The sequence below is a fragment of the Hordeum vulgare genome, chromosome 3H (genome assembly GCF_904849725.1).
Source record: "Hordeum vulgare subsp. vulgare chromosome 3H, MorexV3_pseudomolecules_assembly, whole genome shotgun sequence".
Lineage (NCBI taxonomy): Eukaryota > Viridiplantae > Streptophyta > Magnoliopsida > Poales > Poaceae > Hordeum > Hordeum vulgare.
Genome location: NC_058520.1, coordinates 378,888,539 through 379,032,717, shown reverse-complemented (window position 1 = coordinate 379,032,717; position 144,179 = coordinate 378,888,539).

Here is a 144,179-nt window from a genome sequence, read left to right as displayed (position 1 = left end):
GTACAGCTTCGTGATCCAAATCACCGTCATCCCACGATCCGTTCCGATCTAGCGCTGAACAGACGGCACCTCCGCGTTCACCACACGTACAACTCGATGACGATCTCGGCCTTGTTGATCCAGCAAGAGAGACGGAAAAGTAGATGAGTTCTCTGGCAGCGTGACAGCGCGCCGGTGGTGGTGATGATCTACTCCTACAGGGCTCCGCCTGAGCTCCGCAGAAATCTGATCTAGAGGAAGAACTACGTGGTATAGGTTTGAGTTGCACGTGGCAAAGTTGTGTCTCAAAAGCCCTAAAACCACCAATATATATCGGAGGAGGGGAGGGGCTAGCCTTAGGGATCAAGGGGGCCCCAAGGGCGCCGGCCGAAGGGAGAGGTGGACTCCCACCCCAATTCGGTTTGGGGGAAGTAGTCCACTCCTTCCTTCCCACCTCCCTCTTTCCTTTTTCTTCTTCTTTACTTTGGTACTTTTCTCTTGTGGCGCCATAGCCCTCTTGGGCGCGACCCTAGGGTTACTTGGCTCCTCGCGGTGAATACCCGGAACCCATGTGTCACTCCCGATACAGTGCCGGTAATGCCCGAAATCTTTCCGGTGACCAAATGAAACCATCCTATATATCAATCTTCGTTTACGGACTATTCTGTAAACCCTCATGACCTCCGTGATCTCATCCGGGACTCCGAACAACCTTCGGTCACCAACACATATAACTCAACTATACTAAAACGTCACCGAACCTTAAGTGTGCACACCATGCGGGTTCGAGAACTATGCATACATGACCCGAGACACTCCTCGGTCAATATCCAATAACGGGACCTGGATGTCCATATTGGATCCTACATATTCTACGAAGATCGTATCGGTTGAACCTCTATGCCAAGGATTCATATAATCCCGTATAACCTTCCCTTTGTCCTTCGATATGTTACTTGCTCGAGATTTGATCGTCGGTATCCCTATACCTATTTCAATCTCGTTACCGGCAAGTCTCTTTACACGTTCCGTAATACAAGATCCCGTGACTTACACTTGAATCACATTGCTTGCAAGGCTTGTATGTGATGTTGTATTACCGAGTGGGCCCCGAGATACAAATCCTAGTCTTGATCCATGCTAACTCAACGAACACCTTAGGAGATACCTGTAGAGTACCTTTATAGTCACCCAGTAATGTTGTGACGTTTGATACACACAAGGTATTGCTCCAGTGTCACTGGGTTACATGATCTCATGGTCATAGGAATGAATATTTGACACGCAGAAAACAATAGCAACAAAATGACACGGTCACATGCTACATTCATAGTTTGGGTCTAGTCCATCACATGATTCTCCTAATGATGTGATCCAGTTATCAAGTGACAACACTTGCATATGGTCAGAAAACCTTAACCATCATTGATCAACTGGCTAGCCAACTAGAGGCTTGCTAGGGACATTGTTTTGTCTATATATCCACACATGTATCTATGCTTTCATTCAATACTATTACAGCATGGACAATAAACAATTATCTTGAAACGGGAAATATTATAATTACTTTTTTATCATTGCCTCTAGGGCATATTTCCAACAGGCTTGTGGCCCCACCTTGTTCCTCCGACTCTAATTGCAATCCTATAAATTCATATTCTAAGAGAGAAAAATGAGAGAGAAGATTTCATCGCGTTTTTTGAGATGGAGACGCTGCCACCTCATGTTCTTCCTCGGGAGGGCTCATTTGGAGTCCATTTGGGGTTCTAGAGAGGGGGATTCATGGTCGTCGTCATCATCAACCCTTCTGCTTCAACAATTCCATAATGTTCACCATCGGGTGTGAGTAATTCCTTAGTAGGCTCGCTGTATGGTGATGAGGTTTGGGTGAGATTGATCATGTAATTGAGTAAATTTTATAGGGCTTGATCCCTAATATCCATTATGTTGTGAGATTGAAGTTGCTATGAATTTGATATGCTTAATGCTTGTCACTAGGGCCTGAGTGTCATGATTTCATATGTAAACTCATTATGTTCTCTCCAAATATCAAAAGTATTTTGATCCTATCTTGCAAGTTGTATGTAGCTATTACGTGTCTTGATCCGCATACCCCAAGGTGAGAATAATTGGGATTCTTTGCGGTGATTGCCGTAGTTTGAGGAGTTCATGTGTTCATTATGTGTTAATGCTTTGTTCTGGTTCTCTATTAAAAGGCGGCCTTAATCTCCGTAAGTTTTCAATAGGACCTCACTGCCACGGGAGGGTAGGACAAGAGCCTCCAATGCCTTCGGATCAACACACGAATCCACTATTTGCCATTAATATCCCTACGCACTGGAGCGACTCCTTTGTCAAGGTTTCTAGCAACTGCACCATCAACATATATCTTTGTAGCACCACCCATAAGGGCTACCCACTCACTCCTCGTTGACCTAGACACCGGCAAATGTGTCTTCTTTCCTGCAATGTTATGCAACCGCTTTTCGAGATGCCCCAAGAAAGCTATTGATGAACATGAGAGTAGAACCATGTGACATGAATTCCTTCTAAAAATTGCCTTCACACATGCCTACCAAATATCCCATAGTCGCGAGAACCAGATTGTCGAGATTGACCATATGACATTCTTAAAACTAGAAAATTGTAAATTGTTTGCCTTGTTACATGGTTGACCCGTTAGCGGTCATAGAGTGGTGTGTCCACCGCCTGGATTCAGTTTGAAAAGAAGAAGGAAAAACGATATAAATGGTCGAGCCAAGATTGGGGGTGGTAAATGACAAAAAGTACTAATACCATGTCTATAATCGCTAAATAAGGGTTGGTGCCAATTCACATCTGGGTGGGGCGGGGTGCAAAATGAGCGAATGTGAGTTGGTCAGCTCATTTTAACTATCCTTTTTTAGAACTTTTTGGAAGGTTGCGTTACATTTTTTATTGGAGTTTTCTTTTTTGATGTTCGTTTTATCAGTTTTGTTTGATTTTTATTTTTTATTTTTCATAAATTCCTTTCAAAAAATGTTTGGGATTCCAAAACATATTGGTAATTTTTAAAAATCAAGTTAGATTTTTTTGCGGAATTTCAAAAGTGTATCCATTCTAAGAAAAAACAAGATTTCGAAAAATGTTTGCAGGTCTAATAAAAATGTGAAAATTTCAAAAATGTTCTTATTTTCTCCAAAAAATCTTCAAACAATGTATATGCTTTCATATTTGTTCACAAGTTTAAAAAATGCTAAGGAATTTTAGGAAAATATTCCAAGTTCAAGAAAATATCTTCGCATTTGATGGTAGTTTCGAAATTCGAAAATTGCTACAATAACCCAGTGACTATAGTGCGGTCGATAGCTATTTAGCCCGGGTCGCTAATGTAATTGTATGCTACAAGGTTGCTCCCTCTACCCACCCTACAACATGCATCAGGCGGCCCATAGAGAGGTCAATTGTGCAGCCGCCACGGGAAAGTGCTATGTAACGCATTCTGCCGAAAATGCTATTTGCCGATCTTCGCTCAAGATACCAGGGCTCCGCACACGATGACGAGGGAGCGGTGCGATCTGGACTGGCAAATTACCGTTGCGGGGATCCTGGTTTTGAGAAACTTTCTCAGACGACTTTTTTGGGTTTTGTAAACTTTTTAGAAGGTTCCTGAATCGTTTTTTTTTCGGGGTTTGGAAACTTTTTAGAAGATTCTTGCTTTTAAAAACTTGTTCACGCTTCCAAATTTATTCGGGGTTTTAGAAATACTTTTTCCTATTTCTGCTTGAAAAACTTTCTGAATTTCAAAAAATGTTCTACATTTTCAAAAAATATACGTGATTTTTCTAAAAATGAACAGGATATACAAAACATATTCTTCAAATTTAGAAAATGTTTATGCTTTTTTCAGAAAACAATCTGAATTTCCAACAAATGTTTGGGATTTTCAAATTTTAGTCTTCAAATTCGAACAATGTTTTGGCTTTTTTTCAAAAATGTTTTGGATTTTCAAAAAAATGTTATGCAATTTCAGCATATGCTTTGGATTTTCAAAAAAGTTTCTGGATTTTTTTTTAAAAAAATGTTCTCATTTTCCGAAATTTGTTCTCAAAATTCAAAAAGTGTTCATGTTAATGAAGTTCTTCAGGAGTTTTGAAAAACCTTCCCATTTTCTTAATTTGTTCTCAAGAATTAAAAAATTTTCATGCTTTTAAAAACTTGTTCTCGGTCCCAAATTTGTTTAGGATTTTTCAAAAAAAAAATTGATTTAAAATTTGTTCTTAAGATTCAAAAAAATGTTCGTCCTTTACAAAATTATTAAAGTTTTCAAATTTGGTCCCCATTTCAAAAATATTTCTCATTTCCTAAAAGTGATTTAATAAATTCACCGTTTGTTCGTTTTGATAAAAAAAATAAACAAAGAAAACGGAAACAAAAACGACCCAAAAAAGAAAAAAAACAGAAAAGGAAATCAGAAGCTACTGGCGGGCTATGTCGGTGGTCGCCCTGTCGGTGGTCCGCACACCCCGGATTTTGCATTAAATTTTGGGACCTTGTATGTGCCCCTTCAGGCGTCACTAGGGGAACGGGCGCCTGCAGCGGCCCTCTTCGTGGGCCGGCCCATATTAAATTCGTTGGCTATAAAAAAATCAGAAAAGTTCACAGAATTTACAAAAAGTTCAGATTTGTGAAATAAATTGAATGGTTATGGAAAAAGTTCACTAATTTTTGGAAATATGTCCATGAATTTTCAAAACGTTGATAGAATTCAAAAAAAATATATCATCGATTTTCAAAAACTGTTCTTTAATTTTTAAAAATAGTTCACTCAATTCTAAAAAGTTTATGATTTTTAAATTATGCTCATAAATTTTTGAAACAACTTCATCAATTTAAAACATAAATTCAACGATTTTCAAAAAAAATTACCGATTTAAAAAAAATCATGGGCTAAAAAAGTTCATAAAAAATTACTGTATGAGCCAACCCATTGCGGAGCGCTGCCGGGTCTTTTGCACCTTTTGCCTTTAACCGGCGGCTGTAGCGCTAAATAGGGTTTGCCTCAAATTGTAGGGTCTCCGCAATTAGCCTTTAAGGTCATTTTATTTTTTCCTAAATTATATTCAAGTTTGAAAATTATGCTTGAAATTCCTAAACTGTTCTTTCTTGTATAAAAATGGTCTCAATTTCAAATAATTTCCGTTTAAAATATCATAACTTCAAGAAATGTTCGAGATTTTTTTTTATAATTTCAAATAATGTTCATGATTTACAATAAATATTCTTTTGTTTAAAATATTGTTCTTTCCTTTTTATTTTTTTATTTTTGCTTTTCCTATTTTTTCTTTGACATTTATAATTTTTGTTTTGAATTTCGAAAAAAAATCTCTTGTTCAAAATTGTGGTCACGATATATTTATATATTCGTGCTTCAAATAATAATCAGGAACTAAAAGAATGTTATTGCTTTCAAAATCAGTTCATTTTTTTTAAAAATGTCCATGATTTGAAAATTGTTCTCGTATTCAAAAAACTGCATGATTTTTAAAAAATGTCATTTTTCAAAAATCTGATCACAAATTGAAAAATTGTTAAAATTTTGTTCACCTATTCTAAAAATATTCATGGTTTGAAAATCTTCGAGAGTTTTAATAAAATGTACTTACTTTTCTAAAAAATGTTTGCCTTTTCAAAAAATGTATGTAATTTCAAAAAATGTTCATGTTTCAAAAAGTGTACGTAAGTTGAAAAAATGTTCCTGCTTCAAATTTTGTTTACAAATTTGAGAAAATGTTCCTTTTTCCATAAATTAAACACAATTTTCACAAAAACAAATTACACATATTCATAAAACCAATTCCTGTTTTACGAAATATACAAAATTTTCTTTTTGAAAAAATTTGTTCGCAAATTGAAAACTTGTTCAAATTTTGTTCACCAATTCTAAAAATGTCCATGATTTGAAAATGTTTGGAAATTTTCAAATATATTCTTCATTTTCTAAAAAAAAGTTTGACTTTTCATAAACTCTATGCGAGTTCAAAATATGTTTTTGTATCAAAAAGTGTACATGAGCTGAAAAAATGTTCCCACTTCAAAAACTGTTTACAAATTTCAGAAACGTTCTTTTTTCATAAAGTGGTCACATTTTTCAAAATGTTCTTGCTTTCACATCTTTACAAAAAAATGTTCTTGTTTTACGAAAATTGATTCTCCTTTTTGAAAATATGTTCAAATATTGTTCACCAATTCTAAAACTGTTAATGATTTGAAAATTTTAGGGACTTTTAAAAATGTTTGTGTTTCAAAAATTGTACATAAGTGGAAAAATTGTTCCCGCTTTAAAAATTGTTTTCAAATTTAAAAATGTTCTCCTCTAAAAAATATTCTAAGTTTTTAAAGTGCTCCTGTTTTCAATTTTTTTTGTTTTTATAAATTGTTCGGAAATTAAAAAAGATTTCCATTTTTTCTTTTTGTTTGTAGATACAAAAGATGTTTAAGTTTCAGAAATTTATAAAAATCAAAAAATAATCTTTAGAAACAAGAGAAAGGGAAACACAAAAGAAAATAAAGAATAAGAGAAAAAAGAAAAAGGAATTTGAAAATAACTAAATAAAAAGAGAAAAAATGAACTGGTTAACTCGGCGGCCTAGTCCTTCGTTCCTGCAAGTGTGAAGCTACCGCTACCGGACGTGGGAGTCACTAGTTAGCGAGCGCTCCTTCGGGAGCTTCGCAACAAGCACTATCACGCGTCGTCACTTGACGCGTTCTCAGCCGTCGTCATGTGTTTCATTTTGAGCGTTTCCTGTGGGTTTTTTTTCTGTACAAGTTTTCGGCATTTTAATTTTTTTTTTACTTTTTTGGTGTTTCGGTTTTTCACGGTCTTTCTTAGCTTTTGGACAAAAAAATAAATAAAATTGTGCAAAAAACACGTTTTCTTTTTTTTCGCGAGAGGCACGGTTTTGCTTTCGCGAGAGGCACGGTTTTGCCTTCATGAGACGCACTGTCGTTCATCTTGAAAACGAAAACAAACGTGTGTTTTTGCGAGAGGCGCGATTTTGCTTCCGCGAGAGGCACAGTTTTGCCTTCGCGAGAGACACGACTCTTCCTCTCGCAAAAGGGAAAAAATAACGTGTTTTCTGTTTTTTGTGAGAGGCACGGTTTTGTTTCCGCGAGAGACACGATTTTGCTTTCGTGAGAGGCACGCCCATGCCTCCCGGAAAGGAAAAAATAATGCGTTTTTTTTGCGAGAAAGACAGTTTTGTTTTTGCGAGAGGCACGGTTTTGCCTTCCCCTCGGAAAGGAGAACACACGGAAAAAACGTGTTTTCTCTTTTTTTCCTATCGTGAGAGGCCCGGCTTTTTTTGGTCTGTTTTTTTTATGAAAAAAGGTTCATAAAATCCTATCATCATTTGAAGATCTCGACCCGAGAAATCCAACGTTGAAAATAGTTCAAGATTTGGACGCACGATTTAGAAGATATAACGTTTTGAAAATATGAATCTATGAAAAAAGGGAAACTCCCCGTTTGCGACAAGTGGCACGCATGCAGTGCACCACTTGTCGCAACGTGATAGAGGCGACGTTGTCCCTGTCTTTTGATGCGATGGTGATTATCGTTTTTGGTGAAGTAGATTTTGACAATCCGATTACGAACGTGTGAGGACGTCACACCTTAACAATCGCTAAGAGCATGGTTAATAGTACAACTAGTTGCTCGCTATATGATGTTGACACGTCATCTATAGCCAAGCATATAGCCGGCAAGTACAATAGATAGATGTAAATAAGTACTACTTTATTGATACAAGACCCACCGTCCTTTCTCACAAAATTCCTAGGAGCACGTGTTACAGTCGGCTGCTAGTTTGTAGCCCGCTTCTCCTCTCTCTCCTCTTCTCTCTCTTCCAACTCATCACAAATATATTATTTTAAGCCTTATAGCCCGCCTATGGCATCCTATTGTACTTTCTCTAAACCAACTTCAAGAGGTTAATGACCACGCTGGAGTTGGTCATGATCTCGTACCTGAGGTGGTGGTGCAGCCCTACCATTGTGATGTTGGGGAACGTCGCATGGGAAACAAAAAATTTCCTATGCGCACGAAGACCTATCATGGTGATGTTCATCTACGAGAGGGGATGTGTGATCTACGTACCCTTGTAGACCGTACAGCAGAAGCGTTAGTGAACGCGGTTGATGTAGTGGAACGTCCTCACATCCCTCGATCTGCCCCGCGAACCGTCCCGCGATCCGTCCCACGATCTGCTCCGATCTAGTGCCGAACGGACGGCACCTCCGCGTTCAGCACACGTACATCTCGACGATGATCTCGGCCTTCTTGATCCAGTAAGAGAGACGGGGAGGTAGAAGAGTTCTCCGGCAGTGTGACGGCGCTCCGGAGGTTGGTGATGATCTTGTCTCAGTAGGGCTCCGCCCGAGCTCTGCAGAAACGCGATCTAGAGGAAAAACCGTGGAGGTATGTGGTCGGGCTGCCGTGGAAAAGTCGTCTCAAATCAGCCCTAAAACCTCCGTATATATAGGTGGGAGAGGGGGAGCCTTGCCTTGGGGCTCAAGGAGCCCCAAGGGGTCGGCCGAACCAAGGGGGGAGGTCTCCCCCTCCCAAACCGAGTCCTACTTGGTTTGGAAGGTGGAGTCCTTCTTCCCTTTCCCACCTCTTCCCTTTTTTTTCCTTTTCTCTTTGATTTTCTTCCTATGGCGCATAGGGCCTTCTTGGGCTGTCCCACCATCCCACTAAGGGCTGGTGTGCCACCCCCAAGGCCTATGGGCTTCCCCGGGGTGGGTTGCCCCCCGGTGAACTCCCGAAACCCATTCGTCATTCCCGGTACATTCCCTGTAACTCTGAAAACCTTCCGGTAATCAAATGAGGTCATCCTATATATCAATATTCGTTTCCGGACCATTCCGGAAACCCTCGTGACGTCCGTGATCTCATCCGGGACTCCGAACAACATTCAGTAACCAACCATATAACTCAAATACGCATAAAACAACGTCGAACCTTAAGTGTGCAGACCCTGCGGGTTCGAGAACTATGTAGACATGACCCGAGTGACTCCTCGGTCAATATCCAATAGCGGGACCTGGATGCCCATATTGGATCCTACATATTCTACGAAGATCTTATCGTTTGAACCTTAGTGCCAAGGATTCATATAATCCCGTATGTCATTCCCTTTGTCCTTCGGTATGTTACTTGCCTGAGATTCGATCGTCAGTATCTGCATACCTATTTCAATCTCGTTTACCGGCAAGTCTCTTTACTCGTTCCGTAATACAAGATCCCGCAACTTACACTAAGTCACATTGCTTGCAAGGCTTGTGTGTGATGTTGTATTACTGAGTGGGCCCCGAGATACCTCTCTGTCACACGGAGTGACAAATCCCAGTCTCGATCCATACTAACTCAACGAACACCCTAGGAGATACCTGTAGAGAATCTTTATAGTCACCCAGTTACGTTGCGACGTTTGATACACACAAAGCATTCCTCCGGTGTCAGTGAGTTATATGATCTCATGGTCATAGGAACAAATACTTGACACGCAGAAAACAGTAGCAACAAAATGACACGATCAACATGCTACGTCTATTAGTTTGGGTCTAGCCCATCACATGATTCTCCTAATGATGTGATCCCGTTATCAAGTGACAACACTTGCCTATGTTCAGGAAACCTTGACCATCTTTGATCAACGAGCTAGTCAACTAGAGGCTTACTAGGGACAGTGTTTTGTCTATGTATCCACACATGCACTGTGTTTTCAATCAATACAATTATAGCATGGATAATAAACGATTATCATGAACAAAGAAATATAATAATAACTAATTTATTATTGCCCCTAGGGCATATTTGTAACATCCCAAAATTATAAATTTTGGAATGTTAATATAATTATTAGATTGAATTGTTTGTTTGTTTGAGTGATTGAAACTTGAGTGGAATTTGAAACTTGTCAAAAAAAATGAGAGGGAATAAAATGACTTTCCCAAAAATTTCTATTTTGAATCCCTTTTCAATTTTGAGTTTGAATATTTTCAAATTTTGAAATTTGTTCATGTTCATATTCAAACTTCTTTTGATCATATCTTTTTATCCGTAGCTCCATTTTAGATGAATTCAATTGCGCCGGGTCCGTATCAAAGTAATCTTTCCGTTTGTATCATTAGTTTTAACTTTTCAACTTATAATTTTGATCAAATCAGATTTATCTATTAGTGCCCAAAAGTGTTCACATCGTTTTAAGCCGATTCAATGTTATATTGACGTATTTGTATCTTTTGATCCGCTAGTTCAAATCTAGTAATTCTTTTTTCTACACGCTCATATTGATCTCCTATATCTAGTAGCATCATTAGTTTTGACCTTTGAACCTTACAAATTTGAGCGATTCAAATTTGTATTCGAACATTCATTTGATCTTATCTTGCAAATCGTACCACCTTTTCAATTGATTCCTTTTACCCCTAAACACTCATGCCATATATTTTTGTACGTAACCATCGTACTTCAGTTCAACTTCTCTTGACCTTTTGAATGCAAATTCAATTCATACTTCAATTCGCTATAACTTGCGTTGTAGTGCTCCATTTCAAGAAATTCTTTCTACAAATAAATTCGTATGTCTTATACTATTTGTCAAATAACATTCATGTTGTTCTCCCAATATTTTTTATCATCTCCCATAGTATATGCAAGTCGAGCTTATATAGCAATAGTTCATCGTCCATTAACTCTTTTGATCTCATTCATGCACCTTCACTTTACAACACACTTAGGACCTTCTTATTGAACCTTAGTACGTTGTTATTTTGCACCAAGACATGCTTTGTTCTTATGTTCTCTTGGTTCTTCCTTTTTGGCATGAATGTTTATTGAATGCTATTTGTTTACGATAGATTGCTCGGAGTGTGGCGGGTAGAATTATCAGGATTATGAGAGCGACTATCTTCATCAAGTAATACCAGGCAAGTCACTTTGATCATACTATCACCTATGTTTTATGCATTGTAGTTCTACCATCCTATGCCCATTTGCATGTTGCCTAGGTACTTGGAAACTTTAGTGTAAGTTGTAGTATCATGTGGTAGGAACACAACAACCCCGACACTTGGCCCTGGGACGACAATGTTATATTTGCTATGCTTAAGTAGACGGGTTATCGGTTGAGTGTATACCACGAGTGATGCGAGATTGATATAATAATCAAGACCGGACTAAGACAAGACTTTCAAGGCCTCGGATGCAATGCAACACTGGGTGAAGGACGGTTGACCGGCTCCCTGGAAAACCCAGTGGATGCCCGGGATGCTGGAGAGGCCATGTCATCCTGCGGAAAGCTTCACCCAGGCTCAAAGAGACGGATGGATATTTTCAAGACCCAAGGCTTACCTGCACAGCCACAAGTCATTATGGGCTCTGGCTTGGTTGGACAACGCGGCGACTCTGGACAGGCGGTGCTAGCAGATGTAGACGAACGGTAGGAATGGATGGGCACCGACAGGGATTCAGAGGGACCCGTTGAAAGACCATGTTTTGATCATCCGGTCTTCAAACACCCTGAAGTGCGAGGACAAACCCGGAGGCGATCAAATCTTGTGGGGAACGTGTGCAAAACTCTGCAGAGTACTCAAACCTAATCGATTAGCCGTGTCCACGGTCATGGACAACTTGAGCCAAAGGAACTGAAGTTATCTGGATTTCTCAACACCATTAAATATATTTGATGTGGGAAAATTATTGACAACTCGGGTACGAGAACTGGTTGGCGGAACCATCTCGTTAACAACAAACCTTGTAGTAACATTTTTGTTTTCAACCCCTCTTGTTGTAGGATAAAACTGGCTTTATGCAAAACTTAGCTCCACCGACCAAATATGCATGTAGAGATAGTTGATTATTACTTTTCACCCCTCTCTTATGTGACTTGCCGGCATATTCAATATGCTGACCTACACGGCTGCAACGTCTTATGTTGCAGATATTTTTCTTCGACGAGTAAGAGTACGATTCAGGGTTACGGTCTACACTCAACTTGCCGTTGGTGTTTATTGGGATTCCACTCCCTTGACCGCTTCCACTGAGATATTTAAGGTATATATCAGTTTTACACTATTTACATGTGATTGCACTTTGATATATACATTGATGTACTGTGTGTGCCAGCATACTGATCCAGGGATGGCACAGAAATACAAAGGCTTGACTCGTTTTGAGTCGGGTCGCTACAGAGATGGTATCAGAGCACATGTTGACTGTAGGACGTGACCCTAGAAACTGAAAATTTCTTAGGATAGGATCTCTCAAAAAAAAATCTTATTTTTGAGAACACCTTTACTTCTCATCTCTTCTGACTTCATCAAATGTTCTCCCTCACCTCCAATAGTTAGACAATCCCCTTACCCCTTCGACCTCAAGAAGAATCAACGGAGTTCTACTTCAAAGTAAAGAGGATTTCATCATGCAATTGAAGCTACACCAACAGAGGACTCTCAAGACCCGAAGAACTCGAAGACCCTGAAGTGTTCGAATAATTATATGACCATTAGAAGTCCAAACCCCTTTTATATACCCACGTTAGATACGATGAATTGTGAGCCGTCATTGGTGTGTGTTTTCCGACGGCCACAACAAAAATCTATTCTCAAAAATATTGTTTGTATTGCATGTATCTCCCTCCCTCTCTTACCCGTCTCATCCCCAAAACCTCAACCCTACCAGATGGAGTATGAAGCTGGACTTGTAGTCTCTAGACCAATGACCCAACTGGAAGCTGAGATATGGATTCAGAACATGGAGAACCACTTCGGGAGCAACTTGGTCTCAAGAAAGAATGAAGTGGAACACGCTCTCCAGTACTTTACCCAAAGTGCTGCTATCTGGTGGAAAATGCACCACGCCATACAAGGATTTAGTGGAGCAGAAAGTTGGGGCGAATTCAAGAACACTTTGTTAAGATCCCGACTCATTCAGAAGAAGAAGCCTTGTGCATGCAAGATCTGTGGAGAAATAGGACACACCCAGGAAGAACACACGGATGGATGCACTCATTGTGAAGAAAATCACCCAGCTGAGGAGTGCCCAACTAGTCAGGTGACTTGTTTCTTGTGTGAAGGAACCACCCACTACCCAGCTCAGTGTCACATTTACCCCAAGGTGCAACAAGTTGTCAAGCAGCAGAAAGATGCAGTGAAGGAAACACTCAAGAAGAAGATTCTAGAAGAGCCGGTGATGAACAAAACTATTGAAGACCCTGATGGACAAGGTCTGACCAGATTTTTCTCCAACGCATGCTACTCATGTGGAGAAGAAGGACATTATTCACAGGATTGCAAGAAGAGAAGCCAAGAGTATCCGGGATACTTCCCATCGGAAGAAGTGGAGTTTGATCCACTTGAAATGGAAGAACTGGCCAAGAAGAAGGAGTCTGGAAAGAAGAAAAAGTACCTTCGGAAGAACCAAATCTCTGCAGACATAGACCTGAGTCATGTCAGATGTTACAAGTGTATGAAATTTGGCCACCACAAATACATGTGCTCAGGACGGAAGCCGGAAACCCAAGGAGTGAAAGCTAAGAAGCCTCGAGACTTGTCAGAACTCATATGCTTTCGTTGCAAGGAAGGAGGACATTTTGCTAGCGATTGTCCGCAAAGGAAGAAAGCTACAATGGAGTAATTAAGTTTAGAACATGGCAATAAGTGTAATCTGAAGCACTCTTGTTTTTCGTGAGATCATGGAGTGAAATTTTTGTAATAGAAGTCCCTGAGATTGTAATAACATCATGGATAAATGGAAATTATTGTCTCTTGATGGTCTGTGTTGAAACTGTATGCGTTGTCTCTCTTCGAGCAAAGATCTCTGAACATTATGAGGATATGAGAAAATATGGTTTATGCAGGCAAGAGTATAATTCATTTAAGTGTGGTAGTAATCGGTAAACCCCACAGGATCCACTGAGTAGGAATGTACCATAACTACCAAGGAGACACATACATTCCTCTGAGTACCTATTTACTGAGACATGCAGATGACAACTCTCTACGAGTCATTCCTCAAGGGCCCAGAAACGATCATGACCCTGACCAGTGATCACGATTACCCGAAAATCCTGAAGGACATGATGAAGCACATTCATCTTGAAGGAGATGCAGTCTACAAAGGCTACCCATTTGTGGAAAATGGAGCGGAACTTTGGTACGTGGAAGTACACCTCCACCATGTGAAAAGAGTTTGTCCAAAGACTATGGGGCAATACTTTTTCATTTCACGTGTACCACGAGCAACCTTCTTTGATGCTGTTCGTGAAGCTGCCATGGAAGCCATACGTCAGATCGGAGAAATACTTGAAGCAAGACTTCGTCATACCCAGGAATACCTGAGTGAAGTACGTGCGGAGATGATGGAGACGAAGCTAATAACCACCATGATGAAGCAAAAGATGGATGATTTCAAGGAGCACCTCGGAAATTCCGAGTGGAACTAAGTACCTTCAAGAGAGATAGATGAATAAAGTTGGCAGAAATGCTTGACCATACCGAACAATGTGGATGGCAGCATTTGTAATAGAGTACTTTTGAATTGGAGTTTTTGATAAGAAATTAAGGATGTAATAAGGATTGATTATGAAATGGATATGATTTATGGAAGAAGCTATGGTGGATCAGCAAACGTTTTCTTAGGAGCATACGAAAACCTGAGAGTTGTGAAGATACGATAGATGTTTCGTTCAGCTTGCAGAACCAATGGATTATCCGAACTTCGTTCGTTGACAAGAGAAATTCTGCAAAGCTTGTGAGGATGCCCAAGTGTTAGAATGCGAGATTCGCTAAACCTTATACAGAGAAATGATTTGGGTGCGGAATGGATTGATCACCATGACGACTTACTCTTATCATTTATCTTGCTATTCAGAATGGTAAATCTGAGAGACTTACCCATATAGAGTGATGACGTTCTTTGAAGCTTTTGTTTAAGCCTTAGAATGGTATAAGAAAAGCCCATGTAAATGGCACTTGTTGTCACACGTAGGAAATTTTACGGTGAGGATGAAGACAAGACCCCTCTCTCTACAGGACAACCACAAATGGTAGACCACCATGAGAATCATCGATAGGTTATTTAGAATGGTCACGAGACTGTCAGTTAAGAAGACCCAGTAACGGAATAAGCTTATATCAACGGGAGAGCATCACCAAAGGATTTAATATGAAGACTGTGCGATGTCAGTTGCCAAAACCCCAGAGGATCGTTAAAGCATTTTGAGGGACCAGTCTCTCTCATTTTAAGTGTGGTAGCATCCCGCCTTGCCGGACATTGGATTTGTTAGAAGACCCCCAAACCCTAAACTTTCCTTTCTAGCCTCTTCGAATCTCGAGGACGAGATTCATTTTAAGTGTGGTAGTTTGTAACATCCCAAAATTATAAATTTTGGAATGTTAATATAATTATTAGATTGAATTGTTTGTTTGTTTGAGTGATTGAAACTTGAGTGGAATTTGAAACTTCTCAAAAAAATGAGAGGGAATAAAATGACTTTCCCAAAATTTTCTATTTTGAATCCCTTTTCAATTTTGAGTTTGAATATTTTCAAATTTCGAAATTTGTTCATGTTCATATTCAAACTTCTTTTGATCATATATTTTTATCCGTAGCTCCATTTTAGATGAATTCAATTGCGCCGGGTCCGTATCAAAGTAATCTTTCCGTTTGTATCATTGGTTTTAACTTTTCAACTTATAATTTTGATCAAATCGGATTTATCTATTAGTGCCCAAAAGTGTTCACATCGTTTTAAGCCGATTCAATGTTATATTGACGTATTTGTATCTTTTGATCCGCTAGTTCAAATCTAGTAATTCTTTTTTCTACACGCTCATATTGATCTCCTATATCTAGTAGCATCATTAGTTTCGACCTTTGAACCTTACAAATTTGAGCGATTCAAATTTGTATTCGAACATTCATTTGATCTTATCTTGCAAATCGTACCACCTTTTCAATTGATTCCTTTTACCCCTAAACACTCATGTCATATATTTTTGTACGTAACCATCGTACTTCAGTTCAACTTCTCTTGACCTTTTGAATGCAAATTCAATTCATACTTCAATTCGCTATAACTTGCGTTGTAGTGCTCCATTTCAAGAAATTCTTTCTACAAATAAATTCGTATGTCTTATACTATTTGTCAAATAACATTCATGTTGTTCTCCCAATATTTTTTATCATCTCCCATAGTATATGCAAGTCGAGCTTATATAGCAATAGTTCATCGTCCATTAACTCTTTTGATCTCATTCATGCACCTTCACTTTACAACACACTTAGGACCTTCTTATTGAACCTTAGTACGTTGTTATTTTGCACCAAGACATGCTTTGTTCTTATGTTCTCTTGGTTCTTCCTTTTTGGCATGAATGTTTATTGAATGCTATTTGTTTACGATAGATTGCTCGGAGTGTGGCGGGTAGAATTATCAGGATTATGAGAGCGACTATCTTCATCAAGTAATACCAGGCAAGTCACTTTGATCATACTATCACCTATGTTTTATGCATTGTAGTTCTACCATCCTATGCCCATTTGCATGTTGCCTAGGTACTTGGAAACTTTAGTGTAAGTTGTAGTATCATGTGGTAGGAACACAACAACCCCGACACTTGGCCCTGGGACGACAATGTTATATTTGCTATGCTTAAGTAGACGGGTTATCGGTTGAGTGTATACCACGAGTGATGCGAGATTGATATAATAATCAAGACCGGACTAAGACAAGACTTTCAAGGCCTCGGACGCAATGCAACACTGGGTGAAGGACGGTTGACCGGCTCCCTGGAAAACCCAGTGGATGCCCGGGATGCTGGAGAGGCCATGTCATCCTGCGGAAAGCTTCACCCAGGCTCAAAGAGACGGATGGATATTTTCAAGACCCAAGGCTTACCTGCACAGCCACAAGTCATTATGGGCTCTGGCTTGGTTGGACAACGCGGCGACTCTGGACAGGCGGTGCTAGCAGATGTAGACGAACGGTAGGAATGGATGGGCACCGACAGGGATTCAGAGGGACCCGTTGAAAGACCATGTATTGATCATCCGGTCCTCAAACACCCTGAAGTGCGAGGACAAACCCGGAGGCGATCAAATCTTGTGGGGAACGTGTGCAAAACTCTGCAGAGTACTCAAACCTAATCGATTAGCCGTGTCCACGGTCATGGACAACTTGAGCCAAAGGAACTGAAGTTATCTGGATTTCTCAACACCATTAAATATATTTGATGTGGGAAAATTATTGACAACTCGGGTACGAGAACTGGTTGGCGGAACCATCTCGTTAACAACAAACCTTGTAGTAACATTTTTGTTTTCAACCCCTCTTGTTGTAGGATAAAACTGGCTTTATGCAAAACTTAGCTCCACCGACCAAATATGCATGTAGAGATAGTTGATTATTACTTTTCACCCCTCTCTTATGTGACTTGCCGGCATATTCAATATGCTGACCTACACGGCTGCAACGTCTTATGTTGCAGATATTTTTCTTCGACGAGTAAGAGTACGATTCAGGGTTACGGTCTACACTCAACTTGCCGTTGGTGTTTATTGGGATTCCACTCCCTTGACCGCTTCCGCTGAGATATTTAAGGTATATATCAGTTTTACACTATTTACATGTGATTGCACTTTGATATATACATTGATGTACTGTGTGTGCCAGCATACTGATCCAGGGATGGCACAGAAACACAGAGGCTTGACTCGTTTTGAGTCGGGTCGCTACAATATTCCCAACATGTGATTATATTCATGTGGACGACTTGCGGCTTGTGGTGGTCGTTGTTGTCCCTGGTGCTGATTTGGAGCAACCGCTTCCTCATCATCATAATCACCATCATAATCCTCATTCTGCTCAGCCACAGAAACCTCAGTAGTAGCAGTAGGAGCAGTAGCAGCAGCAGCAGGAGGAGCAACAACATGAGAATTTTGAACTTGGCTAGAAGGAACACGTCACGCTCGTCCCACAAAATCCGGGCCTCGTTCGTGTCGTTGTTGTTGTTGTTGTTGTCGTTGGAGAGGGACGGAAGCTGCAGCTGGTGGTGGTATACGGGCAAGCACCTCACTGAACTTGGCGTCCATCATGGTGTCGAATGTCTTCTCCAAACCGTCTAGCTTCTCCATGGCCTCTCCAAGGTTGGTCACAAAGTCTTGTACCTGGTGAGCCATCATTTGCTGAAATTTATCATCGAGCTCCCGGTTGGTCAGACTCTCCCAGTCGATCTCGTTGTCTTATGATCCTGGCATGGTTAGCAAAAATAGGAACACAGAAGTATATGAACCTACATACTACTAGGAAGTGATGGTGGTGGTGGTGGTGTGTCACAAATCCGTCAAGCAAATCTCATATTCTTACGAGTTCTTACCCAGCAGCAGGTGGTGATCGGCAACTGGTGTAGTCAACACTCTCAAAGCTTGGATAGTGCGATTGCAAGGTGGTGTCAAACACACGATGTAGATATATGTGGAGCTGGAAAGGCTTATAATCAGTTCAGAGATGCAAAGTTGAAAGGACGCTCAACGACGATACCGTGCTAGTCCTAGGCTAGACTGTACTAGAGATGCGAGCCTAGAACATACAAAAATCATGATGCTACACGTAATCAAGGGAAAGGCACTCTGATTTTCTTTTCTTTTCTTTTTTCTTTTTCTTGCGCTTTTTTGTGCGCTTTTTATTTTGAGAAAATCACTATAATGGCGAGTGTCTCAAAACTCTTTTGAAGGACTAAAAACAGGATAGACACGATTTTTTTTGTTGATAATTTATTTTTCTGGAGCAATTCGGGGCTGCGACGACCAAAAATTGCGAAAAAAATCACTATGATGGTGAGTGTCTCAAAACTCTCTAAAAAGCCTTACAAAACGATAGGGAAAAAAATTCACTCTCTGAAATTTTGGCCTAAAAAGTGCTGTGAAAAGCGTGCCACACTCTTTTTTCGAAACCTACTCAGGTAAGGAAACGCGAAACCGAAAACAAGAGGATCTCGAAATTAGCCTAATAGATAAAGGACTCAGACTAGCGATATGTGGTGGCGATTTATGGCAGCAAGGATGATGGTGGCATGGTGGTGGTATATGGCAGCAACGATGATGGTAGCGTGGTGGTGGTATATGGAAGTAATGAAAGATGACGCGGCGGCGGCGTGACAACCTATGAACAGAACACAAAACTCTAAAGGACTAGACACTAAGACCAGCAACTCGACACAATTATGTAACCGCAAATTCAACAAAGCAAAATACTGAAAAAGACTTATGCAAAGGCTCAGATTGGTTTGGATATGATGATCTAACCCTTTTTTTGGCTTTTCCGTGGACTATAGGTATGAAGAACAGATGCGATCGAAGTACGAAAAATTGATAAAATCTCACCAAGCAACCTCGAAATCTGATACCATTTGATAGAGGCGAAGTTGTCCTTGTCTTTTGATGAGATGATGGTTATCGTTTTTGGTGGAATAGACTTTGATTATCTGACTATGAACGTGTGAGGACGTCGCGCCTTAGCAATCGCTAAACCAACTCCGAGAGGTTATTGACCATGCCGGAGCACGATCAACCTGACCACGAGGGTCTGTTTCCTGCACGCAAACGAAGAACAAGCAAGAAACTAAGATTGCAATCTATATATTGTGAATATAAGAGGAAAGCTTTATTGATGAAAGTGGGGTTCTGTGACGCCTTTGTCTGGTCGTGGAACACAAACGAAGAACGCAAAGTTGCAGCTATAGAGAACTTGTAATCTAAACAAAACCCAAGTCTAAACGACGCCCTAAAGGTTGTATATATGGGGGAATAGAGGAGGAATTTTGTGACCCCTTGGAGGAGGGGTCCGAAACTTGACCCTAACGCAGTTTCCCCACACATACGGACTCTAAAAATAGCCTATAATATGAAAATTATATGGGACTGGCCCAAAAATAATTTGACGCAGCACCTATAATAGCCTATGGACGAAATTTATTAAGCGGCGTCTTGAATATTTCGTCCAAGCCTTCATGCTCTCCTTATGGTGGCTTCAAAGTGCGAAAATCACCACTGAAAGCTCCATTGTTTTTTCCCGCGCGTGCACCTTCTTCTCCATGCTTGATCCCACTCCAACGGATATCCTTCTTGTTCGTTAGGTACTTCATTCATAAGAACAACAAAAGTATCTAACGTAGGCAACATCATATGTTCATGAACATTCGAGGGATTTTCAAGAAACGAAAGTACATGGTAATTCAATTGGCATGCACGAGTTCTAGTAACTCGTCTAGTATGTATAGCAGTTGGCGTTGTGGGTGTAACAATAGTATGGATCTCCTCATCACAATGTGGGGAGGTGGAAGTGATCCCTAGTTACTGATTTCGAAGGGATACCCGCTCCGTCAAATGTCAGGCGTTCGCACACACAAGAGCAACATGGAGACCGAGATGGGCCACCCAATTATGAGAGAAGGCACATGCTCGAGTGCCCGATTTTGGGACCTTCTAGAAGGTTGCTGACCGGTTTTGGGAACTTTCCAGAAGGATCTTAAACTAGTATTTACTTATTTTATGTTTCTCTTTTTACTTTTTTCTTTTTTCTCTTTCTTTTTTCTTTTTCCTCATTCTTTTTTAATCTTTCCTTTTCTAGTACTTATTTATTTATTTCATTTTCTATTTATTTTTATTTATTTTTCTTATATTTCTTGTTCTTCACAAATGTTATTATTATTATTATTATTATTCACAAATTCGGAAATGTTTGCAGATTAAAAAAAATGTCCTCCAATAAAACAGTATTCATAATTTTATAAAGTGTTCAGGTTTTAAAATTTTGTTCATCAATTTTTCAAAAATGTAACTGTTCCACATAAATGTTCGTGTATTCAAATTTGTTTAGGAGTTTTATAAAATGCTTTCATTTCAAAAATTGGTTGCAATTTCCAAAAAAACTGTGTTTCATATTTTGTTTGGAAGTTCAAAAAAAATGTTCTGGTTTATAAAATTTGTTTGGAAGAGTTTGAATTATAGTTGCAAATATTGATAAAGAAATGTTTTTTTGGAATTCCTAGACACTTTTTGAAGAAAAGACATTTTTATGAAAATTTTGAACAAATTTGGAGAATGAAATTATTTTGTAAACACAAGAATTTCCTGAAAATCGTGAACAAATTTTTAAAAGGAGAATAATTTTTTAAACACAAATATTTTTATGAAATCATGATTTGTTTTGTTGAAAACAAGAACATTTTCTTAAATCCCTGATTTGTTATCAAAACACGGACATTTTTGAAAAAACATACAATCTTTTGAATACATGAACAATTATTGACACACGAACATTTTTTAAAATACGAACACATTTTGAAAGCCGGAACATTTTTTGAAGTACGAAAATTACATAAAAATTATTAACAAACTTTTTAACACTAGAATATTTTTTGAAATTCAGAACAAAAAATTGAAAATGTCAAACAAAAGAAATAGGAAAAGGAATAAGGGAAAAAACGGAAAGAAAAAAAATTAAAATGAAAACAAGATTATGTTTTAAAAAAGAAGACTTTTTTAAATCCCGAACATGTTTTAAAGTTATATGTTTTTGAGAAACTACCATTTTTGAACTTTAGAACATTTTTGAAAAGTAAGAACATTTTTAGAAATTTAAGAATAATTTCAGAATATGAACTTAGTACGAAAAAGATAAAACAACCTTAAAATAGAGAAAGGAAAAAGAAGAAGAAAACAAGAAACAAAAAGGAAGAAACAAAGAAACAAAGAAACGGAAAAAGGAAAAAAAGAAACATAAAAAATCGATAAAAGAAGAAAAAAAACTAATTCAGAGTACCTTCTAAAATGTTCCCAAAACCGTCTCTCTCATCGCAAAACTGGCCCGGCCTATGTGAACCGGTTCAGGAAGGAGTGGGTTGGCCCAATTCTTGTGCTGAGGTGGATCGCCTAAGCGAACGTGTGACACTTCGACACAAAGAGCATCAAGTAGGATATTTCCAATGGACATCCTAGTTTTGAGGCAAAGAGCATGAAACAGGAGGCCCCTTGTGGGCCTGCTTCTAGTTACTAGGAGTAGTGTTCTCTTCAGAAGGCCCAACCTTACTCAGCGTCTTCCGCATCGTTTCTAAGGTAACCTGGTCCCAGTGACATAAGGGGACAAGACACTTATATTGCATTATTGCTACTAAGGATAAAACGACGGGGTCTGAACATATTGCTTGTCTTACTTTATCTACATCATGTCATCCTGCTCCAAGCATTACTCTGTTTGTCATAAACTAAATACCTAGAGAGAGGCAAGAATTGAAGCACTCTCGAAGTGGAGTAGTAGTTAGAGACGTAGGATCATTCCGGTCTACTTGTTTACGAACGTGTTTCCTATATACACATAATTATTGTCGTGAATAATATGTCATAACTATACGCTATTATGTCAATTACCCAACATTAATTTGTTTACCCACCTTATGTTATTTTTGAGAGAGAAGCCTCTACTGAAAATTATGGCCACCGGGTCTACTTAATCATATTGCTAAAAACAAAAAAAATAGATACCTGCCTTTTATTATTATTTATTTAATTTTCTGTTTATAAATTTACATCTATCAGAGTTAATCTTTGGAGGTAACGAGTTCAAGGGGATTGACAACCCTGTTGCTAGCGTTGGGTGCAAGTGCTTGGTTTTGTGTGTAGGTTCTAATGATGAGAGATCACTTGATTATCTTACTGGTTTGATAACCTTGGCTCTCACTGAGGGAAATACTTATTGCTACCATGTTGCTTTACCTTTCCTATTCGAGGAAAACCCCAAATGCAGCTCACAAGTAGCACATATCTTCTAGAGTGAGGAATAGAATACCTCTCTTCTTTTGAATTGGTTTCGGTGGTGGTTGAAGGAGTGTCTAGTAACTTGCGTTCTTCAAAACATTATCCAATAGTTCTTCAGCCTGTACAAGAATTTGTTCCGTGAAAACACAACTAGCAGAACTATCTAGGTATAAGTTTGTCCATTATATAAGATATCAAGTATTTCATTTTTCTTTAGAGGATGATCACACAAAGCTTTAAGTAATTGGAGAAGCCTCCCAATCTTGAGGGAGATTCTCTTCTTCAATTTGCACAAAGTTAAACATTTGTTGTAAAGCAGCTTGCTTGTGATGAGCAGGAAAATATTTTTCAGAAAAGTAATATATCATATCCCGGGGACTACGCCACAACCATAAGAAGAGTATGGCTCCATTTCTTAGCATCACCCTTTAATGAGAAAGGGAAAATAGCTTAAGTATATAATAATAGAAAATCTTTTCCTCATGAGCAAATAGGGTGGAAATATCATTTAATTTAGTAAGGTGTGCTACAATAGCTTCGGTTTCATAACCATGAAAATGATGAGATTATACCAAGTTAATTAATTCATGATCAAAAGATAAATCATAATCCTTATTAGTAACACATATGTGAAAAGTAGCAAACTTGGGATAATATTTCATTTTCTCCATCATACATTTTTCTTTGAGTTTAACAAGTAGTTTCTTAAGATCATCCCTATCATTACAAGCAAGAAAGTCTCTAGATATCTCCCCATCCATAACATAACCTTCACGTATTTTAGGCATAACAACTCTAGGAGGACAACTAGGCATAATAGGTGAATCACACGTTTCATCAACTAAAGTAAATTTAGTTTCTCTAGACCTAGCAATATGAGCATCAAGAAGTTCACTTAGTGGCACAGTTTCAGTTTCATCTAGCATAGTAGTGGCATCATCATGAGTTTCATGAAATACAGAAGTAGCATCATCAATTTCTTGCGACATATTAGATTGAATAGTAGATGGTGGTGTCACAACCTTACTTAAATCATAAGGTGAATCAAGTGCAGAGCTAGATGGCAGTTCCTTATCTCCCCTCGTATTAGATGGTACGATCCTCATCCTAGAGTCTTTCAGATTATTCATAGTGAATAATAAAAATTCCAAGTGAACACAATAACTAGAGTTATGATCCCCGGCAACGGCGCCGGAAAAATGTCTTGATAACAAAAAAGTATAGGGGATCGCAATAGTCTTCGAGGTTAGTAGCACCAAAATATATTAATTCAACACAAGGGGAGCCAAATAATATTTATGAATCTTAGCAGTTAAGTTGTCAATTCAACAACACCTAGAATTTATTTCTGCAGCAAAGTATTTAGTACCACGGTAGCACTAGTAACAATAATTGTAATAGTAGCGCTTGTGATGTTTGTAATAACAGTAGCAATAGTAGTAACTTAGCCAGGATCAATATGAAAAAGCATAGACACTGGATCAATGATGGATAAATACGTTGGATGACGTTCATCATTTAAGAGCTACAACCTAGAACAACATAGAACTAGCTCCAATTCATCGATGTAATGTGGGCATGTATTCCGCATAGTCATACGTGCTTATAAAAACTTGCATGTCATCTTTTGTCCTACCCTTCCGTGGTAGAGGGGTCCACAGGGAAATCAAGGGGATATTAAGGCCTCCTTTTAGAAAACCAGAACAAAGCATTAACACATGGTTAATACATGAAAAAACTATGGTCATCCCCGGTGATGATCCCAACTACTGTCACTTTCGGGTCTACAGATCATAACACCTAATAGGTGCATACAACTTGCAAGATAGGATCAAAAACGCTATGATATTTGTGAAAACGTAATACGTTCAGATCTTAAATCATGGAACTCGGGCCCTAGTTACAAGCATTAAGCATAGCAAAGTCATAGCTGTTGGAAATATGCCCTAGAGGCAATAATAAAATGGTTATTATCATATTTCCTTGTTCATGATAATCGTCTATTGTTCATGCTACAATTGTATTAACATGAAAGAGTAATACATGTGTGAATAAATAGATCACAATGTGTCCCTAGAAATCCTCTAGTTGGCTAGCTCGTTGATCAATAGATGATCATGGTTTCCTCATCATGGACATTGGATGTCATTGATAACGAGATCACATCATTGGGAGAATGATGTGATGGACAAGATCCAATCCTAAGCTTAGCACTAGTTCGTTTTGTTCGTATGCTAAAGCTTTTCTAATGTCAAGTATCTTTTCCTTCGACCGTGAGATTGTGCAACTCCCGGATACCGTAGGAGTGCTTTGGGTGTATCAAACGTCACAACGTAACTGGGTGACTATAAAGGTGCACTACGGGTATCTCCCAAAGTATATGTTGGGTTAGTTCGAATCGAGATAGGGATTTGTGACTCCGTGTGACGGAGAGGTATCTCTGGGCCTGATGCGGCAAAAAAAGTCCTTCCTTGGCGCTAGGAATTCTTCTTGTTACTTCTCTGGTTTGCGTCGGTTTTTCCCTTGAAGAGGAAAGGGTGATGCAGCACATGAGTAGTAAGTATTTCCCTCAGTTTGAGAACCAAGGTATCGATCCAGAAGGAGGGCCTCGTCAAGTCCAGAGTACCTACTCAAACACAAACAAGCTTGCACCCAACGCTTCAAAGGGGTTGTCAATCCCTTCAAGATTGTTTGCAAAGTGAGATCTGAAGGCGGAAAGTGCAACGAAGAAAAAAGTGTAAGGTTGAAAATATGTTGTGGAGTAGACCAGGGGGCCATAGTGTTCACTAGAGGCTTCTCTCAAAATAGCAAATATCACGATGGGTGAACAAATTACTGTTGAGCAATTGATAGAACCGCGCAAAGTCATGACGATATCTAAGGCAATGATCATACATATAGGCATCACGTCCGAGACAAGTAGACCGATACTTTCTGCATCTACTATATTACTCCACACATCGACCACTATCCAGCATGCATATAGTGTATTGAGTTCATGATGAACAGAGTAACGCCTTAAGCAAGATGACATGATGTAGAGGGGTAATCTCAAACCAATGATGAAAACCCCGTCTTTTTCCCTTGATGGCAACAACACGATGCGTGCCTCGCTACCCCTTCTGTCACTGGGTGAGATCACCGCACGGTATAAACCCAAAACCAAGCACTTCTCCCATTTCAAGAATCATAGATCTAGTTGGCCAAACAAAACCCACAACTCGAAGAGAATTACAAGGATATGAAATCATGCATAAGAGAGATCAGAAGAAACTCAAATAAGATTCATAGATAATCTGATCATAAATCCACAATTCATTGGATCTCGACAAACACACCGCAAAAGAAGATTACATCGGATAGATCTCCATGAAGATCATGGAGAACTTTGTATTGAAGATCCAAGAGAGAGAAGAAGTCATCTAGTTACTAGCTATGGACCCGTAGGTCTATGGTGAACTACTCACGCATCATCAAAGAGGTCATGGTGTTGATGAAGAAGCCCTCCGTGACCGAATCCCTCCTCCGGCAGGGCACCAGAACGTGCCCCAGATGGGATCTTGTGGAGACAGAAGATTGCGGCGGCGGAAAAGTGATTTCAATGATCTCTTGATATTTTTGGGATTTTTAGGGAATTTATAGGCGCAACCCCTAGGTCAGGGGGCGCTCAGGGGGCCACAAGCCTGGGTGGTGCGGCCTACCCCCCTGGCCGCGGGGTGGGGTCTTGTGGGGCCCCTGAGGCTCCCCTGCCTTGGCTCCCAAGCTTCCCGATCTTCTTCCGTTCCAGAAAAAATATTTTCGGAGATTTTCTTCCGTTTGGACTCCGTTTGAAAATCTCCTCTGAAAGGGGTCAAAAACATGGAAAAAACAGGAACTGACACTTGGCACTGAGTTAATAAGTTAGTCCCAAAAAATATGTAAAAGGCATGCAAAACATCCAAAGTTTGACAAGATAATAGCATGGAACCATCAAAAATTATAGATACGTTGGAGACGTATCAAGCATCCCCAAGCTTAACTCCTGCTCGTCCTTGAGTAGGGAAGTGATAAAGAATGAATTTTTGATGTGGAATACTACCTAGCATAGTTGTCCTTTGCAACTTTTTTCACGTGACATGAATGTTCAGATCCGTAAGATTCAAAACAATAGTTTGCTATTGACATGAAAACAATAATACTTCAAGCAAACTAGCAAGGTAATCATGAACTTTCAAAATAACAAGGCAAAGAAAGTTATCCCTACAAAATCATATAGTCTCGCTATGCTCCATCATCCTCACACAACTAATGTAAATAATGCACAACCCCGGTATTGGCCAAGTAGTTGTTTTCGCACTCTTACTTTCTCAAACCTTTTACAACTATCACGCAATACATGACTGTGAGCCATGGATATAGCAATATAGGTGGAATAGAGTGTGGTGGTGGTTGTGAGACAAAAAGGGAGGAGATGGTCACATTGACTCGACGTATCAATAGGCTATCGAGATGCCCATTAATAGATATCAATGTGAATGAGTAGGGATTGCCATACAAAAGGATGCACTAGAGCTATAAGTATATGAAAGCTAAAAAGGAGAACTAGTGGGTGTGCATCCAACTTGCTTGCTCACGAAGACCTAGGGCAATTTTGAGGAAGCCCATCATTGGAATATACAAGCCAAGTTATGTAATGAAGATTCCCACTAGCACATGGTGGTGAAGAAGCAAGAAGCTCTCAATTATGAAGAACATGGTGCTATCATGAAGCACAAGTGTGGAAAAAGATAGTAGCATTGTCCCTTCTCTCCTTTTCTCTCTTTTTTTCATTTGGGATCTTAGGCCTCTCTTTTTTCTCTTTTTTTGGGCTCTTTGGCCTCTTTTTTTTATTCCTCACATGGGACAATGCTCTAATAATGATGATCATCACACTTTTATTTACTCACAGCTCAAGGATCACAATGATGATGACTCCATAGGAAATGCCTCCGGTAGTGTACCGGGATGTGCAATGATCTAGCATGGCGTATGATATTGAAAACATCTCGCTAGCTATCTTACGATCATGCAATGACAATATGAGAGTGACGGCACAAGTCATGAGACGAAACGGTGGGAGTTGCATGGCAATATATCTCGGAATGGCTATGAAAATGCCATAGTAGCTAGATATGGTGGCTATTTTGAGGAAGGAATTTGGTGGGTTTGTGCACCGGCGAGAATTGCGCGGCACTAGAGAGGCTAGAAATGGTGTAAGGTGAAAGTGCATCTATACCATGGGCTCACATTAGTCATGAAGAACTCACATACTTGTTGCGAAAGTTTTTATTAGTAATCAAAACAAAGTGCTAAACGCATACTCCGAGGGGAAGGGTTGGTAGGTGTTAACCATCGCGCGATCCCGATCTCAACACAAAGGATGACAATCAACAGATCAATCATGCTCCGACTTCCTAACATAGCGGTTCACCATACGTGCATACTACGGGAATCACTAACTTCAACACAAGTATCTCTAGATTCACAACACCCTACTAACATAACTCTCAATATTACGGAGTCCACATCTCAAAACTAATTGAGAGGAATCGAAACTTCTCTTTCTACTCAATGCACATGAAGATGTAGGTTTTTGCATCCTCTTTGGGTACCTATCACATTTGGGACTACTTTCATAGCATAAGCCAACTACCAAACCACACACCGCCGTGCTCTAAAAGATATAAGTGAAGCACTAGAGCAAAAGTATCTATCTCAAAAGATATAAGTGAAGCACTATGAGCATTCTAGCAAAATCACGATGAGTGCATGTCTCTCTCTCTCAAAAAGGTGTGCAGCAAGGATGATTGTGACACAACAAAAAGAAAAGACTCCTACGATACAAGACGCTCCAAGCAAAACACATATCATGTGGTGAATAAAAATATAGCTCCAAGTAATGTTACCGATGGATTGAAGACGAAAGAGGGGATGCCTTCCCGGGGCATCCCCAAGCTTAGGCTTTTTGGTGTCCTTGAATTTGGCTTGGGATGCCTTGGGCATCCCCAAGCTTGAGCTCTTTCCACTCCTTATCTCATCGTCCATGAGAACATCACCCAAAACTTGAAAACTTCACAGCACAAAACTTAAACAGAAACTCGTGATAACATTAGCACAAGAAAACAAACTACCACTTCTTTTGGTACTGTAGCAAACTTGAATTCCATCTATATTGGTGTTGGGCTACTGTATTATCACTTTTCCATGGCTAGTACCCCCCGATACTAACCATAGTTTCATCAAAACAAGCAACCAACTCAACAAAAACAAAATCTGTCAAAAACAGACCAGTCTGTAGAAATCTGTATACTTCGTATACTTATGCTACCTCAAAAAATCTGAACAATTACGAAGGCCTGGGAAAAACTCATATCAACCAGCAGCAAAAAGAATCAACTCAAGATCTCTTTCTGTATAAAAATGAAAAATCATCTCGTGAGCGCAAAGTTTCTGTCTTTTTCCAGCAGGATCAAACAACCATTACCAAGACTAGTCATAAAGGTTTTGCTTGGCTCAAACACAAAAATAAACACAAAAAACACAAGCACAACAGAATTTTGATGGTGTATACGCAACAAAACAGAAAGAAAAAGATAAATTCATTGGGTTGCCTCCCAACAAGCGCTATTGTTTAACGCCCTTAGCTAGGCATAAAGGCGATAGAATCACGTATCGTAGTCTTTGGTGCTCAAACCATAAGTGGCCCTCATCATGGATTCATAAGGCAATCTTATTTTCTTTCTAGGAAAGTGTTCCATGCCCTTCCTTAAAGGAAATTGAAATCTAATATTCCCTTCCTTCATATCGATGATAGCACCGATAGTCCTTAGGAAAGGTCTACCAAGAATAATAGGGCAAGTAGGATTGCAATCAATGTCAAGCACAATGAAATCCACGGGTACATAGTTCCTATTTGCAACAATAAGAACATCATTGATCCTTCCCATGGGTTTCTTGACAGTAGAATCAGCAAGATGCAAATTAAGAGAACACTCTTCAATCTCAACCCAGAACATCACATAAAGACTTTGGAATCGCAGAAACACTAGCACCCAAATCACACAAAGCATTGCACTCATAGTTTTTGATTTTTATTTTGATGGTAGGTTCCCACTCATCATGAAGCTTTCTAGGGATAGAGACTTCCAATTCAAGTTTCTCTTCAAGAGATTTTATCTTAGCTTCGATGATATGATCGGTAAAGGCCTTGTTTTGGCTATAAGCGTGTGGAGAGTTTAACATGGATTGCATCAAAGAAATGCATTCAATCAAGGAGCAACTATCATAATTGAATTCCTTGAAATCCATGGTAGTAATTTCATTACTACTCAAAGTTTTAACATCTTCTACTCCACTTTCAATGCTTTTAGCATCAAGATAGATGGACTCTGAATCATTGGGGGCACTTTTCAACCAAAGTGGATTCATATCCAGCCCCATAATCATTAGGTTTGACACAAGAAAACAAAGATTCAATGGGAGTCACACCAAGCACTTTAAGATCTTCGTGATTCTCATCACGAGTTTCAGGTTTAGCAGCCATATTATTGACTAAAGTAGCCTGCTTGTCAGAAATCTGGCCTACCAACTTTTCAAGACGAGCAAACTGAGAATTTAGCGCAAGGAATTCTTTGGCCATATCATCAACTTCTCTACTCATAAAAGCCAGAAAAGAATTTTGCTCCTTCAGCTCTCTGCGGAAGTAACTGTTGTATTCAAACTGTGTAGACATGAAGCCTTTAACACTAGTTTCAATTTCTTCTAACTTCACATCGTGAGCATCAAAATCCCATGGTGGAGCCATTCGGGTTTCTGCAGGCAAGCAAGCAAGAAAAAGGGCGAACGAAAAAGGCAAACAAAAAGGGCAAATTGGTGAAGTGGGGGAGAGGAAAACGAGAGGCAACTGGCAAACAAAGTAAATGCAAGAGATGAGTTTGCGACACCTACTTGGATGAGTTCTTGACTTGATCTTCCTCTCCGACAACGGCGCCAGAAATTCTTCTACTGCGGCAACAAAAGTCCTTCCTTGGCGCTAGGAATTCTTCTTGTTACTTCTCTGGTTTGCGTCGTTTTTTCCCTTGAAGAGGAAAGGGTGATGCAGCACAGGAGCAATAAGTATTTCCCTCAGTTTGAGAACCGAGGTATCGATCCAGAAGGAGGGCCTCGTCAAGTCCAGAGTACCTGCACAAACACAAACAAGCTTGCACCCAACGCTTCAAAGGGGTTGTCAATCCCTTCAAGATTGTTTGCAAAGTGAGATCTGAAGGCGGAAAGTGCAACGAAGTAAAAAGTGTAAGGCTGAAAATATGGTGTGGAGTAGACCCGGAGGCCATAGTGTTCACTAGAGGCTTCTCTCAAAATAGCAAATATCACGGTGGGTGAACAAATTACTGTCGAGCAACTGATGGAACCGCGCAAAGTCATGACGATATCTAAGGCAACGATCATACATATAGGCATCACGTCCGAGACAAGTAGACCGATACTTTCTGCATCTACTACTATTACTCCACACATCGACCGCTATCCAGCATGCATCTAGTGTATTGAGTTCATGACGAACAGAGTAACGCCTTAATCAAGATGACATGATGTATAGGGATAATCTCAAACCAATGATGAAAACCCCATCTTTTTACCCTTGATGGCAACAAGACGATGCGTGCCTCGGTACCCCTTCTGTCACTGGGTGATGTCACCGCACGGTATGAACCCAAAACCAAACACTTCTCCATTGCAAGAATCGTAGATCTAGTTGGCCAAACAAAACCCACAACTCGAAGAGAATTACAAGGATATGAAATCATGCATAAGAGAGATCAGAAGAAACTCAAATAATATTCATAGACAATCTGATCATAAATCCACAATTCATCGGATCTCGACAAACACACCGCAAAAGAAGATTACATCGGATAGATCTCCATGAAGATCATGGAGAACTTTGTATTGAAGATCCAAGAGAGAGAAGAAGCCATCTAGTTACTAGCTATGGACCCGTAGGTCTATGGTGAACTATTCACTCATCATCGGAGAGGTCATGGTGTTGATGAAGAGGCCCTCCATGTCCAAATCCCCCTCCGACAGGGCACTAGAACGTGCCCCAGATGGGATCTTGCGGAGACAGAAGCTTGCGGCGGCGGAAAAGTGATTTCGATGATCTCTTGATTTTTTTGGGATTTTTAGGGAATTTATAGGCGCAACCCCTAGGTCAGGGGGCGCTCAGGGGGCTCACAAGCCTGGGTGGCGCGGCCTATCCCCTGGCCGCGGGGTGGGGGCTTGTGGGGCCCCTGAGGCTCCCCTGCCTTGGCTTCCAAGCTTCCCAATCTTCTTCCGTTCCAGAAAAAATCTTTTCGGGGATTTTCTTCCGTTTCAAAATCTCCTCTGAAAGGGGTCAAAAACATGGAAAAAACAGGAACTGTCACTTGGCACTGAGTTAATAAGTTAGTCCCAAAAAATATATAAAAGGCATGCAAAACATCCAAAGTTTGTCAAGATAATAGCATGAAACCATCAAAAATTATAGATACGTTGGAGACGTATCAGGGCCCACTCGGTAGAACATCATCATAATGATCTCAATGTGACTAAGGAGTTAGTCACGGGATGATGTGCTACGGAACGAGTAAACAGACTTGCCGGCAATGAGATTGAACAAGGTATGGGGATACGAACGATCGAATCTCGGGCAAGTTCTATACCGATAGACAAAGGGAATTATATACGGGATTAATTGAATCCTTGACATCGTGGTTCCTTCGATGAGATCATCATGGAACATGTGGGAACCACCATGGGTATCCAGACCCCGCTGATGGTTATTGGCTCGATAGGTGTCTCAGTCATGTCTGCATGCCTCCCGAACCCGTAGGGTCACACTTAAGGTTGCATGACGCTAGGGTTATAGGGAATTGCTGTACGAGGTTACCGAAGGTTGTTCGGAGTCCCGGATGAGACCCCGGATGTCACGAGGAGCTCCTGAATGGTCTGGAGGTAAAGATTGATATATAAGATGGATGGGTTTGGACGCTGGAAATGTTTCGGGCACCACCAGCGATGTGTCGGGACCACCCGAAGGGGTCCTGGGGCCCATCGGAAGGGGCCACCAGCCCCGGGAGGCTACATGGGCCAAGTGTGAGAGGGAATCAGCCCCTGGGTGGGCTGGTGCCCCCCCACACCCAGCCCAAGACGCACCAGAGAGGGAAGGGGGCACCCTAGGCGCTGGTGGGCCTAAGGCCCACCTAGGGGTGCGCCACCCCCTCTCCTCCCCTGGTCGCCGCCCGACACCTCCCATCTAGGGCTGCCGCACCCTTTGGGGGTAGGAACCCTAAAGGGTACGCCCCCTCCCCTTCCCCCTATATATAGTGGAGGTTTTGGCCATTGGAGACACACAATTCTTTCTCTTTCGGCGCAGCCCTGCTTCTCCTCTCCCTCCTCTCCCACGGTGCTTGGCGAAGCCTTGCCGGGAGACCTCGTAGCTCCACCGCCACCACGCCGTCGTGCTGCCGGAGCTCTTCCCCAACCTCTCCCTCCTCCTTGCTGGTTCAAGGCGCGGGAGACGTCATCGGGCTGCACGTGTGTTGAACGCGGAGGTGCCATGGTTCGGCACTAGATCGGAATAACACCGCAATCTGAATTGCAGCGAGTGTGACTCCATCAACCGCGTTCTAGCAACGCTTCCGCTTAGCGATCTTCAAAGGTACGAAGATGCTCTCACCCCTCTCTTTTTGCTGGTTTCTCTATAGGAAGATCTATGTATGGCGTAGGAAAATTTTGAATTTTTGCTATGTTACCCAACAGTGGCATCCGAGCTAGGTTTTCTATGTGTAGATTCTTTGCACGAGTAGAACACAAAGGTTGTGGGCGTTGATTTTGTCAATTGCTTGCCACTACTAGTCTTATTCTTTTCCGGCGGTATTGTGGGATGAAGAGGCCCGGACCGACCTTACACATACGCTTACGTGAGACAGGTTCCACCGGATGGCATGCACACGGTGCATAAGGTGGCTAGTGGGTGTGTGTCTCTCCTAATCTAGTCATATTGGATTTGATGAAAAGGGTCCTTATGAAGGGTAAATAGCTTTGGCATATCAACGTTGTGTCTGTCATGTAGGTAAGAAGGCGTTCTTGCTAGAAACCCAAATCAGCCACGTAAAACTTGCAACAACAATTAGAGGACGTCTAACTTGTTTTTGCAGGGTTTGACATGTGATGTGATATGGACAAAGGGTGTGATGTTACATGTGTGATGTATGAGATGATCATGTTCTTGTAATAGGATTCACGACTTGCATGTCGATGAGTATGACAACCGCCAGGAGCCATAGGATTTATTGTATGAGATGCAACGCCATGTGTTTACTACTTTTACTTCATTGCTAATGGTTAGCTGTAGTAGTAGTAGTAATAGTTGGCGTGACAACTTCGCAGAGACACATTGATGGAGATCATGGTGTCACGCCGGTGACGATGATGATCATGCGATGCCCGAAGATGGATCGAAGGAGCAAAGATGATAATGGCCATATCATGTCACTATATGATTGCATGTGATTTTTATCATGTTTTTCATCTTATTGCTTAGAACGACGGTAGCATAATAAGATGATCCCTCATAAAATTTCGAGAATGTATTCCCCTAAGTGTGCACTGTTGCGAAGGATCGTTGTCTCGAAGCACCACGTGATGATCGGGTGTGATAGATTCTAACGTTCGCATACAACGGGTGTAAGCCAGATTTACACACACGAAACACTTAGGTTGACTCGACGAGCCTAGCATGTACAGACATGGCCTCGAATATGAGAGACGGAAAAGGTCGAACATGAGTAATATGGTTGAATGCGATCAACATGGAGATGCTCACCATTGACGACTAGTCTGTCTCACGTGATGATCGGACAAGGGTTAGTCGACATGGATCATGTAACACTTAGATGACTAGAGGGATGTCGATTTAAGTGGGAGTTCATACATAATTTGATTAGATGAATTTAATTATCATAAACTTAGTCTAAAAGTTGTCTTTACAAATATTGTACATCCAATGTCCAACGCACCTGTCAACCTCAATTTCAACGCGTTCCTAGAGAAAAACAAGTTGAAAGATGATGGTAGCAACTATGCGGACTGGGTCCGTAACTTGAAGCTCATCCTCATTGCATCCAAGAAGGCTTATGTCCTTGATGCGCGGCTAGGTGACCCTCCTGTTCCCCCGGCAGCCCAAGACGTCCAGAACGTCTGGCAAACGCGAAGTGATGACTACTCTCTGGTTAGGTGTGGCATGCTATACAGTTTAGAACCGGGGCTCCAAAGGCGTTTTGAGCAACACGGAGCATATGAGATGTTCCAGAAGCTGAAACTAGTTTTTCAAGCTCATGCCCAGGTCGAGAGATATGAAGTCTCCGATAAGTTCTTTAGCTATAAGACAGAGGAGAACAGTTCTGTTAGTGAGCATATACTCAGAATGTCTGGGTTGCACGGTCGTCTGACTCAGCTTGGAGTCGAACTTCTGGATGACGCTGTAATTGACAGAATCCTCCAGTCTCTCCCACCAAGCTACAAGGGTTTTGTGCTGAACTACAACATGCAAGGGATGGAGAAGACCATTCCCGAGTTGTACTCAATACTGAAATCTGCAGAAGTAGAAATCAAGAAAGAGCATCAAGTGTTGATGGTCAATAAGACCACCAGTTTCAAAAAGGGCAAGGGTAAGAAGAACTTCAAGAAAGACGGCAAAGCTATTGCCGCACCCGGTAAACCAGCTGCCGGGAAGAAGAAAAAGAATGGACCCAAGCCTGAGACTGAGTGCTACTATTGCAAGGGAAACGGTCACTGGAAGCGGAACTGCCCCAAGTACTTAGCGGATAAGAATGCCGGCAACGTCCAAGGTATATATGATATACATGTTATTGATGTGTACCTTACCAGTGCTCGTAGTAGCTCCTGGGTATTTGATACCGGTGTCATTGCTCACATTTGGAACTCAAAGAAGGAACTGCGGAATAAACGGAGGCTGGCTAAGGACGAGGTGACGATGCGCGTCGGGATTGGCTCCAAGGTCGATGTGATCAATGTCGGCACGCTACCTCTACATCTACCGTTGGGATTAGTTTTAAACCTTAATAACTGTTATTTAGTACCAGTTTTGAGCATGAACATCGTATCAGGGTCTTGCTTAATGCGAGGCGGCTACTCATTTAAGTCAGAGAATAATGGTTGTTCTATTTATATGAGAGATATGTTCTATGGTCATGCTCCGCTGGTGAATGGTTTATTCTTGATGAATCTCGATCGTGATGTAAGGTTGATAATGACATTCCCACATACTTGTCGCACTGCCGCCTTGGTCATATCGGTGTCAAGCGCATGAAGAAACTCCATACTGATGGACTGTTAGAGTCTCTTCACTTTGAATCATTTGACACATGTGAACCGTGCCTCATGGGCAAGATGACTAAGACTCCGTTCTTAGGAGTAATGGAGCGAGCAACCGACTTATTGGAAATAATACATACTGATGTATGTGGTCTAATGAACGTTGAAGCTTGCGGCGGCTATCGTTATGTCCTCACTCTCACTCATGATTTGAGTAGGTATGGATATATCTACTTGATGAAGCACAAGTCTGAAACATTTGAAAATTTCAAGGAATCTCAGAGTGAGGTTGAGAATCAACGTGACAAGAAAGTGTCTACGATGTGATCATGGAGGAAAATATTTGAGTCACGAGTTTGGCACACACCTAAGAAAATGTGGAATTGTTTCACAACTAACGCCGCCTCGCACACCGCAACATAACGGAGTGTATGAACGTCGTAATTGCACTTTATTAGATATGGTGCAATCTATGATCTCTCTTACCGACTTACCGCTATCATTTTGGGGATACACATTGGAAACTACAACATTCACTTTAAATAGGGCACCGTCTAAATCCGTTGAGACAACACCGTATGAATTATGGTTTGGCAAGAAACCTAAGCTGTCTTTTCTAAAAGTTTGGGGCTGCGATGCTTATGTGAAGAAACTTCAACCAGAAAAGCTCAAACCCAAAGCGGAGAAATGCCTATTCATAGGATACCCTAAGGAAACTATTGGGTATACCTTCTATCTTAGATCCGAAGGTAAAATATTTGTTGCCAAGAACGGATCCTTTATAGAGAAAGAGTTTCTCTCGAAAGAAGTAAGTGGGAGGAAAGTAGAACTTGATGAGGTAATTGTACCTCCTCTCCAACCGGAGAGTAGCGTAGCGCGGGAAAATGTTCCTATGGCGCCTACGCCAACTGAAGAGGAAGTTAATGATGATGATCATGAAGCTTCGGATCAAGTTGCTACTGAACCACGAAGGTCCACGAGGGTACGTTCCGCACCAAAGTGGCACGGCAACCCTGTGATGGAGATCATGTTGTTAGACAACTGTGAACCTTCGAACTATGAAGAAGCAATGTCGAGCCTGGATTCCAACAAATGGCTTGAGGCCATGAAATCCGAGATATGATCCATGTATGAGAACAAAGTATGGACTTTGGTGGACTTGCCCGATGATCGGCGAGCCATAGAAAATAAATGGATCTTCAAGAAGAAGACTGACGCAAATGGTAATGTAACCGTTTATAAAGCTCGACTTGTCGCAAAGGGTTTTCGACAAATTCAAGGAGTTGACTACTATGAGACTTTCTCTCCCATAGCGAAGCTGAAGTCAGTCTGAATCATGTTAGCAATTGCCGCTTTTCATGATTATGAAATTTGGCAAATGGACGTCAAAACAACGTTCCTTAACGAGTATCTTAACGAAGAGTTGTATATGATGCAACCAGAAGGTTTTTTCGATCCTAAGAGTGCTGGTTCAAGGAGCGGGAGACGTCGTCGGGCTGCACGTGTGTTGAATGCGGAGGTGCCGTGGTTTGGCACTAGATCAGAATCACACCGCGATCTAAATCGCAGCGAGTACGACTCCATGAACCGCGTTCTAGCAACGCTTCCTCTTAGCGATCTTCAAAGGTACAAAGATGCTCTCACCCCTCTCGTTGCTGGTTTCTCCATAGGAAGATCTATGTATGGCGTAGGAAAATTTTAAATTTTTGCTACGTTACCCAACAATAGCAACATCAATCTCAAAACACTGTGGATACTAGGGATTCAACCCTATCAAATTAACTCGATTACATGACAAATCTCATCCAACCCCATCACCATCCAGCAAGCATACAAAATAATTACTCACTCCCGGTGGTGAGCATAATGTAATTGTTGATGGAGAAGGGTTGGTTATGATGACGGTGATGAATCACCCTCTCTGGAGCTCCAACCGGACTCCAGATCAGCCCTCCCAAGGAAGAACAGGAGGTGGTGGCGGTTCCTTCTCGTAAAACACAATGAAAGTTGCTCCTTGATTTTTCTCTTTGCTAAACGGTACTTATGGAGTTTAGATTACGTCAGCCAGAGTTTTGTGGGACCCATGAGTTCATAGGGCACGCCCACGAGGCTCGTGGCTCGTGGGTGGAGCTCCTCCCATAGATCTTTTTGCCATTATTTTTATTAATTCCAAGAATATTCTCCATAAATTTTAGCTTAACCCGAGAAATTTTATATGTGCATAAATATAACACCATTGTAGTTTTGTTGAAAACATTGTCAGTCCGAGTTAGTTTCATTCAAATCATGGAAATTAGAGTCCAAAACAAGAGCAAAATTGTTTCCAAAAGTAGATATATTTTGGAGGTATAAGTTGGATCATCGCGAGGCCAATCATCTACGACCCTAACCCAACTGCACATCGGCTTTGGCTTCAGCATCAGCAGGGGCGGCGACAGTGCCGGCAGAGTCGAGTGGCATCAATGGTGGGTGGTGGTGATGAGAGGATAGATGCAAGAGGCAATGGGAGAGAGAATACCGGTGGTTTTTTGCACGAGCGAAGCGATTGGTAGTAATCACGGTCTCAAGAGGAATATGAGAGTTTTATGGATTCAATGCAAAACCAAACGGGTGGGGCTACGCTGCGAGCGACTGAAGGCTACGGGATGAATGGGCCATCCAGCCAGCTTGACCGCTTATGGCCGAGTCGTGTCAGCCGCTTCTGAATAGCCATTAGCAGTGTGACGTAACCATTGTCGGTGTGCACGCGATCAAACACGTCAAAATGAGATCATTTTTTTGTTCAGTGTTTTTTGCCACTTTCAAATTTTCCATGCGGTGCAAAGTTTCATGTTTTGTAAAGGGGTGGTTTTCCAAGAGCTACGACACTAAAGTGCTGGTTCTGTTCATTTCACCCATCTGGGCAGTGCGTCGATATTTCTTTAGTGGTTGTGTGTTCTGTGGATGATCGACCAGGCTCAAAGTGATTGTAGGAGTTCAATATTGTGTGGCTTTCATGTGTGATCATGAGATAATATTATGGGCTTTGTCTAGACCAAGTAAGTTGTGGGAACCCTCCTGCGGCACACAAGTAGATGCAGGTGCGTAGGTTGTACTGGGTATATCTTTTCTTAGAGGCTACCACTTCCTAGCTCCTCTAGAGAAAGGCTTGGGTTAACTGGGGTTTACCAGCTTCCACACGCTCAATTGCATCAGGCTACGACCGGGGTTTAATGGAAGTGCCTATATACTACGGCCGGGGTTTCCGAGGAGTGTCATGTTGCTATTAGAGTAGTCTACCACCAAATAACAACGCAAACCTATTTTCCAAAAAGAGCCTTGAACGCCACCAACTAAAGAGCGTGTAGGTGAACATGTTTCCAATGAACTGTGGACTTGCCAATGCATTCAATATATTGACCCTAGTGGCTTCAATGTATCATATTGTAGGTTACCATATTGATTAGAAGGTACAAAGTAGGGTTACAACGCTATACTATACTCTTGTAATATCGACCCTAGTTGATGGACGCCATAAGACTAGAACAATATCTCTACTACATGACTATATTGTAAGCTAGCCCATGAGCTAGGCATATGTGTATTTTAAGGCACTGGATCTTTGATATAAATACTATTATAAAATGAGCTTGTGTGTTAAAACGGGTGAAAAAACACACTCCCTAACTTAATAACCATGACTCAATAATTCAATAGGTCCATGTCCTTTATTTCAACACATGACATTATATCTGTGTTTCTATTTATTCTTTTTCCCACTCTCGTCGATGGTGGCATCGATGTTCACACAATGACAACATATCTGAATGTTGTCAATATTAAGAGGTCTCCCTCTTGCCCTAGGATAACAAATCATTTTTTACTGTGAGGTTTTGGCAAGGTGTGCATCCTAGTTTTGTCGATGTTGATTAAGGTTGCACTTTAAATAGCATTTCTAAATGGTTAACTGCTAAAATAATATCATATTCATATTCTACTTATTTTTATAATCAAATTTCATATATAAGATGTTAAATTTGGAGTTAGGGTTTAAAATATATGAACTTAAAAAAATATGTATCGTGTGCTGATTACGAGAAACTTGCGGGTTTTTTTTTTTTTGCAAAATAGCATGACGGATCAAGAATACATATTTCCTTTATTATTAGGTATAGAGTATAGATTACATGTGATGTATTCTTGGTATTTCATCATCGATTGTGCATGTAAGCTATTGATCCATGGACTGACACAGTAAGCGCAGAGATTGAGGCCCCTATCCGGGGGGTTGTGACAAGTTTGCGCTCCCAACTTTGCGGTATATGTTCAATGACATCACACATCGATCACTCATCTATGCAGAAGTAAACAACTCACATAGTGAATGCCGCATATAAGTGTTATCTGAACTCAATATCCTAGCTCTTTCTTGACCGCCTTTCTAAAATTTGAAGGAATTTAACCTTGCCCTATGTGACCGTAAATCAAATTCGCAGTTATCTCACCCCTTTTCGGATTGTCTCTGACATGTCCCACATCTATAGCACTCTTCTTCCTTCTATACTTCTCATCCACACTTTGCCATGTGAACTGAACACCACAAAATATATGGCCATGTACTCTCTCGACTTTCAACAATTTCAGACTTCCCACCACTTTCTCATATTCTCCATGCATATGGTCAACTCTTGGCCATCAACCGACACCCACAGATCCATTCACCAAGTTGAATATGGTACTCAACAACATAGCTTCAATGCCCCTCACACACCTTGTGTGACCACATGTGCGACCACGGGTTCCTTGATCTTTTGATGTGTCTATCCTTACCGCACACCTCAACGATACCACCGCCTCAAGACTTTGTTCTCCCTGTCAGAATATATTGGGTTGTGATTCCACACCACCTCAAACCCTTACGGTAGAGAACCACCAGTCAACATCAACCGATTCCAATTATCACGTATCCTTCACACCAGTGGTCCCTAGTATGAACCACATGTCTCTTGCTTTTTTCCTCTCAAATAGCCTTTGAGTCTCCGACATCTTACACCATGACTCCTTCATCAACATAGAGTGAAGTCTTTCAAACTCTGGATCCACCTTCAAGACGACTGCATGTAGATAGCCGTTCTACCTCGTGCTTCCATGTGACACCCTAGGTTTTGCAACTTTTTCTTTTACTCGTTATTTTCAATATTTTACTTTGCATTTGGATTTTCTGTCAACTCTTTTGGACTTGGCGCTTGGGAATATTTTGACTTTCCTTTTTAAGAGAATTATAACACCCAAAATCATCTCAGAATCCTTGTCCCACACTTCCCACCCCTAGACCTAATTTTCTTTTCAATGAATATTCATTTTATTTCTCAGGAATATTCACTACTTCCTTCTATTTTGAAGCAAACTTCATTTATGTTTCACAATGCACTGGAAAGGGTTGAGATACCAAAGAAAATGATGGTATACCCGCTCCCATCCATAGGCCTAAAAGGACGAGAAATCCGGTTTCTCAAATCCCAAGTACTCACGGATGCCTGGTGAAAAAGAATAAGAGAGATTTATCACAACCTCTCACCAAAGTTCCCCAAAGTAAAATAGGGAGCCAGTTTGAGACGTGACACAACAAAAGTATGGAAAATTCAATGCATGGAATCTCGAACATAATCTGTCCCATAGAGGAAACACCAAGCGGAGATGTGTGCGCACACATTGGCGTGGGAAACCCATAATGGGAAATTTGGTAGTGCAATGGTTAGTGCCAGATGCGGTCCTTGATGAAATGTCCATAAATTCTATTAATGCGAGAGAGTCCATGAACTGAGCAACGGTGATTATTCACATTAAATTTGCTAAGAAAATTGCCTCAATCTGAGATATTGATCCTGAGCCTAGCACGCTTGCTGATTACAAGAATATGTCATATTGGAGGAGGCAATTACTTCAAAATTATAATCTCTTTAGAAAAAGGAAGGTGTTTGTACTGGTTTGTATAACTCATCCCCACATACGCCGTGTTGGCTATAAGTGATTTTTGTTTGAAAGGGAGATGAAAATAATAAGGTAGTACAATACAAAGCAAAGTTCGTCGCCCAAGGGTTCGCTCAACAACCAAGTGTCGATTTTGAGGATACTCATTTCTGAGTCATGGATAGAACTACTTTCGATACTTGATCGCAATGGCAGTAAATATGGGCTTGAAAATAAAATTAATGGAGAATGTCACTGCTTACCTATATGTACCTTGTTCTGAACCATGATCGAGCAAACATGGGTCTATGTAATGTTTAATTTCAAAAGGCGTTGTATGGACTCTCACACAGTCTAGTAGGACGTGGTATAATCCCCTAAAGGATTTCCTTCATCAGAAGGGCTACACGCGCAATGAAGATCGACCATGTGTTTTTGTATGGCAATCCAAGATGGGTTCCATATAATCTTGGTGTACGTGAATGATTTAAAAATAATAGGTACACATGAGGATATTTGATGAAGGGAGTTCTAACCTAATGTCAGAATTCAAGATGAAGGATTTGGGTAAAACCAAGTTCTGTCTAGGTCTGCAACTTGAAAATTCCCATGTTGGGATTCTAGTGCACTAGTTGGCCTACACCGAGAAGGTGGTGGAAAGATTTAGATTTGAAAAGGCATATCCTTTTAATACCGCTATGATCAGGAGATCTTTACATCAAGACAAGGACCCACTCAGGCCTAAGGAAGAGGGGGAGGAAATTTTGGGACCAGGGTTTCCTTACCTATGTGTAGTTGGAGCATTGATGATGAGTTGATGGATATACTTCTGGCCCCTCGTTGGTTACCCCAAGTGGAAGGTGGAGATGTAGTCAGCAGCAGATTTCCCTTACATGGGGACTGTAAGGTTTATCAACCAGGAGGACTCTAATATCAATTGGAATTTCATTTCTAATTATATTTAAGAGAGGTATCTCTTCCAAGGTCTTCACAGTTTCAACACCCTTAGCAATAGGTATTCTCGTTTTGGGTTGAGGAACCTTGGGTACATGAACGAACTTAGGTCCCTTTCTTGCGGGGGTTTCTACCTTTTTAGCCTTGATGGAGCATAGAGTAGTTGTTTCAATAATATCCTCGATCTTATCAATTCTAGAAGGATCCACATCATGGGATTTAAGGGTCTCCAAAGTTTTGTAAATTTTGTGCATGGAGCTATCAAGTCTATTTAAGTTCCCTTGAACCTTACGATCTACTTCATTTATTTTACCCATGCTTGGCATCTCTAGCTCTACATTCTCAAGTTTACTCATAATGTGAGCTAAAGTGATACCATCCTTTGTGTCAACAATAGGTGGGATTCTGACAAGATTTTCCATAACGTTAAGAGCCTCCCAGACGGGAGCTTCCAAGAATTTCCCACCTATTGCTGTGTCTAGAACAAACCTATTCCAAGAAGTAATACCAACATAAAAATTTCTAAGCAAAATAGTGGTGGATTGCTTCTTCATGGCTCTATCTTGAGAATATTTAATTCTATAACAAGCATCTTTCAAACTTTCTCCAACCCTTTGTTTGAAGGTGAGAATCTCTCCCTCGGGTGCAACACCAAAGGCAAAAGACTTAGACATACTGACTAAACAAAGCAAAGTAACTACTCCTTTTTTTGTAGTTTTTGGTATAAGACTCTAAAGCAAAAACTAGAAAAAAACTAACAAGTCTAAAAGCAAAGGTAAAAGGTAGTGTGCAACTCCCCTATCTTGAAGACTGGAGTCCCCGGCAACGGCGCCAAAAATTTGCTTGATGACGAGTTGATGGATATACTTCTCGCCCCTTGTTGGTTACCCCAAGTGGAAGGTGGAGATGTAGTCAGCAGCAGATTTCCCTTACACGGGGACTGTAAGGTTTATCGAACCAGGAGGACTCCGAGGATCAACAAGTAGGTGTCCACTGCTCTAGCGCTAGCAGAAGACGTGGACCTGCACACACAACAAATAAATTTGCTCCCAACGAGTTCAAAGAGGTTGTCAATCTCTCCGGCCTTGTAGTTTGCAAAGGATCAAAACACAAGCGGGAATAGCGATAGTGATTGCGACAGAAAAGTAAATAAGAGCAGTAAATGGTGGAGGTGTAAACAATGGTGGAAATATGGACCAGAGTCACATGATGTTCACTAGTGATGTCTCTCTCCCAAAAGACGATAAATAACTATGCTTGGTAAACAAATTACAGCTGGACAATTGACAGAATTATAAACGCACCGCATTGCTAATCATGCTACTAGAAAGTTAGAGGCTCAAAAGTAATGGGCAGTATGCCAAGACAAGTAGACCGTTTATCCATTAGCATCTACTCTCTAATCATCCACCTTGAGATATCTATCCAAAACATCTCGCTGGTATTAAGTTGCGAGCCCCACCCTTAGTGTAAACTCAAAGCAACGGAAAACTGCATTAACGAGCTTTGCGTAAGGTAAACAATCCTTGCAACCGTGGTCACAAGCACCGTTGTTTTCTCCCTGGTGGCAACAACACATCCCCTAGTCTCATGTTTATGTCACTCAAGCTAGACATCAGGGGGCATGAACCCACAATCATGCATAACACTCCCTCTTGGAGTTACAATCTACCACTCGGCCAAAGCAATATAAAGCAATGGGGAACATGCATGAATTACTCAAGAACATAATATAAAAGGAGAACCAAATATATAACTCATCACAATCTGAACATAATCTCATAATCCATCAGATCGCAGCAAACAAAGCATAGCAACAACAGGTAAATTACATAGATGCCTTGATCATGTAGGGCAGCTCACAAGGGCTAAACATTGAAGCACAAGATTGGAGAGAAGACATCACATAGCTACTGGTCATGGACTCATGGTCCAAGGAGGTCTACTCACGGCACGTCCGTGAAGCGTCCATGGTGGTGGAGAAGCTCCCAGAGGTCAATCCTCCCTCCAATAGGGTGCTGGGAAGAGGTCTTCTGGCGCTCCTGATCTCGAAAGTGCTGCGGCGGCGGAACGATGGACAAATTCACGATTCTGGATCTCCTGATTGGGTTTTCGGCCGGTCTAGTGGCGCGTCCAGGAGGTGGCCTGCGCAGGGTGGGCGCCTGGGTGAGCCCTGGCTCCCCTGTGGCCCACCTTGATGCCTCGTGAAACTTCCGTCACGCTGATTTTTATATATTTTTCTGAGATTTTTTGGGGCTATGTAAATTGGGGTAAAAGTCCCTTCAAAAAATACATCAGCAGACAGAAACTGGCACCGGGTGCATTGAGTTAGTAGGTTAGTCCAAATATGTGTAAAAAGATATAAAAGTGTAGCAAAACATATAAGACAAAAACTGGCATCGGGTGCACTGAGTTAGTAGGTTAGTCCAAATATGTGTAAAAAGATATAAAAGTGTAGCAAAATATATAACAATGTCACCCAAAAGAGCATGGAACAAACAAAAAATATAGATACGTTTGGGACGTATCAAGCACTCATGTGCCTCGTAAATTGTACATGTCCGGACATTGTGTTTGTTGTGAATTTGCTTGCCGATTATAGTTCTAAGCCTACCAATTGAGATTAAAAAGGCGTTAGGGACATCTTCTGTTACCTGCAAGGGACCAAAGATCTTGGCATGTTTTACAGAGGGAATCAACACCTATTGTTTAAAGGCTATGCTAATGATAGGTACCTGTCGGGCCCACATACTTCTAAGTCACATAGTGGATATGTTTTCCTTTGTGATGGAACTTCATTTTTCTGGAGCGTCCAATTTGAGTCTTGTATCAACTTTCACGAACCACTCGAAAATCATAGCACTATATGACGCATCACGAGAGCGTGTATGGCTTCAACGGATGATTGATCGCATTCATCATACAAACCCCTACAATTATCTATGAAGATAATGATGCTTGTGTTGCACAAGTTCATATGGGTTATGTAAAGAGTAACCCCACAAAGCATATTAATCCTAAGTTCTTCTATGCAATGTGTTGCACAAGATGACCAGAGTGGGAATCTTGCATACTAAGTCACAAGCCAATCTTGTTGATTTGTTCACTAAATCATTATCGGTGCCATCCTTTGAGAGATGTGTGCGTCAAATCGGTATGATTAAACTTAGGGAGATGCAAGGTTTAGGGGGAGAAATTTCACAAACTCGTCATTAAAATCTCGTCCCCGACGATCAAGTATTCAACTTGTTGGTTGACTGGATTGCACTCTTTTTCCCTTGAATGAGTTTTTTTATGTTTCTTATACCAGATTTTTATACGAGGCTATTCGTGCAATACAACAACATATAATGTGCGCTCTTTCTTCATATTTTTCCACTAGTTTTTTTCGAGTTTTGAGGCATGTATATATGGATAAGTGTCCAAGGAGGGGGTGTTAGGAAACCAACTCGCTGGTTGGAGAGGTTGCGGCCCAACTTGGCCAACAGTCCAGGCTTTGACTCAACATTTCCCCCTTTTAACGTAAAATGGGCATTTATCCCTCCGCCCCCTAGTTATCTCTACTCCTAAAAGGGGAGTCCATATGTTGTTTCATCGGTACTCAATCATTAATGCAAACACAATTTGGAAACAAAACGTAAAATCAATTTGGAAATCAAGCCATTAATACAATTAATTAGCTAAAAAATTAGTTACACATACAACTAATTAAGTCCATCTAAGTAGGGATTTTTTTGCGTCAAATCAATTACGGATCGATGCATTAGTGAATTCATTAATTAGTTAGAGACTAAATTAGGGATGTAAATAATTAATAGTAGGAACTTTTTCAACCATATATCTACTCCTAAAGGGGCAGTATATAGGTCGGTCATTCATTCGTCACATCTCCCAACGATTTTCACTACACGTTGCACACGTTTTTTTCAACAAAGGAACAACCACCACCGATATTTTTCAAATGAACCTCACCATTGACTAGGTTTTATCTCTTCTTAGATTGTTTTCTGTCCATTCTGATTTCTTTCCATCAATCCTTCCTGACCCAACATCTAAAAAAAATACTCCTAATCCTTTCCCAATTTTTTTCTTTCCAAACCCAACGCCCATCGGATATGGATCTACATGATGGGTTCCTCTTGTACCTTCTACAAGCGATGGAAGAGAGAAGGAGTGACAAAAAAGGTGAGCATGGTGGTCTCTAGGCCATCACGTGGGAAAAGGAAAGGTAGTGGCATGATCGCTCGCCGCACCACCGCTGCTACTTGTGTGTGTGTTTCCCTCCCTTCACCCCTACCTCCAACTCGATATATGACAGCGGTGACACCGCAGATGGCCAAGTCTGGGTACACACCATCACAAAAACACCGTGGTGCACCCTCTCCCTGCACCATCTTGTACATGGCCATTGTTAGTCGGCCGTGGGGCTCACCAGCTAACCCACAACGATGTCATCATGGCCTTCTATGCTTTTTGGCGGAATAAAGGTGCTTAAACCTTGAGAGGCTGACAACATCATCGCGTAGTCCCTTCTCGATGCCTCGATGGGGCTATGTCCATGCTCATGGATCTAACAGAGGTCACCGAGAAGGTCGGTTTCACTCTATAGTCTCCACCACCTTTATTCTATCAAAGACACGTGCATCAACTTTGGTCATGGCTGCTTCAACCTATTGAAGTATGTTTTTGTCTCCTTCCATGATTGATCTGCTGAAGCAATTTTTTTACTTGGCCCCAAATTAACAATTCCATGTTGCTCATTGTTGACAAATTAATGATTTATGCATGTCTGTCGTCTCCAATTTTTTACAAGGTGAGAAAATGGCCATGGGATCTAAGGTGTTTTCTATCACAAGGTGCCGCCAACATTCTTGTTTATTGGTTAATTAAGTCTAGCAGTTTTTGCAGTTTATTGAGTGAATGAGGTAGTAGTAAATTCCCATGTGAAAGCAAAGGTTTCCTCGTGACTTTCCCACCAAGCAACCACTTCGTCAATATGCCCAGGTACGAGGAGGAGACACTCTTGTTCACCTAAGAAAGACCTCATCCGAGACAAACTCTTTCATATAGGCTCTTATTTGATAAGAGTTTATGCTTTGATCACTCTACAAAGAAGTTTTAAAGTTATTGGTCACAATGTTCAGTTCACTAAAAAAAGCATCGGTGCAATAGAAAGAATAGGAAATTGGGGCCAGAGTCTTATCAGAATCAAAGAATTGAGCCTGAAGGATAAGATGCATTTGGAGCTGCAAATGCGATGTTTATTTCTTGACATACTTGGAATTTTCTGGTGTGACTGATTGTTATATTTGAAGGAGCGAACGACTAATTACAGTTGGATGCATGCTTGATATGTAGTTGGATGCATCCTTGATATACATAGGTTATTGGATATCAATTGGTAATCAAAACGTCTTGGTGTTTATTTCATACTTTTCTTCTCTTTGATTCTAAGTACTAGCAATTCGATGAAAGGATAATACAACCTTTATCTTTTATAGAGTCAAATTGGACATAATGTTGTTGAGCTCCATGTGATGGGCTGCAAACATATGTAATAATTAGATTAAGGCGGAGAAGCATTTGTGAAAGAGGTTGTTATTGGTCCTTACAATGGATGCCCTTGGTGTCACTGATTTATGCATCTAAATTTATCATCACTATTCCCCACTGTATTTTTTTGTTGATAGGTGTGTGACTGTACATCAAGAATGGAAATAATGTGTGCTACTAGAACTCCATGGAGAAAAACAAAGTACGTATGCCATCGTGTAACCTCTTTATGTTCAGCGCTACCAATGTTCCATTGCCAATTTTGGTAGAATTTCAACATGTTCATTGGGATACGACATTCATGTGAAAGGTGGTTGGATTCAAATACTTGAAAAAGCAATCTATAATCTTCTATGCTAATGGTATAGTGTTTCGTGTGACTGAAACGTTTTGCAAATGCACTTTAAATGAAATGGCCCTACATTCTATTTTGTTGGATGATATAGTCTATGTGGCTAGAAAGGTGGCTCAAGTTGATGAATAAAGTCAACACGACTAGCAGGCCGTTGGTCACATTGAAGAAGAATCGTTGCAAAATACATTGAGAAAATGCGGAGGAGCGAATGTTTAATAACAAGAAAGCTGAAGGAAGTTGTATCTAACGGGTGGAGTGGGATAAATGCAGGGACGAATTAGATGAAGAGTGCAACAGATAGGAATGGATCTCAAAGTATCCATGACGGCTAGATAGCAATGGATTAGCAAGATGATGTTGGTGTTTGTCGAGTCAAGAGCAAGTTCACAACTTTTCTCATGTGCAATAGCATCCTTGAACTCTTTAGACTCTTATCATATGGAGTTGTCAAAAATTGGCTCACAAATTGTAGTTAAGTAGAATGTTTCCTTATCAGTCACATACATTAGTTGATCCATATTACTGAGTTTTGAGCGTTTCATCCAGAAATACTACTCCCATCGTAAAGAAATATAAGAGCATTTAGATCACTAGAGTAGTGATCTAAACACGCTTATATTTCTTTTTAGATGGAGCATAAGACTAGAATTGTATTTTTTGCAAGAGACTAGAATTGCATTAGTGGTTAGGCTTTTTAATTGCCATATTTGCATATCCACCAAGGTAATTATACGTACCAGCTAGATAGCATCACACCAGAATCAATAGCTTTGGGGCGTTGTGAGGCACTACTGAACAAGCACATATATCTCTTCAGGTCGACGCCATGGCCAATGCAGGATTTTAATTCTCATATGTGAAACTTGACATCTTAATCATGTATGAACTTTGGGCTTTACTTTGACTTCAGATGAATAGCTGGAACTTTATTATCCTATGTTCATCAGTTTTGTTAGCAATGCGGGTATTTTCATTACTTAGCACAGTGCAACTTATTATGAGTTTGTATGATTTTCTGTTCGGTTCTCGAGATGTCTATGTGAATTTACCATAGGTTTTGAAAAGTGTAGGTTATATATGTTTCAGTAAGTGGGATCCAGAAATTGGTAAAAACAATTTTTTTTCTTATTTTGTATAAATGTTAGCAAGTCTTGAATTCTCTAGAGTAAGGAAGAATAAATTTAGGCTATTATATTCTAGAAGATAACATAATAAAAATAAGACAACACAATAAGGTCCTGTTTAGGACTACTCCACTCCTTAAAATTCAGCCCCGCTCTAGAAAACGGAAGCCAAATGGGGTAGCTCTACGGCATACCGCTCCGTAAAAAAACTAGAATATGGGGTAAAACTCCATGTATTTTGTGTAGTTCTTTAGGAGGTGCTTAAAAATGTAGAAGCTGGAGTTGGAAGGAAACTACACACCATTGCCACCAGTAAGTGGATACCCCTTTGTTTCTTTCCACTCATCCAATCAGATATATCCTTTTCACCAAATTTCTCATTTTTGGAGCTGGAGCTACATAAAAGCCAAACACTCTTTTAAAAGAGTTACAACTTCTGTATGAAATTGCTCCAAAATGAATTTGGTGGAGCAGAATTAAATTTTATAAAGTAGAGCAGTCCCAAATAAATCCTAAGTATTGTGATGACTTTTGGCCACATGACTGTTAAGAACAATGGTTTTGCAAGAAGAAGAATGTTAAGAATAACACTTTCATGTAATGCAAAGGAAGTACCAATCATAGTTCAACCCATTCATCCCGTTTTGTAATGAACTTGCAAAAACAATACATCACACGACTAAATTATCAGTAAAACTACGTAACTTGTATTATGCACCTCAATTAACTACGCCTCTTGTTTTGAAATGACATGAGCACAAATGAATAATATTGCGATGCATCATGGTTACACCATAAAGAAGAGCGATTAACGGTATAAAAACAATAATGCCTTGATGTGCATGAGTATTCTAGAGATATACTCCATCCATTTTTATATAAATTTTATTTTAATGATAAAATTTCACAATGTGAGGTGCATTTCTTCTAATATCTCGTAATTCCCTTTTTAGACCTTTCAAAAAAGGAAAGTATATATCCTATAAATAAAAGAGAAGTATATCTGTTGATTGGCTAAATCCCTATCTTTTGTGAAACAATTCCTTATTTAACACTACCTTAAATATCGTTTCCTTATTTGACACTGGAAAACTTTTTCTCCTTTATCTAACAACGAGTCTAAATTGTGTGCCCTTTATGACACTTTCGTCCATTTTAAGACAAAATGACACCTCAAATGACCCATTTTCCCATCATATGGTATGTGTGTGTGCGGGGTAGTAGCACGCACGCGCGCCCATGCAGCAGCACATACACACGCAACAACACACACGCGCACACACAACAACACACATGCGCGTAGCACACCCAAGCAACACACTCATTAAACACAAACACACACACACACACACAACACACACAAGCACACCTGAGTAACACACGAAACAACACACAAACACGCAAAGTAATACACATGAATTGATTTACTTGCCATTAACCAAGAAATTAGCGAGTAGTGTTTTGTCCAAATACTCCATAATTTCATGCCTTGGTGACCGTGCCAGAAAAATACACATTAAAATGGATGTGGTATAAGTTAGACACATTTTTTGTTGAATCACCAAGGTATATATATGCCTTTGTTGCAACATATGGACAATCATTAGAATATATACTCTAACGACTTTAGACATATTTCTTAACCATTAATGTGATATGTAAACCATGGAATTGTTCCTACTCTCCAAACAGGGAGAGTCGCGTCGATATATATTGATCTAGTCGATAGATGTCTCGTGGTGTTACATGATGTGGTTGTTGAAACAACGGAATAATATATAACGTGACATCACAATGTTTAGCACTCCCCAATAATCAAAATCGTGCTAGGTTGATATTACAAAAAAATTCTTCAAAGCTTCTAGTAGGAAGTGCTTTTGTCAATCCATCTGCAAGCTGGTCCTTGGACGGGATAAATCCGATTTCGAGTTCTCTGTTTGCAACTCTTTCTATGAAAAACTCAAAATCTATCTCAATGTGTTTTGTTTTGGCATGAAAAACTGGGTTAGCAGACTAGTAAGTGGCCCCAAGATTATCACACCAAAGGCAACGAGTTTGATCTTGTGCTACTCCAAGCTCTTTTAGTATGGCCTGAACCTAGATGATTTTAGCTGTAGCATATGCCAATGCTTTGTACTCTTCTTGAGTGCTAGACCTGGAAACAGTAGCTTGTTTCTTTGCACACCATGAAATAAGGTTACGTCCATGAAAGATGGCAAATCCCCCCGTGGACCGTCTATCATCCAAGCAACCAGCCCAATCCGCATCAAAGAAGGCGCTGACATGAGAAGAGGATGACCTGTTGATAGTAAGACCCATATTGACTGTATTTTTAACATACTTCAAGATACATTTAGCTGCTGTCCAATGAGATGTCGTAGGAGCATGCATAAATTGACAAACTTTATTTGCTACAAAGAAAATATCAGGCCGAGTGAGGGTTAGATACTGGAGTGCACCAACAATGCTCCTATAGCTGGTGTTGTCATCCTGATTCAGAAGTTCCCCCTCTGTCAAGGAAAGTGTTTCTGTGCTGGAAAGAGGAGTTGGTGAAGGTTTGCAATCTTGCATGACAACTCTACTGAGAAGATCTCTCACATATGTTCCTTGGGATAAATGAATGCCATGAGCAGTTTTCTGTACTTCAATGCCTAGGAAATAGTGCAAATCTCTTAAATCTTTGAGAGCAAAATCTGACCTGAGATCATGTAGTAATTGGGACACTACTTTACTAGAAGAGCCGGCGACAATGATATCATTAACATATATGAGAATAAAAATAGTACTTCTAAGCTTGTTGTAGATGACAGTGCTGTGTCAGACTTTGATGGAACAAAACAAAGTGCTTGCAATTTCACAATTAACCGAGAGTATCATGCTCTAGGGGCTTGCATCAGTCCATACGGGGCTTTGTCAAGCTTGCAGGCATGGAACGGTGCATCGTTATTCTCAAACCCACGGGATTGCTTCATGTAAATCTCTTCTTCTAGAACACCATGAAGAAATGCATTATCCATGTCTAGCTGTCCGAGCGTCCATCCCATGGAAACAACAATAGGGAGCACAAGACGAATAGTTACTGCTTTGACCACAGGACTAAAGGTGTGCTCATGGTCAATACCAGATCGTTGCTTAAAACCTTTTGCAACTAGGCGGGCTTTGTAACGATCAATAGTACCATCGGATTTTATTTTAATGTGGTAAACCCATTTGCAGTCAATAGGATTGATACCTGCACGACGAGGAACTATAAGCCACGTCTTCTTGCATTGCAACGCTGAAAATTCTTCCTCCATTGTTGGTTTCCAACGTGTGTCACCAAGAGCACCAACAAGGTTTTTTGGTTCACAAGATTCTCCTATCAAACATGTAAGACCATATTTGGAAATATTTTTGTAATTGATTCTATTTGTAACCCCTCTTTGTAACCTGGTACGTGGAGGTGCAGAAGGTGTTGTAGAAGATGGCACCACAGAAGATCAAGGTGAGGGCGATTCGGAGGGACCGTCGGCTCCTAATCCAAGAGCTGCATTAGGGGTCACACCAAGCGAGGCCTCCTGGGCCTTGGGTTGGCATGCCTCGGGAAAGAGCGGGGTAAATAATCCTGGTGGGGGACCTGCTGACTGCATGGAGCCTGCTTCATGTGCCACAACTATTGCTAGCACCTCGGGAGATCCCAAGGGTGATTGCACGGCAGGAGGCGGGGATCCCTAAGGGGATACACCAGGAGAGTTTGTGCACATGAAATACTGCACTGTAGCTCCATTTGCAACACAGTTTTCAGGTGCATTTTCGCTGGGTGGTTCTGAAACAATAAACTTAGGCACACCATTAGGAGTATTAGGAAAATATTGATCATTACAATTATTTTCTTCCCCATGTGCAAGACCAGAAAGATGTGAAGGTAAAATAAGAAATTCTTTTCTAAGGACTGCACCGACATTGGGATGGATTGTAGCCAAAGGAAATTGTGACTCATCAAACACCACATCGTGAGAGAGATAAACACGACCCATGGATACATCTAAGCACTTAACTTATAACCAAGAAAAATAGATTGTTTGGACTGAAACATAAGTTTTCGATTGTTGTAGGGACGAAGATTTGTCCAACATGCACACCCGAACACACGAGGAGGGGTATAGTCTGGTTGAACGTGTATGAGGCGTTCACTGGGTGTTTCATTCTTGATGACTCGACTGGGTAAAATATTGATGAGATGCACAACGGTAAGAAAAGCTTCATCCCAGAATTTTAATGGCATGGATGCTGCAACAAGTAGGGCTAGACCTACTTCGACAATATGTCAGTGTTTGCGTTCTACTGAGCCATTTTGTTGGTGTGCATGAGGGCAAGAAACATGATGAAATGTGCCCAACTTTTGGAAAAAGGAGTTAAGTTTTTCATATTCACCACCCGAGTCAGACTGGACTGCTAGGATTGTGCTAACAAATTGTCTTTCAACAAGTGCTTGAAAATTTTGAAAGACTTGGAACACATCACAATGTTTCTTAAGAAGATATATCCAGGTATATTTGCTAAAGTCATCAAGGAAACTAACATAGTATGCATGTCTACCAACCGAAGTGGGAGCAGGACCCCATACACCAGAAAAAATAAGTTGTAAAGGTTTGGTAGAAACACTTGTTGAGACAGGGTATGGTAGGTGATGACTTTTGGCTCTTTGGCAAGAATCACAAATTCTTTCAGAATTATGCTCTCGAACAAGTGAGAATTTATTTTTGCTAAGTACTTGCTTAACAATGGAAAAAGAACGATGGCCTAAACGAGCATGCCATCTTTCTAATGAAAGTCTAATGGCACTACACATTTGTTTATTGAATCTGCTAACTCTAGGAATCAATGGGTAGAGTCCATCCACGCATCTACCTCGGTACAGGATTTGCTTCGTGACCTGATCCTTGACGAAAAATAAGAATGGGTGAAATTCTAGAAAAACATGATTGTCAAGAGCAATACGATGAACAGATAGGAGATTTTTGGATGAACTAGGACAGTGGTGAATATTTTTGAGATGGATATCTTTTTATGGGTAAGGAATAACTTAATGACCAATATTGCATATCTCCATACATGTACCATCATCATTGTGAAGTTGATCATGCCCTTGGTATCTCTCATGCATTGTAACTTTCTCCAACTCATGAGTGATGTGCTTAGTTGCACCAGAGTCACCATACCAGTTGGTATGTACCCCACAAGATGTGTTGGCCGCTGCAGCAACCTTTTTCTTGCGAGAGTTTTCCTCATAACGCGAGTTGCAATCTTTAGCTCTATGGTTAGTTTTCTTGCAAATCTAACACTTGCCTTCATATTCATCGTACCCACGGAAGGTGTTGTTGTTGTAGTTCCTCTGGCCTCCCCTATTGTTGTTGTAGAAGGGTCAGCCACCTTGATGGTTGTTATTGTAGTTGGGGTCGCCGCCGCCTCCGTTGGGGAAGTGGTCGCCACCACCAATGTTATATCCATTGCCTCCATTGCCAGAGTCACGACGGGGTCCGCCACACACATCGCCTCGCTTTTACTGGTTGCCGCCGCCACGATAGCCTCTGGTAAAACCACCACGGTTGCGTAATGCGGCGTTGGCCGACAACTTGAAGGCAACAACACTTGTGCCATGGAACATCTCGACCCTCTGGTCAAAGGTGGCCACCATGCCGAAGAGCTCATCGACAATAACATCATTAGGGTGCACGTCGAGAGCTGAGATGATTGGTTGGTAGACCATATCTAGACCAGCTATGATGTGGTAAACAAGCTTATTTTCTTAGATGGGTTTGTCTATTGCAGCTAATACATTAGCAAGTCCGCGCATATGTCCGAAGTACATAGTAGCGGATTGGGTTCCTTTCTGGGCGTTGGTGAGAGACATGCGAATATGATTGGCTATGGATCTGTACTGGGCGGAGAACATATTGGCAAGGACCGACCATATGGCATGGGATGTTTCAAGAGATACAACCTGAATTAGAACTTCTTTGGAAAGGTTGCGGAGTAGATATGCTATGCTCTGCTGATCCTGGATCAGCCAAGGCGCATAAGAAGGATTTGGAGTTTCGTGATCTTTGCCCTCGATGTTCTTGGAGACTGGGTTTTTGGTGGTTCGGCTATGGTTTTGTTGATGTACCCAAAGAGACCGCCCCCCATGATCTGGGAGCGGGCTTGAGCACGCGAAAGGATATAGTTTGATCTGGTGAGTGGCTTGGAGACATTGTTGTTGAGGCCAGAGGAAACAACAAACCTAGATGCTGACATAGTCGAGTTTGGGAGAAGGAAGTATAAATAGACGAGGTGGAAGAAGGTAGCTCTGATTACCATGTAAACTATGGAAGCGTTCCTACTCTTCAAAGAGGGAGAGCCGCGTCGATATATATTGATCTGGTCGAGAGACGTCTCGTGGCATTACAGGATATGGTTGTTGAAACAACCGAAGCAAGATTACATCAGGGAAAGGAGATAGAAAGATAAACCAAGTCTATCTCTAACTACCTCAACGTGTAATACAAGAAATAAGGTGTAACATGACAACACAATGTTTGACATGATCTATTTACTTGCGTATCGCGGTAGCAACGTACGGGTATTAACTTAGTATATAAAGGATAGCACACTTTATACACACCGTTGATCAGTAAATAAAAAGGTGAGTTTTATTCTACATCTTTGGGTCAAATCTATTTTTCTATACTTGTGGATGAAGTGTGACCGACTACACCTATGCTCGGTCTGCCTCCGTAAGAGCATCTCTAGCACACCCCGTATATGTTGGAAATATGCCCTAGAGGCAATGATAAATAGTTATTATTATATTTCCCGTTTACAGATAATCGTTTATTATCCATAATATAATTGTATTGAATGAAAACATAGATACATGTGTGGATACATAGACACAACAATGTCCCTAGCAAGCCTCTAGTTGGCTAGCCAGTTGATCAAGGATAGTCAAGGTTTTCTAAGTATGTACACAGTGTTGTTGCTTGATAACTGGATCACATCATTAGGAGAATCATTTGATGGACTAGACCGAAACTATGAACGTAGCATATTGATCGTGTCGTTTTATTGCTATAGTTTTCTGCGTGTAAAGTATTTGTTCCTATGACCATGAGATCATATAACTCACTCGCACCGGAGGAATGCCTCGTGTGTATCAAACGTCACAACGTAACTGGGTGACTATAAAGGTGCTCTACAGGTATCTCCGAAGGTGTCCATTGAGTTAGTATGGATCAAGACTGAGATTTGTCACTCTGTGTGACGGAGAGGTATCTCGGGGCCCACTCGGTAATATAACATCACACACAAGCCTTGCAAGCAATGTGACTAAGTGTAAGTCACTGGATCTTGTATTAAGGAATGAGTAAAGAGACTTGCCGATAATGAGATTGAAATAGGTATGCGGATACCGACGATCAAATCTCGGGCAAGTAACATACCGAAGGACAAAGGGAATGACATACGGGATCACATGAATCCTTGACACTGAGGTTCAACCGATAAGATCTAAGGAGAATATGTAGGATCCAATATGGGCATCCAGGTCCCGCTATTGGATATTAACCGAGTAGTACCTCGGGGCATGTCTACATAGTTCTTGAACCCGCAGGTCTACACACTTAAGGTTCGGTGATGTTTTAGTATAGTTGAGTTATATGCGTGGTTACTGAATGTTGTTCGGAGTCCCCGATGAGATCACGGACGTCACGAGGATTTCCTGGATGGTCCGGAGACGAAGATTGATATATAGGATGACTTCATTTGGTTACCGGAAAGTTTTCGGGCATTACCTGGAATGTACCGGGAGTGACGAATGGGTTCCGAAAGTTCACCAGGAGGGGGCAACCCTCCCGGGGGAAGCCCAAAGGACTTATGGGTGGCGCACCAGCACTTAGTGGGCTGGTGGGATAGCCCAATAAGTCCTATGCGCCATAAGAGAAAAACCAAAGGTAGAAAAAAAAGGTGGGAAGGAAGAGAAGGACTCCACTTTCCAATCCTAGTTGGAGTAGGATTGGAGTTGGACTCCTCCTCTCCCTCTTGGCCGGTGCACCTTGAGGACTTGGTCCTCAAGGCAAGTCTCCTCCCCCTCCCTCCTATATATAGTGGTGATTTAGGGCTGATTTGAGACAACTTTTGCCACGTGCAACTTAGATCTAGACACCATAGTTTTACCCCTAGATCGTATTTCTGCGGAGCTCGGGCGGAGCCCTGCAGGAGTAGATCCTTCACCACCACCAGAGCACCGTCACGCTGCCGTAGAACTCATCTACTTCTCCATCTTGCTTGCTGTATCAAGAAGGCCGAGATCATCGTCGAGCTGTTCGTGTGCTGAACGCGGAGGTGCCGTCCGTTCGGCACTAGATCGGAGCGGATCGTGGGACGGATCGCTGGATGGTTCGTGGGACGGTTCGCGGGGCGGATCGAGGGGCGTGAGGATGTTCCACTACATCAACCGTGTTTTTTAATGCTTCCTGCTGTGCGATCTACAAGGGTACGTAGATCCAAATCTCCTCTCGTAGATGGACATCACCATGATAGGTCTTCGTGCACGTAGGATTTTTTTTCCATGTGACGTTCCCCAACAGTGGCATCATGAGCTAGGTTCATGCGTAGATGTAATCTCAAGTAGAACACAAAGGGTTTTGTGGATGGTTATGTTCGATTTGTGGCCCTCCTTAGTCTTTTCTCGATTCGGCGGTATTGTTGGATTGAAGCGGCCCGGACCGACATTATTCGCACGCTTACGAAAGACTGGTTTCATCGCTTGACATGCAACCTCGTTGCATAAAGATGACTGGCGGGTGTCGGTTTCTTCAACTTTAGTTGAATTGGTTCTGACCGAGGCGGTCCTTGGAGAGGTTAAATAGCAATTTGCACAGCTCCGTTGTGGTTTTTGCGTAAGTAAGATGCGATCTACTAGATACCCATAGCAGCCACGTCAAACATGCAACGACAATTAGAGGACGTCTAACTTGTTTTTGCAGGGTATGCTTGTGATATGATATGGCCAATGACGTGATGTGATATATTGGATGTATGAGATGATCATGTTGTAATAGTTAATATCAACTTGCACGTCGATGGTACGACAACCCGCAGGAGCCATAGGGTTGTCTTTAAACTAACGTTTGTGTTTGCAGATGCGTTTACTATATTGCTAGGACGTAGCTTTAGTAGTAATAGCATAAGCAGCACGACAACCCCGATGCCGACACGTTGATGGAGATCATGATGATGGAGATCATGGTGTGGCGCCGGTGACAAGAAGATCGTGTCGGTGCTTTGGTGATGGAGATCAAGAAGCACGCGATGATGGCCATATCATGTCACTTATGAATTGCATGTGATGTTAATCCTTTTATGCACCTTATTTTGCTTAGAATGACAGTAGCATTATGAGGTGATCTCTCACTAAAATTTCAAGACGAAATTGTGTTCTCCCCGACTGTGCACCGTTGCTACAGTTTGTTGTTTCGAGACACCACGTGATGATCAGGTGTGATAGACTCAACGGTCACATACAACGGGCACAAAACAGTTGCACACGCAGAACACTCGGGTTAAGCTTGGCGAGCCTAGCATGTGCAGACATGGCCTCAGAACACATGAGACCGAAAGGTCGAGCATGAATCGTATAGTTGATATGATTAGCATAGAGATGCTTACCACTGAAACTATCCTCAACTCACGTGATGATCGGACTTGAGCTAGTGTTGGATCATGTACCACTCAAATGACTAGAGAGATGTGCTTTTTGAGTGGGAGTTTTGCAAGTAATTTGATTAGTTAAACTCTAATTATCTTGAACATAGTCTAAGTCCACTTTGAAAATATTTGTGTTGTAGATCAATGGCTCACGCGACAGTCACCCTGAATTTTAATACGTTCCTAGAGAAAGCTAAGTTGAAAGATGATGGAAGCAACTTTGTAGACTGGGCTCGTAATCTTAAGTTTCTCCTGCAAGCTGGGAAGAAGGATTATGTCCTTAATGGTGCGCTAGGATATGAACCACCCGCCGCGGCTGACCAAGATGCTAAGAACGCTTGGTTAGCACACAAGGAGGGCTACTCAGTAGTTCAATGTGCAGTGTTGTATAGCTTAGATCCGGGACTTCAACGTCGCTTTGAGCGTCATGGAGCATATAAGATGTTCCAGGAGTTGAAGTTTATCTTTCAGAAGAATGCATGGATCGAGAGGTATGAGACCTCCGATAAATTCTATGCTTGCAAGATGGAGGAGAATTCATCTGTCAGTGAACATGTGCTCAAAATGTCTAGGTACTCAAACCGTCTAGCTGAGCTGGGGATTGAACTCCCGCAAGAGGCTATCACTGACAGAATTCTTCAATCACTGCCACCAAGCTATAAGAGCTTTGTGTTGAACAATAACATGCAAGGGATGAACAAGTCACCCGGCGAGTTATTCGCAATGATGAAAGTCATAGAGTCAGAACTCCGTAAAGAGCTCAAGTGTTGATGGTGAATAAGACCACTAGTTTCAAGAGAAACGGCAAAGGAAAGAAGGGTAATTCAAAGAAGAGCGGCAAGCCTGTTGCCAATCCGACGAAGAAACCCAAAGTTGTACCTAAGCCTGAAACGGAGTGCTTGTCTTGCAAGGGTATGGGTCACTAGAAGCTCAACTGCCCCAAGTATCTGGCTGATAAGAAGGCGGCCAAGGAAAAATCAGGTTTATTCAATATACATGTTATTGATGTGTACTTAACCAGCTCTCGTAGTAGTGCCTGGTGAAAGTGCATGCTATGCCCCTAATCGACTTTTGGTGTTAATGACAACACATACATAGGAAACTAATCCTATTTGTTGAGTGTATCTCAGGATGGCAAGTACTTTAGTAGATTGAGAATTATGTGCCAAAGGTGGTCTGAGAAGATCGAGATTTATATGTCAAGAAGGCTCGGGATGGAGAAAAGATGATGTAGACTATCCTTTTGAGTTTACTATTCTTGAGTATAGGGATCCCACACTATTAAGAGGGGATCACAGGTTTTGCGATGAACTTGCTCATACCACATCTTCACTATTCTGCTCAATACCACATATTCTCTACTCTGCTCCTATCTCAAAATAGGTCTAATGTCTCGGACTTCCAGCTCCCTCCGGACGTCCGAGGGCTGGTCAAGGGTCGGACGACCGACATGCTTCGGAAATCCGGAGCCCTGCACCAGAAGAACTTGAGCCCTATAACTCGGATTTCCGGCTCCCTCCGGACGTCCGACCCCTTAGGAAATCCGGAGCCCTGCACCAGAAGAACTTGAGCTCTATAACTCGGATTTCCGGCTCCCTCCGGACATCTGAGGGCCGGACGTCCGACACCTTCAGAAATCCGGATCCTTGCACCAGAAGTAGTTGAGTCGAATAACTCGGATTTCCGGCCTTCTCCGGACGTCCAGTCCCTGTTCAACCCACTGTGTTTCCAGACATATCTACAGCTCTCGGACGACCGACCCCTGTCGGACGTCTGACCCCTTGCGGACGCCCGGACTTCCGTAAGCTGCCGGACGTCCGAGCCCTGTGTGACTTAAAGTGTCCCCAACGGCTGTTTTACACTCCCCACTATATATACCCCTCCCACTTCGTGAGAGGGTCTCCAACACAGCTAGAACACATCCAAGAACACCTTTCTTCTCACTCACTCTTATCTACACCAAATCTTAGATCCCAAGAGCATTTGTGAGTCCCTTTAAGTGTTGTTCCAATCAAAAGATAGATCGTCTCCCTCTCCTCCTTCCCACCAAAGTGATTTGTGATTTGAGCAAGTTTTGAGCAATCCCCGTGATCTTGTTACTCTTGGAGGTTGGAGACTCCTAGGCGGTAGGAGTCTTCGGAGAGGAATCAAACCATTGTGATTTCCCCTGGAAAGTTTGTGAAGGTTTGGAAGCCACCTCAAGGCTTACCACTAGTGGTTGAGAAACGCCTTCGTGGAGTTATCTCAAAGGGAGAATAGGGTGAGCCTTCGTGGCGTTGGTGTGCCTTCGTGGTAACATCCGCCCCTCTAGCGGTGACGTAGCTTCCCTCCAAGGAAGTGAACATCGGGATACATCCTTCTCTTGGAGTTTCGATTATTCCTAACCCTAACTCTCTACTTGTGTTAATCCATATTATGTACTTGTATTTGATTATTGTTTACCGCTTGCCTTACTTCACTCTAAATAGTTTACTCCTTGTCGTAGCAATTATTAGGCCTACACTCATATTCTGCACTTTTGCCTAAAACTGCTAAGTAATTATTAAAAATTGGAACTGTACCTATTCACCCCCCCCTCTAGGTCCATCTCGATCCTTTTCAATGGGTATCAGAGCCTCGTGCTCTATTCTTGTGGCTTAACCGACCTAGAGCGAGAAGGACGGGATTCCAGCTGCGGTAGCTTCAGTGGAGAGGGACGGGACTTTCACGGAAGTCAAGTCTTTCACCTCTGAGGACCTGGAATGGGCCCTTGCCAAGAAAAAAGAGGAGCATGATGCTTCTCTTGAGGCCTTGGTCCAAATAAGACTGGCATCATTAACCACGGGGACAGCCACGTCCCCGAGGGCCTCAGGGCCACATGTGCACGGTTCATCATTTGGCCAACAACCTCCGGAAAGGAACCAAACCAGTGTCCCATGGCTTTATGCTAGATCTCAAATTGAGAAACCTAAGTACAATCCTGGAGGGAAACCTCCCTTGCTTGATGACAATTCCGATTTTGCTTTGTGGAGAGTTGGTATGAAGGATCATCTTAGGTACGCCAATGATGAGATGTTGGACATCCTCGAGCATGGGTACAATCCTGTAGATCCAAGGTGCCTCACTCCCAGAGAAACTTATGACAAGCATCTCAATGACACTGCGATCATGTGCATAAGAAAAGGAATGAATGACAAGCAACGTAGACCTTACATTCACATCACAAGTGCCAAGGAACTGTGGGATAGCATTATAAGGACCAAGACCGGTACCTCCACTCTTCGGCTTGCTCAATATGAAATTGCCAAGGGGCAATTACAGAATTTCTGTATGGAAAAGGGTGAATCTCCCAAGCAACTGCTAGAACGGCTCATGACTCTCGCTTCAAACATTGAGTCATGTGACTGTCACAAGACGCAAGATGGCTTCAATCTGACCAAGAGATTTCTCGTGGACAAGTTACTTCATGCTCTTGCTCCGTATCACCATCAAATGGTATGGGACATGAGGCAGCACCATGGTTTCAAAGAAATGACTCCACATGACATCATATCCACTTTCCAATTATTTGAAGAGTCAAAGGGAAATGCAACAAAGCACCTTGCCATGCATGGCACTTCAACATCAAAGATCAATCTTGCTTTGAAAGCCAAGCATGAATGTGACGAAGAAGAAAGTGAAGAAGAAGAGGGTGATGAAGACTGCGAAGATGGTGATGATGTTGACTCTGATGAAAGCCCATCTTATGAGGACATTGCTCTCTTTGTAAAGAAGTTCAGTGCAGGAAAATTCAAGGGAAGATTCCCAAAGAAGAAGGTAAGGAAATGCTACAACTGTGAGGAAACCAACCACTTCTCCAATGACTTCCCTTATGAGAAGAGAGAAGACAAACTAAGGTTTCCAAATACCTTTGTAAAGAAGAAGTTGCCAAACCCTATGAACTCCAAGCTCAAGAGGACAGATGGAAGAGCAATGGTTGCACAAGAAGAATCAGATCCAGAAGACGTTGGTGGGGTTGCCGGAGTAGCTCAGGATACACAAAACACCTTGAGGCTAGTCAACAAAAGTGGTGATGTTGTTCACTACAACTATATGAAAGACTACAAGGGAAACGCTCACAAGTGTTTGATGGCAAAGAGTGCCATGGGAGATGAGGAAGACCAAAGCTCCCATGATAAGGTTAAGGTAACTCCACGGTTAAACTCTTTCAGTCTAGCTTCTACCCCATCTGATGAGTATCTTGATGCGGAAGATCACTATGAGGATAATGACTTAGATCATCCCATGTTTGCTAAAATAAACAAATTTTTGTGCTCTCTTAAAGGAAAGAAGCTCACTATGTTTCGCATACTTATGGAAATGGTGAGTAAGCACACCAATACCATCAAGGAACTCGAAAGCCTCGTCACTGAGGAGAAGGAAAGAAATGAAATCCTTGAGCAGAAAGTCATGTATGAGGAAGCACAAAATGATGCATTATGCTCAAAAGTAGGTGAAAACCTTGATAAACATGCTAATGATCTTGCCTCCTTGAAAAAGGATGAATCTGTGTGCAAAGAGTTACTAAATGATAAAAACCGACTAGTGAACTCTCATGCTTCCCTTTCTAAGGACTGTGAGCGTCTATCCTTGTCTCTCAAAGACAAGGAAGATAAACTCACTATTCTTACAAAGTGCTTTGAGGCACTCAAGGTTACTTATCTTGACACTTTAGCTAAGGCTTACTCCTCACCTATTATTAATGTTGATACCTGCACTACTAACTCTAGTAGTGAACTGACATCTATCCTTGAGGAAAACTGTTCGCTAAAGGCACAGCTAGACAGAGGTCTCATGACATGTGCACAAGGACAAAAGAGAGATCTTAAGTCGACACAATGGAGGCCTTGCCAAGGAAGGGCTTGGGTTCAACCCAAGTACCGCCAAGAAAAGTGCATCTCCTCTCAAGTGTACCACTCCGCTTAAAGAAATATTTGTACGAGAGGGACACAAGGAGAAAGGTAAGGTTGTGAGTGGGTCGGCCACTAGGGGTTCGCCTACTCACAACAAGACAACTGAATTCATGCCTCCATCCTATGTACTACAGAAATCAAAGGAAGGAGAGGTTTATGCTAAATTCGTTGGTCCCCGTAATGCATTCCGATTTTATGCTATTTGGGTCCCTAAGACTCTTGTAACTAATGTGAAAGGCCCCATGACGAAATGGGTACCTCAAACCAAGTCTTAATTCCTTACAGGTTGTTTTCTCCGGAGGAGCCAAATGGGTGATTGACAGTGGATGCACCAATCATATGACCGGAGATAGTAACTTGATCTATGACTTCATGCAAGCCATTCGACCATACATGAGCATTGTATTTGGTGGAGGGTCGAAAGGGCAGGTAATTGGGTTGGGCAAGGTGGCAATCACTAATGACATGTCTATTGCAAATGTCATGCTTGTCCAATCTCTTCAATATCATTTACTTTCAGTTTGCCAATTGGCTTCCGTTGGTTATGACACATTTTTCGGACTAACGGATGTGAAAGTCTTTAAGAGAGACACTCTCGAAGTGGCCTTTGTTGGAGAGTTGGATGGCAACCTTTACACGGTTGATTTCTCGAAAGAGAGCACCTTCCATACAACTTGTCTAATGGCCAAGGCCGACATGGGATGGTTGTGGCATCGCCGGCTCGCCCATGTCGGCATGAGAAATCTTCAAAATCTCTTAAACGGCAATCACATCCTTGGACTAACAAATGTGTATTTTAAGAAAGATCGTGTGTGCAGTGCATGCATAGCTGGGAAACAACATCAATCAAAACATCCACCCAAGAACATTGTATCCACTTCGAGGCCGTTAGAGCTCCTTCATGTGGATCTGTTTGGGCCTCCTTCATGGGCAAGTCTTGGAGGGAAAAAATATGGCCTAGTCATTGTCGATGATTACTCAAGATATACATGGGTGTTCTTTCTCAAGTCCAAGGACGAGACGAAGATCACCTTCATTGATTTTGCCAAACAAGCCTAGCGGAAGTTTGACAAGGACATCAAGGCAATAAGAAGTGATAATGGCTCTGAGTTCAAGAACTACACCCTAGAAGAATTTCTTAGTGATGAGGGAATCGAACATCAGTACTCCGCACCTTACACCCCTCAGCAAAATGGTGTGGCAGAGAGGAAGAACCAGACACTTGTGGAAATGGCAAGGTCCATGTTAGACGAATACAAGTCACCACATAGTTTTTGGGTTGAGGCCGTCAACACAACATGTCATGCATCAAACCGGCTCTTCCTTCGATCAATATTGGAGAAGACTCCATATGAGCTCCTAACTAGGAACAAGCCCAATGTTAAGTACTTTCGTGTGTTTGGATGCAAGTGTTTCATCCTCAACAAACGGGAACGGTTAGGAAAATTTCAATCCAAAACAAGTGAAGGGATTTTTGTTGGCTATGGATCAAACTCTCACGCCTACAGAGTCTACAACAAATCCACTGGATGTGTTATAGAAACCTGTGACATGACATTTGATGAATTTAACCGCTCCCATGGGGAGCAAGTTGATCCAAATGAAGCAGGTGAAGAAGACTCCTCACAAGATATCTTAAACATGGGTGTAGGTGCACTTCTTCCCATGGAACAAAGACCCCATGATGATGATGAAGATGATGAGAGTATTTCTCATCCTCAAGATAGCTCACTGCCCGTACCTCCACAAGATACTAGCACACATATCATGCCAGTTGTTGAGGATCAAGTGGGAGAACATGTCTCTCACTCTGATCACACTCAAGAACAAGTTGATCTTCAAGAGCTAGACCAAAGTATGGGTATGTTTGATGATGAACCTCAACAGGTGCAACGCGAAGAGGAATATCTTCCTCCGCACATAAATGATCCATATGTTGAGGACGTTGATGATGGAAACGAAGTCGAACCTCGTGAAACCTTGACCTCCATCATGCCACGTGTGGCCGGTCGTGTTGATATTGATCAAATCCTCACCGGCGTGTCGGAAGGTAGAGTGACTCGTAAAAAATTAACAAACTTTTGTGCTCACTTTTCGTTTGTCTCTAGTACCGTGCCACACAGGGTTCAGGATGCATTGTGTGACAATGACTGGCTCCTTGCTATGCAAGAGGAGTTAAACAGTTTTACACGCAACGAAGTATGGTCATTGGTAGAACGACCAACTGAGGAACATAATGTCATTGGAACTAAGTGGATTTTCAAGAACAAGGAAAATGAGAATGGGACTGTCCTACGCAACAAGGCAAGGTTAGTAGCACAGGGGTACTCCCAAGTTGAAGGTTTGGACTTTGGTGAAACTTTCACCCCTGTTGCTCGTCTTGAATCCATTCGCATCTTATTGGCCTATGCTGCTTTCAATGGTTTTACTTTGCATCAAATGGACGTGAAAAGTGCCTTTCTTAACGGTCCTCTACAAGAAGAGGTATATGTATAACAACCACCTGGGTTTGTTGACCCTCATCACAAAGACCATGTATACAAACTTCACAAGGCTCTGTATGGCCTCAAACAAGCACCCCGTGCTTGGTACGATCATCTTAAGAAGTTCCTACTCGATGATGGCGTTGTGGTGGGGGTGATCGATCCCACTCTTTTTACTAAGAGGGAAAATGGTGACTTGATCTTATGCCAAATCTATGTAGATGACATCATTTTTGGTTCTCCTAACATCCATTTGTGCAAGAAGTTTGCAGCCTCCATGACCAAAACCTTTGAGATGTCACTCAACACGGACTTGAAGTTCTTTCTTGGGTTTCAAATACAACAATTTCAAGAAGGGATTTTCTTGTCTCAAACTAAGTACCTCAAGGACATTCTTGAAAAATTTGATATGACAAATGCTAAACCAATGAAGACACCCATGGCCACAGATGTAGTTCTAAATGAAGACACCAACGGTATTCCTTTTGACCCATCTACTTACCGCTCCATGATTGGTTCGCTACTTTATCTTTGCGCATCTAGACCGGACATCATGTTAAGTGTAGGCATGTGTGCAAGATTTCAAGCTTCCCCTAGGGAAAGCCATCATACGGCGGTTAAGCATATTCTTATATACCTTGTTCACACCCCAAAGTTAGGCTTATGGTACCCTAAGGATGCAAAGTACAATCTTATTGGGTACTCCGATGCGGATTGGGCCGGTGACAAAGTGGGACGGAAATCCACTTCCGGTGCATGTCAGTTTCTTGGACGCTCCTTGGTGAGTTGGTCCTCGAAAAAGCAGAACTGTGTTTCTCTCTCCACGGCCGAGGCCGAATATATTGCAGCCGCAAGTTGTGCAACCCAACTTCTATGGATGAGGCAAACCCTAAAGGATTATGGTATCACGTATCGACACGTTCCTCTTCTCTGTGATAATGAAAGTGCCATAAAGATCTCAGAGAACCCCATTGATCACCCTCGCACAAAACATATTGATATTAGGTATCATTTCTTGAGAGACCATGTGCAAAAGGGGGACATTGATATTGCCCATGTGGGTACCGACATGCAGCTCGCCGACATTTTCACCTAGCCACTTAGCGTAGCTAGGTTCCGTCAACTTAGGCGTGAACTTGGTATCTTGGAGCTTGATAACATAACTTGAAACCTTGCACACATACACACACTCACATTATGTTTGTGTCTTGATGTGGGCATGCATTTAGGGGGACTGGGTCATAATTTTGTGTTTTGAGCTTACAAAGTATGCATAAATCCACTTCTATCCACAAGTAGTATATGTAATGCTTGTAGGCAACTATGTTCGTGCTCTTTGTGAGAAACCATGAAAAATCATCATCTCATCATCAAAAATTCCAGAATCAGCCTCTGCCTCCTCCTCTCTCTCGGTCGTCCGACGTGTCTCGGACTTCCGGCGGCTTACCTCATTCCGGACGTCCGAGCAGTGTCGGTCGTTCGACGGCAAAATCCCCTCCGGACGTCCGACGCCTGTCGGACGTCCGACGCATCGGGGCCTATAAATAACTGGGCGTGGGGCTCGGCTTTGCCCTAGCCCTGACGCGCCCCCTTTTTCCCCTGCAGCCGCCGCCGCCTGCTCCAGGAGCGCTCGCCCGCGCCGCCACTCCCGAGATCTGCCTGATCTCCTCCGCGGATCCTTCTCTTATTCCTCTTCTTCCTCCGCGGGATCCGTCTACAGGTATCTCCTCCGTTCCCCTCGCTTTTGGTTCCCCTATCTCCCAAGTCCACGTGTACGTTCATATGGTTTGACCATGTTCGTTCCTCGTTTGGGGTTTCCATGCGTGTAGGTTGTTGTGCACCATGCCCAAGGTTAAGCACGCCGCCCGGAAGGACGTTGCTGGCTCATCCACTCGTGCCCCTACTGGCACGGAGTCGGACTCGGAAGGGCAACGTCGTCCCTTCAAACGGACTGTCCGGCGTCCTTCGTCTCCATAGCTCCCCTCGTCGTCTGATGGTGATGGCTCTGACTTCGAGCATGAGCTTGCCGCCGAGGACCTTGCTGACCAGCCCGCCGATCGGAGGTCCATGCCAAAGCCCGGGACTCGCAGGGCGTCCTATATGCCACCACCTCCTCCTGCTCAGCCCGCAGGTGAAGCTCGTCGCATCTCACTTGAACCCCCTGCTACCTTAGGTCGTGAAGTCACGAACTTCACCACACTTGCCAAGTCTTCATACCTCACTTTATGTCGCGACATTGATCAATTCTCTGTCGTACGTGACTCTACGGACTCACGTTTCCGCACACATGTCCAGGCGGACATATTTTCTACAGTCATAGTTCCTAAGGGTCTCTCTGTTCATCACTTCATAGATCTTAAGCATATTCGCATGCACCCGGCAAAATACCCGGGTGCCATTGAGCTTATTGAGGCATCAGGGCTTGCCGCCCCGTTTGCTTTCCATCGCGATTTTAACGCTGCTGCCATTCACCAGTTCTATGCCACATGCTTCTTTGCTCCAAACCACACTGTTAGCTGGATCACCTCTGACGTTCGCTTCACAGCTTCTTATGATACATTTGTTGCCGCACTTGGTTTCCCCAACTCCGGCTTCAAAATACATAGGAATGATCCTAACCATGCACCTAAGTCCATTGAGGCGTGTGGGTATCTCCTCAAACCACTCCATGAGCTTGATGCGGATGAACTAACCAGGTATCCATCTGGCGTTCACCTTACTTTATCATCTTTCAGTGTCCTATTCGTACCATCTATCCCAAGATGGGTGATAAGGGCTCTTGCAGTGGCTACTGCATCGACATCATGTCTCACCTGTACGAGCACCCCAAAAGCAAATTAATGTGCCTCACTTTCTCTGGCATGAGATTCGGCTTGCTAGTTTTCAATACAAGCGAGATTTTCCTCATGCCCCCTTCATCCAGGCTCTAATTAATCATGTTGCTGATTTCTCTGTTGCTGTCACTCACACACATCGCATGTGGGTCATTCCCGCTCACATGGCGGATAACTATGCTCCCAAGAAAACCCCATCCACCACATCCACTCGCCGCACTGCTGCTCGGTCAGCAACCCCCTCATCTAGCTCCGCTCCTCTCGGTCGCCTTGCCAAATTCATTGGCAAGGCACATTCTACTATGATGAAGGCCGTCTCTTTCTAGTGTGGTCAAACCCATGATGTGGTTTCACGCTTAGTATCCTCCAAGAATGCCCTCAAGGCTCGCCTGAGAGACTCCGGCGCTCTTGATGTGAGTGATGATGAGGCCCTTCCTGCTGCTCCTCCTTCTGACTTTGGCTTCCCATCTGGTCCTGAGTGGGCTGATTTCCTTCACGAGGCTGGTGGCAGTGGCTTGCCTGACGATGAGGATGATGCTGATGAGCTCTGAGCTTGGTTGATGCTGTTGGTGCCCCCCTTTTTGGTACTTGGTGCCAAAGGGGGAGTAATGTATTGTAGTTTTTAGTCTTTGGAGATTTAGTCTAAATTTGCATGGTTGAGTAATGTAATGGATAAACTCATGTTTGGCTACTTATGAATGTTGTGATTGCTATGGATTGCTATGATATCATCATAGGCTATTATGTTTTTGCTCCACTACTTCTATGATGATCTATTGTCTTTATATGATGATCTATTATCTTTACATGATGATCCATTATATGTTCAATACACACATTAAAAGGGAGCTCCGATATTTTATCATGCACATACTAAGGGGGAGCTCCGTACTAAATCTCTCCAAGGCTATAATGTATGTGAAATCTTCTTGAGACCTATGTATATGTTGTCATCAACTACCAAAAAGGGGGAGATTGAAAGTGCATGCTATGCCCCTAATCGACTTTTGGTGTTAATGACAACACATACATAGGAAACTAATCCTATTTGTTGAGTGTATCTCAGGATGGCAAGTACTTTAGTAGATTGAGAATTATGTGCCAAAGGTCGTCTGAGAAGATTGGGATTTATATGTCAAGAAGGCTCGGGATGGAGAAAAGATGATGTAGACTATCCTTTTGAGTTTACTATTCTTGAGTATAGGGATCCCGCACTATTAAGAGGGGATCACAGGTTTTGCGATGAACTTGCTCATATCACATCTTCACTATTCTGCTCAATACCACATATTCTCTACTCTGCTCCTATCTCAATACAAGTCTAATGTCTCAGACTTCCGGCTCCCTCCGGACGTCCGAGGGCTGGTCAAGGGTTGGACGACCGACAGGCTTCGGAAATCCGGAGCCCTGCACCAGAAGAACTTGAGCCCTATAACTCGGATTTCCGGCTCCCTCCGGACGTCCGAGGGCCGGACGTCCGACCCCTTAGGAAATCCGGAGCCCTGCACCAGAAGAACTTGAGCTCTATAACTCGGATTTCCGGCTCCCTCCGGACGTCCGAGGGTCGGACGTCCGACACCTTCGGAAATCCGGATCCTTGCACCAGAAGTAGTTGAGTCGAATAACTCGGATTTCCGGCCTTCTCCGGACGTCCAGTCCCTGTTCAACCCACTGTGTTTCCAGACATATCTACAGCTCTCGGACGACCGACCCATGTCGGAGGTCCGACCCCTTGCGGACGCCCGGACTTCCATAAGCTGTCGGACGTCTGAGCCCTGTGTGACTTAAACTGTCCCCAACGGCTGTTTTACACTCCCCACTATATATACCCCCCCCTCCCACTTCGCGAGAGGGTGTCGAACACAGCTAGAACACATCCAAGAACACCTTTCTTCTCACTCACTCTTATCTACACCAAATCTTAGATCCCAAGAGCATTTGTGAGTCCCTTTAAGTGTTATTCCAATCAAAAGATAGATCGTCTCCCTCTCCTCCTTCCCACCAAACTGATTTGTGATTTGAGCAAGTTTTGAGCAATCCCCGTGATCTTGTTACTCTTGGAGGTTGGAGACTCCTAGGCGGTAGGAGTCTTCGGAGAGGAATCAAACCATTGTGATTTCCCCCAGAAAGTTTGTGAAGGTTTGGAAGCCACCTCAAGGCTTACCACTAGTGGTTGAGAAACGCCTTCGTGGAGTTATCTCAAAGGGAGAATAGGGTGAGCCTTCGTGGCATTGGTATGCCTTCATGGTAACATCCGCCCCTCTAACGGTGACGTAGCTTCCCTCCAAGGAAGTGAACATCGGGATACATCCTTGTCTCTCTTGGAGTTTCGGTTATTCCTAACCCTAACCCTCTACTTGTGTTAATCCATATTACGTACTTGTATCTGATTATTGTTTACCGCTTGCCTTACTTCACTCTAAATAGCTTACTCCTTGTCGTAGCAATTATTAGGCCTACACTCATATTCCGCACTTTTGCCTAAAACTGCTAAGTAATTATTAAAATTTGGAACTATACCTATTCACCCCCCCCCCCTCTAGGTCCATCTCGATCCTTTTCACCTGGGTATTCGATACCGGTTCTGTTGCTCATATTTGCAACTCGAAACAGGAACTATGGAATAAGCGAAGGCTGTCGAAGGATGAAGTGACGATGCACGTGGGAAATGGTCTCCAGGTTGATGCAATCTCCGTCAGCACAGTTTCACTTCAGTTACCATCAGGATTAGTTATGAACTTAAATAAATGTTATTTAGTGCCTGCGTTAAGCATGGACATTATATCTGGATCTTGTTTATTGCGAGACGGTTACTCGTTTAAGTCAGAGAATAATGGTTGTTCTATTTTTATGAGTAATATCTTTTATGGTCATGCAAACAATGTGAGAGGATTGTTCATATTGAATCTTGATAACGATACTACACATATACATAACATTGAGAACAAAAGAGTTAGAGTTAACAATGATAGCGCCATGTTTTTATGGCACTGCTGCTTGGGTCATATTGGTGTAAAGCGCATGAAGAAACTCCATACTGATGGACTTTTGGAGTCACTTGACACGTGCGAACCATGCCTCATGGGAAAGATGACTAAGACTCCGTTCTCCGGAACAATGGATCATGCAAGTGACTTGTTGGAAATCATACATACCGATGTGTGTGGTCCGATGAGTGTGGAGGCGCGCGGCGGATATCGTTATTTTCTCACCTTCACTGACGATTTGAGTAGATATGGTTATGTCTACTTGATGAAGCACAAGTTTGAAACATTTGAAAAGTTCAAGCAATTTCAAAGTGAAGTCGAAAATCATCATAATAAGAAGATCAAGTTCCTACGGTCTGATCGTGGGGGTGAATATCTGAGTTTCGAGTTTGGTGCTCACTTAAGAAAATGTGGAATTGTTTCACAGTTGACACCGCCTGGAACACCACAGCGTAATGGTGTGTCCGAACGTCGTAATCGTACTTTATTAGAGATGGTGCGATCTATGATGTCTCTTACCGATTTGCTGTTATCGTTTTGGGGTTATGCATTAGAGACAGCTGCATTCACTTTAAATAGGGCACCATCAAAATCCATTGAGACGACACCATACGAACTGTGGTATGGCAAAAGACCAAAGTTGTCGTTTCTCAAAGTTTGGGGATGTGATGCTTATGTCAAAAATCTTCAACCTGAAAAGCTGGAACCCAAAGCGGAAAAGTGCGTCTTCATAGGTTACCCAAAAGAGACAGTTGGGTATACCTCCTGTCTAAAATCCGAGGGCAAAGTGTTTGTTGCTAAAAACGGAGCTTTTCTTGAGAAGGAGTTTCTTTCGAAAGAATTGAGTGGGAGGAAGATAGAACTTGATGAGGTTGTCGAACCTCTAATTCCTCTTGATGGTCGCGCAGGGCAAGGGGAAACCCCTATTGCCGCGGTGCCTGTTGAGGAGCAAGTTGTTGATGATGATCATGAAACTTCGGATCAAGTTACTATCGGACCTCACAGGTCGACAAGATCACGTACTGCTCCTGACTGGTACGGTAATCCTGTCTTAACGATTATGTTGTTGGACAACAATGAACCTACGAATTATGAAGAAGAAATGGTGGGCCCGGATTCCAACAAATGGCTGGAGGCCATGAAGTCCGAGATAGGATCCATGTACGAGAACAAAGTGTGGACTTTAGAAGTACTACCTGAAGGCCGCAAGGCTATTCAGAACAAATGGATCTATAAGAAGAAGACATACGCAGACGGTAATGTGACCGTTTATAAAGCTCGACTTGTGGAAAAGGGTTTTTTCACAAGTTCAAGGAATTGACTACGATGAGACTTTCTCACCGGTAGCGATGCTTAAGTCTGTCCGAATCATGTTAGCAATAGGTGCCTTTTACGATTATGAAATCTGGCAGATGGATGCCAAAACGGCGTTCCTTAACGGTTTTCTTAAGGAAGAGTTGTATATGATGCGACCCGAAGGTTTTGTCGATCCAAAGAATGCTAACAAAGTATGCAAGCTCTAGCGATCCATTTATGGACTGGTGCAAGCATCTCGGAGTTGGAATAAGCGCTTTGATGAGGTGATCAAAGCATTTGGGTTTATACAAGTGGTTGGTGAATCTTGTATTTACAAGAAAGTGAGTGGGAGCTCTGTGGCGTTTCTAATATTATATGTGGACGGCATATTGCTGATTGGAAACAACGTGGAGCTTTTGGAGAGCATAAAGGATTACTTGAATAAAAGTTTCTCTATGAAGGATCTAGGAGAAGCTGCTTACATTCTAGGCATTAAGATCTATAGGGATAGATCAAAACGCCTGATAGGACTTTCACAAAGCACATACCTTGATAAAGTTTTGAAGAAGTTCAAAATGGATCAGTCCACGAAAGGGTTCTTGCCAGTATTACAAGGTATAAAATTGAGTAAGACTCAGTGCCCAGCAACTGCAGAAGATAGAGAACAAATGAGTTTCGTCCCCTACGCTTCAGCCGTAGGTTCTATCATGTATGCAATGTTGTGCACTAGACCAGACGTCGGCTTGGCCATAAGTATGGAATGCAGGTTTCAGAGTAATCCAGGAGTGGATCACTGGACGACGGTCAAGAATATTCTGAAGTACCTGAAAAGGACTAAGGAAATGTTTCTCGTGTATGGAGGAGACAAAGAGCTCGCCGTAAAAGGTTACGTCGACGCAAGTTTTGACACCGATCCGGATGACTCTAAGTCACAAACCGGATACGTATTTATTCTTAATGGGGGTGCGGTAAGCTGGTGCAGTTCCAAGCAGAGCATCGTAGCAGATTCTACATGTGAAGCGGAGTACATGGCTGCCTCAGAGGCCGCAAAGGAGGGTGTCTCGATGAAGCAGTTCATGACAGATCTTGGAGTTGTGCCGAGCGCACTAGATCCATTGACTCTGTTATGTGACAACGCTGGTGCCATTGCCTTAGCAAAGGAACCAAGGTTTCACAAGAAGACCAGACACATCAAACGAGGCGTCAACCTCATCCGCGACTACATCGAAGGAGAGGACGTGAATATTTGCAAAGTGCACACAAATCTGAATGTAGCAGACCCGCTGACTAAACCTCTTCCATATGCAAAACTCAACACCAAAACTGTATGGGTGTTCGATTTATTACAATGTAAATCGCATGGCGATGTGAGGACTAGATTATTGACTCTAGTGCAAGTGGGAGGCTATTGGAAATATGCCCTAGAGGCAATGATAAATAGTTATTACTATATTTCATGTTTAAAGATAATCGTTTATTATCCATGCTATAATTGTATTGAATGAAAACATAGATACATGTGTGGATACATAGACACAACAATGTCCCTAGCAAGCCTCTAGTTGGCTAGCTAGTTGATGAAGGATAGTCAAGGTTTTCTGGCTATGTACAAAGTGTTGTTGCTTGATAACTGGATCACATCATTAGGAGAATCATGTGATGGACTAGACCCAAACATTGAACGTAGCATATTGATCGTGTCGTTTTATTGCTATAGTTTTCTGCGTGTCAAGTATTTGTTCCTATGACCATGAGATCATATAACTCACTAGCACCATAGGAATGCCTTGTGTGTATCAAACATCACAACGTAATTGGGTGACTATAAAGGTGCTCTACACGTATCTCCGAAGGTGTCCGTTGAGTTAGTATGGATCAAGACTGGGATTTGTCACTCCGTGTGACGGAGAGGTATCTTGGGGCCCACTCGGTAATACAACATCACACACAAGCCTTGCAAGCAATGTGACTAAGTGTAAGTCACGGGATCTTGTATTACGGAACGAGTAAAGAGACTTGCCGGTAACGAGATTGAAATAGGTATGCGGATACCCGCGACCGAATCTCGGTCAAGTAACATACCGAAGGACAAAGGGAATGACATACGGGATTATATGAATCCTTGACACTGAGGTTCAACCGATAAGATCTTCGGAGAATATGTAGGATCCAATATGGGCATTCAGGTCCTGCTATTGGATATTGACCGAGGAGTACCTCGAGGCATGTCTACATAGTTCTCGAACCCGCAGGGTCTGCACACTTAAGGTTCGGCGATGTTTTAGTATAGTTGAGTTATATGTGTGGTTACCAAATGTTGTTTGGAGTCCCGGATGAGATCATGGACGTCATGAGGGTTTCCGGAATGGTCCGGAGACGAATATTGATATATAGGATGACTTCATTTGGTTACCGAAAAGTTTTCGGGCATTACCGGGAATGTATCGGGAGTGACGAATGGGTTCCGGAAGTTGACCGGGAGGGTGGCAACCCTCCCGGGGGAAGCCCAAAGGACTTATGGGTGGCGCACCAACCCTTAGTGGGCTGGTGGGACAGCCAAATAAGGCCTATGCGCCATAAGAGAAAAACCAAAGAAAGAAAAAAAAAGGTGGGAAGGAAGAGAAGGACTCCACTTTCCAATCTTAGTTGGACTAGGATTGGAGTAGGACTCCTCCTCTCCCTCTTGGCCGGCGCACCTTGAGGACTTGGTCCTCAAGGCAAGTATCCTCCCCCTCCATCCTATACATAGTGGTGATTTAGGGCTGATTTGAGACAACTTTTGCCACGTGCAACTCAGATCTAGACACCATAGTTTTACCTCTAGATCGTATTTCTGCGGAGCTCGGGCGGAGCCCTGCAGGAGTAGATCCTCCACCACCACCGGAGCGTCGTCACGCTGCCGGATAACTCATCTTTATGTGTGCTGAACACGGAGGTGTCGTCCGTTCGGCACTAGATCGGAGCGGATCGTGGGACGGATCGCGGGACGGTTCGCGGGGCAGACCGAGGGATGTGAGGACGTTCCACTACATCAACCGCGTTTCTTAACGCTTGCTACTGTGCGATCTACAAGGGTACGTAGATCCAAATCTCCTTTCATAGATGGACATCACCATGATAGGTCTTCGTGCACGTAGGAAATTTTTTGTTTCCCATGCGACGTTCCTCAACAGTATAATGCCCCGACCCGCAAAATAACCGCCAAAATACAGGTCGGGGCGAAAAATGTTGTCACTCCACACCCCGCAAATGCGTCCGGCCCATAAAATTTTTGGGGGGCGCGGCAAAAGTTCGCCGTAAACCTTCAGATTCACGGGGTGGGAGGCCGACCCGAGCTCGCCCCTTATCCGCAATGAGATTTGGCGTGAGGGGAATTTCCGCACGACCATTCCCCGCTCCCCCTCCTCGGCAGTCGTTGCCCCGCCGACCGCGTGCTCTGGACCTTCTTCCCCACCATTCTTCGCCGCCATGGAAGCCTTCTAGCCAACGGATCACGTCAACGTGGAGGTCGCGCATGCGCAATCCCGTCCGACGGATCTCGTCGCCGGCCATGTCGCACATGTCGTCGCCCTAGTCACCAACGTGCCATCCCACAAGCAGCAAGGCAACGTTGTCGTGCAGGGCAACATTTCGGCTGGCCTAGCTAGAAGGGGAGTCGCATCGGCCGCCGCCGATGCTACGCGATCTGCGCGGCCATCGGTGGGGAAGATGAGCAAGGTTTCAGGCGTGAAGTGGAAGAAGGTTCCTACAAAGAAACCTTTGGTCACTTCATCCGCCCCGGCGATACGTTCCCCAACGGCGCCTTTCTATGGTGCTGCTTCCACCACAGGCAAGGTGTCTGATGAAAGAGCCGGAAGGTATGCATCTTCGCTCACTTATTTTTGCTTCAACTTTTGCCATTATGGTAGGTCGTGATGTTCTTTCACTCAATGTAGTGGTATTTCGAACAATGCCACTGCCGAGTTCGTGAACTTGTTGGCCACCAATGTAGTCGACATCGATCAAGCCCCGATCGCTGGTTTCAATTACGATGAATTGGAGGGCGGCGTTGATGACCACGGTGGTCACTCCAAGGTCGTTGAGACGTGATCAAGCCGACTTGTAGCCGTTGGACAGCTTGCTTGGAACAAGTTCACAATGCTCCTCCAAGTGAAACTGTTGAATCCGACTATGTGAGTTGGTTCATGTCAAAAGGTTCCATCAGTTTGCATAATGTAAAATGGTTCCATCAGTTTGACTTTGTTTTAGTTGTGTAGGAAAAAGTTGCCCAACAATGGCACAAGGACATGGATGCTGCCGAACGCAAATCTTTTAAACTAGAGGATTGTTGGGAATTGCTCAAAAACTGCGACAAGTGGGCGTTGATTGACAAAGAATCCCCACCGAAGAGAGGTTCATTTACGGACATGGATGAAGATGAAGACGATGATGGCCCAAGAAACTTGAACAACCCCGATGGTGACAAAAAGACAAAGGAGAAGATCAAAAGGGAACACGAAGCATCGACCTTGCGGGACAATATAGATTCCATGCTTCAATCAAATGAGGTATTGCTAGCGAAGTCTTTAGAGACAAAGATAGAGTTGACCGAGAAGAAGGCACAAGAGAAGCAAGAGAGGTGGAAATTGCTTAAGGAAGTTGAGGAGAGAAAAGCACATGCCGCTGAGAACAAAACCACGGCCAACCTTCTTGCGGAAGAGAATAGGATCATGACTTTGAACTGCAATGACATGGACGACATCAGCAAAGAATGGCATGATATGACAAGGAGAGAAATCTTGAAGAGGAGGATGCTTGCGTGTTACAATGGCGGCGATGGTTTCTCCTCTCGAATCGAAACCGATGATTTCGGTGCTGGAGTAGGGACAAATGTCGGAGTAGCAACAAGTGCAGGCGATGGATTCAGGGGAGTCGATGGATTCGAGGGCGGCGATGACCTCGATGGTGCAGACTAAAGAACGGTGAGGATGCATGAAGTCCTTTGGCGTTTGTCTTTTAAGGTATGCTCTCATTTCGCGTGTGGACTATGTTTTATTGTTTAAATTCGAACTCATTTGCCGGAATCGCTGTCAAATTCTAACTATGTTTTATTGGGAGGTTTTCCGGTTTGCGGGTCGACGCGGTGGCGTCCGAGCAGACCCCGCATTGACGACCCATATAATACCATCTTGTGCGAATATCCTCTTATACGGATCCGTTTTGGGAGGTCTGCCTGTGTTCGCACCTGCGCCGGCCCGTAAAAACCGTTTTTCATGAGCGGCAAACGACTTATATAGATCGGCATTATACGTGATCTGCTAGAGATACTCTAATCTTGGACTAGACTCGTCGGCACGGGTTGCCAACCAAGTTGCGCCCGTACGGCTGTCAGTTGAGCATGGCACGTCACAGGAGAGCACATGTGCCGTTTGTGCCGCCCTTCGCAGTACACATGGCCAGAGCTCAGAGTACATAACTCAGAATTTGTGAGGCTCCGGTGCACACCACCCGCTTGTAGCTAGAAGTACATATCTTGTTTGCGAGGCCGACGTGCCGCGCATGCATCTTGTTTGTGAGGCCAACGAAATGATGCTCTACCAGCAGTCCAACAACGTGTGCACATACTTGTGAAGACGCTCAGTGCTTCCTTACCGTGGAACCACACCTTTTGGACAATACCAAATGACAAGGAGGTGCCGATCCAGCTCCCTGAGACTGAGACCGGAGAACAAGAGCAATGTGCGCGCCATTGGCAAAGTGTCAGTTATTATTTTTCTGAAACGAAGGCAAAGTGCACATGCTTGTTGTAACACCCTCATTTTCGCTCCCTGTTTTTTTCCTTTGCGGGATTTGACTCCCGTCTTTTTCTCGATGTTATCTGATTTCTTTCACCATGGGTATGTGAATATGGTCATCTAGCCTTGCCTTCCCTATCCAACCAAAGATTCTCCCCAGTCTAACCTTCCCATTGAAACCCTACCTTCCGAGTTGCCGGAAGGGAAACCCTGATCCCTCCAGTTGCATAGGAACCCCAATCTCCTTTGATCTTTTGACGCCCAAACTTCTCCCAGAGATCGTCTCTCATCTTTGAACCCTGGATATGCAAAAATATTGCCAAGTCATTTGCAATATTTTTGATTTAGAACTAATTCCTTTTTCTGCCAGTTGAAGGAATTAAATCCAGGAAAATATCTATCCATCTCCAATGCTCATGAAAACTTGTAGAGATATTCTTTGTGATCATCTTGAGCTCCCATAAAATATTGGCCATCATAGCATAAAGGAAAATTGCATTTTCCTATTTAATGCCAATATTGCATTTTGGGCACTATCTAAAGGAACTACCATTTTGGTAGCTAGGAAAAATCCCAAATAATTTTTGGAGCTTCTCCTATCCATATCTTCCTCAACTCCATCAAATCCCAAGTTCCCTAGTTCAAATTTTGAGCACCACATTAATTTGGAAATTCTGTCCAGTTGAGAAATTTGCAAAGGAAATGCTCTATTCCTTGATCTCCTCGAGGTGACAATTTTCATGGTGGTTTACATTACTAAATCATTAGTGAATACCAAAAATCAGCTCAATCCCTTTTATCCATCATGTCCAAGGAATTTTCCTAGGTTTCTGCCCATTTGGAAGCTTTGTGAAGGAAGTACCCTCTAGGAGTTTCCAATTGAGCTGAAACTTCTCCAGCACCTCCATATATTCAAATAATCATCTTCCCCCAAGTTTGAGCCAAATCCATGTAGCCATTTGAGCCCAGCTTCAAATTCTTGTTTCTGGACCAGTTGGTCATGGTGTGAAGGAAGTGCTAGCTAAGATGGGTTATTTGGCTAGAAACTTTGCCAAAGCACTCATCTTAGTGACACATTGCCACACACCAAAACTCAGCAAGTTCTCTTTAGCCAATATTCCAGAAACAATCACAAACATGTTGTTGTCACAACATGTTTGTGCAAGTTTCTCTTGTTCTAGAGCCTTCCAGCTTATTCCAAACCCATATCTCATCTTCTTGAGCAGCAAGTAACCTCTTTGACATGGTGTTGCATCCAGGAAAACTCTAGAGCACGTGGCACCCGTGATGACCACGCTTGGGACATGCCAAAATGGTGAACTGTGCTCTGTTGTCGTCGACAGGACAGCTCAGGCCAGCTCCGGCGTGTCCTAGCGTGTCAAACAGCTTCGGGGAGTCGACGTAGCCCCTCTCCTGCAGCTTCCCCCTCCTATTTCCCCTCCCCACGCCATGGCAGTCGCCGCTGAGGTGCTGTCCCATCAAGAGGTGTCGTCTTCCTCCCCCTCTTGGCCTCTTCTTCCCCGAGCTGTCTCGTCCTACTGTTGAGTGGTGGTACGGCACCACCGAGCGCCCGCCACCTCACCGGAGCACCAGTGAGTGGCTAAGGACGCCACGGTGGCCAATCCTATCCTCTCATCGTTGGTCAGCTATATATAGCCACGACTAAGCCCTCCCCCGAGCATCTCAGCTCCCCCATTCTCCTCTCCTCGCTCCTTTCACCGTCCCCATCCCCTCCCCGGAGCTTCGGCTCCTCTCCTTGCCTCCAATCGCCGCCATGGTCACCGCCCCTCCATTGCTAAATTCGAGTTGAGCAGGCCCCTTCTCCCTCTTCTCATCTCACTCTCGTTTCCCCCTCTCCGACGTGGACATCTCGAGCCCCTCGCCGAGCCCTCTGACAGTCGGGAGTCGCCACACCATTCGGCGCCCGAGCCCCGCCCACCATGGCCAGGGGCAACCTCGCGCGGGTCCTCCCCAGGATCCGCCACCTATGGGGATGGATGCGGCTTGGTCCCATGAGCTCGTCGGTGGCCGGAGCACGACGAATGGTGGCCAGAGCCACCGGCAGCCATCGACGGCGTCGAGCCCCTCCCTGTCCTGTGTTCATGTCGGGAGGTTGAAGAAGAGGCCGGTGAGAGAGAGGAGATGGAGTGGGTCCCGCATGTAAGGGAGAGAGAGGAAGAGAGAGGAGAGAGAGGACCCGACAGGTGGGCCCTGACCCCACCTGTCGGTGAGAGAGAGAGAGAGGTGCCAGCGAGGATAAGTGGGAGCGTATTCCTGGAAATACGCTTTCCCTTAGCGGAAAGCGTATTCCCAGAGAAGGCTCCAGGTTTTTTCTCTCAAGGACCTCTTTGCAATTATTTGAATTATAGATTGGTCCCTGATCTTCTTCCGGTCATATCTTTTTGCTTGGGACTCCGATCGAGGTGAAACCAGCGCCCACGTCTTCATCTCGTCGAGCCCGTCATGTTGGTAACATTTTAACAAGGTGGTGAAACTGAGAAAGTGACCCTTATGCCCTTGCTTCCAATCAACCCCTTCGAGAGAGAACCATTCTGACGATCCTTTCTGCGGACTCTCCGCACCTCCTCTGGGAGTATTCTTCGACCCCACGCAAGCCGACCATCTACTATATGCCCTCAAGCTTTGCTCTGTGACGTTCTTGCATATTTAATTCAAATGCTTATGTCCGAGTGTATAGTAATGTGTTGTATGAGATGCTGATGAACCCCTGCTCGCATTTTCTTCAATGACGGCACCACACCTGAGTCTGAGCTGCTTTCGGCCGTCCGGGGTGGATGCCAACTTTATATTTCTCTTATCAGCCGCTGACCCGTGTTCTGAGCTACTTTTCGGCAGTCGTGGGCAGCTGTTGAATTTCTTTCCGTGGCAGTGACCCTATGCTCTGAGCTGATCTTCGGTCGTCTTAGGGACCTGCTACATTCTTCTTATCAACACCGCCTCATGTTGTGAGCTGCTTTTCAGCCGTCTTGAGTCGGGGTTGAGTCATTCTGGTAATGTCCCAGATATGTGTGTGACAACTATTCTGGTGGCTAACGATTTATTTGCCGAGTTTATGCGAGGGTTCCAAGGATCTCAGTTACAGATAGAATCTCCAAAGTAATAATTTGCTATTCACATCCTGTGGTATTAATGGTTCATGATGTAGAGATAGTTTGTAGCATTTTTATCATTGCTACTACATTCAGCGTTATTATTCTGATGAGTTATTATTGATAAACGACCCAACTTGATAAACGTATGGTTATAACTAAACTTAGTGTATCGATATCGAGTCACCTGTCCGGGCATTATCGTACAACCACATCTTGCTGGTATGGGACGACCGTGACTTGAGTTGTTCGTGTGATCGCTCTCACCGGTACCTCCAACGAGGGAGGGTTATGCACGCGCACTACCTTGGCCCGGTAGGCGGTGATAACCCTGTGAGCTAGTTGAGTTGTTTGTGCCGGCGTCCCTGGATTGGATAGTTTAGTTTGGCCACGATGGTGGCAGGTGTCATGAGGAAACAGGGCCACCCAGGGCAGGACTCCAGAGAGGGAGTGGTTGCCAGAGGTACGATGAGAGGATCAAGGTTTAGGAAAGTCTTGTGGAGTAATGTTGGTCCACCCGAATGGGATCACGAGGTGAGTACTCCAGAGTGTGGGTAAAGTGTGCAACCTCTGCAGAATGTCAAAACCTATTCGAATAGCCGAGTCCACGGTAATGGACAGCCGGAACAGACCTCAGTAGATGGTCAACCGTATCAGTGGTAATAATGATGGAAGAACTCGTCAGGTGTAGACATTGGAAGATGTGCGGTATATCATATGTTAGCCATGAGATGGCTATGAGATGAGTGGTCGATGACCACCTGAGTTGGATTGGATTCCGATCACATTCAGACTGGATCATGAGAATACTCTGAGTATAAATCATCTAATATGCTTTACTTTATCGTATTTACTTTAAAGTTATCTTGCTGAATAACCTTGTTATACTTGATGAATAATACTTCTAGATAGGTATGTTATTTCATAATGAATAATATTGCTCTAATAACATATACATGCTTGAATGCCATAGATTGCATTGCTTAGTGTATATGTTAGTTTTGGTTTGCTTGCGAGTACATTCAAAAGTACTCAGCAGCTTTTAATGTGGCCAGGTTCACATAAGGATCCGTCGCCAAGGAGATGGACCGTTTGCGGGCTAGGAGCATAACCGAGTCAGATCCCTGTGGATTGGAGCCGCACCAAAACCATGCTGCCTTAGCTAGAGCTTTCCCGCTGCCATCACCCTAGTAGTTCCCCATGTAAAACTCTTATATTCATTAATAGAAATGCCCATGTTCATGATACCTGTTGTAATTGTGCATGCCAGAGTGATTTCCTGGGCTGGTATGTGCAGCGACCGTCTGGCTACAGTGGTAATCAGGCGGAGCGCCACAACGAATGGTATCAGAGCAGCCAGGTTGACTATAGGTTACCCTACCCAGACCCTGCTGTCTTGTGTTCAGTAGAAGGCCGAGATGGATTTCCGCCATCTTTGCCACTTGGCACGGCTACTATTGACCATAAGGCAACCCCCTAGGTTTTCGGCTCCATCAGACCCCACCTCTCGTGGCCCTTGCCTCTGGTGTGAAATGTTCGCACCCGGCAATGACCCGTGAGCCCTGAAACCCCTAGGTAAACCAGATATCCTTACCCCTGCTTTCTAGCCATAACACTTCTCTCCTTATTCTAGTTTCCTTTGGGAAACACTTATAAATTCTATCTCTCCTCGATGACCTTGGAAACGTTGACTAAGCCACTTTGGCTATGGTCCTGCGTCGAATAGGATGATCCCTAAGGAAGTAGTAGGAGCTTGGCACCAGTGCTACCAGGAGCATTGTGTGGTTTCGCTTCTAAATCCTTAGCGGTACATCGAGTGCGCTATAATAATTATACTAGTGGATCCTTGGCCATGTGTAAAGTCCGCAACACTTGAGATTTATTTGCTTTTAGTTTTTCTCGGTTCTTGTCTCTTTCGTTGGTTTCGTTTTTCCTCTCCGACTGGATCCATCTACAAGAGTTGTCTAAGAAGATCAGCGTGCAACTGGGATACTACCCAATAATCCCCATTTCAACCAAAGTCAAGCCATGCCAACTACCTGATGTTTAGAACATTACCACTGAATCTATCGAGAATGAAGAATGGGTCGGAAGCAGAATTGTGTGCGACACACAAGGCCCGAATGTAACTAAGAGAATTGGCATCAGAACAGATCATACCCAAGGAAGCATTCAGGAGAGCTATCAAGAATGAAAATCAGTAGGGACAAATTATTCAGTCCACGGTACAAAGCTTATTTCAGTCAAGTAAGTTGAACCCTGAGTCCTTCTCCATCCACCCAAGAATCATTTATTACCCACGAAGGACAAATTTCAAGAATGTGAATGAGCCAAAAGCAGCAACAAAACTCCGGTACGTTGGCAAAAATTTCAAGGCAAATCTTGAAGCTCAACGGTGCAAATATACAATTTTTGGGGCACTGTGAACAAGGTCCGCAAGGAATATGGATAAATTCACAGTGGTCCGAATCAAGGAGCACCTAACATGCTTGGAAGCTTAGTTGAACCAAAGGGAATTATCCATCAATTTCTTATTATCGGCAACACTTGGGTTAAATACAAAGCGTATTCTGCATCAGTTGTCAACATGAAGTCTGCACTAGTTGTGCAACCCTTACAGCAACAATGATCAACCAGCAGAAGGACCAGCCATGTGCATGACCAACACAATATCCACAGTCAAAGCATGGCCTATATCAAGTTTTGGCCCTGCTATGGATAAAATTCCGGATACTTCGGAGAGAAGCCAGAACCAGCCCCACATATCATGTTACATCACAACAAAAGTCTTCTAGAATAAGTAACCCAACTTTCCCCCGCAAGCAATCGAGAAGAGCTTATGGTACCACATTGTCTCGGTGCGCCACTCGGTAAGAGATCCTTCTGGAACACGACACTCCCATCTTCCATAGTGTGATACCGCGGAAAATTCCCGACATAAGGAACCCGATCTGCAGCAGTGAGGCACATGAAGGAGAACTTTTGAGGTATGATACCCATCCTTGTTCACCACGCTACGCTAGCAGGAGCCTCGAGCATGAGGAATCCAGTCCTCGCCATCGTGCCTACAACAAGTGTGTCAAAAGCGAGAACTAGTCTGGACACACTTCCGCCTCAGAACTCAGTGGTTATGAAAGGATTTGCCCTACACTCGCATATGTTGTGAGCATGCCGTCTAGCGAATCAGTTCGTGCAAGCCACTCATACCCGGGAATGACCGTGTCCGAGAAACATCTTCCCTATGTTGAAAGGAAGGATATAGTAACCCCTACGAGATATGCATGAGTAAGTTGTGAGAACAAGCCAACACACAGGGAAAACAATCAAGGAATAGTGTTGGCCGGACATGAAAAATACATCAAAGGAACCTTCAGGAACCAAAGGAGTTGTGGACAAACAACCTTCGTGGCATCCAACAAGATACAGCTCCCAGACACAGAGGCATTGCCAGTGCTCGTCGGGCTCTTCCATATGCGGCCACATCAATGCCCTATCTACGACCACAAACGAGCTTGCCGCACTCCTCACAAATATGGACCATCAACCCAGATAAGAAGAGATGCTCTGAAGGATACCCCAAGTAATAGCCATAATATGCTCATCTCAGTGGTCATAGCAAGGACCGTAAAGACTATATAAATGATAGCGTCATCCCCACGAGCAACAGAGTTTGAACAAAGACGTTAAGATGGAATGGTTCAAAGTACATCTACATCAACATCTCGTAGACAACATGACAACATTGGAATAAGAGATTACTGTCTATGATTATTTTGTGATCATACCCGACATTTCAGTCGAGGATATAGCAGCTCGGTCATGTTGATTCCTTGAATCATGGATCACCTAACGACAAGGTCAAAATTCTCAAGGCAGCAGAAACATCGATATGGAACCCACAACCGGACTGGATATTCTGACATGGCAAAAAGAAAGACACTCCCATTCACTCGAGGACATACGAGCACGCGAGCCTGGTACCAGGAAAGGAAAGGAAAGGAAAGGAAAGAATGTATTAACCATGACAGTCAGGGTACGAAGTACTACAATAAAGTCCGAAGAAAATACTTCCAGGCCCGGGAAACTAAGTTGTTTGCTGGTAGTACCCGCTACCCCACCCCGCAGCACTACCATTGGAATAAAGAGTACACCTGATAGGACAAGAGAAGGATTCAAGAAATCTATGTGCAGATACAACCCTTGGTCCCTCCGAAGAGGCAGTTGTAAAGTGAGCGAGTCAATGAAGATAGGACAACTGATGGATCCAAGTCACACACAGGTAAGTCCCCCTTCCCCCGGGAGGTAAGCCTGGAAATCTCGAGGACGATATTTTCTTAAGGGGGTAGGTTTGTAACACCCTGGTTTTCGCTCCCTGTTTTTTTTCCTTTGCGGGATTTGACTCCCGTCTTTTTCTCGATGTTATCTGATTTCTTTCACCCTGGGTATGTGAAGATGGTCATCTAGCCTTGCCTTCCCTATCCAACCAGAGATTCTCCCCAGTCTAACCTTGCCATTGAAACCCTACCTTCCGAGTTGCCGGAAGGGAAACCGTGATCCCTCCAGTTGCATAGGAACCCCAATCTCCTTTGATCTTTTGACTCCCAAACTTCTCCGAGAGATCATCTTTCATCTTTGAACCCTGGATATGCAAAAATATTGCCAAGTCATTTGCAATATTTTTGATTGAGAACTAATTCCTTTTTTTGCCAGTTGAAGGAATTAAATCCAGGAAAATATCTATCCATCTCCAATGCTCATGAAAACTTGTAGAGATATTCTTTGTGATCATCTTGAGCTCCCATAAAATATTGGCCATCATACCATAAAGGCAAATTGCATTTTCCTATTTAATGCCAATATTGCATTTTGGGCACTTTCTAAAGGAACTACCATTTTGGTAGCCAGGAAAAATCCCAAATAATTTGTGGAGCTTCTCCTATCCATATCGTCCTCAATTCCATCAAATCACAAGTTCCCTAGTTCAATTTTTGAGCACCACATCAATTTGCACATTTTGTCCAGTTGAGAAATTTGCAAAGGAAATTCTCTATTCCTTGATCTCCTTGAGCTGACAATTTTCATGGTGGTTTACATTGCTAAATCATTGGCGAATACCAAAAATCAGCTCAATCCCTTTTATCCATCTTGTCCAAGGAATTTTCCTAGGTTTCTGCCCATTTGGAAGCTCTGTGCAGGAAGTACCCTCTAGGAGTTTCCAATTGAGCTGAAACTTCTCCAGAACCTTTATATATTCAAATCAACATCTTCCCCCAAGTTTGAGCCAAATCCATTTAGCCATTTGAGCCCACCTTCAAATTCTTGTTTCTGGACCAGTTGGTCATGGTGTGAAGGAAGTGCTAGCTAAGATGGGTTATTTGGCTTGAAACTTTACCAAAGCACTCATCTTAGTGACTCATTGCCACACACCAAAAATAAGCAAGTTCTCTTTAGCCAATATTCGAGAAACAATCACAAACATGTTGCTGTCAGAACATGTTTGTGCAAGTTTCTCTTGTTCTAGAGCCTTCCAGCTTATTCCAGACCCATATCTCATCTTCTTGAGCAGCAAGTAACCTCTTTCACATGGTGTTGCATCCAGGAAAGCTCTAGAGCACGTGGCACCCGTGGTGACCACGCTTGGGACATGCCAAAACGGTGAACTGTGCTCTGTTGCCGTCGACACGACAGCTCAGGCCAGCTCCGGCCTGTCCTAGCGTGTCAAACAGCTTCGGGGAGTCCACGTAGCCCCTCTCCTGCAGCTTCCCCCTCCTATTTCTCCCTCCCCACGCCATGGCAGTCGCCGCCGAGGTGCTGTCCCGTCAGGAGGTGTCGTCTTCCTGCCCCTCTTGGCCTCTTCTCCCCCAAGCTGTCTTGTCTAACTATTGACTGATGGTACGGCACCACCGAGCGCCCGCCACGTCACCGGAGCACCAGTGAGTGGCTAAGGACGTCACGGTGGCCGATCCTATCCTCTCATCGTTGGTCGACTATATATAGCCACGACCGAGCCCTCCCCCGAGCATCGCAGCTCCCCCATTCTCCTCTCCTCGCTCCTCTGATCGTCCCCATCCCCTCCCCGGAGCTTCGGCTCCTCTCCTTGCCTCCAATCGCCGCCATGGCCGCCGCCCCTCCGTTGCTAAATTCGAGTTGAGCAGGCCCATTCTCCCTCTTCGGACCTCGCTCTCGTTTCCCCCTCTCCGGTGTGGACATCCCTAGCCCCTCGCTGAGCCCTCTGACAGTCGGGAGTCGCCACACCATTCGGCGCCCGAGCCCCGCCCGCCATGGCCAGGGGCAACCTCGCCCGGGTCCTCCCCAGGCTCCGCCACCTACGGCGATGGATGCGGCTTGGTCCCCTGAGCTCGTTGGTGGCCGGAGCACAACGAATGGTGGCCAGAGCCACCGGCAACCGTCGCCGGTGTCGAGCCCTCCCTGTCCTGGGTGCCTGTCGGGAGGTTGAAGAAGAGGTCGGTGAGAGAGAGGAGATGGAGTGGGTCCCACATGTAAGGGAGAGAGAGGAGAGAGAGAGGAGAGAGAGGACCCGACAGGTGGGCCCTGACCCCACCTTTCGGTGAGAGAGAGAGAGAGGTGCCAGCGAGGATAAGTGGAAGCGTATTCCTGGAAATACACTTTCCCTTAGCGGAAAGCGTATTCCCACAGAAGGCGCCAGGGTTTTTTCTCTCAAGGACCTCTTTCCAATTATTTTAATTACAGGTTGGTCCCTGATCTTCCTCCGGTCATATCTTTTTGTTCGGGACTCCGATCGAGGTGAAACCAGCGCCCACGTCTTCGTCTCGTCAAGCCCGTTGTGTTGGTGACATTTTCCCAAGGTGGTCACACTGTGAAAGTGACCCTTATGCCCTTGCTTCCAATCAGTCCCCTTCGAGAGAGAACCATTCCGGTGATCCTTTCTGCGGACTCTCCGCACCTCCTCCGGGAGTATTCTTCGACCCCAGGCAAGCCGACCATCTAATATATGCCCTTAAGCTTTGCTCTGTGACGTTCTTGCATATTTAATTCAAATGCTTATGTCCGAGTGTATAGTAATGTGTTGTATGAGATGCTGACGAACCCCTGCTCGCATTTTCTTCAATGACGGCACCACACCGGAGTCTGAGCTGCTTTCGGCCGTCCGGGGTGGATAGCAACTTTATATTTCTCTTGTCAGCCACGGACCCGTGTTCTCAGCTGCTTTTCGGCCGTCGTGGGCAGCTGTTGAATTTCTTTCCGTGGCAGTGACCCTATGCTCTGAGCTGGTCTTCGGCCGTCTTAGGGAGCTGCTACATTCTTCTTCTGAACACCGCCTCATGCTGTGAGCTGCTTTTCAGCCGTCTTGAGTCGGGGTTGAGTCATTCCGGTAATGTCCCACATATGTGTGTGACAACCTTTCTGGTGTTTACCGATTTATTTTCCGAGTTTATGCGAGGGTTCCAAGGATCTCAGTGACAGATAGAATCTGCAAAGTAATAATTTGCTATTCACATCCTGTGCTATTAATGGTTCATGATGTAGAGATAGTTTGTAGCATTTTTATCATTACTACTGCATTCATCGTTATTATTTTGATGAGTTATTATTGATAAACGACCCAGCTTGATAAACGTATGGTTATAACTAAACTTAGCGTGTCGATCTCGAGTCACCTGTCCGGGCATTATCGTACAACCACATCTTGCCGGTATGGGACGGCCGTGACTTGAGCTATTCGCGTGATCGCTCTCACCGGTACCTCCAAAGAGGGAGGGTTATGCACGCGCGCTACCTTGGCCCGGTACGCGGTGATAACCCTGTGAGCCAGTTGAGTTGTTTCTGCCGGCGTCCCTGGATGGGACAGTTTAGTTTGGCCACGACGGTGGTAGGTGTCATGAGGACACAGGGCCACCCAGGGCAGGACTCCAGAGAGGGAGTGGTTGCCGGAGGTACGATGAGAGGATCACGGTTCAGGAAAGTCTAGTGGAGTAATGCTGGTCCACCCGAATGGGATCACGAGGTGAGTACTCCAGAGTGTGGGTAAAGTGTACAACCTCTGCAGAGTGTCAAAATCTATTCGAATAGCCGAGTCCACGGTAATGGACAGCCGGAACAGACCTCAGTAGATGGTCAACCGTATCAGTGGTAATAATGATGGAAGAACTCGTCTGGTGCAGACATTGGAAGATGTCCGGTATATGATATGTTAGCCATGAGATGGCTATGAGATGAGTGGTCGATGACCACCTGAGTTGGATTGGATTCCGATCAGATTCACACTGGATCATGAGAATACTCTCAGTATAAATCATCTAATATGCTTTACTTTATCATATTTACTTTAAAGTTATCTTGCTGAATAACCTTGTTATACTTGATGATTAATACTGCTAGATAGGTATGTTATTTCATAATGAATAATATTGCTCTAATAACATATACATGCTTGAATGCCATAGATTGCATTGCTTAGTGTATATGTTAGTTTTGGTTTGCTTGCGAGTACATTCAAAAGTACTCAGCGGCTTTTAATGTGGCCAGGTTCACATAAGGATCCGTCGCCAAGGAGACGGAGCGTTTGCGGGCTAGGAGCGTAACCGAGTCAGATCCCTGTGGATTGGAGCCGCACCAAGACCATGCTGCCTTAGCTAGAGCTTTTCCGCTGCCATCACCCTTGTAGTTCCCCATGTAAAACTCTTATATTCATTAATAGAAATGCCTATGTTCATGATACCTGTTGTAAACGTGCATGCCAGAGTGATTTCCTGGGGTGATATGTGTGGCGACCGTCTGGCTACACTTGTGAAGACTCTCGGTGCTTCCTTACCGTGAAACCTCACCTTTTGTACAGTACCGAATCACAAGGAGGCGTCGATTCAACTCCCTAATAATGAGACTGTAGACCAAGAGCAACGTGCGCGCCATTGGCAAAGTGCTAGTTATTTATTTATTTTGAAAACAAGGCAAAAGCTTTGCCTCACCTTATTAGTTAGGAATAAGTTTAGACATAGTTTGAAGCTTATATGACCGCAGAGGTCTAATAAGAAAAGGAATCATTTTTAAAAATTAAATTGTTTAGAAATTTAGCCCTGACAATGACCCACGTCTTCGTCCATCACTTTTGTGGTCGAAGATTTCTTGTCATAGAAGACCTTAATATTTTTCTCATTTCAGATTATTCAGCATACAAGCATTCGCAGAGAGATCTCCGTCTTTCTACAATAGTCACGTCGTTTATCGTTGTTGGTCCATCGCTTAACTGTTTGCATATCACTCCATAAAAATGTTATTTAATCATAAATCATGTTCTATATTTTTATGGTGTAGCAGTATTTGGATAGAAGATAGGACGTAAATTCTGGCTTTTTTTTTTGCACAACTGACAGTTGGCGTCGTGCCTAGCTACCGCGCGCATTAAAGCCGCAGCAGTGTTCAACTCCTCACACTCACAAGTCACAACGTACTGATTGCAGTAGCAATATATCTATCTTGTCCCCTGCCGATAGCAGCATTATACATCGAACTTTGTGCGATCAACATATGCTGATATTTTTCTAGTGGCACAACGTGCTGAATTGGTTTTCTCTTCTCCATTGGAGTATATATGTATCATTACCAAAAAGAAAATGTAAAAAGTAGTAATATACTCCCTCCGTTTCAAAATAAGTGTCTCAACTTTATACTAGCTCTAATACAAATTTGTATTATGTTTGAGACAATTATTTTGGAACAGAGGGAGTATTCCTCAACATATAGACCTTTTTCCCCTAAAAGATGTATATGCCTTTTTTTTGCGGGGATAAATATTTTAGACCTTGGGTACATGAAAAACGTTGCGTGCATGCACACATGGCCCGAATACATTACTGTTACGCTTTATAGTGCTTGCTTGGCAGTCTACCACCCCAGACTATCTTTGCATTATCTAGAATAACATCATTATTATACAACTAACGCTGTGCGGTCACATACTGAATTTTTTCGCTTTTCCAGTGGATACGTATACCCTAACACCGACGAACGATAAAGTCACATGCACGCGGAGGCCCATATTTGGCACGGCTCTAGCTAATACGTGCTGGCACCGTATATATTACCATGTCCGACATCCAACGTCATATTCATGCATGGTGGACAGATCAGAAGCATATCCACCTCCGAATCCGTGCACATGAACGTGCTCGAAAGCGCCGGCGGTCAGATACGGTATCATATAGACCCGACCGACCGGTCGATATATATGCGCGTCCCCATCTGCGTCACCCCATTTCTAGCCCGTACCGAACAATAGCATTACGAGTTCCCCCGGCCTTGACATCGCAATCCCAGAGAGATGGTTCTTTCTTGCAACCGGACACGTCCACGTACGTAGCTTTATCATACTTTATGACCAGTATGTATAAATATATTTGGGGCACCATATTACAGATATCCCTGACCTGCATGCAGGATGGATTTGAACCACCATGTTCGAGTGCCACGTACGTGTGATTCCATTACGCGGTACAAGCCCTTCGCTTGATAAATCGACAGGTTTAAAGTCTGTAAAGCAGGGGGCATGGGCCTAATCACCTAACTAGTAAAAGTAGTTGTGTGCAGTGGCGGAGTTTGAGCAAGATCATTTGAGCAACATACAAAATTTCACAATTCATATTTTTTCCCTAATAATTGTAAGCTCTGCCAGTGCACGCATGCATCGAGTGAAAGCAACTAGAGCAGAGTCGCCATATTGGCTTACCTGCTTCAGTCCCCATGCTTCCATCTGTGCTGCCGACATGTTAATTTCGCATCCAACGGCCACATATATCATCTCACCTCCACGCCCCTTTTCTGAACAAAAAGAATTCAAAATCATGTATTCTATCCATCAATATAGCACCCCATCATACCCTCTCTAGAAAAAACACCCCATAATACTTGTTAAATCTAGGGGGGAGAAGGGCGACAATGCCACTATTTTGCCGCCAAATACAAAACGTACAGGTTTGGGCGCCAAACCTCTTAGATTCGGTTAATCCATAAGACAACACACAAATCTCTGCTTTTTCGCAAAAACACACACACACAAATATCTGCTAACCTATACAGGAAACACCCAAATCGCACCACCATATTATATCGCCCAGATCAATTTGAAACAAGATTCTTGGCAGAACCGCATTAAACAAATACATTCTCAGGTAAAAGAAGAAAAGATTACAATTTGTAAGCTAAGAGCATTTACACGAGTAGGCAAATCCGGACTACCCGCGAACGCCAGGTCATGTCCGTAGACACTGACTGGTCAAGCCTCATATTTGTTCGTCCATATTCGGATACCTCATATTATAAATCTTAAACTAGTAGGAGCTAGGGCTCTACCAGGCCTCTGCCTTAGGTTATAAGGATAGGAGGGGGTTTAGAGAAGACGAGGGCGCCGCAGCCGGCGCGACGGCGCCGTCTCGGTGCAGGGAGGAGGCGGCAGCGAGTAGAGGAGGCGGCGGCTAGGGTTAGGGTTCCCGCTCCTCTTGGAGTCGGGCAATAGAATTGTCTTATTGCTTAATTCCAAAAGAGCTGTTTACATCGGTTTATATAATCTCAATAACTTGGACTCTAAGATAACTAAGATAACTTGGACCCTAAAATAACTAAGATAACTTGGGCTAAGCCCGTACTAATCCTGCCCACTGGGCCTCCTCCGTTGGTACGTAGTACCGGTCATAACATCTCTCCCTGCCTGCGCAAACATCTCGTCCTCGAGCTGGAAGTCTGGATAGTGTTGACGGAAGTCATCACGCTGCTCCCAAGTCGCGTCCTCCTCGGGAAGGCCTTTCCACTGGATCAACAGGTACCACACCCCGCGACGTAGTTGGACCTGCAACACCTTTGCTGGCCCGGGAAGGAGTCGCCCGTCGGAGGTCGGGGGTAGTGCCGGCGTTCCTGCCGGTGGCTCCCCACGGAAAGACTTCAGGAGCCCCACATGGAAGACGTCGTGGATGCGAGCATTGACCGGAAGCTGAAGACGGTAGGCCACCTTTTCGATGCGCTCCAGCACGGAAAATGGCCCGGCGTAGCGTGGGCCCAGCTTGCGCTTCGCACGCGGGTCAAGGGACTGCGTAGAACGATGAAGGAGACGCAACCACACCCAGTCGCCCACCGCGAACTCCGCCTCGCGGTGGTGGCCTTCATAGTAGTGTTTGGCCAACTGCTGGGCCTGAACGAGGCATTGGCGCACTTCTGCAAGCATCTCGTCGCGGCTGCGAAGAAGACCAGCCGCCGCTTCTGTCCTAGCCGTCTCCGGGTCAACTGTTAGGATGGGTGGGGGCGGTCGGCCATAGACCACCTCGAACGGTGTGGTGCGCAGGGTGGAGTGATAAGAAGTGTTGTGGCAGTACTCCGCCCACGCAAGCCAGTCCACCCAAGCACGAGGACGATCACCTGTAACACATCGCAAATACATGGCAATCACCTTGTTGACCACCTCGGATTGACCATCCGTCCGAGGATGGAACGTCGTGCTTAAGCGGAGCTTCACACCCGCCAGCTTGAAGAGATCGCGCCAGACATACCCCATGAACACCGGGTCCCGGTCGCTAACGATCGAAGAGGGAAACCCGTGTAGTCGAACGATGCCGTCGAAGAAGGCCCGGGCCACGGAGGTGGCGGTGTAAGGATGGCCAAGAGCGATGAAATGGGCATACTTGGAGAAGCGATCGACCACTGTGAGGATGACGGACTTGCCGCCCACCTTGGGGAGGCCCTCAATGAAGTCCATGGAGATATCGGCCCAGACCTGAGAAGGCACCTCCAAGGGTTGTAGCAGCCCCGCGATGCGCAGTGTCTTCGTCTTGTTACGCTGGCACGTAACGCAAGAGCGCACCCAGTACCGGACCAAGGCCCGATCACCAGGGATGTAGAAGTCAGCACGGAGACGGTGGAGGGCCTTCTGAACACCCTCGTGGCCGGTCGGGTGGCACAACAACAGGACCTGGTGACGAAGATCGTCGTGATCCGACACAAAGAGGCGACGCCCATGTAGGAGTAACCCGTCCGCTAAGCGCCACAGCTCGGCCAGGTCACCGACTGTGAGGCGCTGTCGAAGAAACTGAGCGTCGGGCGCGTCGGTGGTGGCCCTGCGGACGTCGTTAAGGAGGGTGAAGGAGGGCCCCGAGCAAATGCAGAGTGCCGCCCCGGCGGAGTCGCCGGAGTCCGCGTTCTGGTCGGTGTCGCGGCGGGACAAAGCGCCGGCCACGGTGTTAAGGCGACCCGGACGATACTCCACGGTGAAGTCGAAGCGAAAAAGCTTGATGATACAGTGGTGCTGAGGTATGGTGGGCAACCTCTCGTCCAATAGGAATTTGAGGCTGTAGTGATCCGTGGAATCCGGAACGGCCGCCCCGAAGATATGGCCGCCAATGGCGTACGACCTGCACCAAGCCAATGAGCTCCCTCTCATAGGCCACGAGCTTATGATGGCGTGCGGCGAAAGGCCTGCTGAAGAAGGAAAGCAGCCCGTCGCCCTGATGAAGGACGGTGCCGAACCCCACATCGGAGGCGTCGCAGTCCACCATAAATGGCTGGCCTAAGTCGGGCATCTGGAGGACACTGCCCGTCGTGAGGGCCTGCTTGAGAGCCTCGAACACCTCCGTTGCCTCTGCATCCTAGGCAAAGGTGTCGCGTCGTAACAGACGCGTGAGCGGGGACGCGATGGGGCCGAACTCCAGGATAAATTTCTGGTTGTACCCCGCGAGGCCCAGGAAGCCGCGGAGAGCCCACGGCGAGTGCGGCGTTGGCCAGGCCGAGACGGCCACCACCTTGTCGGCATCCATAGCCACACCCTCGATCGAGATGACATGGCCGAGGTAGGCGAGTGAAGGCGTGCCGAACGAGCACTTCGAGCGCTTAAGATGAAGATGATGCGCGCAAAGCTCGTTGAACACGATGGCGATGTGCTGAATGTGCTCTACCCAAGAAGCGTTGTAGATAAGAATGCCATCAAAGAAGACGAGCACAAACCGGCGCAAGTAGGGTCGGAGGACGTCGTTCATCAAGGCCTGAAAGGTCGCCGGAGCGTTGAAGAGGCCAAAAGGCATCACCAAGAACTCAAAGTGGCCATGTGATACGTCTCCAACGTATCTATAATTTTTGATGGTTCCATGCTATTTTCTTGTCAAACTTTGGATGTTTTGTATGCATTTTATATCTTTTTTGGGACTAACTTATTAACTCAGTGCCAAGTGCCAGTTCCTGTTTTTCCGTGTTTTTGACTTTTTTCATAGGAGAATATCAAACGGAGTCCAAACGGAATAAAACCTCCGAAAAGATTTTTTTCAGGAACAGAAGATACGCAGGGAGCTTGAGAACCAAGGCAAAGGGTCCCAGGGGAGGCCACAAGCCCCCTAGCCGCGACCTGGGGGGCGCCTAGCAGGCTTGTGGGCCCCCCGTGGCTCCTTTGCCCTACTTCTTCCACCTATAAATCCCCGAAAAATCTGAAACCATGAGAGAGAGCCACGAAAATACTTTTCCGCCGCCGCATGCTTCTGTCTCCGCAAGATCCCATCTGGGGCACGTTCTGGTGCCCTGCCGGAGGGGGGATTCGGACACGGAGGCCTTCTTAATCAACACCATTGCCTCTCCAATGATGCATGAGTAGTTCACCACAGACCTTCGGGTCCATAGCTAGTAGCTAGATGACTTCTTCTTTCTCTTGGACCTTCATGGAGATCTATCCGATGTAATCCTCTTTTGCCGTGTGTTAGTCGAGATCCGATGAATTGTGGATTTATGATCAGATTATCTATGAATCTTATTTGAGTTTCTTCTGATCTCTTATATGCATGATTTCATATCTTTGTAATTCTCTTCAAGTTGTGGGTTTCGTTTGGCCAACTTGATCTACGGTTCTTGCAATGGGAGAAGTGCTTGGTTTTGGGTTCATACCGTGCGATGTCCTCACCCAGTGACAGAAGGGGTAGCGAGGCACGCATCATGTTGTTGCCATCAAGGGTAAAAAGATGGGGTTTATATCTATTGCATGAATTTATCCCTCTACATCATGTCATCTTGCTTAAGGCGTTACTCTGTTTGTTATTAACTCAATACACTAGATGCATGCTGGATAGCGGTCGATGTGTGGAGTAATAGTAGTAGATGCAGAAAGTATCGGTCTACTTGTCTCGGACGTGATGCCTATATGTATGATCATTGCCTTAGATATCGTCATGACTTTGCGCGGTTCTATCAATTGCTCGACAGTAATTCGTTCACCCACCGTAATATTTGCTATCATGAGAGAAGCCTCTAGTGAATACTATGGCCCTCGGGTCTACTTCACATCATATTTTCAGCCCTACACTTTTACTTTGTTGCACTTTCCGCGTTCAGATCTCACCTTGCAATCAATCGTGAAGGGATTGACAACCCCTTTGTAGCGTTGGGTGCAAGTTTGCTGTTTTTGCGCAGGTACTTTGGGGAGTTGCCTTGATACTCCTACTGGATTGATACCTTGGTTCTCAAACTGAGGGTAACACTTACTGCTACTGTGCTGCATCACCCTTTCCTCTTCAAGGGAAAAACCAATGCAAGCTCAAGAGGTAGCACCATGATGTATCTGAAACGCCGTCTTGGCGATATCGTCCAGATGCATCTGCACCTCGTGATAGCCCGAACAAAGGTCGAGCTTGGTGAAGAAGCGCGCCCCATGTAGCTCGTCCAAGAGCTCGTCGACGACCGGGATAGGAAATTTTTCCTTGAGCGTCAGGGCGTTTAGGGCACGGTAGTCGATGCAGAAGCGCCACATGCCGTCCGACTTGCAGACGAGAAGGACTGGCATAAAAAACGATGACGTGGAGATCTGGATGATGCCCAAGGCGAGCATGAGCACGCGCTGCCGCTCCAGCTCGTCCTTCTACAACTAGGGGTAGCGGTAGGGCCGCACCGCAACCGGCGCTGTGCCCGGTAGGAGATGAATGCGGTGGTCATACATCCGGGCTGGCGGAAGGCCCTGAGGCTCGGCGAAGAGGTCGATGTGCTGCTGTAAGAGGTGATCCAATAAGGGGTGCTCAGGACCTGTGTCGGTCGCGGAAAGCTAAAGCTGCGCCATCGCTGGGGAGGCGCCACCCACGCCCGCTCATTGGATGCGGCGCCCCATGCGCCAGAAAGTCATCGCCATGGCGTCGAAATCCCAGAGAATGGGGCCGAGGGTCCTCAAGAAGTCGACGCCGAGGATGAAGTCGAAGCAGCCCAGATCGATACCAACGCACGTGATGGTGAAGTGCTCGTCATCGATGGTGACCGACACGTCCCACGCGATCGCATGGCATCGGAGGTGGTCGCCGTTAGCCACGGTGACCCAGAGTTGCTCCCCTCCCGTCGACTGGAGTGCTAAGCGGGGAATCGTCGACTCGGGCAGGAAGTTATATGTGGAGCCCGTATCCAGGAGGGCCACCAGGCGCTCGCCGGTAATCATCACCGGCAAGAGCATAATCCGCTCGTCTCGAATGCCCGCGAGCGCGTGTAGGGATACCACGAGAGCCATTGCCGAGGCGGGCACTAGGGCTGCGGCGGTCGCAACTGGGCCGGGCAAGTCATAGGGCCCGTCGGTTGCGGTATCCTCCTTGACGTAGTTAGCCATCTCCATGTAGAAGAGGCGCGGACATACGTGGCCTGGTACGTAGGGCTCGTCGTAGTTGTAGAAAAGCCCCTGGCGGCAACGCTCGAGCTGCTCGACTGGGGTCAGTTGGCGGAAGGCTCGTGGCGTGGCCGAGGAGGGGGCCGCCATTGGACCCGGGGGCGGCCGTCCTGGGGGTGGTGCAATCTGGGCCGGTCGGCCTGGCTGTCGGACGCCGCGGGTTGGGGCCGCCTGCTGAAGGGCCCGTGTGCGACGCTCGAAGGCTCGGGCGTAATACATGGCTGTGTGGAGGTCCTACGCTCCGCGGAGCTCGATGTCCACGCGGATGTGGTCCAATAGTCCGCCCACAAAGAGCTCAGGTCGCTGACGAGCCGACACGCCTAGCGCATGACAAGCCAGGGCCTGGAAGCGGTCAGCAAAGTCCTGCACCGTGGAGGTGAAGGGAAGCCGGCCTAGCTCCGCCAACCGTCTCCCTTGGATCGGGGACCCGAAGCGAAGGAGGCAGAGCTCACGAAAACGCTCCGAAGAGGGCATGCCGCCCTCGTCCTATTCGAGAGAAAAATACCACATCTGTGCGGCGCCTAGGAGGTGATATGACGCGAGCCAGGTGCGCTCAGACGCTAGGGTCCGTTGGCCCCGAAAAACCGGTCACATTGGTTGAGCCAGTTGAGGGGGTCCTCGGTGCCGTCGTAGGTGGCGAAGTCGATCTTGGCGAAGCGCGGCGGTGTCTGAGTATGACCACCATGGCTGTATGGTTCGATGGTGTGGAGCGGCGCAGGATCGGTGGACGCGCGGGGTCCCCCGTGAAACGGCTGCCCGTCGAGGCTGGTGTAGGGACCCGCACAGCTGGAGGACCCGCCATACTATCGGGTGGGTGCCGGCTGGTCGGAGGCCATCGTATAGACCGGCAGTGAGGATGACCCGGCCAACCAGGCCGGAAGTGGTGACGGCGAAGGTGGGAATCGAACCTCGTTGATCGGGACTCCCACCAGCATGGTAGTAGCCGACCCAGAGTGGATTGGCGGAAGCGCCTGCTGATTGGCACTCTCTGGCAATGGCCAGACGAATGCTATTCTCGATTCCTCAACAATTAGAAATTTTCTTGCAATAACCCACCAGCGCGTGGGATCGAGGCAGTTTTCAAGGGTAGAGTATTCAACCCAAATTTGTTGGTTCGCCAATAGAAAGTGAGAGGATACTCTCAAGTATTAGCAGCTGAATGTGTCAGATTCAACCACACATGGAAGATTAATATCTGCAAGGAAAGTATCAACAACAAAGTAGTATGATAGCAACGGTAGTAAGTAACAGCAGTAGAAAGTAGCAACAGCAGCAAGTAACAGCAGCAGCAACAGTAGTAACAGTAGCAGAGCAAAACAAGTAACAACAGCAAAGCAAAACAAGTAACAGCAGTAGAGCAAAACAAGTAACAACAGTAGTGGGACAAACTCGTAGGCAATGGGTCGGTGATTTGTTTGGATGATATTCATCATGCAACAGTCGTAACACGGAGAGATATGTGGCTAGCTCCCGTTCGTCAATGTGATGTAGGCATGCATTCCGTGTGTCATCATACGTGCTTAGGGAAAAGAACTTGCATGACATCTATTGTCCATCCCTCCCGTGGCAGCGGGGTCCAAAAGGAAGCTACGGGATATTAAGGTTCTCCTTTTAATAAAGAACCGAACCAACGCATTAGCATTTGGTGAACACATGAACTCCTCAAACTATGGTCATCACCGGGAGTGGTTCTGATTATTGTCACTCCGGGGTTGCCGGGTCATAACACATAGTAGGTAACTACAACTTGCAAGATCAGATCTAAAACACACATATATTGGTGACAACATAATAATTTCAGATCTGAAATCATGGAACTCGGGCCCTAGTGACAAGCATTAAGCATGGCAAATTAGTAGCAATATCAATCTCACAACATAGTGGATACTAGGGATCAATCCCCGTCAAAACTAACTTGATTACATGATAGATCTCATCCTACTCATCACCGCCCAGTGAGCCTACGAATAGATTACTCACGAACGATGAAGAGCTTCATGGAATTGGAGAGGGAAGAAGGTTGATGATGACGATAGCGACGATTTTCCCTCTCCAGAGCCCAAAACGAACTCCAGATCTGCCCTCGAGATGAAGAACAGGATGTGGCGGCGCCTCCGTATCGCAAACACGACGAAATCTTTTTTTTTCTGGGACGAAAGTGAATTTATAGAGCTAAGTTTGGGGGTGTCAGAGCCACGTGGGCCCCACAAGCTTGCTAGCCGCCACTAGGGCGCTGGCCCACTCGCCCATCCCCTCCGGTGGATCTTTGGGCAGGTATTTTTCATATTTTCCAGAAATATTCTCCGTAAATTTTTAGGATGTTCTGAGAACTTTCATTTCTGCACAAAAACAACACCAAGGCAATTCTGCTAAAAACAACGTCAGTCCAGGTTAGTTCCATTCAAATCATGCAAATTAGAGTCCAAAACAAGGGCAAAAGTGTTTGGAAAAGTAGATACGATGGAGACATATCAACTCCCCCAAGCTTAAAACCTTGCTTGTCCTCAAGCAACTCAGTTGACAAACTGAGAGAGAAAGAAAAACTTTGACAAACTCTGTTTGATCTTGTTGTTGCAACTATGTCTAACTCATAACCAGAACTTCAGCAAGATCACAAGTTAACCACATAAGCAAGTGACACAAAGGTCTCACGGTAAACTAATATCAATGGCGTAATCAGCTAACGAGCAAATAATAATGAGTTTCAAATACCAACACTTCAATCAAAACAAGCATGAAGCAATATGAATAGGTGGTATCTCGCTAGCTCTTTCTGAGACCGCAAAACATAAATGCAGAGCACTTTCAAAGATCAAGGGCTGACTAAACATTGTAATTCATAGCAATGAAGATCCAGCCATAGTCATACACAATATCAGTCAAAAGCAAAGCATAAAAATGACAGAGGTGCTCTCTAATTGGTGCTTATATAAGAGGAGGATGACTCAACAGGAAAATAAATAGACAGGCCCTTCGCAGAGGGAAGCATTGATTTGTAGAGCTGCCACAGCTCAAGCTTTGAAAACAGAGATGATAATTTTGGGTGGCATGCTTTCATTGTCAACGCAATGACCAAGAGTTCTCAATATCTTCCATGCTACTTATGTTATAGGTGGTTCCCAAACAGAAAAGTAAAGTTTTAACTCCCGACCACCAATCAATCACACTCCATGGCTAGCCGAATCCTCGGGTACCGTCTATACTAACATCAATCCGGGGGGAGTCTTGTTTTACAGTTATGTTTTCGATTTAAGCGTGGAACTGGCCATTCCAATTACCGGCCCCTTTCTCGTGAATGACAATGAATAAACACACGTCGAGGATAACACTCCTAGCATGGAAGATACCAATAGCCCGCTGTCACCACATGAGCGGTTCGGGCATGCAAAACAGATTATTTCTTGAAGGTTTAGAGAATGGTACATGCAAATTTACTTGGAACGGCAGGTAGATACCGCAAATAGGTAGGTATGGTGGACTCTCATGGAAAAACTTTTGGGTTTATGGAAGTGGATGCACAAGCAGTATTCCGCTTTGTACAAGTGAAGGCTAGCAAAAGACTGGGAAGCGACCAACTAGAGAGCGACAACAGTCATCAAGATGCAATGAGTTTGACTAACATTGAATGCAAGAATGAACAAGATATACATCACCATGAACACGAGCATCATAGAGGCTATGTTGATTTTGTTTCAACTACATGCATGAACATGCGCCAAGTCAAGCCACTTGAATCATTCAAAGGAGAATACCATCCTATCATACTACATCATAGTTATCTCAAAATCTATGTTGGCATTGAAGACAAACCATTATAAGCTCTTAGCTAGTTAAGCATGGCATCAGAAACTATGATCTCTAAGTTGTCATTGCAAACATGGTTCTCTCACAACAAAGCTGAATCAGGCCTGACAAGCTAGTCATATTTACAAAAACAAAATAGATAGAGTTCATACCAGCTTTTCCAGTCTCAGCCACTTCATCATATATCATCATTATTGCCTTTCACTTGCACGATCGAACGATGTGAACAATAACAAGAGCGCTCGTGCATTGGACTAAGCTGAATCTGCAGGCAAACACAAAGGAGAAGACAAGGTATTGTGGCTCTTTTTTTTGACCGGCGTATTATGGCTCTTTGAAAGCTAAACAGGTATGCATGCAAGAACCACTAAACATTGTAACCAATATTTTCTACCTTGACCCAAAGAAAAAGAAAACTATTTACACGGGAAGCTCCCAACAAGCAAAAGAAGAAAGAAAAATATTTTTGGGTTTTCTCAAAAGGACACAAGACAAGAAAACGAAAATAAACTAGCATGGATAATACAGTGGCAAAGTGTAAACATCGACTAACAAAGTGAAAGCATAAGCATGAATGTAAGGCCGGTGAGAACACATACTCCCCAAAGCTTAGGCTTTTGGCCTAGATTGGTCTACTCCCAAGGATGGTCCTGGCGAAACCCAAAATCATAATGGGTGTTATACGGGAGTGCTGCAGCCACTGCCTGAATAGCTGCCTCACGAAGTCGAGCAGCCGTCGCCTCCCTCTCATACTTCTCTGCCTCTCCTATGGTTATGTAGTATCTTCGTTTTACCTGAAAGTCAAAGAAAGTAGGAGCAGGAAGGGTAATATGGAAAACATGTTGCCGGTTAAATATCAAGCGATATAGGAGGGATCCATGATCCCTCTCAAGGAACTGGTAGCGTGTTAGAGCGACACAATCAAGGTAGGCTGTACGGAGAGGAGGGTCTTCTGAAGGGATGGATACTCCAAGAAAATTTGCTAAGCGTGTAGCATAAATTCCACCAAAGAAATCCCCCTCAATGGCATTATTATTCAGCCTCCTTGCTATTATAGCTCCCATATTGAAGCTCCTGTCACCTGTTACTGTGCTCTTAAGGATACTAAGGTCGGAAGCGCATAGGTGACAATGTGCACCCTTGCCGTTAATGCACATACCTATGAAGAGGGCAAAGTAGTGCAAGCCAGGGAAATGGATGCTTCCTATGGTGGCTTGCGTGATATCTCTGGTTTCTCCAATAGTTATACTAGAGACAAAGTCTCTGACCGAAGACTTAGAAGGATCATTAATACTACCCCCATCGGGTATCTTGCAAATCCTATTGAAATCCTCCAAATCCATGGCGTAGGATTTATCATACAGATCAAACAGTATGGATGAGTCACGGCCAACTGAAAATTTAAATCTACGCACGAAAGAGGTAGTGAGCATAGCATACTGTTCACATTTATTTGAGAGGAATTCTTCTAACCCGGCATTGCAGACAAGTGTATCAAACTCATCCTTGAAACCTTCTTCGATCATGAACTCATCGGAAGGCCATTCACATGGTTGTACCGGTGCGTCCCTTAGTTGATAAGGTTCGGGCTCCCGAAAAGAAAGACGGGGACCCTTCTTACTTGAGGAACCACCATGAAACTTCCTCCTGAACACAATTTCCTTTTGCTGAAATTTTTGAAGTTCAAGAGAAAAGTGAATGAAGACCAACCACACCTTGTAGCAACTACTCCTACTAGTGCCTAGAGACCGTATCACGCGCTAAAACTACTTGGGACCAGCTAAATCAACATTTCTAGCTCAAGAACAGGGTTACCAAGGTAGCAAGAATACGCGAAGGATAAAGCACTAGGGCAAAAAATAATTGGACCAATGGAGGAGTCACTTAACAAGGAGTAATTTCCCCAAAACGGTTCGGAGAAAGGTGCTTTGAGCAAGGAGATCGAAAATCACAGCCAAATGAGCAAGAACACGGGTTTGAGCCGCGAAACAATTTTTTCTGGAGGTGGAAGAAGAGGATGGGAGCTGGAATGAGTGGAGGGGGTCCCTGTAGGCCCCACAAGATTGCTAGCCGCCACCAGGGGGGGCTGCAGGGCTTGTGGCCCACTGGTCTGGCCCCCAGGCCAGCTCCCAGGCCCAGTATTTTTCAAATATTCCAGAAAAAATCATACTAAATTTTCAGGACCATCCGAGAACTTTTATTTTCGGTGTATTTTTCTCCGGGACGCTGAAACGGAAAACAGGAAGAACTAAACTAAATCCATCATTTTTCTTCTAAGCAACAGAAAATGAAAGCTCAAAACAGAGGTGTGTGACTCTTTGATTCATCCATTTCATGGTCATCGAAAGAAATCCGTCAATGGGGTTGATCAAGTCCTCATGACAAAACCTTCTCGAATCACAAGAGAGAACGGATAATTTTCGAATAGCCACTAAGCCACCTCAATGGGGATATGTATCTCCCCAATAAGCAAATCATACTTCATCTTGACACGAGGAATAGGGCATTCAAAGCTCCCAATAAGAATGGATGAAGTCTTTTCGATAGCATTGATGCAATGTACTTGATATCGTTTCTTCGGAAAGTGCATTGTGTGCTCATTACCGTTGACATGGAAAGTGACATTGCCTTTGTTGCAATCTATAACAGCCCCTGCAGTGTTTAAAACTGGTCTTCCGAGGATGACAGCCATGGCATCGTCCTCGGGAATATCCAAGATAACAAAGTCTGTTAAGATAGTGGTGTTAGCAACCACAACAGGCACATCCTCGCAAATGCCGATAGGGAAAGCAGTTGATTTGTCGGCCATTTGCAGAGAAATTTCAGTGGGTGTCAACTTATTCAATTCAAGTCTACGATAAAGCGAGAGCGGCATAACACTAACATCGGCTCCAAGGTCACATAAGGAAGTTCTTACGTAGTTTCCTTTAATGGAGCAAGTTATAGTGGCCACTCCGGGATCACCAAGTTTCTTAGGAGTTCCACCTTTGAAAGTGTAATTGGCAAGCATGGTGGAGATCTCAAGATCTGGTATCTTCCGTTTATTAGTCACGATATCTTTCATGTACTTGGCATACAGAGACATCTTGAGCATATCAGTTAACCGCATCTGCAGAAAGAGGGGTTTTATCATCTCAACGAACCGCTCAAAATCCTCATCATCCTTTTTCTTGGATGGCTTAGGAGGAAAGGGCATAGATCTCTGAACCCATGACTCCCTTTCTTTACCATGCTTCCTAGCAGTGAAGTCAAACTTATCGTATCTCTTAGGTTGTGGGTTATCAGGATTAACCATAGGTTCAATCTCCACATCCTCATCATTGCTAGGTTGAGCATTATTATGAACATCACTGTCCATATTGTCACCAGGTTCATGTTCATCACCAGATTGTGTTTCTGCATCAGACGCAGAAATATCATTAGGTTCTTCAGGTGTGACACTATTTGGTGAACTGGCATGTAGGTTTCTATCATCCTTCTTCTTCTCCTTAGGATGACTGGGTGTATCAGCATTAATTCCTTGAGAATCTTGATCAATTTTCTTAGGATGACCTTCAGGATACAAAGGTTCCTGAGTCATTTTGCCTCCTCTAGTAATGACTCTGACAGAGTTGTCATTTAATTCATTGAGCAAGTCATTCTGAGATTTAAGTACTTGTTCTACCTGAGTAGTAATCATAGAGGCATGTTTACTCAGAAGCTTCAGATCATTGACATTTCTGTCTACACAAGCACTTAAATGGCTAAGCATACGAGTACTTTGTTCCAAGTGTCTGCTAACATAATCATTGAAACTCTAGTGTTTGGCAACAAAGTTGTCAAATTCATCAAAGCATAGGCTAGCAGGTTTGTCAAAAGGAATATCACTCTCATCAAACCTACGCAGAGAATTCACTTCTACTACTTGTATCGGGTTATCGAGACCATGGATCTCTTCGATAGGTGGTAGATTTTTGACATCTTCAGATCTAATGCCTTTCTCTTGCATAGATTTCTTGGCTTCTTGCATTTCTTTGGGACTGAGGAATAGAATACCTCTTTTCTTAGGAGTTGTCTTAGGAGGTGGTTCGGGAATAGTCCAAGCATTATCATTGATCAAGATGTTATTCAGTAGGGTCTCAGCTTGTTCTACAGGTCGTTCCCTAAAAACACAACCGGCACAACTATCTAGGTGGTCTCTAGAGGCATCGGTAAGTCCGTTATAGAAGATATCAAGTATCTCGTTCTTCTTAAGAGGGTGATCAGGCAAAGCATTTTGTAGCTGGACGAGCCTCCCCCAAGCTTGTGGGAGACTCTCTTCTTGGAGTTGAGAAAAGTTGTATATTTCCTGCAAGGCAACTTGCTTCTTATGGGCAGGGAAATATTTCTCATAGAAGTAATATACCATATCCTAGGGACTACTCACACATCCAGGAGCAAGAGAGGTGAACCAGGCTTTAGCGTCATCCTTTAGAGAGAAAGGAAACAGCTTAAGGATATAGTAGTGGTGGATCTTCTCCTCACTAGTGAAAAGGGTGGCTATATCGTGTAGTTTGGTAAGATGGGCTACGACCGTCTCAGACTCATAACCATGGAAAGGATCAGATTCGACTAGAGAGATTATCTCAGGGTCGACACAGAATTCATAATCCTTATCGGTGATAAAGATAGGTGAAGTGGCAAACTTCGGGTCGTATTTCATCCTAGCTTTCAGAGATTTTTCCTTCCACTTGAGAAGTAATTTCTCAGCGTCATAGGCATCCTTACACGCAAGAAAATCCTCAGCTCTCTCTCCCTCCATTACGTAACCCTCAGGTATATCAGGCAATTCATATCTAGGAGAGCTAGAACTAGCAGGAGCAAAAGCAGGTTCTATCTCAATAGTATCGGCAGTTTCAGAAGCATCACGAGCATTGGCAGTATCTCTAGCAATATGAGCATCAAGGAACACCCCTAGTGGAACATCAGGAAAAGTAGTGTCTCTAGCAGTATCAAGCATAGCATCATCAGGCATAATAGCATCTCTAGCATCATGAGGCAAAGCAGTATCAGGCATAGCATCTCTAGCAGTATCAGGCATAACATCTCTAGCAGTATCAGGCATAGCATCTCTAGCAGTATCAGGCAAAGCAGTATCAGGCATATCATCATAAGCATCATCAAGCACATGCGACATATCAAGATTTCTAGCAGGAGGTGATGTCGCAAACTTACTCATAACTGAAGGTGAATCAAGTACAGAGCTAGATGGTAGTTCCTTGCCTCCCCTCGTAGTTGAGGGCAAGACTTTGGTTTTCAGATCCTTCAGATTCTTCATAGTGATCAGCAGATATAAATCCCAAGTAACTCAGAGAATATAGCAATCGCCTCCCCGGCAACGACGCCAGAAAAATGCTGATTGGCACTCTCTCGCAATGGCCAGACGAATGCTATTATCGATTGCTCAACAATTAGAAATTGTCTTGCAATAACCCACCAGCGCGTGGGATCGAGGCAGTTTTCAAGGGTAGAGTATTCAACCCAAATTTGTTGGTTCGCCAATAGAAAGTGAGAGGATACTCTCAAGTATTAGCAGCTGAATGTTTTAGATTCAACCACACCTGGAAGATTAATATCTGCAAACAAAGTATCAACATCAAAGTAGTATGATAGCAACGGTAGAAACTAACAGCTGTAGCAAGTAGCAACAGTACCAAGTAACAGCAGCAGCAACAGTAGTAACAACAGCAGAGAAAAACAAGTAACAGAAGCAGAGCAAAACAAGTAACAGCAGCAGAGCAAAACAAGTAACAACAGTAGAGCAAAACAAGTAACAGCAGTAGTGGGACAAACTCGTAGGCAATGGGACGGTGATTTTTTTGGATGATATTCGTCATGCAACAGTCATAACACGGAGAGATATGTGGCTAGCTCCCATTCGTCAATGTGATGTAGGCATGCATTCCGTGTGTCGTCATACGTGCTTAGGGAAAAGAACTTGCATGACATCTATTGTACATCCCTCCCGTGGCAGCGGGGTCCAAAAGGAAACTACGGGATATTAAGGTTCTCCTTTTAATAAAGAACCGGACCAACGCATTAGCACTTGGTGAACATATGAACTGCTCAAACTATGGTAATCACCGAGAGTGGTTCCGGTTATAGTCACTCGGTCCCTAGTAACAACAATCATATATTGGTGACAACATAATGATTTCAGATCTGAAATCATGGCACTCGGGCCCTAATGACAAGCATTAAGCATGGCAAAGTAGTAGCAACATCAATCTCAGAACATAGTGGATACTAGGGATCAATCCCCGTCAAAACCAACTCGATTACATGATAGATCTCATCCTACTCATCACCGCCCAGCGAGCCTACGAATAGATTACTCACGAACAATGAAGAGCTTCATGGAATTGGAGAGGGAAGAAGGTTGATGATGACGATGGCAACGATTTCCCCTCTCCGGAGCCCAAAACAGACTCCAGATCTGCCCTCCAGATGAAGAACAGGATGTGGTGGCGCCTCCGTATCGCAAACGCGACGAAATATTCTTTTTTTTTTCTAGGACGAAAGTGAATTTATAGAGCTGAGTTTCGGGGCGGCAGAGTCACGTGGGCCCCACAAGCTTGCTAGCCGCCACCAGGGGGTGGCGGCTATAGGGCTTGTGGCCCACTGGCCCATCCCCTCCGGTGGATCTTTGCGTAGGTATTTTTCATATTTTCCAGAAATATTCTCCGTAAATTTTCAGGACGTTCTGAGAACTTTCATTTCTGCACAAAAACAACACCAAGGCAATTCTGCTGAAAATAGCGTAAGTCCACGTTAGTTCCATTCAAATCATGCAAATTAGAGTCCAAAACAAGGGCAAAAGAGTTTGGAAAAGTAGATACGATGGAGATGTATCACGTGCAGCTGCGGCGGCTGCTGTAGGGGAGGAACGGACGCGATGGTGGTAGCGAGAGTCAGCGACGGCCACTGCGGCCAGGGCGGGTTGTAGGCGGGAGGCGGCTGCAGTGGCCCAGCGAGCGCCGCGGAGGCCGGCGCCCCCGGCTGTTGCCACGACAGGAGCAGCTGCCCGTGGCCATGACGGGTGGCGCGGCCGGCGGCGGTCCGTGCTCGGCGAAGTAGAGGCGGATGCCCTGGACCGTGGTGGCGAGATCGCGGAGTGCTCCGGTGACTTCCTCCGGTGTGAAGACGACGGGAACCGACACGACGGAGGCAACCGTTATCGGCAGGGAAGGGGCGCCGACCGTGGTGGCTGGCGGGGTGGTGGCGGCGAGCGCTAGTGAGAGGCTTGGGGTGGGCGGCAGCAAAGACATGATCACACCTAAGCTACCTGATACCAAATTGGTAGGAGCTAGGGCTCTACCAGGCCTCTACCTTAGGTATAACGATATGAGGGGGTTTGGAGGAGATGAGGGCGCCGCAACCGGTGCGACGACACTGTCTCGGTGCAGGGAGGAGGCGGCGGCGAGTAGAGGAGGCGGCGCCTAGGGTTAGGGTTCCGGCTCCTCTGGGAACCGGGCAATAGAATTGTCTTATTGCTTAATTCCAAAAGAGATCTTTACATCGGTTTATATAATCTCAATAACTTGGACTCTATGATAACTAAGATAACTAAGATAACTTGGGCTAAACCCGTACTAATCCTTCCCATTGGGCCTCCTCCATTGGTACGTAGTACTGGTCATAACAAAAACCATATAAAGTAATGCAAAGAAAAAAATCCTACGTAATATGTAGATCAACTAGCCTACTCCTTGCCCGACAACGGGAACATGGGCAGCAGCCGCAGCTCCGTCTCCTCCGTGGCAGCCTCTGCATCCATCTCTGTTTCGAGCTTGTCAAAAAGGGCATGGATCACCGCATGTTCCTGTCGGATGAACCGTTGGTTGCCTTCACATATGCCTGATCCTAGATGGACTCGAGGATGGCATGTTGCTCCGCCATCTCGTCCGCTAGGACGAGGTAAACTCTGCCTCTGTCTGCTCCATGTTGAAGCCCAGAGCCTCATGCTCCGATTGCTCCGTCTCCTCGTCATCCTACAAATCCTCCAGCTCCATTGGAGCCGACGGTTGCTCCTCTCCCTCCTCCTCCTCCTTCGGCTCCGGCAAGTCCGAAGGCAGCCCGACAATGATGCGGGCGTCGCGCCTTGCTAGGATCTCCTAATTGATCTGATAATAGCGCTCCAGCGTGAGCATAACATAGGTGGTTATGTTCGTCCAGACCATGACGCCGTCGAAGAGCATGGGATAAGCTCTGGAGCGGGAGAGAGGAGGTGGATACTCTCAAGCTAGCGACATGGAGCGGGAGAAGGTGGATTGGATATGGTTAGGGATGCCGATCAGATTTAGCCTCGGGCGGCAAGCCGGACCGACGCCACAAGACGTCCCCCATCCACCGCACGCACACACACACACTGAAGGAGGCGTTTGTCGGACCATCGGGTTTCCGGGCGATTCCACGTGGGTTGATATCTAGTATGCAACTTTATTACTGTAGACGTGTTGGGCCTCCAAGTATAGAGTTTTCTAGGACAACAACGAATTTCCCTCAACTTGATGACCTAAGGTTTATCAATCTATGGGAGGTGTAGGATGAAGGTGGTCTTTCTCAAACAACCCTTCAATAAAATACAAAAAGCCTTTTGTGTCCCCAACACACCCAATACCATGCTAAATTGTATAGGTGCAGAACTTCGGTGAAGAGATGGTGGTGCAAGTGCAATATGGATGGTAGAAATAGGTTTTTGTAATCTCAAAAGTAGTAAACATTGAATAGAATAATATATTAATGCATGGAAATAAGGCAGAGGGTTCATACTCTCACTAGTGCAATCTCTCAATGGTGCTAATATAATTGAATCATATAAGCATCCCTCAACGTGCAACAAAGAATCACTGAAAAGTTCCTATCTAGCGGAGAACATGAGATGAAATTGTTGTAGGTAGCAAAGCCACCTCAAAGTTATGCTTTCCGACCAACGTATTGAGCCATCCTTATAACTTTCACAAACATCCCTAGAGTTCGTACTAGAATAACACCTATGATACACATCAACCAACTCTAATGTCACATAGATACTCCAATGTCACCCAAAGTATGTGTGAGTTGATTATTCGACATGCATCAAACAATTTCACATACATAACATTTAATCCACAAAAAGAACCTCAAATAATACCACCAATATTTCTATTGGAGAAAGTAGGACAAGAACGTGTATCAACCCATATGCATAGATTATCCCCAATGTCACCACGGGAATCTACAAGTTGATTACCGAATCATATATCAAGTGAATTAATAGAACACCACATTGTTAGCACGGGTATCCACATGCAAGACATACTCAAGTGATCTCAAATCCAATATCCAATCCAACATAAAAAACTCAAAGGGAAAGACTTAATTCATCAGAAGATAGAGAGGGAAGAACCCCATATGATCCAGCTTTAGTAAAAAAGAACGTTCTACATAAAGATTTTTCCACATCAAGAACACAACACACACACACACACGCACACACACACACAGAGAGAGAGAGAGAGAGAGACACACACACACACACACATCAAACACATAACTACTAGTACATACCCTTTGCACCGAGGGTGAACTATGCCCCCCTGGACATGGAGACCATTGGGATGATGAAGATGGCCTCCAGTTTTGATTTTCCCTTCCGACAGGTTGCCAGAAAAGGGCTCCAGATGAGATCGGTTAGGAATAGAGACTTACTGCGGTGGAGCGGAAGTTATAGGTTTAGTTTTGGGATTTCTCAGATTTATAGGAATTTTCAGCGTTGGTTTCATGTTAGGGGTCCATGAGAAAGCGAAAGGCTCCGGGGGCTCATAACCCACAAGTATATGGGATCGGGGTAGTTTTCAAGGGTAGAGTATTCAACCCAAATTTATAGATTCGACACAAGGAGAGCCAAAGAATATTTGCAGGTATTAGCACCTGAGCTGTAAATTGAACCAGACTTGGAAATTTAGTATATACATCACAGTGATCAGTAGCACAATAATATGATAGTTTTGATAGCAATGGTAATAGTAGCAGCAGTAAAGGTAACAGTGATAGCAATTTTGTAGCAGTTGTAACAACAGTAGCAACAGTAGTAACTTAGCAAGCACAATATGTGGAAAACTCGTAGGCACTCGATCAGTGATATTGCTGGATAATATTCATCATATATCAGTCAGAACGTAGGGCGACACAGAACTAGCCCCCGCTCATCGATACAATGTAGGCATGTATTCCGTAAATAGTCATACGTTCTTATGGAAAAGAACTTGCATGACATGTTTTGTCCTACCCTCCCGTGGCAGCGGGGTCCATAAGGAAACTAAGGAATATTAAGGCCTCCTTTAATTAGAGAACCGGAACAAAGCATTAACGCATAGTGAATACATGAACTCCTCAAACTATGGTAATCACCGGAAAGAATCCCAATTATTGTCAGTTTGGGGTATGTGGATCCTAACACATAGTAGGTGCATATAAATTGCAAGATCGGATCAGTAACATAGATATAATGGTGAAAACATAAATGGTTCAGATATGAAATCATGTCACTCAGGCCCTAGTGACAAGCATTAAGCATAACAAAGTCATAGCAACATCTATCTCCGAACATAGTGGATATTGGGGATCAAGCCCTAAAAAAGTTAACTCAATTACATGATGAATCTCATCCAGCTCTTCACTGACCAGAAAGCACGAAGGTATTACTCACTCCCGGCGGAGAGCATCATGGAATTGGCGATGGAGGAGGGTTGGTGATGACGAAGACCGAAGATTCCCCACTCCGGAGCCCCAAACAGACACCAGATTAGGCCTCTCGGTGAAGAACAGGAGATGGCGTTCACTCCGTATTGTGAAACGCTACGAAACTTCTTCTCTGATTTTTTCCCCAAAAATAGAAATTTATAGTGCCGGTATTAGGGTCAACGGAGCCATGTGGGCCCCACTAGACACGAGGCCGCGTCAGGGGGGCCTGACGTGCCCTGATGTCTAGTGGGCTCCTGTGGCACCCCCTCCAGTGGATCTTGGTTCCAATATTTTATATATATTCCAGAAAAAATCTCCAAAAACTTTCGTTCCATTCCGAGAACTTTTATTTCTGCACAAAAACAACACCATGATAGTTTTGCTGAAAACAACATAAGTCCGGGTTAGTTTCATTCGAATTATGCAAATTAGAGTCCAAAACAAGAGCAAAAGTGCTAGGAAATGTAGATACGATGGAGACGTATAAACTCCCCCAAGATTAACTCATCGCTTGTCCTCAAGCAATTTAGCTCGCAAACTGAAAGTGATAAAGAAAAAAAATTATGAACTCTTTTGTTCTTGTTTACATATACATGCTTAGAGAGAACTCAAGTTTTCAGCATAAATCATGACTAATCATATCGACAATAACCCTTAGAAACTACATTAGCTCATATGAATGTCATAATGAACTAGTGAGCAATAACAAGATATCTTAAACACCAACACTTTGTCAAAACGATCATGATATAATATGACAACAATGGTATCTCGCTAGCCCTTTCTCAGACCGCAAAACATAAATGCAGAGCACCTCCAACATTCAAGCAGTGACTAGACATTGTAATTCATAGTAAAAGAGATCCAGTCATGCTGCAAACAATGATTACCAGACACAAAGCATGATGATGACAACAGTTCTTTCAGGTGTGGTGCTTATTTGAGAAGGTGATGACTCAAAGTAAGAATAAAATAACATGACAGTAAATCGAAAGTCCCTTCGCACAGGGACGCATGGATTTGTAGTGGTGCAAGAGCTCATAGTGAAAGTAAGGGATAAATTATTTTTGGGAGGTGCACCCTTCCTGTCGATGTTATGACCAAGAGTTATCGATATCTTACATGCTAAACAAATTAGCGGTGGTTCCCAAGCGGTAAAAGTAAAGGTTTACTCCCCCTCCACCAATCAAACACACTCCATGGCTAGCCAAATCCACGGGTGTCGTCAAACCAACAATAATCGAGAGGGAGTTTTGATTAATTATTTGCAATTTATTATTCGGGATTGGGAGTCCCTATTACTAGCCCCTCTCATCCAAGGACGAGTGAATAAACACTCATCATGAGAATAACCCGATTAGCATAGAAGATATTGACCGCCCTCTGTCGCTCCATGAGCGGTCGAGGCACAAAAAACAGAAGTTCATTTGAAATATTAGAGGTGGCACATGCCAATTTACTTGGAATAGCAGGTTAATACCGCATATAGGTAAGTATGGTGGACTCATCTGAAATAACTTTGTTTCAAGGATTTTGATGCACACGCAGTATTCCCGCTTAGTACACGAGAAGGCTAGCGAATAGGTTGGGAAGCGACCACCTAAAGAGCGAAAACGGCCATGAACATGCTTTATGAATAATCATCGTTGCATACTAGCATGAGTAGGATATAAACACCATGAACATAAATATCGTGGAGGCTATGTTCATTTTGATTCAACTACATGCATGAACATGTGCCAAGTCAAGCCTCTCGAACATTTGTAGGAGGATACCATATCATCATACTACATCACAACCGTTTTAATGCATGTTAACATCCAAGATAAATCATTATCCACTCCTAGCTACTTAAGCATGGCATGAACAACTATAATCTCTAATTTTCATTGCAAACATGTTTGAAAATAATACGCTGAATCATGGATACTGGTCAAAACATATTTACAAAAACAAAACCAAGTTGAGTTCATACCCGCTTTTCTCTCCCACGATCACTTCACGATATATCGTCATTATTGCCTTTCACTTGCACGGCTGTCGTGGGAATGATCCTAACAATAATACCATGGCTATGAATGAGGAGCGGAGCCTAGCTAGGGCGCAGTGGATATACTCGGACGTACGAGTTCAGGCCTCACTCGGGAGTGGTAATGACCCTACGTCTCGAGCCTTAATGGCTGGTGTTTGCTTATAGAATGTGTGATAGTACAGAATGTTGAACCCTTGCTAAGGAGCCCAGGGGTGGCTTATATAGAGCGCGTAACGGCCAGGCGAACTTCATTACAAGGGCGAGTAAATGCTAATAACTACGGGAATTACTAGTAATGGCAGCTATAATTCTAGCGTTATTGGTAACACACGTCTTCACTGCACTTCACATGATAGTTCCAGTGTGTGGCCATTGCAGTCTCATCGTTGCCCATGCCCTGATGTAGTCCGAATGTAGAGGCATGTCCGACTGATACGAGATAGTCCGAGTGACGTCATGTGTCCGAGTGAGACCATGACTGCACATGTGACTTTTTGGACGCTGATATCCAAGTAGGGTCTTGGGCAGGCCTAGGGATGCAGGTTTGTAAGACTACCCCGTCAGTAGCCCCCGAATTAGTTGGGGTTTTACTACCCGAGTGGAAGGCATTCGTCTGTACCTTCGGTGCCTCAGGGGCGCCGAGGTTCTAGCTTGGAGCTACATCACTCGGGATCTCAGCAAGCCACTACAGATTCAAGAGTGAATGAATCCGAGTTGTGGAGCACGTCAGTTTTCTTCCAATCGGTAATAATTGAATACCTTTCAGATAGGTCTTTTCAATGATTCAGACGATCGTGAGCTCGGGGCTTCGATCATCCAATTGGTGGGGTAGGCTGGGTCCTACGCGCGCCATGGTGTGGGCGATCTAATTGCCTTCTTGTGTTGTCCGAATGTTTGTGGTCCCATGGAAGGACGAGTGACATAGGATTCGGCTGTACGCATTATGCGCTATGGATTCATAATGCATCCGTCATATTATGAATCTATGGAGCACGCTCGGAAGCGGAATCAGCGGCGACGTGGGTAGTGGAAGTAGTGGAGGGGCGCCTTGATTTCTGTGCGTGAAATGTCGCTGTCGTGCTACACGAACTTGTCACCGGGATCCTGTAAATCTTCCTCGTGCATGCAGAATACTCGATGGGGTATTTTCCCGTAGCATATGAATAGGCCGAGGTAGCGAGGGAGGGGAATCGTGCCACCAGATCTAGGTCGCCCCTTGCCTTCTTTCTTGAGCCTCGCGGTTGCGTGCTCCGAATTTCTTCCACCTTGCCTGCCCTGCTGTACAACATCGCGAAAGGCGCGACCGCGAGAGCCGAGTGGTCTCACGCGGTTCTTCCTCGAGTGCCGGGACGCTTCCAACAGGATGGATCCAGGGTGACTGGATGCCGTCCTGGGTCTCCAAGGATCGAATGCTGGACCTGGAGAGCGAAGGCTTGGTGGTACCGAGCAGCTGGCAGTTGCCAGATGAACGCGAGGTGGAGCCCTCTCCGATGGGCGACGAGCGGGTGCTCTTGGTCACCCACGTGGAAAGAGGTTTATACTTTCCCCCGCATACGTTCTTCCGAGCTTTCCTCAACTTTTTCGGCACGCAGCTTCACCATCTTCCCCCCAATGTTGTCTCGTACTTAGCTTCTTTCGTATCTGTGTGTGAGAATTTCCTCGGGTGCTATCAGAACTAGGGATTATTCAAGCGCGTGTTCATGTGCCGAGTGATGAGAGTGAAAAAAATCTTCTCAGTCGGGGAAAAACCGCGTGTAGTGCAATTCTGCGGTGGTTTAGGAATTCAACTCAGGGGTAAGAGTAGTTTTCCTCATACGTCCTTCCTAGATTCAGTGAAGGGTTGGCAAGACTCCTCGTTCTACTGCCAGGACATCCCAATCGGTGAGGATCAGTCGGGCCTTCTGCCTTATTCGCCTGAGCGAATTCGGTCGGCTCCCTCATTGTTTGTATTGAAGGAAGAGAGGATATACATAGATATCTTGGTGATAGCATTGGTTGCTTTGTTGCGGAAGAACATCAATGGGATGGACCTCCTGGAAGTATTTTTCCAGCAGAGGATCCAACCTTTGCAAGAAAGGGCTCGTCCCATGTGGATGTATAGAGTCTGGATGATCTGACCCGCGTTCACCCGGAGGAAATCAGGGAAGAGCAGCTAGAGGAAAAGCTCAAGGCCATAACACCTATGCAAGACAATCCCAGGGGCACCAGGTTGGTGCCAGCTTTCTCAGCAGAGCTGCCTCCGAATGAGGTAAAGCTTCATGAGCTTGAACTGAATGAATTTCTTTGTTGCTTGTTGTTTTTGTTTGTTCTGACTTCGTCACTCTGCTGGGTTTTACAGGACTGGTCAGTTCCATCCCGGTGGTTAACCGTGCAACCATCAACGTGGCGAGTGACACCGAGCATTAAGAGGACTCGGATGGTGAAGAGGATGAAGATGATGACTAGGAGACGGAAGAGAGCGGCGACGAACACGGGGATGAGGCGGAGTCCTCCCCATTTGACGAAGTTCCACCCGAGACTCGCTTGAAAGTGTGTCAGGACCCTAGGGCCTGTATTGGGGGCTCTAGGACTCCGTTGGTGGTGAAGCCGACTGTGTCGGCTATGCCGATCGCAATTCCAAACACGGTCGGAGCGAATCGGAGGTGTCATCGAAGAAGGTTGCCAAACACCCCAAGACCACGACCTCGAAACACTGGAAGGTTGTCCTATCGCGCATCAAGGTCAACGTGCCAGTTGCTCCAACGTAAGTTCCTGTGCCGAATGATTCTTTCTTCGCTTGTCAAGGTATTCCGAGTGATGTCTGGTCTTCTTGTTGTCTTTGTTGTAGGGCTGATATGTCGACCGCTTCTCTGGAGCAGAAGACCTCCGACAAAGGGCAAGCGTATGCTAACATCGCCTCTTCTAAAGGTACCCCTTGGGCTTATTTTTGGGCGATTCAGGCATTTAGGATCTAGCCACGTAATGAAACTTTGAATGTTTGTGGATGTGTGCATAGCCACGAATAGTGGTTGAACTTGATCCCGCCAATCCTGTAGCGGTTGGTGAGGCGTCCAAGTAAGTTGCGACCCCCAGTCGAGTGATTGAGTCCTCGACTTTTCAAGTTCAGGTTACTCAGGCTCGGGAGGCTGCTTTGGCTGGAGTTTCACTCAGACCTGGTCCGTCTGTCACATTGTCACTTCCTTCTGTGGACCGCAACCTCTTCCAGCTACATAATATCCTAGAGGATTAGGAGGGATCATGCAAGGCGACCCTGGCTCAACTGGAAGTGATGGTTGGGCGGCTGAAAGAAGCGTACGATGCTAGTGAAGCCGCGACGAAAAACATTCGGGTGAGTCCTTTTCATGTACACATGTTTTTGTTTTTGAACTTCATCCGGAGTTGGTTTGCTCTAAGGCACTCCCACTGGGTCCCATTTTCCAGTGGGAGCTTGCTGAGCGCACCCACTTGGTGTAGTCCTCAAGGCTACCGTCGAGTGGAGCAGTTAGTTGTAGTTTTAGTTCCTATTTTGGTTCGAGTAAGGTAGATAGGGTACGGGCCCCTTGTTCCTCCTCTTATTTTTTTGGTGGCGGCACGCTGAGCGCACCTACTGGGTGTAGTCCCCGAGGCTACCGTTGACTGGATCAGTCGGCGGTAGTCTTCGAGTTACTATTTTGAATTCTGCTTGACTTGTGTTTGTTGATGAAAGACTGCATGTGAGCCCGAGGGCCGTGATGATGCTGTGGAGAAGGAGTTGTGAGCCCTTCGAATGAGCCTTGACGCTGAAAAGGCCAAGAGTAAACGTTTCGAACAGGAGAAACGTGTCGTTGAAGGTAAACCTTTGCCATCCGACTAGCTCTTGATTCGACCATTTTTCCTATCCGACTAAGGCTATATTGTCAGATCACCTATCCGAGAGGCTGAAGAATTCAATTTCAATAGTTACCATGAAGGAGGCCCTCGAGAAGAGGGGTGAAGAACTCGCATCGGCCTGGAAAGAGGCCAAGCAAAAAAACCAGGCGGCCGAAACCAAGCTCAAGAGGTTGGAACACTTGAAGAAGATAATTGGTTTCTCAAGGCTGGCATGGAGAAATCTGCTGCGGAGCTCGCTGAGCTGAAGAGGCATTACACTGAGTGGGAGACCAAATTTGTGAAGGTCGTTGCCAAAAAAGCTGAACTGGAACAATTCATTGAAGACTTCATCAAGGAACACTGCGAGAAACTTAATGGTATGTTAAGAATTCAGATGGTCTCCCGTTGTCGCCTTGGAATTTTCGAGTGATATTTTCTCATCTCTTTGTTTTCCTACTAAATTCAGCCTTCTCCATTGTTGTTGAGGAAGAGACGGTGTGAATAGAGAAAGAACTAGACCCTAAGGCGGGGATCCCGAAGGACACTGCCGCCTTAGCTCTTCTCAGGATGGAAGCCTGCGTCGAGTATGTGTTGGTTTGCTTCACGTGGCTTTTGTCGACCATCGGGGAGATAGATCAAGAGAAAACCCCTGACAATGCACTTCCAAAGGACATCTAGACCACTGTGAACCACATGAAGGACATCCCTAGAGAACTCCAATCTTGGAAGAAGTCAGTGCTGAGGGCCGGAAACGACATCATCCTCTCACTCGTCCGCATCCATTGTAAATGAGTGGTTGAAGAGAAGCTGAAGAATTTCCAAGTTGTCAACAAGAAAAGCGCCGAGGTCGAGGACTTCATGGAGATGTTCATGGTGGCCGCCACTCGGATTGCGGATGGGAGCGACCTCGACACCTTCGTGGAAACAGTGGAATCGCCATCTTTCGAGGGATGGTCGGATGAAAAACATTAAGTTTCAATTCTCCTCTGGATGTCGAGTGATTTTATGTAACCCCAAACTTTGAGCGAGCCTTGATCTCCCTCTTATGCGCACCTTTTGCTAAACTTGGTTCTTTTCATCCACATTCGAGTGTGGATCTTATTTGCTTGGTTGTCTTTATTTGGGGTCACTTTTACTCGGTCAAAAGCGGGTTAACATCTGAGTCTCCGAGTGTGGAGGTTACCCGCACTCGGGGTTGTTTTTAACTCAGACGAAAGCTGGTTCGCGTCGGTGTCCCCAAGCGTGGAGGTTGTCCATACTCGGGATTGTTTTTAACTTAGGCGAAAGCTGGTTCGTAGCTAAGCCCCCCGAGTGTGGAGGTTGTCCTCACTCGGGGTGGTTTTTAACTTAGGCGAAAGCTGGTTCATAGCTAAGCCCCCGAGTGTGGAGTTGTCCTCACTTGGGATGGTTTTTAACTTAGGCGAAAATTACTTCGCAGCTAAGCCCCTGAGTGTGGAGGTTGTCCTCACTCCGGATGGTTTTTAACTTAGGCGAAAGCTGGTTCGCACATAAGCCCCTGAGTTTGGAGGTTGTCCTCACTCGAGATGGTTTTAAACTTAGGCGAAAGCTGGTTTGCAGCTAAGCCCCCGAGTGTGGAGGTTGTCCTCACTCTGGATGGTTTTTAACTTAGGCGAAAGCTGGTTCGTAGCTAAGCCCCCGAGTGTGGAGGTTTTCCTCACTCGAGATGGTTTTTAACTTAGGCGAAAGCTGGTTCACAGCTAAGCCCCCGAGTGTGGAGGTTGTTCTCACCCGGGATGGTTTTTAACTCAGGCGAAAGCTGGTTTGCAGCTAAGCCCCCGAGTGTGGAGGTTGTCCTTACTCGGGATGCTTTTTTACTTAGGTGAAAGCTGGTTCACAGCTAAGCCCCCGAGTGTGGAGGTTGTCCTCACCCGAGATGATTTTTAACTCACGCGAAAACTAGTTCGCAATTAAGTGCCTGAGTGTGGAAGTTGTGCTCACTCGGGATGATTTTTTAACTTAGGCGAAAGCTGGTTCATAGCTAAGCCCCCCGAGTGTGGAGGTTGTCCTCACTAGGGATGGTTTTTTAACTTAGGCGAAAGCTGGTTCACAGCTAACCCCCGAGTGTGGAAGTTATCCTCACTCGGGATGGTTTTGTTCATCTTGGCGACCGAATGAAGAGCTTTCTCCAATCGGAACCGTTTTAACTTAGGCGAAAGTTGGTTCGTAGCTAAGTCCCAAGCGTGGAGGTTGTCCTCACTCGGGCCGATTTTGTCCCTTAGGCTAAAACAGGTTCGCTACCAAGAAATGATTGTTCTGTTCATCTTGGCGACCGAATGAAGAGCTTGCTTCATTTGGAACCATTTTAACTTAGGCGAAAGGTGGTTCACATCTAAGTACCCGAGCGTGGAGGTTGTCCTCACTCGGGCCGGGTTTTGTCCCTTAGGCGAAAACAGGTTCGCTACCAAGAAATGATTGTTCTGTTTATCTTGGGGATCGAATGAAGAGCTTGTGTCATTCAAAACCATTTCAACTTACACAAAAGCTGGTTCACAGGTATGTCCCGAGTGTGGAGGTTGTCCTCATTCGGGGTCGGTTTTTGTCCCTTAGGCAAAATAGGTCCACTACCAAGACATGACTGTTTTGTTTATCTTGGCGTCCGAATGAAGAGCTTGCTTCATTCAGAACCGTTTTAACTTAGGCGAAAGCTGTTTTGTAGCTAAGTCCCTCAGCATGGAGGTTGTCCTCACTTGGGGACGGTTTTTGTCCCTTTGGCGTCAGCTTCATTGTATTGCTCTATTCGGGGGGAGTTGTGACGTAAATCACTCGACAGTACAGCTTGTTGGGGAACATCGCATGGGAAACAAAAAATTTCCTACGCACGGGCAATACCTAACCATGGCGATGATCATCTACGAGAGGGGAGAGTGCATCTACATACCCTTGTAGATCGCAAAGCGGAAGCTTATATAACGCGGTTGATGTAGTAGAACATCTTCGCGATCCAAATTGCAGTCCGTCCCACAATCTCATCACGATCCGTCCCACGATCCCATCACGATCCATCCCGATCTAGTACCGAACGGACGACACCTCTGCGTTCAGCACACGTACAACTCGATGACGATCCCCGCCTTCTTGATCTAGCAAGAGGGCGGAGAGGTAGATGAGTTCTATAGCACGACGGCATGGTGGTGGTGGTGGTGGAGCTATTCTAGCAGGGCTTCGCCTAAGCACCGCTAGAACTAGACTAGAGGAGAAACAAATCTAGAGAGAGAGGGCATCACGTGGCTATTTTTCTGTGTGTCAAAAACCCTCAATACCTCTAGTACATATACGAGGGAGGGAGGGGAGGAGGAAGCCTCAAACCCTCAAGGTTTGGCCGAAATTTGAGGTGGAGGAGTCCTACTCCAATCCTACTAGGAGTAGGATTCCTCCTTTCCACTTGGAAACCCTTTCCACCTTTTCCACCTTTGGGTTTTTTCCTCTCAAACCTCATGGGCCTTAGTGGGATCTTATGTCAGCCCACTAGGGGCTGACTTGTATCCTCCCATAGCCCATAAGGCCCCTCGAGGCGTGACACCCCTCCCGATGGTCCCCGATACCCTCCCGGCACTACCTGTACACTACCAATGAGCCTCAAACTTTTCCGGTGACCAAAACAGGACTTCCTATACATCAATCTTTACCTCCGGACCATTCCCGAGCTCCTCGTGACATCCGGGATCTCATCTGGAACTCCGAACAACTTTCGGTTACCAACATCTATAACTCAACTATACCGAAACATCACCGAACCTTAAGTGTGCAGACCCTGCGGGTTCGAGAACTATGCATACATGACCGAGACACCTCTACTTTCAATAACCAATAGCGGGACCTGGATTCCCATATTGGCACCTACATCGACGAAGATCTTTATCAGTTGAACCTCTATGTCAAGGATTGAGTTAATCCCGTATGATGTTCCCTTTGTCCTTCGGTATGTTACTTGCCCGAGATTCGATCGTCGGTGTCTCTATACATATTTCAATCTCGTTATTGGCAAGTATATTTACTCGTTCCGTAATACAAGATCTCGTGGCTAACTCCTTAGTCACAGTGCTTGCAAGGTTTATTGTGATGTTGTATTACCAAGTGGACCCCGAGGTACCTCTCCGTCATATAGAGTGACAAATCCCAGTCTCGATTCATGCCAACCCAACAGACAGCTTCGGAGATACCTGTAGAGCACCTTTATAGTCACCCAATTATGTTGCGACGTTTGATACACATAAGGTATTCCTCCGGTGTCCGGGAGTTGCATGATCTCATGGTTAGGAACAGATACATTGACATGCAGACAACAGTAGCAATAAACTGACACGATCATATGCTACGTTTATAGTTTGGGTCTTGTACATCACATAATTCTCCTAATGTCGTGATCCCGTTATCAAGTGACAACACTTGTCTATGGCTGGGAAACCTTAACCATCTTTGATCAATGAGCTAGTCAACTAGAGGCTTACTAGGGACAATGTTTTGTCTATGTATCCACACATGTATTTGAGTTCCCAATCAATACAATTCTAGCATGGAAAACAAACGATTATCATGAACAAGGAAATATAATAATAACCAATTTATTATTGCCTCTAGGGAATATTTCCAAGAGTCTCCCACTTGCACTAGAGTCAATAATCTAGTTCACATCACTTTGTGATTGTAATGAATCTAACACCCGTATAGTTCTGGGGTTCGATCATGTCTTGCTTGTGAGAGAGGTTTTTAGTCAATGGATCTGAACCTTTCAGATCCGTGTGTGCTTTAAAAATCTCTATGTCATCCTATAGATGCTGCTACTACACGCCATTTGGAACTATTCCAAATGCCTGCTCCACTATACGAATCTGGTTTACTACTTAGAGTTATTCGGATTAGTGTCAAAGCTTGCATCGACGTAACCCTTTACGACGAACTCTTTAATCACCTCCATAATCGAGAAAAAATCCTTAGTCTACTAGTTACTAAGGATAACTTTGACCGATGTTCAGTGATTCAATCCTGGATCACTCTTTGTACCCCTTGACAAACTCATGGCAAGGCACACATCAGGTGCGGTACGTAGCATGGAATACTTTAGAGCCTACGACTAAGGCATAGGGGACGACCTTCGTCCTTTCTCTTTCTTCTGTCGTGGTAGGGCTTTGAGTCTTACCTAAATTCACACCTTAAAACACAGCCAAGAACTCCTTCTTTCTGATCTATTTTGTACTCCTTCAATAACTTGTCAAGGCATGCATTTCATTGAAAGTTTTATTAAGCATTTTGATCTACCTCTATAGATCTTGATGCTCAATGTTCAAGTAGCTCTATCCAGGTTTTCCTTTGAAAAAATCCTTTCAAACAACCCTTTATGCTTTCCAGAAATGCTACATTACTTCCAATCAACAATATGTCAACCAAATATACTTATCAGAAATTCTATAGTGCTCCCACTCACTTCTTTCATTCCTAGATCCATTCCATAGAAGGATCTTCTCATCAAAGCGTATATTCCAACTCCGAGATGCTTGCTCCATTCCATAGAAGGATCGCTGAAGCTTGCATACTTGTTCGCATCCTTAGGATTGACAAAACCTTCTGGTTGTATCAAATACAACCTTTCCTCAAGGAAACCATCGGGGAAACAATGTTTTGACATCCTATCTGCAAGATTTCATAAATAATGCAGAAACTGCTAACATAATTCCAACAGACTCTTAGCATCTCTACGAGTGAGAAAGTCTCATCATAGTCAACTCTTTGACCTTGTCGGAAACATCTTTGTGACAAGTCAAGCTTTCTTAATGGTGACTTTTCACCATCATCGTTTGTCTTCCTTTTAAAGATCCATCTGTACTTAATAGTCTTACGACCATCAAGTAGTTCTTCCAAAGTCCACACTTTGTTTCCATACGTGGATCCCCTCTCGGATTTCATGGCCTCTAGCCATTTGTCGGAATTCGGGCCCACCATCGCTTCTTCACAGCTCGTAGGTTCATCGTTGTCCAACAACATGACCTCCAAGACAGGGTTACTGTACCACTCTCGAGCAGTCTATGACCTTGTCTACCTACTAGGTTTGTAGTGACTTGATCTGAAGCTCCATGATCACTATCATCAGCTTCCACTTCAATTAGTGTAGGTTCCACAGGAACAACTTCCTGCGCCCTCCTACACACTGGTTGAAGTGACGGTTCAATAACCCCATCAAGTTTCCACCATCCTCCCACTCAATTCTTTCGAGAGAAACTTTTCCTCGAGAAAGGACCTATTTCTAGAAAGAAATACTTTGCTTCCGGATCTGAGATAGGAGGTATACCCAATTTTTTTGGGTGTCCTATGAAGATGCATTTATCTGCTTTGGTTTCGAGCTTATCAGGCTGAAACTTTTTCACATAAGCATCGCAACCCCAAACTTTTAAGAAACGACCACTTAGGTTTCTCCAAACCATAGTTCATACGGTGTCATCTCAACGGAATTACGTGGTGCCCTATTCAAAGTGAATGCGGTTGTCTCTAATGCCTAACCCATAAACGATAGTGGTAATCTGATAAGAGACATCATAGTATGCACCATATCAAATAGGGCACGACTATGATGTTCGGACACACCATCACACTATGGTGTTCCAGGCGGCATGAGATGTGAAACAATTTTTACATTGTCTTAATTGTGTATCAAACTCGTAACTCACATATTCATCTCTATGATTATATCGTAGACATTTTTATCCTCTTGTCACAATGATCTTCACTCTGAAATAGCTTGAACTTTTCAATATCTTAGACTTGTGATTCATCAAGGAAATACTCCCGTATCTACTCAAATCGTCAGTGAAGTAAGAACATAACGATATCCACTGCGTGCCTCAACACTCATTAGACTGCACACATCAAAATGTATTACTTCCAACAAGTTACTTTCTTGTACCATCTCACTTGAAAAATGAGGCCTTCAGTCATCTCTCTCATGTGGTATGCTTTGCATGTCTCAAGTGATTCAAAATCAAGTGAGTCCAAACGATCCATCTGCATGGAGTTTCTTCATGCAGTTATACCAATAGGAATGGTTTGCATGTCTCAAACGTTTCAAAAATGAGTGAGTACCAAGATCCATCAGCATGGATCTTCTTCATGCATTTTATACCAATATGACTCAAGCGGCAGTGCCACAAGTAAGTGGTACTATCATTACTACTTTGTATCTTTTGGCATCAATATTATGAACATGTCTAACACTACAATCAAGATTCAATAAACCATTCATTTTAGGTGCAAGACCATTGAAGGTATTATTCAAATAAACAGAGTAACCATTATTCTCTTTAACTGAATAACCGTATTGCGATCAACATAATCTAATAATGTATTTGCTCAACGCAAACATGAAATAACAATTATTTAGGTTTAACACTAATACCGATGGTAGAGGGAGCGTGCGATGTTGATCACATCAACCTTGGAATTACTTCCAACACACATCGTCACCTCACCCTTGCTAGTACCCGTTTAATCCGTAACTATAATTTCGAGTTACTAACACTTAGCAACTGAACCGGTATCTAATACCCTTGTGCTACTAGGAGTACCAGTAAGATACACATCAACATCACGTATATCCAATATACTTTTGTCGACTTTGCCAGCCTTCTCATCTACCTAGTATCTAGGGTAGTTCCGCTTCAGTGACCGTTCCCCTTATAACGGAAGCACTTAGTCTCGGGTTTGGATTCAACCTTGGGTTTCTTCACTAGAGCAGCAACTGGTTTGCTGTTTCATGAAGTATCCCTTCTTGCCCTTGCCCTTCTTGAAACTAGTGGTTTTACTAACCATCAACAATTGATGCTCCTACTTGATATCTACTTTCGCGGTGTCAAACATCGCGAATAGCTCAAGGATCATCATATCTATCCCTGATATGTTATAGTTCATCACGAAGCTCCAGTAGCTTGGTGGCAGTGACTTTGAAGAACCATCACTATCTCATCTAGAAGATTAACTCCCACTGGATTCAAGCGATTGTAGCACACAGACAATCTGAGCACATGCTCAACGATTGAGCTTTTCTCCTTTACTTTGTAGACAAAGAATCTTGTCGGAGGTCTCATACCTCTCAACAAGGGCACGAGCATGAAATCCTAATTTCATCTCTTGGAACATCTCATATGTTCCATGACGTTCAAAACGTCTTCAGCACCTCAATTCTAACCCATTTAAGCATTATGCACTGAACTATCACGTAGTCATCAAAAACGTGTATGTCAGATGTTCACAACATCCACACACGACGCTCGAGGTTCAACACACCGAGTGGTGCATTAAGGACATAAGCCTTCTGTGCAGCAATGAGGACAATCCTCAGTTTACGGACCCAGTCCCCATAATTGCTACTATCAACTTTCAACTAAATTTTCTCTAGGAACATATCTAAAAACAGTAGAGCTATAGCGCAAGCTACAACATAATTTGTAAAGACCTTTTGACTATGTTCATGATAATGATTTCAATTAATCATATTAGTTAAGAACTCCCACTCAAATAGACATCCCTCTAGTCATTCGAGTGGCGCATGATCCAAATCCACTAACTCAAGTCCGATCATCACTTGAGTTGACTTTAGCTTCAATGGTGAACATCTCCATGTTGATCATATCAACTATATGATTCATGCTCGACCTTTTGGTCTCTTGTGTTCCGAGGCCATGTATGTACATGCTAGTCTCGTCAAGTTTAACCCGAGTGTTCCGCGTATGCAACTGTTTTGCACCTGTTGTATGTGAACGTTGAGTGTATCACAGCCGATCATCACGTGGTGTCTCTAAACGATGAACTCTCGCAATGGTGCACCGTCAGGGAGAACACAATTTTATCTTGAAATTTTAGTGAGGGATCACCTTATAATGCTACCGTCGTTCTAAGCAAAATAAGGTGCATAAAATGATTAACATCAGATGCAAATCATCAATGACATGATATGGCCATGATCACGTGCTTCTTGATCTCCATCACCAAAGCACCAACATGATCTTCATCGTCATTGCCGCCACACCATGATCACCATCATCATGATACCCATCAATGTGCCATCAACGAGGTTGTCGTGCTATCTATGCTATTACTAGTAAAGCTACTACCTAGAAATATAGTAAACGCATCTGCAAGCACAAATGTTAGTTTAAAGACAACCCTATGGCTCCTGCCGGTTGCCGTAGAGTGACGTGTAGGTTGATATTTAACTATTACAACATGATCATCTCATACATCCAATATATCATATCATGTCTTTGGCCATATCACATCACATGCATACCCTGCAAAAACAAGTTAGACGTCCTCCAATTTGTTGTTGCATGTTTTCGTCGCTCCTAAGGGTATCTAGTATGATCGCATCTTACTTACGCAAAGCCACAACTACCAGTCATCTTTATGCAACAAGTTGCATGTTAGTCGATGAAACCTTTCTCTCGTAAGCGTAAGAGTAAAGTTGGTCCGGGCCGCTTTAATCCAACAATACCGCCGAATCAAGAAAAGACTAAGGAGGGAAGCAAATTGAACAACAACGCCCACAAACTTTTTTGTGTTCTACTCGAGATGTCATCTACACATAGACCTAGCTCATGATGCGACTGTTGGGGAAAGTCGCATGGGAAACAAATTTTTTCCTACGCACACGCAATACCTATCCATGGTGATGATCATCTACGAGAGGGGAGGGTGCATCTACATACCCTTGTAGATGGCTAAGTGGAAGCACATATAACGCGGTTGATGTAGTGGAACATCTTCGCGATCCAAATCGCAGCCCGTCCCGCGATCTCATCATGATTCGTCCCGCGATCCCATCATGATCCATCCTGATTTAGTGCCGAACGGACGGCACCTCCGCGTTCAGCACACGTACAGCTCGATGACAATCCCCGCCTTCTTGATCCAGCAAGAGGGGCGGAGAGGTAGATGAGTTCACCAGCACGGCGGCATGGTGGTGGTGGTGGTGGAGCTATTCTAGCAGGGCTTCGCCTAAGCACCGCTGAAACTAGACTAGAGGAGAAATAGACCTAGAGAGAGAGGGCAGCACGTGGCTGTTTTTCTGTGTCTCAAAAACCCTCAATACCTCGAGTATATATAGGAGGGAGGGAGCAGAGGAGGCAGCCTCAAACTCTCAAACCTCTTAGGCCTTAGTGGGACCTTATGTCAGCCCACGAGGGGCTTGTTTGTATCCTCCCACAGCCCATAAGGCCCCTCGGGGCGTGACACCCCTCCCGATGGTCCCCGGTACCCTCCTGGCACTCCTGGTACACTACTGATGAGCCCGAAACTTTTCTGGTGACCAGAACAAGACTTCCTATACATCAACCTTTACCTCCGGACCATTCCGGAGCTCCTCGTGACGTCCGAGATCTCATCCGGAACTCCGAACAACTTTCGGTTACCAACACCTATAACTCAACTATACTGAAACGTCACCGAACCTTAAGTGTGCAGACCCTGCGGGTTCGAGAACTATGCAGACATGACTGAGACACCTCTATAGTCAATAACCAATAGCGGGACCTGGATGCCAATATTGGATCCTACATATTCTATGAAGATTTTTATCGGTTGAACCTCTATGTCAATGATTCAGTTAATCCCGTATGCTGTTCCCTTTGTCCTTTGGTATGTTACTTGCCCGAGATTCGATCGTCGGTATCTCTATACCTAGTTCAATATCGTTATTGGCAAGTCTCTTTACTCGTTCCGTAATACAAGATCTCGTGGCTAACTCCTTAGTCACATTGCTTGCAAGGCTTATTGTGATGTTGTATTACCGAGTGGGCCCCGGGATACCTCTCCGTCATACGGAGTGACAAATCCCAGTATCGATTCATGCCAACCCAACAGACACCTTCAGAGATACCTGTAGAGCACCTTTATATTCACCTAGTTACGTTGCGACGTTTGATACACACAAGGTATTCCACCGGTGTCCGGGAGTTGCATGATGTCATGGTCATAGGAACAGATACATTGACATGCAGAAAACAGTAGCAATAAACTGACACGATCATATGCTACATTTATAGTTTGGGTCTTGTCCATCACATCATTCTCCCAATGATGTGGTCCCGTTATCAAGTGATAACACTTGTCTATGGCTAAGAAACCTTAACCATCTTTGATCAACGAGCTAGTCAACTAGAGGCTTACTAGGGACAATGTTTTGTCTATGTATCCACACGTGTATTTCAGTTTCCAATCAATACAATTCTAGCATGAATAATAAACTATTATCATGAACAAGGAAATATAATAATATCCAATTTGTTATTGCCTCTAGGGCATATTTCCAACACAGCTTCTCACCCATACACCATGAAGAAAGGAGTGCGCTTGGTTGAACGATTCGGAGTCGTTCGTATACCCAACAAAACGTATGGTAACTCTTCTACCCATGCACATGCAACGTATTTGAGATCTCTCATCAGTCGGGGTTTCAGTCCTTGTAGTATCATACCATTTGCCTGTTCTGCCTACCCATTCGACTCTGGGTGAGCCATGGAGGTGTAATTAACTCGAGTGCCTTGGGAGTGACAAAACTCGCGGAACTCGTCCGAGTCGAAGTTAGTTCCGTTGTTGGTGATGATGTCATGAGGGACTCCAAATCTGAAGATAATATGTCGAATGAAGGTGACAACAGTCGCTGAATCTAGGCTTTTCGTGGGTTTCGCTTCGACCCACTTGGTGAACTTATCCACCGCAACTAGCAGTTGGGTGAATCCACTCGTCCCGGTATGCAAAGGGCCAACCATGTCGAGGCTATACACGACGAATGGCCAGGTGAGTGGAATCATTTTCAGCGCGGTTGCAGGCTTGTGTGACTAATTTTTGAAGAACTGGCATCCAACGCAAAGTTCAACCAAGTCTCTTGCTGCCTCATTGGCCTTTAAAAACCTGCCCGGAAGGCCTTGACCACTAGGTTCCGAGAGGACGCGTTATGTTCATAGGTTCTCGAGTGTATCTCGTGCAAGATATGCATTCCTTACTGTGAGGAAATGCACTTTTGGTTGACTCCTGTAACACTCTGCTTGCATAGTTTGTCTCCGAGGACTTCGAAAGCTTTAGACCGCCGAGTGACTTAGCGGGCTTCCTCTTCATCTTCGGGGAGTTCTTGCTAGAGCAAGTAAGCTAGATAAGGCTGAGTATATTCGGGTGTAATGGCCAGCATCTCGAGGATGAGGTCGACCACGGCCGGGACATCAATTTTAGTCGGATGTGATAGGCTGATTGCTTGCGGGGGATCTTCTGTAAAAGGATCCTCTTTGACTGAGGGGTGCGCAGGTGCTCGAGGAACACACCTTTCGTAACAACTTTCCGAGTGGATCCGATTTTTGCCAAGTCATCAACCGCTTGATTCTTGGCTTGGGGCACGTGGTGCAACTCCAACCCTTCGAAGTTCTTCTCTAGATTTCTAACTGCATTGCAGTAGACTGTCATGGCTGAGCTTTGAATTTTCCATTCCTTCATCACCTGGTTGACAACAAGGTCCGTGTCTTCGTAAACCATCAATCGTCGCACACTAAGAGAGATGGCCATCCGGAGCCCGTACAAGAGGGTTTCATATTCGGCCTCACTGTTAGATGAGTCGAAGTGCATTTTGAGAACATAGTTCAGTCGGTCTCCCCTGGGGGATACGAGAACCACTCGAGCCCCTGAACCGTGAAGCATCTTGGATCCGTCGAAGAACATGGTCCAATGTTCGGGGACACCAGGAGCTGACTGGTCTTGTTCTATCCATTCGGCAAAAAAGTTGACCAAGGAGTGAGACTTGATCGCCTTCTTGGCTTCAAACTTGATCTCCGGCGGGAGGACTGATACGTCTCCAACGTATCTATAATTTTTTATGATTTCATGCTATTATCTTGTCAAACTTTGGATGTTTTCTATGCCTTTTATATATTTTTGTGGACTAACTTATTAACTCAGTGCCAAGTGCCAGTTCCTGTTTTTTCCATGTTTTTGACCCCTTTCAGAGGAGGATTTTGGACGGAGTCCAAACGGAACAAAACTGCCAAAAAGATTTTTTCCGAAACAGAAAAATATCGGGAAGCTTGAGAATCAGGGCAGGGGGCCTGCAGGGACCCCACAAGCCCCCTAGCCGCGACCAGGGGGCCGCGCCTCCCTGGCTTGTGGGCTCCCTTGGCCACCTCTGCCCTAGGACTTTCTCCTATAAATTCCCTAAAATCCCATAAAAAATCAGGAGATGATCGAAAGTACTTTTCCGCCGCCGCAAGCTTCTATCTCCGCAAGATCCCATCTGGGGTATGTTCTGGCACCCTGCCGGAGGGGGATTCGGACACGGAGGCTTCTTCATCAACACCATGACCTCTCCGATGATGCGTGAGTAGTTCACCATAGACCTACGGGTCCATAGCTAGTAGCTAGATGGCTTCTTCTCTCTCTTCGATTTTCAATACAAAGTTCTCCATGATTTTCAGGGAGATCTATCCGATGTAATCTTCTTTTGCGGTGTGTTTGTCGAGATCCGATGAATTGTGGATTTATGATCAGATTACCTATGAATCTTATTTGAGTTTCTTCTGATCTCTCTTATGCATGACTTCATATCCTTGTAATTCTCTTCGAGTTGTGGGTTTTGTCTGGCCAACTAGATCTATGGTTATTGCAATGGGAGAAGTGCTCGGTTTTGGGTTCATACCGTGCATTGACCTCACCCAGTGACAGAAGGGGTAGCGAGGCACACATCGTGTTGTTGCCATCAAGGGTAAAAAGATGGGGTTTTCATCATTGGTTTGAGATTATCCCTCTACATCATGTCATCTTGCTTAAGGCGTTACTCTGTTCGTCATGAACTCAATACACTAGATGCATGCTGGATAGCGGTCGATGTGTGGAGTAATAGTATTAGATGTAGAAAGTATTGGTCTACTTGTCTCGGACGTGATGCCTATATGTATGATCATTGCCTTAGATATCGTCATGACTTTGCGCAGTTCTATCAATTGCTCGACAGTAATTTGTTCACCCACCGTAATATTTGCTATTTTGAGAGAAGCCTCTAGTGAACACTATGGCCCCCGGGTCTACTCCACACCATATTTTCAGCCTTACACTTTTTCTTCGTTGCACTTTCCGCCTTCAGATATCACTTTGCAATCAATCTTGAAGGGATTGACAACCCCTTTATAGCGTTGGGTGCAAGCTCTTTGTGTTTGTGCATGTACCCTGGACTTGACGAGATTCTCCTACTGGATTGATACCTTGGTTCTCAAACTGAGGGAAATACTTACTGCTCCTGTGCTGCATCACCCTGTCCTCTTCAAGGGAAAAACCGACGCAAGCAAGTCTCCGTCAATGTGTCAATTTTTGGCGCTGTTGTTTGAGAAGTAGCAAGGACTTCAATCGCCCATTTAGCCACTCGGGCAGTAGCATCCCTATTGTGCAGGATTTCCGCCAAGGGACCGTCACTGATGACAGTGACCGAATGATCTTGGAAATAATGGACTACCTTCTTCACAGTCACGTAAATATCATAAACCCGCTTCTGGTAATGTGGATACCCCTGCTTGGAGGGAGTCGGTACCTCCGAGATGTAATAAATGGGCCTTTGTACCTTGTACACCTTGCTCGTTTCCTCGCGTTCTACGGTGAGAACGGTGCTAATCACTTGGCTAGTGGCGGCAATGTACATGAGTAAGGGCTCCTAGCTTCTTGGAGCAGCTAACACCGACTGGGTGGAAAACAAGGATTTGAGTTGGTCGAAAGTGACTTGCTCTTCGTTTGTCCACTCGAATCTGTCACATTTCTTCAACAATCGGTAAAGAGGCAGTGCCTTCTCACCGAGTCTTGAGATGAAGCGGCTCAAGGCTACGAGGCAGCCCGTGGGCCTCTGCACATCACAGATGCGCTGTGGGTGTCTCATTTGGACTATGGCACCGATTTTATTGGGGTTGGCATCGATAGCTCGTTCAGAAACAAGGAAACCGAGTAATTTACCGGTCGACACTCCGAAAGAGCACTTGGCCGGATTGATCTTGATCCCAGAGTGCGTGAGGTTTGCGAAGGTTTTAGCACGGTCGGTCAAGAGGTCGGAACCTTTCTTGGACTTGACCATGATGTCATCCATGTACGCTTCAACGTTCTAACTAATCTGTTCTTACACACACACTTCTCGGTCATGCGTTGAAAACGAGCCCCATTTTTTTTTGAGGCCGAATGCATGGTGATGTAGCAAAAACACCCGAATGGGGTTATGAAGGTCGTTTTTATTTCATCAGGTCCATACATTCGGATCTGGTGGTACCCGAAGTACGCATCCAGGAACGACACACGTTCACATCCAGCGGTTGAATCTATGATCTGATCTATCCAAGGTAAAGAGAATGGTCTTTCAGGTAGGCCCGATTGAGGTGCTTTAAGTCAATACACATTCGGAGTGAATTGTTCTTATTAGGCACCATGACCATGGTCGCAAACCACTCAAAGTGGTATACCTCGCGAATGAACTCGACAGCTAGGAGCCGAGCGATCTTCTCACCAATTGTCTCGCGCTTCTCCATGGAGGAGCGGCGCAAGTGTTCCTTGACGGGCTTGACTTTGGAGTCCACTCGGAGGAGGTGCTCAGCCAGTTCCCTGGGAACACCCGACATGTCAGAAGGCTTCCATGCGAAGATGTACCCGTTCTCACGGGGGAACTGGATGAGCTCGGCTTCCTATTTGTCGCCGAGTGAAGTGGAGATGTTTGTGGCGGAGGCACTCATGTCGGTTAGGTGGACGTGGATCTACTTGGTCTCGTCGGCCGACTGAAAGGCGGACTTAGAAGCCGGCCGTTGGACTTGAGCAAGTCAGCAGTGTCCAAAGTTATCAGAATCGCGACTCAAGTCTTAGAATCTTACGACTTTAGGATCCAAACAAGCCCCTCTGATTCTACGATTTTGCTTATAAAATCTAAGATTCTACCATCCTGGTAGTTATGATGCTAAGATTCACGATCCTACCAACGGAGCCCCGATCTGATTCAGAATTGCGATTCTGACAACCTTGGCAGTGTCCATTGCTTTCTTGTACCCTTCGAGCTCGGCCGCCACGACTTGCTCGTTAGCGATCCAAGAGCCTTGTTGTATGCATTCTTTGGCAACCTTCCGATTGCCAGTCACTGTAATCATGCCTTTCGACCCTGGCATCTTAAGTTTAAGATATCCGTAACATGGTCGGGCCATGAAACACGCGTAGGTAGGCCTACCCAGGATGGCGTGATAGTCGCTTTTGAAGGTGGCGACCTCAAAGGCCAGTCTTTCCTTCTTGTAATTCTTCTCACCGTCGAATACGACATTTAGGGTGATCTGACCGAGTGATTCGACCTTCTTCCCGGGGATGACCCCGTGAAACTGCATGTTGCTCTTGCTCAGCTAGGACAATGGAATATACATTGCTCTGAGCGTGTCGACGTAGATGATGTTGAGGCTGTTGCCGCCGTCCATGAGGACATTTCGCAGTCAGACCCGTTTGACAGACGGGTCGATGACCAAAGCCTGCCTCCCAGGGGTGGCGATGTGATACATCCATTTTGCATCATGCTTTTATGTTGATATTTATCGCTTTATGGGCTGTTACTACACTTCACGGTACAATACTTATGCCTTTTCTCTCTTATTTTACAAGGTTTACATGAAGAGGGAGAATGCCGACAGCTGGAATTCTGGCCTGAAGAAGGAGCAAGTTTGAGATACCTATTCTGCGCAACTCCAAAAGCCGTGAAAATCAACGAGGAATCATTTTGGAATTTATAAAAAATACTGGGCGGAAGAAGTACCAGAGGGGAGCCACCAGGAGGCCACAAGCCTACTAGGCGCGGCCTACCCCCCGAGCTGCGCCTAGGGGGCTTGTGGGCTCCCTGTTGGCCCTCTGGCTCCCATCTTTTGCTATAAGGAGGGTTTATTTCTAGAAAAAATCAGGAGGAGGCTTTCGGGAGCAATCACCGCCGCCACGAGGCGGAACTTGAGCAGAACCAATCTAGAGCTCCGGCAGGGCCGTCTTGCCGGGGAAACTTCCCTCCCGGAGGGGGAAATCGTCGCCATCGTCATCACCAACACTCCTCTCATCGGAGGGGACTCATCACCATCAACATCTTCATCAGCACCATCTCATCTCCAAACCCTATTTCATCTCTTGTAACCAATCTCCGTCTCGCGACTCTGATTGGTACTTGTAAGGTTGCTAGTAGTGTTAATTACTCTTTGTAGTTGATGCTAGTTGGATTACTCGGTGGAAGATTATATGTTCAGATCCTTGATGCTATTCACTACCTCTCTGTTCATGAACATAATTATGCTTTGTGAGTAGTCACTTTTGTTCCTGAGGACATGGGATAAGTCTTGCTATAAGTAGTCATGTGAATTTGGTATTCGTTCGATATTTTGATGCATTGTATGCTGTTTTTCCTCTAGTGGTGTTATGTGAACATCGACTACATAACACATCACCATTATTTGGGCCTAGAGGAAGGCACTGGGAAGTAGTAAGTAGATGACGGGTTGCTAGAGTGACAGAAGCTTAAACCCTAGTTTATGCGTTGCTTCGTAAGGGGCTGATTTGGATCCACTAGTTTAATGCTATGGTTAGACTTTGTCTTACTTCTTGTTTCGTAGTTGCGGATGCTTGCGAGAGGGGTTAATCATAAGTGGGATGTTTTTCCAAGTAAGGGAAGCACCCAAGCACCGGTCCACCCACATATCAAACTATCAAAGTAGCGAACGCAAATCTTAGGAACATGATGAAAACTAGCTTGACAGAAATTCCCATGTGTCCTCGGGAGCGCTTTACCTCCTATAAGAGTTTGTCCAGGCTTGTCCCTTTCTACAAAAGGGATTGGGCCATCTTTCTGCACCTTTGTTACTATTGTTACTTGCTACTTGCTACGAATCATCTTATCACACAACTATCTGTTACCGGTAATTTCAGTGCTTGCAGAGAATACCTTGGTGAAAACCACTTGTCAGATCCTTTTGCTCCTCGTTGGGTTCGACACTCTTACTTATCGAAAGGACTACAATAGATCCCCTACACTTATGGGTCATCACGATGTTAGCCAGGTGGTCCGACTGATCGAACATGATGGGCGTCTTTGCCCAATCGAGATACTTCGTGGTAGCCGAAGCCGCCATGTTTACCTCCTGATTGATGACTTTCAATCCACTCTTGCTCGAAGTTGTGGAGATCATGATAACTTTCTCAATGTTTGGATACCCGGGGGTAGCCTCTTGATCAACCTCCTCACTCCTTTCCCCGGAGTTGATCCGTCTATCTCCTGGCGGAGCAGGCGACTATCTCGAGACGTGTGCTTGGCGGGGTTGATCTCCCCCTCCTCATCCTTCCGTGCATGGAACGGAAACTGTCGGTCCATAATGTGGCTTTTGGACTCGGCCTTCTTCTTTCCCGCCCAATATTTCTTCTTCTTCTTGGGCTTGTTTTGGCTCTTCCCCAGGACAACAGCTACTTCCGCTTTGCCCGATGGGTCGCCCTTTCATTTTGTTTTTTCCTAGCGTTGCCCGACTGAAGAGCTTCGCTGGCTCGGCCTTTGCCGCTGCGGAGGCAGCCTTCTTCTTCGCCATTCGCATACTGGTCGGCGATTACCATTGGCTGACTGACGGACCGATCCCCCGACCAGCCAACCTTGTGGTTGAGCTCCCGATACCGAGTGCCCGCTTTGAAAGCGCACACAGCCTAATGCTCGGTGACGTTTTCCACCGTGTTGTGCAACGTGGTCCACCACTAGATGTACTCCCGGAGGGTGTGATGATGAGATGATGTATATAATTCTCGCACCTCGTTGGTTACCCGAAGTGGAAGGTTGAGATGTAGTGAGCAACATGTTTTCCCTCACACGGGAAATGTAAGGATTATCGAACCAAAAGGACTCCTAGGCTCAACAAGTCGGTGTCTCATGTCCTGGTCAACAGAAGACTTGGAACTACACACACAATAAATAACTTTGCTCCCAACGAGTTCAGAGAGGTTGTCAAACTATCCGGCTTGTAGTTTGCAAAGGATCAAAGCACAATAGGGGAGGTAATAGTGATTGCAACGGGAAAGTAAATGAAAGCGGTAAATGGCGGAGGTGTAAACAATTACGGTGATATGGACCGGAGTCACATGATGTTCACTAGTGATGGCTCTCTCCCAAAAGACGATAAACAACTATGCTTGGGGTAAACAAATCACAGTTGGGCAATTGACAGAATTATGAACGCATCGCAATGCTAATTTTGCTACTTGATAGTTACAGGTTCAATAGTAATGGGCAATACACTAAGACAAGTAGACTATTTATTCATTAGCATCTACTTACTAATCATCCACCTTGAGATATCTATCCAGAACATCTCGCCCGTATTAAGTTGCGAGCCCCACCCAAAGTGTAAACTCAAAGCAACGGACAACTGCATTAACGAACTATGCAAAAGGTAAACAATCCTTGCAACCGTGGTCACAAGCACCGTTGTTTTCTCCCTGGTGGCAACATCACATCCCCTAGTCTCATGTTTCTATCACTCAAGCTAGACATCGAGGGGCATGAACCCACAATCATGCATAACGCTCCCTATTGGAGTTACAATCTACTACTCGGCCAAAGCAATAAAAAGCAACGAAGAACATGCATGAATCACTAAGGAACATAATATAAAAGGATAATCAAATCTATAACTCATAACAATCTAAACATAATATCATAATCCATCGGATCCCAACAAAATCAAGCATAGCAATAGCAAGAGAATTACATAGATGCCTTGATCAAGTAGGGCAGCTCATAAGGATTAACCATTGAAGCACAAGATTGGAGAGAAGACATCACATAGCTACTGGTCATGGACCCATGGTCCAAGGAGGACTACTCACGGCACGTCCGGGAAGCGTCCATGGTGGTGGAGAAGCTCCTGGAGGTCAATGCTCCCTCCGGCAGGGTGCCGAGAAGAGGTCTCCTGACGCTCCCGATCTCGGAAGCGCTGCGGCGGCGGAACGATGGAGAAATTCGCGATTCCAGAAGTTGTGGAAGGGTTTCCTCTCGGGATTCTAAATATAGGCCAAAGGAGGGCACCGGAGGAGTTTGGCCCACCCAGGCGGCCTCCTGGTGCGGCCTAGGGCCTTGCTGGGCCAGCAGGTCGCCTGGGAAACCCCTGGCCCCCCTCTGGCCCATCTTCGGTGATCCGAAAGCTTATATTTTGCTGATTTTTTCTATATTTTTTCGGGCTTCAGAAAATTGGGTAAAATCCCCTGCAACATAGACATCAGTAGAAAGAAACTGGCACTGGGTGCACCGAGTTAGTAGGTTAGTCCAAATATGTGTAAAATGATATAAAAGTGTAGCAAAACATATAACAATGTCACCCAAAAGATCATGGAACAAGCAGAAATTATAGATACGTTTGGGATGTATCAACATAGCCAAGCTTAATTTCTACTCGTCCTCGAGTAGATAAATGATAACAAAATTATTTCTGTGGTGACATGCTAACACACATATAAGAACTTCAAAGTAAAGCAGGTGAGATATGCAGTTCAAGTCAAGACAATAACAAGAAAGAGTCTATATCTAGTATTGAATTTAGCAAAGTAAGAACATAAAGTTGCAAGAGCTCTCGTTGTCCGTGACTCGAATGTCTCCAAATGGTGTTTGCATGCAAGAAGTGGGAGATGGGTTGAGATCATATAATATATAATTTTAATTGAGAACTCAATCTACTAAACTTCACACTTAGTCTCCTTTGGAATCTTATTTTGACTCATCTCGAGACCACTAGTCAGTCACAAGTCAAAATGATCCTCTCCCTTTCGACTTTGACCACTCATGCAATAGATGAGCGTAAGCAAGATATGTTGGCACTTAGTATGGAAAATAGAATAATGATGGGGAAGGGAGACAAAAAGGTGTGAAAGGCTCACATCATTGAGGACAACCATAGGCGAGAGAAAGCCAAATGATAGATATGATGTGAGGACTAGAGATTGCCATGTAACAGATGCACATATGAGCTAAGGTAAGCTCTCCAATGGAACTAGTGGGGGTGCATCCAAGTTCTTTGCTCATGAAGACCTAGAGCTCATTTGAGGAGGCTCAACATTGGAATATGCAAACCAAGTTCTATAGTGTACGGGTCCCCACATAGTTATGCATGAATGATAATCTCTATGTAGTACCAATATAGCAATGGAGTACGAGTGTGGATCTTAAAAAGGAATAGTAGTATTGCCCCCTTCTCTCTTTTTATTTCTTTTTCTATATTTTTTATTTTTGTGTGGCCTCTTTGGGTCTTTCTTTTCATCTCTCATTTGTCCTCTTTGGGATCTTTTGTTTGTCCTCTTTGGGATCTTTTCCTCACTTAAGGGAAACAATCTATGTTTTACATGAATAAAAAGAAGATCATCACACTTTATAAGAAGTACTCAATATAAAGACAAGTGAAAACTATCATGATGTATGCAAATGTATGCCTCTGCCCGTGTAGCAGGATATGCAATGATACTAGCACGTCATGTAGCAATAATTGGGGTAAGGAACAACTATTATGTGGCTCTACAATCAAGCAAAATCATGTATGACATGAAGATCAAGTCATGAGATGGTGGATGTTGCATGGCAATGTATCTCGAAAAGGCTATGGAAATGCCTTAATAGGTAGGTATGGTGGCTGTTTTGAGGAAAGATATAATGAGGCTTATGTATGACAGAGCGTATCATGTCATGGGTTTGGATGTACCGACGGAGTTTGCACCAACTCTCAATCTGAGAAAGGGCAATGCACGGTACCGAAGAGGCTAGCAAAATATGGATGGTGGAAGTGCCAATAATCGAATAGTCACATTAGTGTGAAGAACTCATACACTTATCATCGGTAACTCTCTATCTAGTTAGGAAATTCACAATGAGGCGAGTACCCCGAGGAGGAGTGTTTGGGGGTTTGGTTATCCTTGCGCATCCTCGACTCATGGTAACATGAGGGTACTCTATATATTCCAACCCCTCCAGAGGTTAGCAATCAATTTAGTAGCTAGAGTTTTCAACTAATTTTTAGTTTTTAAAAAACACACAGATTTACCAAAATATGTCACATATCACCAATAGTCTCAAGCTCATGGCAGCAATAGTCCAAACATTACTCAAATCAATACCTCAAAACTATTGCAAGTTACTACTACACTTAAATAGCAACCTCAATTACCTACTCATGCAAGACACACAACTCAGTGCAACGAGCCAACTCTCTAAACAAGATAAGCATGATAACTCAAGAGAGTTCCAAAAGCAACCTAAATAAAATCTCTTAAAAAGATAAGCATCAAAACTAAGAGCTCATCATGACAATAGCTACGAAAAGATAAAGAACACACAAAAAAGATAAGCATGAAAACCTATGTTGTGTTCTAGAGTGGAATGGAGCGTGTCTCTCTCCCAAACAAGGTAGGCTAGGTTCCGACTTGTTATGAACAGAAAGCAAAACTTAAAAAAACTAAAAATCAAATAGCGGGATGCTCCAAGCATAGCACATAACATATGAAGTGATAAAAATATAGCATGGAGATGGACGAACTGATGATTGTTGATCGAGAAGGGGATGCACAGGGGCATCCCCAAGCTTAGACGCTTGAGTCTCCTTGAATATTTCTTGGGGTGCATGGGGGCATCCCCAAGCTTGAGCGCTTAACACTCCCGTATCTTCTTTCATCATCTCCCGTCGCATACTTGAAAACCCCCTTCATATGAAACTCATCATAAGCTGATTAGAATGGTTAGTACGCTTAATAAAATAATTCATTACCTGATGGAAGTAAAGATTTTCATGAAAGTCTACTGCTTCTCATGATTTCCAAAAGGTTTTTGCTAATAAAAAGCAAACTTAGGATTCGCAAAACAATGGAAACACAAAACATGGCAGAATATGTGAAAAACAGAACAACATGTAGTAAATAATTTATTCGGGGCACTATAGCAATTCAAATAAAAAAACTAAGAACAGATGCCAGAAAGGCAATTATATAGCGCATGCTGTCAAAACATTTAAGATCAAAAAGATGAAGTGGTAATTTTTGGCGAATTTTCTGTCAAGCACACAAAATCTGTTTCTGGACAGCATGTCACAACTTTTGATCTTTCTTGCAATCGGAGGCTATAACTTGGCACAAAGATTAAAAATTAAAGATACAATGATGTTGCTACAGTAGTAAAAAGCATCAAGACCACTAAAACATAAAGTAAAAACAAATTTGGTTGCCTCCCAACAAGCGCTTTCTTTTATGCCTTTGAGCTAGGCATAATGCAAGAAGATCAAGTGTTATCAACTCCAAAAGAATAACTTGCTCGACTAACGGACTCATAAGGTAACTTAATCTTCTTTCTAGGGAAGTGTTCCATTCCCTTTTTAATAGGAAATTGGAATGTAATATTTTCCTCTTTCATGTCAATGATAGCACCAACGGTGTAGAGAAAAGGATGTCCCCAAATAATTGGACATGAAGGATCATACTGAATGTCCATAATAAGAAAATCAACAGACACATAATTATCATTGACAATAATAAGCACATCAACAATTCTCCCTAAAGGTTTCTTTATGGAAGAATCAACAATACTAACACCAAAAGAACATGAATCATAAGGTTTCCAGTCAAGCATATCATACATTCTTTTGGGCATAACGGAGGCACTAGCTCCAACATCACACAATGCAAAGCAAGAGATATTATTCAATTTAATTTTGACCATAGGATCCCAACCATCTTCTAGTTTTCTAGGAATAGTAGTCTCTAGCTTGAGCTTCTCCTCCCTAGCTTAGATAAGTGCATTAGTA